This window comes from Epinephelus moara, chromosome 9 (assembly GCF_006386435.1).
Source record: "Epinephelus moara isolate mb chromosome 9, YSFRI_EMoa_1.0, whole genome shotgun sequence".
NCBI classification, from domain to species: Eukaryota; Metazoa; Chordata; class Actinopteri; order Perciformes; family Serranidae; genus Epinephelus; species Epinephelus moara.
Window position 1 is genome coordinate 16,851,940 of NC_065514.1, and position 127,851 is coordinate 16,979,790.

The window sequence follows — 127,851 nt, forward strand, 5'->3', positions numbered from 1 at the left end:
CATCATTGTTGCCAAGGGGGAAGGCCAGGGTTTGCTTGTGCGCGTTGAAATGAGCCAATCAGAGGTGTGCCAGAAGGGAAAACGACGTACTATCTTAGCCACTGGAATGGCAAACATACAGACCAGGTTTGGTCAGCCAGAGGAGCAATACAGACAACCAGGGGACCGACGAACACGTCCTGATCCTCCATATTATGGCGGATCTATCGCTGACATGGAAACTGGGTTAATCAACCGTGGGGCCACTACCATCAGGGGCCATGTCCCAGTGAGACCTAATGGGGGCCGTCTATCAGCGGACAGCGGGGCCAGGGTCCCAAATGAATTCTCTGAATATCCAGACCAGGCAGAGCTGCCTCGTAGCCGCAGCACCGATGATGACTTGTTGCCGTCCCGACGAGGCCTGACAGACCTAGAGATTGGTATGTATGCCCTGCTGGGAGTGTTCTGCCTGGCCATTCTGGTCTTTCTTATTAACTGCATCTCTTATGCATATAAGTACCGTAGCAAGCAACTGTCCCTGGAAGCCCCGGAGGCAATGCCCCATGCCCATGACTGGGTTTGGCTGGGCCAAGATGAGGGGCTATGTCTGCAGCAACAGCAGCAGGACGAGCTGAGTGGTACCCTAGAGGAGGGTAGTCAGCTACTGAATGGAGGCATCCAGCGTGGTAATACTGGCGTGGGCAGCTGTAGCTCGAGTGGGAGAGATCACAGGAATGAGTCGCTTAACTCTCCCACCACCAAGAGAAAGAGGGTGAAGTTCACCACCTTTTCCAACGTCAAGTCTAGTAATGGATGTCCTGTGCTCAGCCCATTAGCACTAGTGCAGACCAGTGAGATAAAATGGGTATGTCCGGACATCGAGCTTGGGGACTCAAAGGATCTTAGGAACTACATGGAAAAGCTTAATGAGAATGCAATTAAGAACATTGCATAGGGGGTGCTGGGTGTTTTCAAATGAACTAAAGAGAAACTCACCTGAATGCCTTCAGAATACGGAGGGAACGAGGGTTGGAAGGAGGAAAGGAAAAAGGGATGAAGGAAAAAGACTGGGGTGGCTGTTGAACTGCTTCTCACCATAACAACAGGATGCGCTTAGGCTCTGTTGTTTCCATGACAGTACTCGGAAAGAGTAAAGAAAAGGACCACAACGAGACTTGTCACGACACCACAGCATAGATACGAAGGGGAAAATGTGAACTTGATATTGTTGCTTAACTTAAATGTATGTTGTTTGTCTTTAATTGAGGTTCAGTTTCCTTTTCTATGCGCCATGTACTTTGTTTTACATTTTCTTTATTAATTCATCATGTTTTAATGTTGTATTTGTTGTACTTTTTTGAGCTTTTTTTAAGAGTTGCCGTATGCTCTGTACCACACGTCAGCAATTATAGATTCTAGGAGAGAAGAGTTAAAAGCAATTTTGTATTGTATATAAATGCAGAGTTTGATTTGGAGGTATTATATGTATAGTAACATTTTGTAAAGTGCTGTTTGGTTTCAGTTTGGTTTTGTTCGTAGTTCAGTTTTTGTTTTGTCTCCAGAAACCGGATCCATGCATGATGTTATTAAAGAGGAGGCATGTGTGTCTGATCTGGTACCTGAAATGAAAGTGTGTAGATAATTAATACCAATACCTCTGGAGACATGTCAGCTTAATATAATTGCATTCATTCATCCTGGAGCTCAGTTTTGGGTTGGTTTCGGTATGTTGATATTGGTTTAAAGAAGTTTTGTTAGCCCGTACATTTTCCCTTCTTACGTTAGTGTTATTATTTATGCAACCCCCTTTGATTCAGTTGCATACTTCACATAAAGTAGACTTTTTAAACTACTTTAAATCCTGATATTACAAATCAAAAAAGGCATTTGTGACATTTAACAGAAAAACCATCAAGAGAGTCAATAGACAATCACATAAATAATGTATGGATCAATCCCTTCATTTATAATGTTCCATAAAAATCAGTCCAGTTTACAGTTTGTATGGCCCTAGATGAAGATCAGTAAACAATCAGTCGTTAATTTTACTGTGTATGACATTTTGGATCCCAGAAAAAAAACACCATTACAGTGAATGAACAAACTGTGAAGTGAACGCCCAAAGTCCAACCTCTCTGCTCCTTTTGTCATATGTCAGCATTAGTCAAGTCCATTCCTTTTCTATCTCTGTTTTAAAATTGGCTGCTGGACTAATTAAAAGTGAAGGTGACTCTTCTCCATCATGCTGCTGTGTGATTCATTGGTCTGGCTGTTGTATTCTTCTCTTGGTCCGTCTGCTTTTGCTCATCTGACTGGTTTATGAGAGTACACAGACAGTGGCTTCATCAAATATCAAAATGAAGTGCCTGTAGCTGCTGCCAGCTGAAGCAGGAGAGATAAGTTACCCTGCACCCATCATCCCACTGCTCTAAACCCCCAATATATTCAGGTATTCCTTTATTTTCTGCACCTCATGTATGAGTTGTAGATGCTTATCTGTGAAAGACAAAATGGTCACGTAAATGGTATCTTGTCCATTTGTTTTTTTTTTAAACAGCAAGGTTTAAAAATAATGATGGTTGCTGGTAATGACTTACAGAGCTGTTGTGCCCATATTGTGATTTGAAAGAGATGAAAAGCAAAAAAATAAAAGGCAAAAGTAAAAGTCATATACATTTGAGACAAAAGTTCACCCAAGTGCACACTTGGACTAATTAGCAAAAGCTTATTCTAGGCTTATAGGCTATTAAAAGCACAAAATATCTTTAAGTTGTCATCTTAGATCCCATCAGTGCAGATAAAACGGCAGTGAGTGGGAGAAAACAACCGCCTAAGTATAGGAAGGCAAATTGACAACTATTAAAAAGTAATACTGCATCCAGTGGAGGCTGGAAGTAAAGTTAAGCATAATAAACATTCCTATCATCTGCATTAAGCACCCTGTAATAATACCTGTGAGTATCATTTGTGTATCATCATCAGCTGTTAAAAAGGTTCTAGGCCAAGTGCACCAGAGACCTACATGCTTCTAACCCTCTCAGACAATTAGTCTTTTTTTCCGCAGGATCACAGACATGCTCCCCTTTCTAAAAAGGGCAACCTAATTAGAGATTACTTAGTTCAGTCTTATTACATGTTAATGTGGCATTTCCTATGCAATTTGTCTCACCCACTTACAGTACCTATGAATTTACTCAGATATAATTTGCTCCCTAATTAAAGCAAAGCCTAAGACCTGTGCATCGGAGATGTGCAAAGGTTAGACTTTGTTGTAAACATTTAATGTAAAAGAAGGCGCAAAGTGATGATGATGCTTTTTTACAAACCTGCCTCAGGAGAGTGGTATGTGTAGTCAATAAATTTCATTATAAAATAAAAGCCTGTGCAGTATCCAAATTAACACTGTGCATCTCACCATGGTCATGGTGAGAATATGATGGTCAAATAAAAACATATTTTAATGTTTTAAGTATGATTAAAAATGGAGAAGGTGCTCACTACTTCCTGCTTTGCTACAGTGCCGAGACTCTTTCTCTTGCTGTCTGCTTTGTTCTTATTTAGCTGTCTTGTATTTTTAACAACAGGGCTTGTATGGTGGTTCCCTGAATCATTGAGGGATATAGACTTTTTTTTATAGTTGGAGCGTTATTAAGGAGAATAATTTAGGAACAGCATTTTACTGGACTACTACCAGCAGGGCCTTTGACAGCACCATGCCTCTGTGCTCATCTGTACTGATGAAGAACACAGACTGCCGTGAAACAACAGAAGACTGGCATACTGAAACAGGAGAAGACTTGTGAACTCCATGAAACTCTCCCACTGGTGAGGAAGCTAAGCAGAACTCAACTCAACACAATTCAAATGGACAGTTAGCTCTAAATGAAACCATAACGTTCCCCAGACTCACTGAGACTGAAACAGTGAAGTCATGTGTGGTGACTGGGATTTCAACCTGCTCAAAGAAGAGCAAGACTGCAGTCCCAAGAAGGGCTACATTTATGGCTAAAGCTCAGCCAACTTTGATCCTGGGCATCTGGCAGGCAGCCAGAGGAGGACATAAACACAGACCAGTCACCTCGAAAAGCTAGCTATAGCCAGACAACATGTTTGAACCATTGATAAATCTCAAATGAGACAGAAATGGAGATGGATGCTGATGAGAATGGACAACAGAGAATTAGAAGAGTTTGTGCTGATGGAAAAAGGCAAGGAAGACGTGAAGAATAGAGCGAAGGAGAAAAAACTCATCAGAAAACTTCGACCTGTAACTGGTTGAGAGAGATGCCACTATGAGAGACACAGGTGGGAAGATTATAAATACATATTGCCTCCCAGGTGTTGTGGTCAGACATAAATAAAAATTCCCTCAAGTAATATTTCACCACCACAAAATCAATCAAATTCAGATGCTGATATTGCACATATTTTCATCAATTCCCACAAATCAAGAACTTAAAATGTGGTAAATTCCCACATATATTTGAAGTGATGTCTAGAGTAACAGACCACTGTTCTGCCAATGTTTGAACCAGTGATGAATGAGGAAGGACTGGCCTGGCTGGATAGCTGTATCAGATTGGCCAACTTCTGCCCAGGACAACACATTTAGCGTGATCTCTTTTTCTCTCTCTACAAGGCTACAAGCTCTCTCTGTTGTTGCAGCATCTCTCGCTAGCATATAGAGATAGGTTTCATTGATGTGAACTTGAAGCCATGTGAACATGGGCCGAGGGCTACAACGTAAACCTACATCGTCTGAAGTGAACCCAACCAGAAAAAAGCACTGGAACCCAAAAGGGCTAGTGCAAACAGCAGTGTCAGACATGTATCAATAACGTTAATAAGGTTAATCAGTAGTCCAAAGATAAGTTTCAAGCTAACATTAACTGGTTTAGAAAATATTCGTAGCTAGAACCTAACAACATCGAAATGAGCTGCTTGATTTAAAAAAGTACGGTGCTGCGTCTTTTACCAGTCGATGTAAAAGGCAACCCCAGATGGCGTTTCTCATACAGCAGTGAAAGAGAAAGAACAAAGCGTAGAGACAAGAGAGAAATGGCAGACATCACAAGAAAGACTAAGGACACTGATGTCAGTCAGAGTGATGAACACTGAAGAGGAGGAGAAAGAGACAACGACCTGGGAATGAGAACAGGTTGATAGCTCAGAGAATCCTGAGGAGAGCGATGACATGCATCCGAGGTAAGAATAGGACGAGGTAGCTCAATCAGAAGAGCAATCAGAAGTGCTAAAGCAGGATTTCGTTGAACTGTTAAAAGGCTTTGATAAACTGGAGGCCCAGCTGTTTATTAGTGGACCACTGCCAACGATTAACAGAGGGATATCAGGTTTGGCAGACTTTTATCACTGAATACATGATTCAACAAAACATGTGGTCTGAAAGGGATCAACTGCATTGATAACTTTGATCTGTTCTGGGGTTGTAGGCATCTTTTCAGGACAGATGGCCTCCCCCCAAACAGATATGGAGTTTAAGTACTGATGGACCATTTTTGGTTCACCCATCGGCCAGGCTTAATCTGATGCACCCATCGTATTAAGACGAAACACCACAGCCTCTAAGTCAACATGCTGATAACCAGTCCCCTTTTGGGACTCACTGACAAAATGGAGAAGCTGGTTAATGCTGGCATTAAACTCACCCCCTAAGCTCTGCCATGTGGTTTGCCTCCACCCCAACTGAGCGCGTTCTGTGTCACCAGCTACGGTGATAATGAAGATGGCAGAATGAGAAAACAGCTCCCTCCTGCCTGTGCTGGATAGACTGATAAGGCCAGTGAGGTCACCAAGTGTTTGTCTCATCTCCCCTCTCTCTAACAAGCTGAGACCCGAGATAAAGGAACTGGATGTGATGCTGCTGGATGCCACGAAGTTGCAGCGCAGCATCTCTAAACTCCACCAGTCAAATCAAGACCAAGAAAACCTTTCTAGCACCAGCGCAGACAAGAGAGACGATGCCGCGGACATAAAGGGTCCCTACCCCACCTCTACTCTTCCTCATCTTTCCTCTATTGGGCATGGACCCACCACATCCTATGGCAGGCCTCATCACTACAAAGGAGTAGGCTATCGTCGTATCCCTATCCCTTTTTCGATAACTAGTAGAGTGAACAAAATGCACCCAACTCGTGCTGAAAATTCATCAAATTTGACATCCATTCCTCATCAGTCACAATCTGTCCTCAGCCCTGTCAGAAATAACCTGAAACTGGGTCTCCCTAATGTTAGGTGGAATCATTTTTAATTAAGGATCTAATTACTACTTTTAATCTTGATTTTAGTTTTTAACAGACACCTGGTTAGATAACAGTGGAAGCGCAGCTGTTTTTATTAAATCAGGCCCTCCTAATTTTAACTTTATAGATGAGGTCAGAGGTGAAAGAAGAGGAGGAGGAATCGCAGCCTTATTTAATGATGCTTTCTTGTGCACTTAGATGACTACACACAAAGATGGGCCCACCCACAGTCAAGGGCACACATCTGATCATCACTGAGGGAGTTAAATGTTTCAAATGTTGTTGCAGCTGACCTTTATCAACTCTGCATTTTATCTGATTTGAGCATTATGTAAAACACTTTCATTGTGCATAAAATGTGCTGTACAAATAACCTTGCCTTTAAACTTGCAATACCTATAATATATTTTACACATTCACTATATAATGGTCTGAGGCATTCTGGTGGTGTTCATTATTCATTTCAAGCGAAATTTCTGCAGCAACTGAGAGACTTTAAGCTGAGAGTGTGATCAGATCAATTCTGTCAGCTTCTGTCAGCTAGTATTATTGAGCCGCCAGCCTTACTGTCATTTCCCTAACTATGCCTTCTTGTTACCCCCGCAGACTGTTGCGTCGACTGCTCTGTCTCCAGATAAAGTCCCGCAGCTTGTCCTCCTCCAGCAGGGTCAATGTTTGCCCCCCCTTGCCTTACTTCAACCCCTCTTTACTCTTCCAAGCCATCACTAACTGTCTGTCCCATTTTCTGTAAACTTTTGTCAACCCTCCTTCTTGAAATCCGGCTGCAGCCCATCATCTGTGGTCGCTCACTTACTCATCATTGCAAGGAATTAAACCTTGATTCTTTCAATGTCTCAAACTACAGCGTGCTTCTTTTATTCTTTTCCAAAAATCCTCACCACTTACCAACACCTCAGTGGACATTCTTATCACACCGGACCACAAACAGCCCACTCTGCTCTACTGGGATTTCTCTGCCACTGAGGCACTCCAAACTGCTACAGCTGCCTTTCACTCCTCAGTTTTAACCCTCTTAGACTTGAGCCTGTGTCCTCGACACCGAACTGCCAGGTTCTCGTCTTGCTGACACGGGGATCTCTGGATCTGCACTCGCACTCACTAACTAACTGACAGCTGCTGTCAGGTATAATGGAACGGTCCCCTGTAACCATTACAAACCATCTCCACTGACATTCCCAATGCCAATACATATCTGGTTATCCTATTTCACAAATTTCCTATTCCGTTGCCATGCCAACAATCCTCAACACGACCTTTCGCTCCTTCACTTCTTTCTCTTTCTTCCCTTTGACGTGAAGGTTGGAGCGAGCATCACCAATTACACTGCAGATGTCACCTATCAACCCAACATCTGACAGTTGCCCTTCATCTGAGGTTTACACTGCACTCATTACCCTATCCTGCACTGTAGGTCTGCACTCCACAAAAATTATACAACTCTCAAAGAAGGGTCTGGGGAACTCACAGCAGGGTGTCCACAGAAAAACTAGGCAAGGGTGATTGCATAATTAGATTTTACTGTAACCACATTTTCTTCAGACTGTAAGCGGTTGAAAATTGTTTTGGTACAAAGTCTTACTGTGTCCAATTAAAGGTATGTGGACTCATGCTGGTGCTCATGCTCTTCAAAGAAAGAAAGAAAGAAAGAAAGAAAGAAAGGACCCTGAGGTTACATTAGGGTTGCAACTAACAATTATTTTTATTAACAAACAGCTTAGGCTGAATGTGTTTTGCAGGTATTTGGTCATAAATCAAAGTGTTGGAGGACTTGTGTTGGACTTTGACCTTCTGGTGGCCCTGGGTGAAGTGACAGTGGGGCCACCAAAATGGTTTTAATTCATCATGAGGTGGGGCTTAAATGTGTGTAACAAATTTCATGGCAATCCGTCTTATTCTTGTTGAGATATTTCAGTCTGCTCATAGCATAGGCTATAAAAAATAACTACCAGAGCTGCCATGATGTCACCCACTGGTTTGGGAGCTGTCAATTTGAAACCTCAACTTCGGCATTTTGGCCAACATCATCTTGGTTTTAAGAAGTGACCATATTTGGATGAGAGGGCAGAGCTGTGGAGGAGCAGGGCGTGGATCTGACTCATAGACAGTGGTGACGCATCCTGCCCTTAAATATGTGCAACTTTACGCCTTAATAAAATGTAAACAGATGTGTTAAATAAAAAATTCACCCCCTGTACAGTTGTCATGAACAGGAAAATAGTACCAGGCTGTAAACATTTATTCTGCTATAAAGTTGGGCATTTTAACATGGTGGTCTATGGGGATTGATTCATTTCTACAGCCAGCCTCAAGTGGCCATTCAAGGAACTGCAGTTTTTGGCACTTCTGCACTGTCTACATTTTCAGCCCTGAAGGTTGCCACTTGGTCCAAAGCAGTGGACCGACCGGCCAAATAACCAATAAACTGACATTCCCACCCCTAGACCCATGAATAGTTCTACAATGGCTAAAAATGCCCACATTTCATTTTAACAAAGCCCTAAACAAAGTCCAAGCTTAAATTTGACACTTTTGAGTTTCTCCAGAGTTTATTTATCAATTACTTTGCCAAATATTTAGTAAATACTTTTCGAAAATCCACAGGAACCACTCTTTACATCTGCATATATTAGATCCTCTGCACAGCACTCACTTAAAAAGAATATATGTCACTTTTAAAGCTGGTTCATCGGTTTATCCCATTATTTCCTTATTCCAAACCAGTGAAGAACACCAGGAGCAAATGCCTGGAGTAGAGTATTCATTAAAACTAAATTATGACTGGTGTGTTAACTGCATGCCAAATTTATCAGAGCACACAGGGCAAAACTGCCTCCTTACTTACTACATGACCGGTTGCTTCCAAGCAATGTAGCATTTAAAGGCTATTTTTTATAAACGGAGTCTGGCGCCGTGCTCACTTAACATAAAATGCACTGAGGCTACATTAAATCACTTACAGCAAACTACACAGAGGACAAAGAGGACAGCAGAGCAGCATCACTGATCTGTTTGAACTGAATATTCTCTGGTCTTGCTCAGCTAAAAGCACAAAAACACCATATCAGTTAATGAGTAGTTCCCTACTGAACCTGTTTGTAACTGGTATTGAGAACATTATCTTCACATCACTTAAGCAGTTTAGATAGCAGACACACATGAACTAACCACAGTAAATTAGCACGTTCATGGACTTGCGGTGGTGTGCTGCTGCAGAATAAATACAAAGTAAAATCTGGAATATTTCACATTACTTTTGCCATTTAAAAAATACGTAACATTTTTGACCTGGAAGGAGTTTACAATTATGGTGGAAACAGAGAAAAGAGGGAAATCTCATAACTGTGACACAGTCACAAATGACGACGATTCAATCATCAACATTGCTACATATCTATCAGGTATGCTATGCAGGAATGTCGGTTACTGTTGTGAACACGCTCCCCGGTGAAACTTAAGGAAAATGCCAACCCGAGTTGCTCTCACATCAGGTGTTTCATCTCGCTATATTTGAATTTTTTCGGCACTGTGTCTCTTGGATGACTGCTGCTGTCTGGCACCTGGTCCCCTTTTTATTAAGCCCTGGCCTCACCTTTGAGCTGTGAGTTCACACATAAACATGCTGCACACAGACAGTAAACAAGAAATATGAAAAAATGCAGGTAAAGGGCAGAGTCTCTGCAGAAAAATACACCACAACAGACTTCTAGTGGGTCATAGTGATGACCAGGAGGGATTCCTTTTTTAAACCCTACAAAGTATATCTTTAAATATAGGCTGAAAAATATATTATATTATAAACCAAAACATGTTGTAATGGTTGTTTGCGTTTCTAGCAGCCACATGAAAAACCAATATAGTGTGTTTGTGAAATGATGGGCCATAGTGTGCCACCAGAAGAGCTTTAATGTCCATTGACATTGATTCTACAAGTCTCTGAAACTCTACTGGAGGGACAAACACCATTCTTTCAAAATACATTACCTCCTTCTGAGCTTTGATGATGATGTTGGAGAGCACTGTCTAACACATTGGTCCAAAATCTTCCATAGGTGTTCCTAAGATATGGTGATGAGTCATTTCTATACATGCAACAGAGTGTGACTGGATGTTAATTGCTTAATTTAACCACGCAGTGCACCTGTGCAGGAGCATCTTTCCTCCACTAATTTATTCAGGCTCTCCTTTAATTTGTCACGCGTCCATACGTATGTGCTTTTATTCTTTATCCCACAGCTTTATGTCAAATAAAAATCCCCTTTCTTTAAATTCACAGACAGGTTTCTTTCTGCTGTCTGCATCCATGTGCATGACACATCACAATGAAGTATTGTTGCTCTGTTCATTAATTTAAGCCAAATGTATTTTGGCGACAATGCGTGTCCAGTACAAAAGGTACAAAAGGTAAAAGGGTTTGCAGGACCTCTGAGTTACTATTGTTCATGTGTGTCATGTGTACTGGTCAGTGCGTGTTCCCATTGGCATACTGCATGCTTGTTTGTCATCGGGTGGGTGTAGATAAACTGAGAAGAATTATCCTATGTGTGTACGTGTTTGCGCATGTGTGTGTGTGTGCACGTCAGTGTGATTTATGGGTTAGACTGGTGCAATTAAAACAGGTTTGAATGTGGTATTGTGTTCTTTATTCTGCTGACATTGAAACACTGCTCTTGGTGAGGATGAAGAAGACAGCAAATGAAAACCTTTTTTTATTTTTTTTTAAAGATGCCTTTGACCCGGCTCTCCGGGCTCTGTCTCCAAATGTAAACAATTCGGCGAGATGGATCGGGCCTTAGAGAATTTCACGACGAGACTTGATGCAGCCCTGAAAAACAACGAATAGTTCATTAAGGGAAACGAATCATGGCATTTTTAGCTGTGCGCAGTTGATCATTGGAAATCCCTGTGGTGATGGCCTTATTGAGCTCCAAGTAGAGATGGGGCTGCAGCTGTTAATACACCCCCTTCCACTAAGCATAAAGCACCACTTCTACTCTCCTCTAGAATTTATTTTTTCGCTTATTTTATCTCTGATGGTATTTTTGTTTTTTAGGTCTGTGTTTTCAAACCTCCTTGGGGGAATGTGTATTCTGGGTCCCTGAAGTGATAATGATGGCTTGCTCGCTGGTTTCTTTGTTCTGCAGCACAATGCCACACTGACAGACCGGGCTAAGAGAATGGCTGTTGGAGAAAGCCTTGTAGAGAGGGAAAGTTCACGGCTCAGAAATCTGAAAAACAGCTGCTGCTTGCTTAAGGGCACATTTGAGCGGATACCATTGTTGCTAATGTGTTAATAAGTTACTGTTAACACATTTAATATCTCATGCCTAAACAGCTGCTGTATTAAAGGAACAGTTCACTCAAAGAAAATCAGAACAGCACCAAAGCTGTCAATCTAGAGTAACCCAAAGCAAGTTAGCTGGTGAAGCTTTGTTTTAGCTTCCTTTGTGTTGAAAGAAATTAGAAATAACCATAAAATTACTCCAAAATACTTGTAGCATCCGTCCAGTCATCCATATTATATGTCGATGTTTATATTTAGTTTCTTCATACTTTCATTAGGGGTGTAACACTCCATTGATCTGGATCTATATATCTATCCATATCATTATCTTTAAAAGACGCCTTTACTTTAGAATTCCCATGGCAAGTCTGTGTCAGAGCCTGCTTGCGCCAGGTACATCATGGCAGTGACAGCCCTAGCACATTTGGTGCCCTAGGCAAGCCTCCTTCCAGCTGAATAGAGCTTGAAGCCCTCACAATGTCACTCAATGAAACCTCTGTGAGCTGTTCATTGTGGCCACTGGCTGCTTGGACGTAACGATAACTCGCTCTCCTCCTGCTGATTTTGGCACCGATTTTTTTCTTTCTTTCTCTCCACATACATTCCTCTTAGTTGTGTAGTGGTGACTGAGTGGGCACCAGTGGGCTTTTGTCGTTTTGACATGATAACAATACAGCGTGTTTCGGGGTTCACATGACATCAGATAACTCGGCCATCTCCCCCAGAGAGCAGGTAAAGTGTAACGAGCTGGGGAGGGGGGCCATGGAGCGGCAGGAACTTAGAAGGTAAAGGCCTCTCTATAGGTCCGTTTCCACTGAAGAAGTTCCTGGTACTATTTGGGGGGCAGGAACTTTACAGGAACGTCCATCTCGCTCGGCCCTCTCAACCGCCGTGTCTCCACTGAGAGAGCGGAGTAGGAGAAAGGTTCCTGTAAAGTTACCGGGCTCTGGATGTGACGTAATCGTTGCGTGACCATTTTGACCGGGGCGACGCAGCAAAGAAACAAACAAAGAAGAACAACAACCAAGAAGAAGCAGGAGTATGAAGCAGAAGTAAGAAGAAGAAAGCAGACATAAGAAAGCCAATTATCAACATGGAAGGAGCTGAGGTGGTTGCTGGGTTTCTGGCATGTCTCTTCGTTTACATGGCGGTGGAAGCTATGAACGACAGTCTGCGGAGTTTTAAAAATGCCGGCTATTTTGTCACTTTCTGTTGATGTCACATCCCGCCTTGAGTATATCCAATCAGGACCAAGTAAACCCCAAGGCCCACCGTGGAGTTTTTCGGGGCCGTTCTGAGTACCTACTCCGAGGCAGGGACTTGTTTAGCCCCTGTAAAAGTTCCGGAACTCTGTCCTTCAGGGGTGGTTCCTGCGGTGGAGACACGCACCAACGGCCCCGGCCCCGTAAAATTACCCCGAAGTTCCTGCGGAGGAAACAGGCCTTATTATTTAGTGGGCTTTGCTTCATAGTTACATTGCTGTAGCCTTACGTAATATTTCAAAATAATTGGAGTAATACTATTAGTAAAAAAACTTAAGATAAACATTTTGATGGTGTCCTTAGCATTCGCCTATACTGCCTATGCCACCTACCAGCATTGGATAATGGCAAGCAGCCAAGAAATATTTCAATTTTGGAGAAAAGACCGGTCAGTAGACAAAGCATATGCAAAGAGTGCAGTTAGGAAACAGGAAACACAACAACCTGCCCAGGCATCTCACTCTAACATGTAGCTTTAGCTAGGGCAATACAAGCTGCTCTGTTTCAACAATGTTAGGCTGAAAAATTCATGCATGCGGAAATTCAACCATGGCGTTCTGTCAGGAGATGCAATGACTTAAACCAACAATTAAGCTAAAAAAAAAAAAAAGGTATAAAAAATACATGTAGTCTCTTAAGCTATAAAAAAAAAAAAAGGTATAAAAAATACATGTAGTCTCTTAAGCTATGAGTTGAGGAAAAGTCTGCTAGCCGCTAGGCTAATTTATGCAATGTAAATATGCTTGAGCTAATAACAGTGACTAGCAATGAACAATTGTTATGTCTATGAACCTTGACAGTTAATATTAAGCTGAATTTTATACTTAAGTTAAATGTTCCCGTTCCTGAGCCATAGTTTATGTGTTAGTGGAGTCAATTGAAAGTTAGCCTCACTGCACTAAACAGGCTGTTACAATTATTCACAGTTATTTTATGTGTTGTTTTTTCTTTTTTATGGCCGAAAGCAAAAATTGGGTGGCCAAAGGCAAAGATTGGGTGGTATCATCGGGTATGTGACTGATACCATATATCATCTCATATTGATTGCAGGCCCCTGAATTGAATCTAAATTGTATCGTTGAAGACTTAGTGATATCAGCAAATGTCATATTGTTGTCCTGAGAATCGATAAAATATTGTTTTGTGATGAAACTAGTGATACGTGTCTCTAACACCTAAGAATTTGGAATTTTTAGAATATAGAATTTGCTTCTGATGCTGACATTCATGTACACAGCACATCACTTTGGCTAAGCACCCCTCACATGCAGAGAGACAGTAATCACAGCGGAAAACAGCACAAAGCCTTAACTTGGATGCCCCTCGTTAGTCACTGAGGAGCATGAACCCTCTATGTGTGGTGAGGGCCTGAAAAAGGATAATATTTTCCACCATCTATAAACAATAATGACTGATTCCATAACAGACTGATGATTCAGGTGTTTACCTACAAAAATGTTCAAAAATATCAGACCTCCTTTGAAAAGTTTAAGGTTAGGTGGGAATGAAATCATCTTGTGTCGTGAACACTTTGCCAACTTCACTGTCAAGACCTCCCCAATAATTCTTCATATTCACACACTTCTCACTCACCTCTACCACACTCCTTTGTCTGTGACAACCCCTGTTGTGGATATGTGTGCCAGAGTCCAAGTGACACTGTAGAGATTTAAACTTTCTTGGCCTGCTCTCAAACCCCAGATGGTCTGCCTTTGCACAAGTGACACAATCACCTGCTAATGCAGCATGGTGAAATGAGGCATTCTGCCACTAGCAGCCATAGAGAAAGAGTCAATAGACTGCCGAGAAGCTGAAGTACTTGCACTTGATGAGCATGGAGAGCTTTGTGCTGATCTTGAGTTTCATCACTGATACTCTTGGCATGATTCTGAAGTCCTGGCATTTGGCACAGTTAATCCTACAGCCACCATTTTCTGCAAATGACTAGAGAGCTAACTAGACAAATACTTGTATGCTGAAGTGAAGCAAAATATATTTTGCAGTAACACAGGAGTTTTTATCCCTTTTACACCTTACATTAAAATACATATCGTATCCAGACTGCATCTGGATACAATTTAACCTGATTATATCTACACCTGGTACCAAAAAGTGTCCATATTGAGACCCCATTAGGATCTGATTACTCTGTCCAGGACCAGTGTAGCCGTTCAACACCTTACTTAGCCATTGCTTCATAAATGGCTCGACTGGGATATGAATTGTTTCCCTTGTATACTTTCATCGGACCATACTGAAAGCAGACACTTGGTCCCATTTTGACTCTGTCCTCATGTGTCTTGAATATCCATACACTGTCTTGCTGCCTTTTTGCTTGTAGCGTCGCTCACTAACAAGTTAATGGCTCTTACCTCTCTGGTTTGGAACTGTCGCACAAGATTATGTATTCCTAGCCACATAGTTGTTGTATTCATCCATTTTCATTTGCTTATCCGGGGTCGAGTCACAGGGGCAGCAGGCCAAGCAAAGCACCCCAGACATCCCTCTCCCCAGCAACGCTTTCCAGCTCCTCCTGGGAAACCCCAAGGCGTTCCCAGGCCAGATGAGATGTATAATCCCTCCAGCGTGTCCTAAGTCTACCCCGGGGTCTCCCAACAGTGGGATGTGCCTGGAACACCTCTAACGGGAGGCGCCCAAGAGGCATCCTAATCAGATGCCCAAACCACCTCAACGGACTCCTATCAACGCTAAGGAGCAGCAGCTCTGCTCCGAGTTCCCTCCGGATGTCCGAGCTCCTTACCCTATCTCCAAGGCTGAGCCCAGCCACCTCACATGGGAAACTCATTTCAGCCACTTGAATTCATGATCCCATTCTTTCGGTCACTACCCAGAGCTCAAAACCATAGGTGAGGGTTGGGACGCAGATGGACCAGTAAATTGAAAGCTTTGCCATGACAGTTCAGCACAGCGCCTGCATCACTGCCTATTTTCAGTGTGGTCACAATGCGTCCCTGACCACCCCTGGAAATGGTTTCTCAATGAGATCACAATCCGTCCTTTGGGTGCATTTACACTCTCATGTTTTCAAGCACTATCCTATTACAGTCTGATTACCCAAAACACATTTTAGAGCAAGCTGTAAAGGGGGTCTTAGAAATGCTATCTAAAACTAAACACAAATAACTGACATTTAATTAAAGACACCTACTAGATTATTGGTTACGTGCATTTTTGGAGAGCACCCTCTGCCCCACTCACATTTTTGGTGTGTTTGCTGCCAAAAAAATGACAGGAGAAGACTGTTAGGTTTTTGTGTGTCTAGGGTCCATCTGTCTGTTCTGTCAGAGTGTAGCTGTGGAGAGACTTGTGCTACTAACACCAGCTACTGCAACCATCAGAGCTAAGCCATGATCTATCCAGTACCAAGGACCAAGGTTTCATTTCAGCACTGGGGGTACACATATAAATATAAAAAGGGGGTTTGAGGTTTTCCCACCCCAAAGTTTCAAGCATGAAACACTTATTTTTTGCATTCTGGTGAATCTTTATGCATCAAGTTATAGTGTGAAAGTCTTATTTTGTCAAAATAACAGTCCTCTGCTACTATGATGTTTTTCTAGGGGCGGGTAAATGCACTTACAAATATTGAGGGGGACCTGTCTCCTACATCTCCCCCCCCTGAAAGCTACACCTGTACCTTGTTCTGAATGACAAGAGCTGGTAACTTCACTGTAATGGTTCCACACTTCAAAAACATTTTCTGTAAATTACTGTCTCTATCGTGCACTGGTGTGAAGAATTGAATTGCCTTTTTTTGTTCAATTTAATCTAATCTGTTTTAAGAAAAACGTTGCAAGTTAAAAAAAAAACAAACACTCTGACAGACAAGATAAAGGAGATATTTCGCAAATTGGCCTCCCTTTAGTGCTATAAAAAAATGAAGTCACCGGAGAGGCTGCGTCACTGTGCCAATCCTGAATTTTAACAGGCAGCAGACAAATTGTTTAGATTAGATTTTATAAGTGGGTTTGGTACTTTATGGCTTCAAAGCTCTCTGTCTGTGTTTCCTAAATCTCTGCTGTCTGTCATGTTTTCCTCTCTCTGCTGTACCTTTGCCAGATATTTTGGCAGAAAGTGAAAATTCTTAAGAACAGCCAGTGGTTTATGGTAATCTATCATACACTGTGAAATCATTTTTTTATAATTCCCAAATGGTCTCACAGATAACAGTGTTTCAGCAACTGTATTTGCAGTGTCATTGCACTTGGCACCCAGTGCCAAATGTTATTAGTACGGCTGTTCCTCTGCCTCTCGTGATTATTTGTCATCCTGAATTGTGCGAAGAAGGGCTACAGTACTTTTCACTACCTGTCAAACATCTGCATAATTAAAAAATGCTGAGAAACTTTTTACTGGGTGTGTTGGGTGGTGTTTTTTACAGCATGTAATGAATGCGTTAAGCATTGCCTGAGGGTAACAAAAGACTACCCCTCGGACACAGACTGCATTTCAGTATTTTCCATTTAAACATGGACATAAATACATCTAAATCTGCTACTTATTCCTCTACAATATATAAACATTATGCAGTGCAATTTTACTTAACTTTCCTTGGATAAATTAAGTCTAGACAATTAAATAAAATTAACTGCAGGTGCCCAGAATATAATAAGACAAAGCTGCTTACACCAAATCTGTGCTTTCTTTTTGTTCCTGCTATTGTTCATGTGCTAAGTAGGCGGACTTGTACATATGTGTGTTTGTTTTAGTGTAGAAACAGAAATATATTGGCCGGCGCATTCCCAGAAAAAGATCTACACAATAAACAATGCCAGCAGGAGGAAGCGCACATACACAAACACACAGGTTTCTGCAGCTTGGTATCAGCACTCTTGGGGACAGCTTATGTTTAAGCTTTGTTTCTAACAAGAGGCTTCAGTTGCAGCATATTTTTTCTCAGACGACAGTAAATGTAAATATGCTGTGTTCAGTCATAAGCATTTTATTTCAATATTTTTGTCAGGAAACTCAAATTTTCCACAAAGTGGCAGTGTCCAATGGGAACACCTGTTTACTCACAGCTTCCAGCGCAAATATCACCCCACACAGTGTGAGAATATATCTGAAGCACCCTGAACAGGGATGCATCATAAACAACATACTGTATGCTGTGGTAAAACTGTATTACAAAACCACTATCACAGAAAATACCTTCTGTCAGTGCTTAAATTTTGTTCTTTCATGTAATACTAGGAACAAGTAAGACAAAACACACCAAAAATTCTCCTTTGACAAGGCTCAACACCAATTCACATTGAAAAAACAACACACACACACACACACACACACACACACGTAAAATAGGACTAAAACTGTACTGATTCTCCTAGCTGGACATACATTTTTATTTCCTATGCCCACGTGTTTACACTTTGGTAATTTGGAAAGAGCAGCAACACTTACTGTGATATTCAGCCTCCATTGTGACCACTACAGTTCCTGAGATTGCTTTGTAGGTACCTCAACCTCGTTAAGGTGAAAAATAGTTTTGTGGAAAAAATGAAGCTCAAGAAAAGAGTAAGGACTGTATGGAAAAAAACACATCATGGTCCCTACTATAGTGCGCTGACAATGCCGAAGATGCTGAGGGTAGACCTGTACAGTAAAATGCAATTCGATGCAATACCTTTGCAACAATGCTACATTTTCAAGCTTTTGAAGTTTATCCCCCCCCAAGACAATCAACGAGGTGATGACTCCGGTCACTGTTGAAGCTGCGGTTTGTGTGGTGCTGTACTGTGCATTGTGTTGGGGTTGCAGCTTGCAATTATTTTCATTTCAAGACACAAAGGTCATGGGTCGTGGTTGCGCTGCTGCCATGGTCCTGCCTGCACCTCTCTCTGTCTCTGCCTCTTTTTATCTTGTCATATGGATAGCTGTACATTTATTATGTTGGTCTGTTTTTTACAAGCAACATCTTTTGCACGTGTCCGTCCTCAACCCTCCTCATTTGCTCTACCTGAGGTTTATACCATTTTTTTTCCCATTAAAGAGTTTTTTTGGGGGGAGTTTTCCTAATTCGCTGTGAGGGTCCAAGGACAGAGGGATGTTGTATGCTGTAAAGTCCTCTGAGGCAAATTGCAATTTGGGATATTGGGCTTTATAAATAAGACGGATGCGCACGATTAGCCGTCTAAACGATTAAATGTCCGCCCCTTCGCTAGTCGGCACCAGAAATATTAGTCGGTTAAACCTATTAGTGTTTTATTCATGTACAAGGCTGCTTAACTGTCATGCAGCCTCCTGCCACTAGTGGGGGCTACAGAGTTGTCAGACAGCAGTCCCACTCCCTGCAGTCATGCTCAAGTAGACTGGAGTTTTGAAACAGCACGGTGGGGAATTGGAGAGATGTCCTCAAAACCAGCGCGGTTTGGCAGTACTTTGTTCTAGAAAGTGAAAACAACATAGCATGTAGGCTGTGTCAGGAAAAAACTGGCATACGTATAATCACTCTATTGGAGCAATGTGCAACCACGTTCAACTCAAGCATTTGGATGTTAACCTGCACGGAACGACGGCTGCTGCTGGTAACGGTGCTAGCCACACTCGGACCATTTTGACATCGTTCACCGGGAGACGCTGTAAGACACAGCTCATCGCAACAATGACCTCGCAAGATATGCTTCCACTTAACTTTGTTGAAGGTAAAGGCTTCAGGAGGTTGATGGAATATGTTGAGCTTGAATACACCGTGCCCAGACGCAAAATGATAACCTCCAGGCTGAAGCACATTAACCGTAAAATGATAGAGGAGTTCAAATTCAACATGAGGAAGGCAGAATATATGGCTATTACAACAGATTTAGACAAATGTTGCTAAATTTTGACTGTTTCTAAATGTTTTCCATTTAGTCTAGTTGACAAGTCTTAATTAAAATATTCAGTTAGTTGACAGGGAAACTAGTCGCCAGGAACATCCCTACTAAATAAAATTGAATTGAAGAGAACAAACACTGCAAACAAATAATTGTTTGCCTTTTAACTTGATAAGTGTCATTTATAATTACCATTAACTGTTGTTGACGAACTTAATGACGATTGACTTGGGATGATTCATCAACTAATTGTTAAGCGCATATATTGTGTAGTTTGGCAATATAATATGTGCTGCAAGACAATGTAACTTTTTCATCATGCTAGTGGCATGGCGAAAATGGATGTCAATGTCAGTCAGTAGGTCCACCACTTTGGTCCAGACTCAAATATGTCAACAATTATTGGACACACTGTCATAAAATCTGAATGACGACATGAGAAAAACTAATCCAAACTCCTGATCAAAGGTGGCGGATCGCTGCTCTAAATTGTTTCAGACTGATTTAACCTCTGCCTAAAGGCCTGCTCTTATGCTATCATTCTGTAGTGACAACCACGACCTCTTGCTTTTTAATCCCACTCCCTTCCTGGCAACACATATCGTTAGTGTGTCTCTTAAAGTGAAGCCATGGAAGAAAGGGGCTCTATATTTAATGTGCTGTAAAAAGGGATCAGATGATCGGTGTCAGAGGATGGGAGGCCCCCGCACTGTCAAGCCTATTCTCATCTCAGCCCAGCGATTTATCAAATTACAGCCTGTTTCTAAGAGCTGGCAGGGGAGATTACCAGTACATGGAGAAGGAGAGGTGGTTTTTCAGCGGAGCCCTTTGCCTTAGCCTTTAATCAATGAAGCATCCTCTCCGCACACCTATCCAACCCCTGTCTCATTCTGAGGCATCCATTTCTTAAAGAGCTCAATAGAAATCTTGAGGGTGTATGTATGTGACACACCTGCGCATGTGTGTGCGAATTTGTGCCGGAGCGTGTCTGCATGTGCAAGTGGAAGTGTTTTCTTGTGATTGTGTTTTGGTGAGGTGAGATGTAACATGAGAGAGGCTCTGGCAGCTCCATTATCTGGGTGGTGTCAGCCTGTCTGCCCGTGCACGCTTCCTTTCTTTGGGCCCACTCTCCCATTCAAACATTTATTTGCTGCCCTGACATACCCTGTCAAGCCCCTTCTGCCTCTCTGTCAGTGAGCTGGGCTTACTGTACTGCTAACTCTGCAGCTTCAAGGCAGCCTGCACTGTTATGTGACCCCTTTTCAAATTGTGCTGTGCAACATTTCGAATAGGTGAGTTTCTTTTTTCCAAAATGTAATACTTACTTACACACATTATGACAAGTTCTAATGTCAAATGAAATTTGCACACATGACCTGTTTATTTCTGTATTTCAATACATATGAGTAGTTGTGGTTTGAATGCATTAGGTGCTAGCTTCCTGCCTGAGGGCTACCTGACTTCCACAGTGACTCAGCATTTGATTAAGTCAGTAATTGAGGGCAAAGTGTAAATAGATTACTGATTCAATTAACCCCATTACAGTGGGCAGTTCAGATCAGAGCCAGACGCTTACCCTTTCCAGTGAAAGCCACACAAACCTGCAGACAGCCACGGATTACAGACGGATGACCAAAATGGAGCTTCGGCAGCGGACGGGAGAAACACTTTGTGGAGCACATGGCAGCTCAATTAAAAGTGTTAAATGTGGAAATAATACGGGGTGCCATTTTACCAACCGCCTGGGAGGCAGCAGCAGCAGAGAAATGTCATTTTACTTATGCAGCAAATGAGAGCACGATTAAGTGACTCTGGAGGCTGAAACAACCTGCTGTGTGGCTTGCAAAATGAACCAGGAGCCCCAGAGTGGCCAGTTGTGGCTTTTAGATAAAGTCCTTTTTCAGCTTGGCAACACTTTGCACCTTTCACTTGAAACTGGTATTACTGATGGCCAGTACAGGTCTGGAAATAAATACCAGGAAAGGTTTTACAGGCAATAACTGAAATTTAGGGCTGTGCTGTTAATTGTTAAAAGATCGCAACCTCGTTGTACCCAATCTTATTTCTGAAGGACAACCACTCTGCTATATTTGCTTCGTAAGTACAAAGAATTTTGCTCTACTCGAGGGCAGCACCTCAGTAAACTAAATAGCCCAGGCTATGCTCGATATTGTTACATTACCAGTGAGTGAGATGGAGCTGGAGTTCACGACTTCACCTGACCATCACCATCATTTTAGCGAACAGATCATTCTGGTTGCATATGCTGAAGGTAACGGCATGTAAGGCACGCATGTTAATGTGTGTTGCTATTGATATTCCGATACCATTTTTTCTTCCTGATACAGATTTCAATACCTGACCTTGTGTACCAATCCAATACCACTGTGTTAGAAATAAAAATAAATAACAGCTGTATGATACTAGCCCTCTTTGGATGTGAAATGATTGTTATCATTGTTGTACGGCATGCCTCAAGTCAAAAACTAAACTGGTGAGACAGTCAGTGTAAAATATTGCCAAATAGCTGACATTTTGCCAACAGCTAATGTTACACTATTCATTGGAAATCAAGTCTTTGTTGTTGCTCTAGAACAGTATTTGCCAACTAGCTGTGTAGGTTACTGTTTTAGACCAGTTACAGAGATTCCAAGATGATGTATGATAATGACATCATCTCTTGACTGTTCCTCTGGTGCCACCAACATGTTGGGCCTTTCCAAAACCGGACCCTACTCACTCTCACTCCGTCTCAGGGTGTCACACCGTTTGTAGTTACCTTCACAGCTTAAGAAAGCACTCTACATCAAGGAGTAGGGTGTAAACACAGCAGCAAGCTTTGGGACACGCTTCCCTCTCTGCAGCGGAAAAAGGAGCTGTATATATTTGGTATTTGGAGAAAAGTAAAGTTACTCTGATTTAATGTTCTTTGAATGTATTTCTATCACTTTTATTTGATTAATTCTGTTGTTTTTTGGAATTTTAATGGCGTATATTATCCCTTTGCCATACTTGAAAATCAACACAGGTAACAGGAGTAGAAGAAAACAGCCTGTTAGCCAGTTAGCAGCCTGTTAGCTAAGCTAGCACACTGTCATACGGTCTCTCCAAAATCCACTGCAAAAGGTAAATTTTTTATAAAATTCCGGACCGAAATGGAGGGAAGGAGTTTTGGCACATCAGATATCACGGAGATTCCCATAGGAATGAAAGGGCTTCCAATTACTTCTTCTCCGTACACATATGTAGATGGAAACAAGGCATGAGAGTAGTCACGCGTAAGTTTATTTGTAAGGAGTTTCTTCCACAACGAACACAGTTCTCAATGCACGTGATCATTAAGTCGGCATCAGTGCAGGCTCGCTGTTGGAGGGTTTTATAACCCACTTGCACTCCTCACCAATTGGTTTTGGACAGCTCTTAATTTGGTGGACGCTCAGCGTGAATGTGGAAACGGAGTGGAAGTGGATAGGGAGAGTGTGTAGGGGGGTGGTTTGGGAAAGGCCTGTTGAATGAAATGTTCTAACTAATACCGGTCGCATGCATTGAGATTTAGTTTAGACATTTACTTTTCCTGAATTCTGACTGGTCAAATCTTGAACTGAATCAGTTCAAGATTTTAATCTGTCCAATACATTAGCTCATCTCATTCAACCAGACAACACAGTGTAACAGAATGCTATTTTCATATTGTGAAAGCTGGGATTTTAAGAAAGAGAAGTTGTTGTTTTTTTAATGCAACACAATGTAGCTAATCATAGGGTTGGAAACACCTGGCTCAGTGGGCTACACGTGCACACACACTGCCCTACAGCTCATGTTGTATTCATATTCATGTGTGAATGAGAGTAGATGAAGTAAACAACTTGTAAAATACCACGGCAGACAGCCCGCTACTCAGTGCGTGGTGTGTGCGTAGCGAGTGTGTGGTTGAGCGTGAGAGTGATGGTGACTTTGCTCACAGCAGACAGCTGTTGGCAATCGGCTCAGAAATTAGCAGGAGAAATTAGCAGTAAAGTTGTCAAGAGGCAGCAAATGTACAGTGTAGATTTCAGGTTTTTTTTCAGTGAATAAATGCTACAGCTCCTCAAGACATAAGTTCCTGTGTGTCTCTTTCCAACTGCTGGGTGAAGTGAAGTGAGTTAGGCTCTGAGTTATCTTGATATTTTTAGAGTGGAACAGTCATAGTCAGTGTGCACTCCGGTTTGTGCGATTTGTTACAATACTGTAACTGACTGAAGACCAGCTAGATCATTTTTACTTTTCATACATTAATGTTCACACCAGGCCTGTTAATCTGCTGGTCTTTTTGAGTCATAATGGTTTTGTTACATGCTTACAAGGGTGGAAGCTACATATTCTACTATGATTGAAGGTTTTTACAAGAGGTCGACCAATTCAGTGATTTGGCCGATTAATCAGGGACTTTATATAAACCATCGTTAATGGCATAATCGGGCTCCGATAGTGGCCAATGGCTATAACCTCCACTGGTCACATGGGTATGGCCATAAGCCTTTTGGGGCCCAAGCATCCATGGAGAAGTCCAAGCATTGGCGTGCACCAGTGTACAGTCAGGGCCAAATGAACTTGTTAAAGGTTAAAGCACACGGCTGCAAGGAGCTACACTTACCTCTTAAAGACATAACGTCAATGGTGAGTGAAAAATCAAATCCAATTTATTTAGTAGCTGTGTGGGTCTACATGTTGACAGTCAATTGATTGTATTTTACCGTGTGCTTGTATGGTTTCTGTGCATGTGTTATGACTTAAGTTAGCCTGTTAGAACTCCTCTTGTAGCCTACATTGTTAGGTTGTGTTCTTTATGAGTGTATTACAGCAGTGGTGTCTTACAGCCATGAGGGTGTCAGTGTTGATTTGTGCACTTGGCCTATGATTTGTGTTCAGGTGAGCCTTTTTTACTAAATAATTTCTGTATCACTGATTATTACTTCTCATGCATTTCATGGCGTGTATCGTTAGTGATAAGTACCTTGTTTGTGTTGGGCCAGGAGAGGTGTTACTTCAGTGTATGGATAGCAGTCACTAAAATTTAAGGACCATGGACAGAGCTCCTTGTTGTGTGTGTATATAGCCTTGTTTATGTGGCCTCCTGGGGTCCATTCAGAAAGCAGGTTCAACAAACTCTTGTGTCTGACCCTGAACGCTGAGTTGATAAACCCTGAGATGGAAAACGCTGTTTTGTGCAACTGGCCGATTAATCTTCAGCCATATAAGCCATTAAAAATCCACTACTGGTCGACCCCTAGTTTTAACAGTTTAGTAGATAAATAAAGATATGTTATTCACATCGGTTCAAGCATCAATTAACCTACGTCAGGACACGTAGGCCTGACCAACAATAAAGAGCTGTTTAAACTGACTGCATACTGTATATTAACTTCAAGAAATTGCATACTGAATCGCAACTGCAATATTGGTATAAAAAAAATCATAATTAGATTATTTTCCATATCGTTCAGCCCTACGCTGATTTATGACTAGGCTTGTGCCGGTTTGAAAATTTTCCAACCGGTTTGATTTAAAGCCAAATATCTAACCGAACCGATATATCGAATTATATACCTAATTTTACAACTGGGGGTCGCATTTGAGCTATTTTTCCCAATAAAAGCCTATTATAGGTGTAATGTGCTTCCAATCCAGTAGGTGGTGATAATGCTGTATTAACCGCCAATACACACAAGGTTACACAAGAAGAAGAAGAAGCAGAAGGACACTTCTCTCGCAGCAGCAGCAGACAGCTGAGCAGAGATGCGGAGTCCGCAGTCCGCGGAGCCTCTGAGACAAACTAAACAAAACACTTGTAGGCTCCTCCACTTCATTTAAAAACATACATAAACCTTATTAAGTTGTCATAATGCATGTTACAATGCAAGATAAGTTGAATATAGTCCCTTGACACACCGCTGACCCACTCTTAAACCGGACCGAACGGGTTAAACCGGAAACATCTGTAAAACGTAGGACAATAATTCCCACTACACTCAACTGCAAACGTACTTTGTGTTTAGTGCTAATTAGCAAATGCTAACCAATTAACATTCTAACCAAAATGGCGACCATGGTGAACAATACCCACAAAGGCTCAAAGCACAGCTGCATCCAAGTCAAGCAAGACAAAGCTGCTCCTGTGACTGTGGACTCTTAGTCTTTGTGAATGTTCAGCTCCAGTAACTCAGTTACTTATTTCTATCATATCTGTGCACGGCAACCTATATGAAAGTCAGATACACTACATACCTACACACCACACTAACCTTTGTAAGTGCACCACACTTGCTACTTTTGCACTGAACTGTAACAGTGAACATCAATCATGTGCTACACACTCGTCCAGTGATGCTGTAATTCCTCAGGATACTGTAATAATAGGAAATAAAAGAATAAACCTATTGTCAATTATTGAAAGAAAATCTCCCATCTCCAACAATTCAAGTGATGTTCTTGTTTCTTCATCCTGCATACCCTAACAGCTATGTGTTCTTAAATCAAAGGATTTCTAACGGCGAGCGCTGGATTCAGAGAATAATCTCTTCACCTCTTTCTATTTCTCTCCCACTGCCCTCCCACTTTTTTTCATTCATTTCCTGCTACCTCCCTCCGTCTCCCTCCTGGCTCCAAAAGAAATCTGCTTTAAACCATCTGTCTCCCGGTGCAACACATGCCTCCTCTAGTCACAAGAGAGAAGCAAAAGAGCATGTGGGGACACAATAGACCCATAACAAGAGCAAATTGTCTCCCTTCTTCCTCTCCTTCTCCTCCTCCCTTCATCCATCCAGATGCCGGAGCTCCACAAGTCGGGTACTGTCAGTACAAGTGGGATAAAGAACCAGCTGGCGGCAACCGAGAAGACATAATTGAAGTGGTACACAAGGAAATTAAATAGTATGGCACCGCTAAGAAACATAAGCGCTGGTAATGTAAACTAAAATTGAAATGCCAAATGTGGTGCTTGAAAGTTACATTGGGTCCAGACTAGCAGATTTCACTTTTACACCGCAATCGCTCAGCTTCTTCTGCTGTGCTTGTGTGTACAGTATGGGAGTGTGAGTGTGTGTGTGTGTGTGTGTGTGTGTGTGTGTGTGTGTGTGTGTGTGGACCCTCATTTTTTATTTCTGCAGTATCTGCTCCCCCACCATGGCTCCTCCGTTAGGCTGGTGGAATTCAGAGCCCTAGACGAGCTGGTCCGAGATCTCAGCAGGGCGTTTGGAGGCTGTGATGGAGGCTGAGGCCTGCGTGAAACAGCCATGGGGCCTGCATGCATGAATACATACTCTACAGAGAGACAGGGGTGTGCATGCGTGTTTATTTTGACTTTGTGATTGTTCTTGGGCAGGGGGTCCCACTGTTTTCCATATAAAACTTGTAATACTCTCCAAACGCCCTGCTGAGTGTCTGGGAACATCTCAGCAGAGGTCACTTTTTACAGCTCTTCTTTATACAACTGAAAGGAGAATATACAAAAGAAAAATATGTATGAATGAGTGATATATACTCATGTTTATTGCAGTATGTACACAATAATTTTTTAGCCTCATTATCATAGATCTTAACAACAGGACTGTGCCAATTGTCCTGGATTGACACACACTGGGTAATTTTGGTGTTTACTGGAGTTACACAAAGGTTGTTAGACATCTTGTGTCAAAGTGCGTGGACAACAGCAATCTTCTGCTTTGTCCTAGAATTATGACTCAAAGGGTGTCAGTCTGCTACAGAATGGCAATCATCCTGCAGTGTTGCAAAGTACAAACATGACTTTAAAAGGTACGAGTCAGTGCTGAATCACTCTCTGAATCATCCATTCAGAAACGTAAAGCCATTGTGCAAACTGTGATGATAGCAAAGCTCTCAAACCAAAGCTGTAAAGAAATATGTTGAATTCAGTATTAAATAAATTATGTCAATAATGCAGAGGACTTAAAGCAATGGGCCATGAAGGTAACAAAACCTTTCCATATAGTCACATTTAAAGGCAGCAGTAGCTCAGTCTGTGGCGAACTGCCTTGGGAACAGGTGGGTCACGGTTTAACTTCCAACACGAACCAAGTACGTAGAGCTGCACATTTGCCTTCCGGGCACTGCCAAGGTGCCCTTCTACTAAATCCCAAACTGCTCCGGGTGCCATCCTGTGAGGCATCGCTCTGACATCTCTCCATATATCTCCATACATAATGCACATGCAGTGGTCCTGTTTCTGCATGTGTGTACTATAGGGCTTTTTTTTTTCGCATTATGTCCACAAGAGGGCAAACTAATACTTGTATATGTATTAATACAACGAAACATTTTTATTTCAACATAAACGTGTTTGAAAACATTTACATACCTACACATTAAAACACATAAAACAATTATCTATAACATTACATTATAAATGACTGCGGACCTCTCACTCGCCCCCCCCTCTCTGACCCGTCAGGCCACACCGCCCGCGGAAGCGCTGCGAATAGCCTCAAAGCGAAGCCAGTTTCCTTTCGGCGCCCATGTTAACCGACTACGTCATCCACACCGGCTGTGCCGCGCCGCGCGGCTCCGTGGCCGGCTCGCGTCCTGCAGAGATCGTTTCGGCGTCTGGTCTATTTTCTGCGCGAGCCGCGAGCGAATGTGTCAAGCCGGGTGACGAAGACAACAGCTGGGAGCAGAACCGCTTGTCAACCAGCGTGGAGAAATGCACGTCTGATGTGTGAAGTGCTCCGGCTCGCATGTATAATTTCTTCATTTCTCAATCTCAATTACAGCTTGGATGCTGCTATGAACGCTACTTAGCTGGGAACTGGTATTAACAGTAACTCCAACATGACATGACAGTGGCATAAGTTACATAGGCGCTTACATCTAACGAAACACTCAAAGTTACTGGTTACACCTGGGCTTTTTTTTCCAGTATCATAAGTCAAACTCGCTTTAAATAAATAAAGGCCTACTGCCAAGACCACCCACCATGGTAGTGAGCTCACCAACAAGATGCTGCCCAACTCCTGACACCAGCAGTAAGGTCGATCTGTGTAGTTTACATACTGTACGTGTAGTGTTTCCCCGACAATTGTACAACAGGAACTCCCCACCAAATAAATAAAGAAATATAACGCTAAGTATCAATTCCAGTGTTTTCCCTAAATTCATTCTGCAATGGTGCAAGACCCCTCCACACACACACATAGCAGAGATTGGGAGAGACAGATGAAGTGAGGATAATGCTGTCTGTAACAGTGATAAACCCACTCCTGACGGATTTGTCGTTTTTGTGTTTTCACCTTGAGCTAAACCAGAGAATTTTTGGTCAAACAGATCAGTGATGATGCTGTTTTACCCCCACTGTTCTCCCTGAAGTTCGGTGGAGGTGATGTAATGTAGACCCAGTGTGTTGTATGTGGACTGAGCAGTTCACTGGACTCTGTTTAAAAAATAGCTTTTAAATGCTACATTGCTTTTCAGCAATTGGTCATATGGTAGAAGGCAATTTGGCCTTGTATTTTCTTTTAAAATAAATTCTGTGTGGCGGATCGAATTCATGCCGAAGTGAATTTCGAAAAGTAATTTATAAATACTTGTAAAAACTGTAACGGAAGTCTTTAATTTGAGAACAGAAGTTGGTGTGGTGGTACCTATTTTTCAAAGGAACAAAAAAAATAACACTTTCTCTCACCACAAAGTTTGATATTGGAATTTATACAGGTTGCCGTGGCACTAAATGTGGACGTTAGTTGACAAAAGCCTGTCTTTATCTACAGAAGACCTTAAAACATAACTAAATTAAAGTACATCTCACATTATTTGTGTAGGTAGGGACTTCAAACAGTGGCATCATCAAGTCCTGCAGGGGACAGATCAGCTCTGTGAATCACATCCCAATCAATTTTACTGAGGCAACATAGATTTATTTATGAACTACTTAAGAAAAGAAATTTCAAGTTTATTTTATTTCCTCTCCAAAGTTTCACATACTTATTGCTTCAAGTTCAGACCTATTTGTCCAATTTCTCCATGTGCAGTTAAAAGAGAAGCTGCTCAATGTACTGCACAGTCTGTTTCAGCGGTTGAGAAAACATCCTGTTGCTGATGTTGCACTGGCGGCTACCTAGCAACAAAAACACTGCCAAAGTGTCCCTTTCGGCTTTCAAAACAAGGGAAAGCTGATGTTGAAAACAGAATGTTTCATTGTGGTCGGACAGATAAATACACAGTTGTGCCAACTGGTAGGACGCCCATGTGCTTACTGTACAGTCACAATGTGTATGTGAGAAAGAATTATATTACAACTGAAGAAGACTTTCAGGAAAGCTGAAATTGTATCCTCTGAAAGGACAAATAACTGGTTAAATAATTTCCTGAGAGGTTGTTTATTTTTCCAAACAACCCAGCAAAACAAACAAAGTGGACTTGGACAGAAAAAACATGACAGTGTTTTCACTACTGCAAGCAATATATAATAAAATAAATAATAATGAACATAATTCAGCTCCTGCTGTGTTGCAGAAGTGGCTTTTCACAAGTGAAAAGTCATCAGAGCACGGTGATTTACTGACATCTGGTTAAGCTTGAGATGGTGTTGTGTACCTCAGGATGAGGTTTTGTTTTCATTAAAACACTGCCAACCAATCTTATTCACATTTTTAGGGATACGGGTTTTAAAGGCCTGGCACACCCACACAGGAGTGCTCAGTCATTCCGCTTGTAAATTGGCAGAGAACTACAAGAAGTCACCAAAACTTATCGGAGTATTTGGGAAAATGTCACAGGTGCAACAGGAGCGAGAGATGTCAATCGAGCAGAGTGTGTACATGCCCACACACTCCTGAGGAGAGATATAATGAGGCAAATTGAAAACACCTGTGTGGGTGTTCCACTGGTGTGTAGGGAATTTAATCTGAGCAAAATACTGTCAGATATGAGAAGGAAGAGAGAGCAAGTTTGTGAAATTACTGCAAGTAAACATGGTGTTTACAATATGTCAGACGTGGGTTAAAATTACAGTGAACTCACTTCCGTATTTATATTTAGGAGTACGTATAATGCACTTTGTAAAGCAGAGGGGTCATACTCATTTTATTTCATGGGCCACATCTGGTCCAATTTGATCTCAAGTGGGCGGGACCAGTAAAACCACACCATAATAACCTATAAATATCAACTACTCCAAACAATTTCTCCCTGTCTTTAGTGTAGAGAAGTACAAGTACATTCTGAAAACAGATAATGAACAGCCTGAGATGTCAAAAGAAAAATAAGTTTCTAATACTCACTGTCATTTCATGTGCCTCATATATTTCCTCTTGTGTGGTAATACTGGCATCACCACAGCAAACTAAAGTATAAGCTACTGAGGAACAGTGCTGGGCTTGATACTCTTAAAATGTAATATAATACTCATTACTCGTTATTCTTTTAGAAAGTAATATTACTTTACTCATTAATCCCTTCCAACAGTGGTTTCTTACACTACTAGATATATTACTTTTCCATTACAACCCACAAAATTGATAGTGACATAACTCCCCAATATTCAGATGTGTGCCTCTGTGTGAATGTCAGAGTAAATGCCGGTAAGTGTAGCTAAGGCTAGATAGCGTGGGGTCTTCAGTTGCCTGTGACTGGTATTTTCCTACGGCTCTGCCTGAAAGACGGATAGTCACTTGTGGAGCAACATTTCATCCACAACATATCCAGCAACAAGCTTCATTACTTCTTTTTAGCCTGCAGCTGCCCACGAGTAAAATCCAGCATTTGATTTCTAGCCAGTAGCCATGTTTCCATCAGCCTGTTTAGATGTGCATCTAGAAGTATCGCATCGGAAAATTATGATGGAAACGGCAAAATTCGAAATAAAATCCCCTGATTCGCACAAAATAAAATACGCTCGCTTTAGCCAGGTTTTGGTTGATTTGAAAAAATGTTGATTCGCAAAATGGGGGATGGAAACAGTTATGTTCGAATTAAGTCTGACATAGCGCACCCCTCTCCATGGTGATATCCACACTCTGGGTCAGGAAGGCGGTAATGCATTTACAAGCTGGTTGCCAACCGCCAGAAAACGTAGAAGAAGAATGCGAGACTTGTTTTGTTTCTGGTTATGCGGAAAACTCACGTGAGTTCGTAGTTTTCACCAAAGTCCGTACATTTAATGGAAACACACAGGATTCGTATTTCTTTTAATGCGTATTTCCCAATGATTTTAATCACTTTTGGATGGAAACATAGCTCGTGTAGCACTACAGCCGACGTCCGCGGCTGCAGCGGACTCGACTTTGGTGGGGTGTATTTCCTGGAGCATCACATTGTTTTGTTGTCGGTCATAGTAGCCGAGGTGTTTCAGAATGGAGATTTGGGGACGTGTATTTTGCCGTGGAAAAAGCTTTAGTATAACTAACTGCAGCCATGTTGCAGCCATGGTGATATTGTAATCTTTTCCCCCAACAAAATCAAAGCAACGGGAATATTTCCAGCCACTAAGGTAAGGGTTTCCATCTTCAAAACTAGCCCGCTGCTGATTATAATTTTTTTAAAATTTATTCATTTATTAAGAAAAGGGGCAGTGTGCATTAATCAACATTTCAACAAACGTTAATGCACCCAAATTAGCTGAAAGGCTAGTTTTCATCGCCAGTCCCTTTGCCAGCTGTAAAAAGGCATCCACTCTGAGTCCACTAATGTGATTGTTGTATGTCAAGTTAGTAGTAAGGTGATAACAAAAGCAACGCTGTCTTGAGTTGTTTGGTTTGGGCTTGACTGTACTTTTAGTACTTAAATGTATAAGTAATTAGTTACCCTACTCATCACTGGAAAAAGTAATATTATTAATGTAACACGTTACTGTCCAACACTGTTAAGGAAGCAGGTTGAGTTATTCCCTGCCTTACAAACCATTTACAAATCAAATGTTTCAGCAGTGCCTTAGCAACAGATTTCCACTTACACTGTTTTAAGATAGAAGTCTGATACAGATTCTTTTGTACTGAAGCTGCTCCTTGACAGTATTTTCTTCAGTATCTTCAAAATATGACCACAATAAGTATTCATTGTTATTTCAGAGAGCTATCTTCTGGTCAGGGTGAAGAGCCTCTGAGGCAGCATTTTACATGAAGTAGCTACTCACTGTTTAACTTGGTCCTGAAACCTGACACGTCTTAGGCCCCGTTCAGATGTAGCGTCTAAAAGCGCGTGGAAAACGCCAGCTGTGCCGTTTCCATCCTTTTATCCAAGGCGCTTCGGAGGTTGCACTACTGTCGCGCCTGCCGTTACTAAGCAACCAAAACCGCCTGTCACTCACAGGGGGAGTAAAAAGTGACACAGAAATAGCGTATCATCATGCTCACCAGTTATCCCAAGCTCCGAGCTGATAATTCTGCAGGCATTGTTCCTTCTGTTGGAGTCAAAGTAGTACGATGAAGACCGGTCATATAACTCTGGGTATCCCTGGACAAGAATGATCAGTCGCTCCTCCATTGCTTGTTGCCTTTCACACCACCAAATGTTGTGAAGTCCGGTGGACGGAAAGGAAGAAGCAGGTCCGTGGAGCTGATTGGTCAATTCTTATCACATGACATGCAGTGCGCTTGCTGCATTCGAAAAAGTTGAGATTTTTCCATCTCTGTGTGCCGCGGACGCGCACGAAAAAACAGGCGCGTCGCACCGAATGCGCGCCGCTACGGCGTCGCTTTGGATTGTGAGCGCTACATCTGAACGGCCCCTTAGAGTCCACAAGTGCATCAATACACGGTGTGCAAAATCATCCGGTTGGCTAGATGTGACCCTTTGGTGAGCCAGTTCTGGCCCAAGTCATCAAGTATCACACAAGTATTGTTCTGACTTTTCTCACGGAAATCCAGACCAGAGGCTGGAATTGACAACAAGATGCAAATAAAACCAAGAGGACCTATAGGTTGCTATGGCAATACACACACATAGCACACATAAAGAAAACTGTGTGTTCAACCCAACAAGAAAGCAAATGTAAAGTTTGTTTGAACTGAACGCTGACAGAGAATCCTGATGAAGACACAAATTGACTTAACAACCCCAGAGGTGACAAAGCAAGCTCTGTATTTCAGTCCCTGTGTACTGTTTGTGTATGCAATACAAAAAGAGTGTTTAGAAATTCTGAATTTCGCCTTATTCCGAATGTAGCATTTTCCGATGAAGACGTGGAATATGCCGTTATTATTTGGAGTTTAGGACCATGTTTTGGTTCCAGTGGGTAAGATTAGATGAAGGTCTAGCAGTGACTAAATTTAAATTGTACTACTGGTCATTTGCTCCTGACCTCAAGTCACATACTTTGATCCTCCCGTGGCTCTTTCATGACACACACTGGATGAAAGAACGGTGCATCCTTGGTCTGCGTCAGATGTTCCATTTGCAAATGTCTCTCACAGGTAACGTCAATTACGATTTGGGCTGATTATAATTCAACTGCTCCACGTCTGCCGCTCTGTAGGTTCTGTCGACTCTCCTGCAGATGGCATCTCCATTCCCTGATTTTATATAACAAGGGTCTGTTGATCGGGGTGAGACCTGTCACCTCCTCTCAGTGGGAAAAAAGGGATATAAATTTCCGGGGTGACATCTACGATACAGATGGGTTATGTTCCCTTAAAGACATCAAGAACAGCTTCAACCTGCCAGACACATCCTTTGTGTGAGTTTCATGAGTTGATTGTTACAAAAAGAGGATCTAAAAATATGGTGTCCACCTTATGCCGGTATTTTACTGAAGCCTCTTCAAGAATAGAGAGAATATGGAGAAGGGCTGTCCCACAGTTGGAGCAAAAGTTTGACTTTGACTAGTGATATGGTTGCTCAGAATCCTCTCCATCAACAGACTAACTATAATCATACACAGATCTTACCTGACCCTCTTAAGCTTTGTCTCATGAATGTAATCAGTGATGCCTGATGCACTGTATGCGCTTTAAATACTCCTGGCACATTTCTTTACATGACGTACTGCCCGCCTGTTGCATTATTCTAACAGGGTGTTGCTTCCAAACTGACAGATCTTATTTCTGAGATATCACCTGCGACCCTGCCAGTTTTGATTTTGAATGAGATCTCTTCGCCCCGGATCCATAAATATGAGAGGCGTATAATGCTTTCAGGACTAACAGCCGCTAAGAAAATTATTGCAGTGGATTGGATTCTAAGTTATCTTGACATTATTTACATGGACGAGAGGTCTTTTCGTAAATGGGGCTAAAGAGGTGAATTTAAAAATATGGCTCACTGCAGCTGAAGCATTGATGGGTCTCTTGTGATTCATTTAACTGCCATGATGTTTTACTGTCTGCTGTGTGCTTGATCTAAATTCACCGTGCTCATCCTTGATTATCTAATATTCTACGCTCGCAGTTTCACAGTTCCTGGGATGGGTGTTTTGTTTTTTTTGTTTTTTTTCTTCCTTTTCATTTTTTTATTTCTTTTTGGGGTGAGCAGACAGGGTAAACTCTGCTATAGGGTGGTATGTTATATATTTCTCTGACTGGTATGCCATGGTGTGTCCAATTACTGTATACGGTCTTAGTTTATTGCCTTGAATAAAAATAAAGACATTTGATTTTTTTTAAAAAGGAGCATATTTTTTGCGACACACGGCCTCTTGCCTGTTACTTTGTGTGTTGTCGCAAACAATTTGCAAGCCTGGGGTACAGATGTATGCCCAAAAGAAAAGCCCATATTTCTAGTCGGAAGAAGAAACACCGCATTTTAAACTAGGGATCCACTATGTATATCAGGCCGATAAATTATGGGAGCGTATCTATGTTTCCTGGGTTCTATGTTTCCCAGGTTCTAAGTTCCCCGCTCAACCAAGCCCTTTTTGGTTGAGCGGGGAACATAGAACTAAGGCCTACTTTACAATACATGGTTCAAGTGACCTTGTGACCTGTGTGATTTTTTCCTCTCAAGTGGCACAGATTGGATCTGTAACATAAACGTGTAAACAGGAAAAAAACGCATGATATCGGATATTGTCAGATCAGATTCAGGCCTCCTTCATATGTGGAAATATATCGGATATGAATCAGATATCTGCCAATAGGTCTGTAATCTAAACAGACAGATCGGATATTTCCTGGCAATCCACGTCGTACATCATGAATAATGCGAATAAATCGCACGTTAATCAAAAACTATGAACCAAAAAAAGCACAATCTATCCCGAGTGAGACAAACTGCTTGATCCCCGTCTCCAGTGTACCAGCAGAGAACCTGCAGAATCGAATCAGCGAAAAAACACACCAGGCTACACAGCCTCTCTATCTGAGCAGCTGAAGTTGCGGCTCGCACCCTCGGCACACAGACACACAGACGGTGCTTCTGCTTGCCAGCCAAACGTGTGCACAACTGTGAGAAATAAATATGTGAGGTGGTTTTCTATCTTTTTTTTTTATTTTTCTTCCTTTTTTTCTGTCAGTGACATACACTCCTAACACAGGACGGGTTGTTTTTATTGACTGACTTAACCTATAGTGATGCGTGGATCGGCTCTGATAGCACCCGAATCAGCATGTACCTATCAATCATCCAGTTGCACCCGTCTGCAGCTGCACGGACATTTCCACCGCTCTGTGTAGGCTGTAGGTGCTCACAGACTCGGGCGTACTATAAGCGGAGCGGACTCCATGAGGAATGTCCGCAGTCATTCGGGCTTTCATAGTTGAGCGCGCTTCCGCGTTGTAGTTTCCTGTAAAAATGTCCGTGAAAAATCCCCACGATGTAAAAAATACATGCCGAGCAGTCACTGGTGCGCGGAGCGGAGTCCACGCGGTCGTAAAATCTGAGCTTTGCGTGCACAGGGTTTGCAGACCTCCGCGGAGTCTGCTCTGTGTACGTTCCGCCCAAGTATGTTTGGGCCTTAAGTTACCTTTTAAATTATGTGGAGCAGCGCCAGCTTTCCAGGTGATTTATTCTTTAACGATTAACTTCAAATATTTAAAATTGCTTTCAGTAATGTGAACATTTCCATGCGCGCAGGAATGTCACTGTAGCAAATACCATGGGACATCTACACAGTGGTCAAGAGTGCTGGACGGGAAGTGTTGCACAAAAAAATGGAAGCTGGCTGCGTTCTGTTTTGCCTCCATGTTTCCGGATATAGGCAACAAATCGGAATTGGGCATCAAGACATGGTAGTGTAAAGGCAGCCTAATTGTTGACTAACTGTGATAGACTGTTACCTTCTCCAGTCTGGCACTCCAAACCGTAGTTGGGAGACACTGGTTTTCTATAGATTATCTTTACAACTTGGCTCGTTGCTGGTAACTAGCTCTAGGAGTCCAGACCAACTCTGCTTGAAGAATGAGGATGCAGAATTGACGTCCATGCAGAAGCACATTCATTTCTCCTCTACAGCAGGAAAACATAACATACCATAATGCAGGGAATTCTCACAGAGACTATGCTGTAACTGGAGCCTATCTAAACACTGTAAACAGACTGCAACCACCCGTAGCATGAACAGTACTATTTTCACGGTGTGTTCCCGTCCGTGCACTCTATACGCTGCTTTACTTCCCACAACATCTACTACATCACACCCACACAGCCACCCTCTTAAAGCGAAGGGCTGGCCGGTAACAACTGTGAATATGACAAGAAATGGTGTAAGACCGGGTCTGGCAACAGGTCAGTAGCCTACATGCTCCGTTCTATTAAAACGGCGCGTTGGTTAAATGGCCCATTCGGTTGGTATGCGGATAACTGGGGTTTTACTGGTGTAGTGCAATAGCACCACCCAGCGGTGAAACCCGTGTACACGTTTACACGAAAGAAATTACCCACACTAAACGTTTAGAGATTTTTGTACACGAACTCACCCCTAACACATACCTGGTGTTAGGGTTTGTAAGCCACCTATAAACACAGAGAACAACAACTAGAAAGCAAAACATGTCACTGTGTGGACGTCTTTCACAGTTCCAGATGCATACAGCACGATGGCGCTGAGGATCTGATCCGTGACCACCAGACTCCCCACAAGCTAAGCAAACTTCCTGCAGCTGTTTAACACGTGTGACACATCGCTGAAGGACCGTCTCCTGAGCATTAGCACGAGCTAATTAGCAGCAGTGGCTTATATTCATCACCCTTCAAATGGCCCAGACAAACTCAACCCAATATCACTTGACCCTGTTGTTAAACCCATTAATAACTGCTAGCCGTGTGATGCTACAGTTAGTGATTCATTTGTATCGTTACCTGGCAGCCCAGTATGGAGCATGTTGACCCTCTGCTTACATACCGACAATCTCGCTTTCTTTTGTGAGACACTGCCACATGTTTGTTTGAGGTGAGTGTTAATGTGTGCGGCGAATTGATACCGTATCGCTATTCTACTCGGTAGTTGTAGGCTGATCTTGGGACAGTGAGACGGCACCTGGATGTGTTTATAAAAATGTAGGTGACAATACAGACATTTCATACACCAGATGGAAAGTGGATCTGCCGATGCGCATTCACAAGTTCAAAACGAGTCAGCTGTCACTGTTTGTATCTGTTGATAGAGATTTCTTCCCTGTTTTAAACATCATGAAAGACTGGAATATCAATAGGTTTTTGGATATGTAGATAGACAGAACTTTAAGTTGAGTGATCTTGTCACCCAGCTGATGATTACGCATTGTACAGTTTAATAACAGCTGGTAGGAATGATTTCCTGCTGCGTTCAGACTTGCACCGTGCCAGCAGCCTGTTGCTGAAGGTGCTGCAGTTAATCACCTCCAGAGCATGGAGTGGGTGTGCTGGATTGGCCATATTATTATTATTATTATTATTATTATATGTGCAAATATCGCAACCCTGACCTTTTCAGAGGATGGTTGAGTCTGCCGACTCTGGAAAAGTATTTTGACAAACAGAAGCAAAATGCCACATGTGGCTCCAGCTGTTCTATGTTTCTATATATTGACATGATAAAACATTTTAGGGCATCGACTTCTGGCAAACAAAGCATGGCTGTATGTAAACAGGAATATCAGTGGAATATTTATGTTCAACAGCCATGTCAACAGCTCGGTAGGAATATTGTCTTTTTCGGAATAAAGAACAAAAAACAATAATATTTGTGCATATAAATGTAGCCGACGACATTTTATTGTCGATGTAGATACTGACTGAATGTGTTAATGTTAATTGACACTCCAGTCACATTCACCCAATTCAGGGTTCACCATCTTGCCCAAGGATACTTCAACATGCTGAGTGGAGGAGTCGGGGATCAAACTGCCGATTTTCCGATTATTGGACAACCTGCTCTACCTCCTGAGCCACAACCACCCCATGGCTGTTCACGTACTAAACAAACTCCAGGGGGGATACCATCTGTACAGAGTTCTGATATTGAGTAAAACATGTTATTATCTACAGTATAATCATGAGAGAGTGAACGGTGAAAATATGCTATGGAAGGATGCAGCATAGGTACAGCAAGGCCAAAGGTATGTCCAGGTAATGTCACATAGATGAGTCCACATTAGTTCGGATCAATAGTATTATGCAAACAAACTTACTTCAGTCTTGGTACACAGTGTGTGTGCCTTATCTTGCTGCGCTCCCTGTTGCCAGTTTGATGATTATTCACCTCAGGAAGTGAGTCAGCGCTTCTGAGTCATCTGACACTTCAACCATTAATCAATTAAAACAAATGTATTTTCAGAGGGTTTGCTCCATTTGAAGAGCATCTCTCCTCAGACACATCAGACCTCTCACCCACTCTGATGTCACAGATTGAGAATACTGGACATGTGTACAGACATTTCACAGTCCAGAGGCACACATTTACCTTCTAGGTATCTGGCCCGCATTTCGACCCACAGCGAACAACTTGGACAAACCTGGCTGCGTGGTGTGAAATCAAGGCCATTGCTGGTGTGACATGAAGCCCACCTCACCCTTTGAAATCTGCATCAAATATACATTCAGCTTGGCTCAATTATCGCACAGCTATGGCAAATTAGAAGGGATCTTTGCAGCGGAGAAATGCTGCAAAGCCCATGAAGAAGAGGGCAATTAAAAAACTGGCATTTTCTGTGTTCTCAACTGTTTGATCTCGATATGTGAACCTCCTATTTTCAGTGAGGGAAAAAGCCAGCGTTGCCCACTGAAACAGGCAGAGCAGTTACATGACTAAAGTCAGCATGATTTTTGACATTCATCACAAAGACAAGCTGCTCCCACTTGTCATGTTTCATTATGAATCCCAGAGGATTAAAGAACATACTGACACATCATGTAAGCCTGTTAACGTCCAGACTGTTTCAAAGGAAAAGACTTATGGATACAATTTCTTTGTGTAATTATGTGCCAAACAAGGTCTACAGCTACAGACCTTACTCCTGTACTAGACAAAAGTCCTAACTATGCATTGCTGGCAAATATAATGGATGCAGGTTCTGTGGAAAACACATTTTTAGCTTGGATTAATTTGTCAATTATATACTAAAACTCTGTAATGATTAAATCCTGTTTAAGCCATTAATCATCACACTCTATTTTAAAGGGAAACTTTGGTATTTTTTAACCTGAAGCCTTTTTTCCCATGTTGTTGCATCTAAGTGACTTGTTTGATCCGCTCTGTTTGGTATTGTCTTCACGTAACAACTCAACTCGCAAAACTTCAGAAGGAGACTTTGCTTGAGTGAGACTTGGTTAGACACAATAACAAGCAGACTGGATCAAGGAAAAATGTTAAGAAAATCATTTTATGTCTCTGTCAGACACTTATCGAAAGGATCAATTTCATAAGTTGTCGTTTTGACATAAAAATGTGGCCACCTTGGGTCCAGGTTACAGAAGTTTGCCTTTAAGTCAGGAAGTTCAAAAACATTGCTGTTTTGCTACCAGGTCAATTACTGTCGCTGAACAAACTGAGCTCTTCATAATTTGACATGAACAGATGGGGAAAGTCAAAAATATTCATGAATGACATCACATATAAAAACATCTGCCAAGAACATTCATGCGCCTCTGATCAACAAACGGAACTGCAGTGCTTAGACTACCTGATAACTTTTTAACTTTTACAAGAGAAGAAATTTCAAAGTGACGGCTGGCGTCGCAGAGAAGCAAAAAGTACATTTCATACTTGTTTCATTTGTTTTATTAATTGGAATAAATGTATGATAAGCACTTTTTTTTAAAAGGCACAATCTGTGATTCAAATACGAATAAAAAAAAAATACAATCAAAACACAGGACTGCTATTCTAGTGTCACTCATGACTGACTAGGGGTGGGGGAAAAAATCGATACAGCATAGGATCGCAATATATTTGTGTGGCTTTTTTTCATTAAGTAAATTATTTATATGACAAATACAAATTTAACTTTAGGTATCCTACTTGTAAAATATATTCAATTGCTTTTTCAGTCCACTGGATACATTTTGCTGCTGCTAAAAAATGGCTGAAGTGAGATGAACAGACTGAAAATCTTAGATAAAACTGATGTTGACAAAGTTTTCCTTTGGGGACATATTTTACAGTTGAAAAAGGTAATTTATCGCAATACATTTTATCACAATATTCAGCATATCACAACATATTTAAAATCGCGATAATGTCATATTGTGACTTAAGTATTGTGATCATATCATGGATCCTTTGGTGATTCCCACCCCTATTGTGTTTTGACTGCAGGGACCAGTATCTAAATTAAGTTCAGGGGACATTATTCTACCCCCCAAAAGTCCCTGAATGGGGGTTAGTACTATATAAAAAGGGATGTTTGCAAGGACGATCATCAAACACACACTGCTGGAAAAAAGCTCCCTACATTAGTAGAGAGAGATGGTATCGAGATGAATTAATGCAGAGAGGCACCATCCTGAAGAGAAAGGAAATGCTAAATATAGATTTCTCCCTTTTGGTTTTAGATTTTTTCCTCAGAGGGGACCACAGCACATGTGGAGCAGATGTGTGTGCTGTAGCTGACAAAAAATATGCAATAAATTTAGTTGGACTTTAACAAACAACAAATTCTTGCTTTCGTTTTGACACCTGAGCCACCTGGCAGCTCACAGTGACTGCATCCTGTTCAATACTGTAAACTTGTGATGCCCTTGACTTGTGAGGTGTCTTGGATGAACACTATTCCACTACAACCTCACGGATCCTGTTTACACTTGGTTTTAAAATGCACTTCGGTGACCTGAGCACAATGGGACAGCTGAGACATAACACTGTTCATACCTGTGTCTATCGCTCATCTCCAGCTGATCACTTGTTACTGCCTACGTCACAGCTGCTAAAGCTAGAAAAGCTTTTTCATGCTTTTGCATTCTTGCACTTTGACTACTGTGATGCACTCTTTACATGCCTCATATATATCACATATCACCCCAATTCTCGCCTCCCTCCTTTGGTTGCCAGTTAGCTTCAGAACTGACTACCTAGGCTCGAAAGCAAGGTATATGCTTCCGCATACCTACGACGCAGAGGGCTTTGCAGAGGTGTTGTGTCCCTCTGTGACTGACGCAGAGACGCAACGTCCACCTCCAAAAAATTGTAACCACACAGACCCAACGCAGACCGCAAGAGCTGATTGGTCCTTCAAACTACATCATTTCCGGCATTTCGTAAGGTTTCAGTTCCTGCTGCAGTACCACAACTGCACAACACCGCCATTTTCAAAAGTTGAGCCATTTAACAGGCGTTAAGACCATCGCCGCAGTCACCTCTCTCTTTGTCGTCGTCGTAACATTTGTAATAAGAGCATTTGTTGTTCAATGTCGATCACTGCGAGCTCAAGCAACAGTCTTTCTCTCTCGGTCGCCATCTTCACTGTGACTAGAGCAAAGCCGGAAGATAAACAAACAATGAACGAGCAACGACCGTAGACGTCACAGAGTCTAGGTAGGTATGAACACCTTGCCCCCAAGCGCTTTGGCGGGGAATTGCATAGCGACATAGACCAACAGGACGCAGAACTATGATAGGCACACAGTAACTGCGGAGCAACTGCGTGCATGTTGTGTCGAGTGTATGCAGAAGCATAAAAAAACTTTAAGTCATACCCTGAGATCCTCAATCCTACCTTCACTAGTCATCCCTAGATCAAGGTAGGTAACCAAAGGTGACCAGGCTTTTGCCATCAAGGCCCCGAAGCTCTGGAATTCTCTGCCTGAGGAGATTAGGCAGGCTAGCACACTACCCGTTTTTAAATCATTGCTAAAAAAAAACAACAACACATTATTATAGGAAAGCTTTCCCTTTTAATGCCTGATTTGTACTTGATTTGTAACGTTTGTGTTTTATTTCCTTTTGTTTTATTTGGCCTCTGTTGACACTATTTTTCTCAGCTCTTAACATTTTTCAAAAATGTTGTATTGTTATTGTTGTCTTATTTTCATGGACTTTGTGACCTTGTTTAGATAAGTGCTATACAAAAAAAAAAAATATCATTATATCACATTATTTTTAAAGGGCCAACAGCTCCCACACACAATTACCATGTCCACACTCTCGCCAGTTATGTTATTGGTTGTGTCAGTACAGCTAGAGATAATGCTGTAAACAGAGTTCAACACGTCTCCTTCCATAAGGCAAAACAATGGAAGGTTACACAAGGCTTCATCCAACTCGTCCTAAAATGGGCAAATTATAGGGAGCTGTTACCAAAACAACCACCACATCCTGCACTGATTACACAGTCCTTATCGGGGACGCATCAGGACACACTGGCGTTATAAACGCTATATGCTCAAATGCATGGATCTTGGCGTCTTGGTGGTCAACACTTGGTCATGTTTACTTGACATTTAAGTTTCAATAAAAGACTACTACTGCTCTGTCTGCCGTATGATTGAGCGTATGGGTAGCAGACACATAACTAATGCTGTCTCTGTCTCAAACTGTTCTATTTTTATTCTGCACCGATCCAGCTCTCAAGCTCTCACATTACTGACTTCCACATCCTTACCAGACCATCTCCCTAGACTTGTGTGTCAGAGTGTGTGTGTGTGTGTGTGTGTGTGTGTGTGAGAGCAGAGAACAAGCGGTCAGTTGTTCAAACTTTGGCAGAAGAGCAACTAGACACAAGGGACAGAGAGAAGGGAGAGGAAATTAATGTGACGACTTCTTCCTCTGTAGCCCAATAAATCTGAAACAATGGCGAATAAAGGAAATTATTCAGGAGCAATTTAACCACTACTCAAGCCTGAGGCGTGCAATACAAACAACTTAGCCAACCAGTGAGCATTAAAGATGGAGACTCATGAATAAATGATCCTCAGATCTCCAATTTGACATCACAAAAATACACAGTGGGCCCACCATCAAAGGCCCCCCATCTCTGCCAGTGAGTTGTCACTGCAAAGGTAATAACTCTCTATTTCTCTCCCCAGTTCCCCCCAGCCCCCTCTCTCTTTCCGTCTCTCTCGTTTCATTTTTCATGCAACACAATGTAATTACATCTCTCTGCCACTGAATCCAGGGTGGCAACGTTTGATACTGTCACACCAGGCCCACAGACGTCCTGTGGGTGTCAAGACATCAGACGGCTGTGGAAGTCAACCACCTGCTGGGTGCACCCCCGCACGTCGCTGCTTCATGAGCAAAACCAATCCTGCACGATTTTCAGACATGTAGTAATACTGACAATCAAAGTCCCATGTCTCGAAATGACACCGTCTTCCTTCGTGATCTAAAAGCTGTCGCGGACAGCGCACCCATCAGTTCTGGTGACAAGTGCACTGATGCAGATAGTGCCAGATGGGAGCCTGAGGTGAATATGTGGGCTTCTAAATAAATTCTTCTTCAAAGGATTTTTTCTTTGTTTTACCAGCACCATTGGGTTTCACAATTTTGTTGTGAAAGAGAGCATTAAAAATCATGAATTCATCATGTTTGTACATCATACTGCCAAGTGTTTGAGGGGTGACCACTGAACTTTGTCTGTTTCTTAGCTATAATTCAATGCAGTGTTCGCACCAGTTGCCAAGTCTAAAGGCTGCCCAAGTTACATGTGGCTTTATTGACCTACACTCACCGGCCACTTTATTAGGCATACCTGTTCAACTGCTTGTTAACACAAATAGCTACTCAGCCACTTTCATGGCAGCAACCCGATGCATTTAGGCATGTAGACATGGTCAAGACGAGCTGCTGAAGTTCAAACTGAGCATCAGAATGGGGAAGAAAGTAAGTAAGAAAGTATTTCAGAAACTGCTGATCTACTGGGATTTTCACGCACAACCATCTCTAGAGTTTACAGAGGATGGTCTGAAAAAAGAGAAAATAGCCAGTGGGCAGCAGTTCTCTGTGTGAAAATGCCTTGTTGATGCCAGAGGTCAGAGGAGAATGGCCAGACTGGTTCAAGATGATAGAAAGGCAACAGTAACTCAAATAACCACTGGTTACAACCAAGGTCTGCAGAAGACCATCTCTGAACCAACAACACGTCCAACCTTGAAGCAGATGGGCTACAGCAGCAGAAGACCACACCAGGTGCCACTCCTGTCAGCTAACAACAGGAAACTGAGGCTACAGTTCACACAGGCTCACCAAAACTGGACAATAGAAGATTGGAAAAACGTTGCCTGGTCTGATGAGTCTGGATTTCTGCTGCCACATTCAGATGGTAGGGTCAGAATTTGGTGTAAACAACATGAAAGCATGGATCCATCCTGCCTTGTATCAACGGTTCAGGCTGCTGGTGGTGGTGTAATGGTGTGGGGGATATTTTCTTGGCACACTTTGGGCCCCTTAGTACCAACTGAGCATGGTTTAAACACCACAGCCTACCTGAGTATTGTTGCTGACCGTGTCCATCCCTTTATGACCACAGTGTACCCATCTTCTGATGGCTACTTCCAGCAGGATAACGCACCATGTCACAAAGCTCAAATCATCTCAAACTGGTTTCTTGAACATGACAATGAGTTCACTGTACTCCAATGGCCTCCACAGTCACCAGATCTCAATCCAACAGAGCACCTTTGGGATGAGGTGGAACGGGAGATTCACATCATGGATGTGCAGCCGACAAATCTGCAGCAACTGTGTGATGCTATCATGTCAATATGGACTGAAATCTGTGAGGCATGTTTCCAGCACCTTGTTGAATCTATGCCACGGTGAATGAAGGCACTTCTGAAGAAAAGAGGTCCAACCTGGTACTAGCAAGGTGTACCTAATAAAGTGGCTGTTGTGTACACTGTGCCCTTGTTTTTCTATCCTACTCTAAACCAATTCATCTCTATCATCACGTCTCTTGTTACCTTGTTACCATCTTTTTCTTGCTTTCAGGCACAGAGAAATATAATAAGGACATCATAATACACATTCACCTTTTTATTTACACAGCTATAAACCACTATCTCCACTGTCTGAGCAGCTGATACAATGTTAGTGTCTTTATGAGCGGGTGCAAAAGTGGAAATTACCACCTCTGCAACCAATATGTTTAAAATATCTCAGTGCGCTAATGTAATGTTTGTCAGAGACAGACACGCATTCTGTAATCTGAGGGTATTCAAAAACCATACTCCAACACCAAAATGTACAACATTTCATTTTCAAGGCATTTTACTTGCGTTTACGATATTAAACAAGCAGGGAGTTTTAGTATTAGGGGGACACATTTCACCAACTCAAAATGTTACCAAAAATGATGCTCACTGGATGAAACAGCAAATGGAAGTTGGTGATATTTCTTTTCATTAGACCCCAACAGTTACTATATTTTTACACAAATGATGCTAAAATCTTACATACAACTTTACCCTTTGAAACCTGGAGCATTGTAATTTATCTTGTGCTGCTTTCAGACGCCTTTCGCAAGTATTTAAACCTTTCAACCTTGAGCAAATTGGTGAGATTTCTTTCAAAAACATGGGCAAAAAGGCAATGAGCAACTTGGTAGGAAATGTCCCACACATTGCAAAAAAATTATAGATTTTGGAAATCATTTTAAAATAGAGAAAGAAAAAGAAAAACGCTAGGAAAAAATTGTATTTATATTTATTATTATTCAATATTTAAAATTATGGTACCAAATTATTATAATTTGTAAGCACTTTTTCCAGGTCTTTTCCTAGTTTGTTTTTTACCCTTTTTTTTTTTGTTTGTTTGTTTTTTTTTACTAATTTTCTTGTTTTTAATTTCCTACTTTTACTAATTTCTTGCAATTTTTTGGGGGGTCATTTCTTCTTTCATCGCTCATTGCCATCTTCCCATGTTTTTGAAAAACACAAAATCAAGTTTCAAAGGGTTAAAAAAATAAGACATTTCTGATAATGATCCTTTAAATTATAAAATGTACAGCGATTAAAACATTACAGTTGAAAAAAAAAAATCAACCTGTGTCTGCCCTCTGGTGGACAAACTCTGTAATGGCGACACTTTCTAAATTATATACAATATGTTTAAATACAGGCATTAGGTTAGAAATGTTAGGCTATTGAAAGATCACACACAGTAATTAAATTAAGGTATGGGATTGTTGTGGTCAAGGCCCTGCTGGCTAATTTTCCGCATCCAGCAAAGGACAGTCTTCCCTTATACCCCGATCTCATCAACACAGATCAGTCATCACTGTGATAGAGTTTTGACCAGTATGAACCATCCACTTTGAAGACAGGACCCACACGTGTAACACTGGTCACTACATCAAAAAGGGTCACTAAGCCATGAGTAATTAACTGGCTGTGTGACCACAGACCTGACAGCAACACGAGGCACTGCCTGACTCGCAGCTCTCGTCCACGTTCTGTGTAAATGGTTTGACACGGGGCTACTCCGGGTCACTGACTTCAGTGTAAAATAGAGCCACATAGATGAGCCCTCTGCTGGGAAATGAGAGTTTAACACACACCCTGATTTTAATCGGTGCATTAGTCTCTCCGATCACTTAATGTCTACATTACCCACAAGGCATCACACTGAGGAAAGATTATTTTGCGAGTGAACAAGCTGTCACGTCTGAGTCTGAGAGACAGATTTCCTTCATCATTCACTGTGCAGGTTAAGTACGTGTGCGTAGATACTGTATTTGTTTTATTCAGACTCCTCTTTTATGTTTATGTGTTTGCACGTGTCATTTGATGAGAAATTCAAAAGCTGCGTGTCAGTCAAAACACGATTAGCCGTGTAACTGCTATCAAAATGGTGCGAAATAAGTTGTCAACGTCACTTCAAAGCCTTTCATTCTCCCTGCAGGAAGTGATTTGCATGAACTCAACTGATGGAGCTGCACACCACAGGTGTGGTCTGACACTCGCTGCGTTTGCCCCACGGAGCTGTACCGCCAACCTCAAAGCAGCAGAAAAATTAATCAAGACAACTGCTGCGGTAAACACACTACTGCTGAATTAGTATTATCTAAATAGAATCGCCTTCTCTTCTTGGCCTGGATAAGACAAGTTTCGCACCGTGGCACAATTAACATAGTGGCCTGCAGCTGAATGTGGGGGAAAGTAAGAGACAGAGATAAAGCATGAGAGAAAAGAAAGACAGAGCAGCAATAAACCTACAAATCAACTTGATGCATTCATGCCTCCTGGTTAGTAGCACACAACAAGTTCAGATGCATAATGCTTAAATATGAATAAAATATATCCCCGGCTTTCTTTCAGCAAAATAGCTCTTTTCAGTCAGCCAGCGTGCATGGAACAAATGTACAATCTGGAAATACAGTATAATAAACACGAGTATAAGAATGATTTGGCACCTTGGCTCTGACCTCATCACTACCCACAAGCGTACAACAAGCTCAGGACCGTAGTAAACACACACACACCACATTAGTTACAGTGCCCAACACAAGCTTTCATCTACTACAACATTTGAGACCAACCCCTGTGTGCAAAGTCACCTGCTAAGCACCTCAGACCACAAGGGGAGCACTTATCTAGTGACCTGACATGGATAAATCTAAAGCCAGCAATGCACCTGCACAGTGCACTGCAGCAGCAGCAGCAGCAGCAGCAGCAGCAGCAGCAGCAGGCTATGCAGCACATAATTATGACCAGCATATCACAAAAATGCAGACAACAATCTCTTTACGTATAATAAGCAGCAGGTATATGATTAGGTTGCAAAGAGTGTAGCTCAGCGTGAGAACAGCTGGACATCAGCAGTTTATATCTAAATATTATGATGCAAATTGTCACATAAACATATAGTTTATTTATTTAAAATGTCTCTATATACTTAGCTATATATCAGTGTATAGCGGGTGAAGAAAATGTGAATGTGATTATCTAATAGAGCCGCAACTAATGACTATTTTCACTGTCAATAAATCTGTCGAATATTTTCTCTATTAAGTGATTACCCTAAAACTTCAGTTAATAGCCCAGGCTATTGTTTGCTTAAATCACTGAAATCAACAGGCCTATATTTGGGACACGCCTTTAATTCCTTTCACACACAACTGATGCTCACCAAAAATCTGGAAATATAATCAAACTGTTTATTTAAACCAGTATGAATATTACTTGTTTAAAAATTAGGCTTCAGATAATATATCAATTATGAATCATTCATTTCATCTAGCTCCGACAGACAGCACATCAGAGCGAGAGTGTGTTACAGCACCCGGGGATTACGTCCACCGGCATACCGACACAACAAAACTTTATCTTGTAAAACAATACTCACAACTTGGATTCATTTTTATAAAAAAAAAAAAAAAACTTTCCATCCTTTTGATCTGAGGACCCTTAAGGACTAAAGGAATATGAATAATTTACTGGGTAATCAAAGGTTATCAACACATAATTTGAGGTAGCCAATAACCCCATCTTATACATCTAAAGACCTTTGATTTAACCAGACCAGGCGTCTAATTGAGATAGGCGTTTATGTGCTTGAAGCACAATTAACACTTTAACACTTTACAATCCATGTACTTTATAAATTACTATACTCTTTAACTGTGAATGTTGTATGTTGCAGTGTATGTGCTGATTTTTGTGTTGATGATTGCGTTTTCATAGCTACTGTCATGCCCTTTTAAAATGCCCCTTGGGGATAAATAAAGTGATTTGAATTGAATTGAATTGAAAATGTGTAGCCACACCGGGCTAGTAAAAGGGACTGGGTGTTTAGGCTTTTAATTGAAGTTTTAGGGAAGGTGTTTGGTCAGAAAATGGTGAAAAATGTCAATCAGTGTTTCCCAAAACCAAATATGACATCCTCAGATGTCTTGTTTTGTCCTTGACCCAAAAATATTCAGTTTATTATCATAAAGGCGTAAAGAAACCAGAAAATATTCACATCTTAGAAGCTGGAATCACATAATTTTGACTAGTTTTTCCTTTTAAATAATCACTTAAACCACAATCGATTATAAAAATTAGCTGGCAATTAATTTAATAAGTGACACTCAATCAGTCATTGCAGCTATCATCTAACATGTTGAAATTCACATGAACTCTTAACATGACTGGGAAACATGTAGGTGAAGTTATGTAAAAGGACTCCAGTTATGTTTACATCCCTGTAGCAAGTATACAAACACCTCACAGTAACAAACACAACCATGGGGGAGAATAAGCCATAACATTAATACAACAGACATAAACAACAACACACAGATTGAAAGCACAACACACCTGCCAAAACATACACTGCACATAGGAACATGACTGATAGCAGCATAAGAGCAGAAATTAGCAGTCAGCAAACAGGAGACATCACAACATGAGCACATATGGTGGAAAGCAGTAGCAGCCAACAGCACAAACACAAACTATTAAACAGAGCCAAGACATCGTTTTCAGAAGTTAGACAAAGCCAGCAGGGACAAACACCTACTTTTTTGAAGTTAGCTGTCATCCCTGGCATCTTCTCATATCAGTCCAGGACCGGAAACTCCACCTGAAGCTTGAAGAGTCCACAGCTGATTAAAACCAACAGCTCAGAAAAAGCAGCCACAGGTGCAAAGTTAGCTTGTTCATTAAATGCTACACGAAAGGCAGCAGAGTTTACAACAACTGTGTAAAAACAGCGATAAAAGAAAAGTGCGCTAAGGAGGTGTAAAACAACAGCAAGCAGGTGTATGGTAGTTCAAACTGGCCGCCATTTTGAACAAGGTGCGTTTGATACGTTGCAGTTACTTGAGGAGTACTCTACCTGAGCGAGCACATGCACTGTGTGCTCTGCCCTGTTCTATGGAAACCCAGAGAGTCCAAAATGAAATACATGTTTTAGAAATTAACAAATTAATAATATTGTAAACCAGTATTCAGATATTTTACTTGAGTAAAAGTACTTTTACTACAGTGTAAAAATACTCTGTTGGTAAAAGTCCAAATCATACTTAAGTAAAAGTGTAATAATAAGATAATTTAAGATAAGATAAGATAACATAACATAACATAACATAACATAACATAACATAAAATAATTCTTTATTAGTCCAACAGAAATCTTGCAAACAGGAAGCATCAGTAGAAAAAATAAAATACAAAGCCATACATAAATATGTAAAATTAGCAATATAGCAATATAATAATAACATCATAATATACTTTAAGTACCAAAAGTAAAGTTGGCCCATTTCAGAATCACACGTTATATCATTCATTCGTTAATTTTCCGTAACCGCTTATCCTCTTGAGGGTCGCCGGGGGGCTGGAGCCTATCCCAGCTGACATTGGGTGAGAGGCAGGGTACACCCTGGACAGGTCACCAGACTATCACAGGGCTGACGCATAGAGACTAGTCTCGCTCACCAGACCTTTCTCAAGAAAAGAAAGGTCTGGCTGGACTGACTCTCACTTTGAGATTGGAGAAAAAAAAAAAAGCCCCAGCTGCTTGTATTTCTTTCAACCAATCACAATCGTTCTGGGCGGTGCCACAGCAACGGTGCGCTTGCAAAAATATTGCCGGGGGGAAACAGGTTTTGGTGTAACACGCCCACAAAAATATCGCCTACAGGACGCAAACCATGGCAGAAAAATGGCTACATCCCCGCAAGATCAAACACCGCAAAATCTAGTAAAGGATGTGATGAAAACAGTTGAAAACTGCTACACAACCGGAGGTGGTAGGGCGGGACTTCAGTGGGTGGCTCGTTCTGCCCAATGAGAGGCTGATCTATGCAGCAAACTTCCGCCCACTCAGACTACATAGAGACAGACAACCATTCACACTCACATTCACACCTACGGACAATTTAGAGTCACCAATTAACCTGCATATCTTTGGACTGTGGGAGGAGTACCTGGAGAAAACACACACTGACACGGGGAGAACATGCAACCCTCCACCCTGGGTTCGAACCAGGAACCCTCTTGCTGTGAGGCAACAGTGCTAACCATTATTGAGAGTTATTGATATTGATACATTCATGTGTTCATCACTTTAATGTTGCAGCTGGTAGGGCCTAAACTAATTTAAGTTGCTTTGAACACTGCCGGGTGGCTCACCCTATAAGAATATCTTATAACCGATATGCAAATTTAAGGAAAGGTAAGGGAAGACAAAACTTTAATGTCTCCAAGGGGCAATTTGAGATACAGACAGTATTCAATAGTAAAACAAAACAGACAATACACAGACGCAAAGTCCAGTATCACACACTGTCAGGGATAACTCATGGACAATTAATGGTCACCCCTGGTTTAGATAAGTGATAGCAAAGGATGATCTGTAACGCTATAGATCGCACAGATCGTCGAAGTATCTGAAACTCAACATGGAGGGGATGTTGAGAGTCTGAGCTTCAGAGGTGACCCTCTCTTCATACAGATGCTGTAGGTTATTAAAAGTAACACCACTGATCTTGGAGCAGAACTTGTTCTTGTTTTTAAGGCTCAGATGACCAAACCAACAATGTTAAAAGAAAGAACGGACTCAATAAAAGCAGAATAGAACAATTTAGATTATTTTGATACAGGATGTAGATAAACTAACTAAGTTACTAAGACTAAAGCTTTACAATAAATCTAGAGGGGTAAAAAGTATATTTACCTATGTATTGGAGTAGAAGTGGAAAGTTGCATAAAATTGAAATACTCATGTAAAGTACAAGATTTATACTTGAGTACTTGAGTAAATGTACTTAGATACATTACACCACTGATGCAGACAGATATTTAAGATGATATTAAGGGGGAAAGTAATAAAAGTGAGCTTACTTTTGTAAAATAATAATAATAAAAAAAAATCATTTCATCCTGCCTATTTTGACAAAAGGGTTCATCGCAGGCCATTCCTCCTTTTTTTAACACAACTAACCTTATTCACAATGCCACTAGTCATTACAAAGAGTGTCAGTCAAAACAAACAGGGCAAAAGCACTTTGGCCGTTGCTTCCATCAGGATGGGCAAACAGCCAACATGCTGTGGCTCCATTTGCTGTAAGCATTTAGTTGTTTATAAGAAATCAATACTTGGTATAATTTTTTTATGAGGAGTCTGATATTTGAGGTCCGTAGTGGTTATGCAAAAAGGGAAAAAAAATCCCTGAATAAACTGTGCTAGCTGCAAAAGAGCTTGGATGTAAATTTAAATGTGACATTCACAGACACATTTATTTATTTATCTGAATGATTGTGTTTATTCCTAAAGGGTATTTGGACTTGACGGATCTATGCCAAGGAGCTCAAACTGTCCCAACTCCCTTAATAAAGACATCTTATAATGGTTTTTCCCTTAATTTGTCACATCAATTCAATGTCTCTTGTGTTTAAATTGTTACTTATCCTGAAAAAACATCTGTTCCGACTTATTTTAAAAGATGACAGTTCCCGCAAATGAAGATCCCTTAAAGATTGAAACAGGAATGAAGCCCAAATTGTGTAGTTTCAGCCAGTGTCTGACACTGAGATATTCCGGAGACAGAGGAAAACACAGTGTCAGCGAAAAACTTGAGGGGGAAACAAATATCAAGAGGATACAGTGAGAGTGGCAGGTGTGAGGGAAGGGAAAGGAGTACGGAAAAACAGCAAGACAGGCAGTCTTTGTTTAAGGGCTGTAGGCAAGATGAATGCAGCATGTGTATAAAGTGTGAAGCAAGTAGGGAATCAAGTGGAGGAGAAGGAGGCAGAGAGACAGAGAGGCAAAGAATGAATGGGTGGGAAATAATGGTGTGGATATAGAGGAGTGTCTGCCCACATTTCCAAAACAAATGGGCAGACTCTAGATGAAACATTGATGCACACTGTTGCTTCCAAATGTCCGTCAGCTAAAAAGAAGAAATATTACATCTGTGCGAGCCTGGAGAAACTCTGCTGTACAGTACCAACCTTGTGCCCTGTCATGTTTTCCTTTTTTGCTGCGTCTGAAAGACCAGCTCTGTCTTTTTTACCTTCATCCTTAACCCACACCTACACAGGCATGCACAGTCAGACAGAGGCACACTCTCTTTGTGCGAGCATGAGCATGTGTATATTTCTCCCTCACACACACACCCTGCTCTTCAGATCTGAAATGAGGTGGAAAAGTAACTGCGAAGCCAGACGGGCGCCTGCAGCTATCTCAGGGATGAATACAACTATTCCATTACAAACACCTTTAATGTCGCCATGGTGCGTCTGACTTGCTATGCAGTCCCATCATTTCATTTTTCTTGAAGGTGCCAACATTATTATTTCTGGTGACAACTTTGCAGCGTGCAACTCGTGAAAGAAAGGAGGCCAAACAGCAATAAACCAATATGTTTTTAATGAGAAGGCATAAAAAGTCCTTCATGGCTTTTTCCAAAAAGAGGTTTAGTTGTGTGCAACACAATAAAGAAAATAAATTCCGATTAGAGAGGCGAGGTGCTGGAGGTGAAAGGAACTCTGCTGTGATGTGTGAAAGTCTTGTGACATCTGTGGAGGCAGGATTACTATAAATGCGACACTCCTCGTTCCCGTAGACTATTTTAATCCGCCCGCCACAGCTGTGTAATCTACTGTGAAGTTTGTGGCAGATTTTATCTTTGTTTTTTCAAATGGTATTCTTTTAAGAGCTCTGATTTCCTTTAACTGTGTTTTTATAAAATCAGGCTCACACATCATGAATTTAATTTGCAGCCAGCAGGGGCAGATAATGAGACAATAGGCCCCTGGGCACAGCCATGCAGAGGGCCCCACCACCTCCACACACAGACTTAACAGTTGCTTTGCCTCTTTTTGTTGTTGTTTTGCATCATTTAGTAGCTGTTATGCATCCCGCTGTACATTTTGTCTTTTTGTGTTAATTTTTTGTCTCTGGCTTTTTGTGTCTGTGATTGTTTTGCCCCCTTTTGTGGTTATTTTGTGTCCCTTTGTCATTGCTTTGCATCTGTAGTAATTTTGAGTCTCTTTCTGGTCATTTTGCTCCTTTTTGTAATTGTCATGAGTCCTTTTTATGTCTCCTTGTGGCTGTTTTGCATCTCATTGAAGTTAATTTGTGTCCCTTTGTAGTCATTCTATATTTCTGTGGTCATTTTGTGTCTCTTTGGGTTGTTTTGCCCCTTTTTGTAAACCCGTGTGAGTCTCTTTGCAGCTGTTTTGCATGTCATTAAAGTTGATTTATGTCTCTTTGTGGTTAGTTTGAATCTCTTTGTCATCTGATTTGCATCTGTAGTGTTTTTAAGTCTCTTTCTGGCCATTTTGTTTCTATTTCTGGTTGTTTTGCCCCTTTTCATAATTGTTATGAGTGTCTTTGTGTCTTCTTACAGCTCTTTTGCAGCTCTTTTAAGTTGATTTGTGTCTCTCTGTAGTCNCTGGCCATTTTGTTTCTATTTCTGGTTGTTTTGCCCCTTTTCATAATTGTTATGAGTGTCTTTGTGTCTTCTTACAGCTCTTTTGCATCTCTTTTAAGCTGATTTGTGTCTCTTTGTAGTTCTTTGTGGTCATTTTGTGTCTCTTTAGGCAGTTTTGCCCCTTTTCATACTTGTCGTGAGTCTCTTTGTGTCTCTTTGTAGTTGTTTTATGTTTTTTTGTGGTAATGTTGTGTCTCTTTGTGGTTGTTTTGCCCATTTTCATAGTCGTTGTGAGTCTCTTTGTGTCTCTTTGCAGCTGTTTTGCATCTCTCTGTTGTTGTTTTGTGATCTTTTACAGTCTCTTCCTGGTTGGCACGTGTTAATTTGAGGGAAAATTTACAGATGAAGACCAGGGGAGCCCTTGTTATTTTATCACTTGGCCCGTGCACGGCAGGCCTAGTCATTAATCCATCAGTGGCTGTGTGTGTGTTTTGCACACAGATAGTTGAAATGAAGTGAGTGAAGAAAAGTGACAAGATTTAAAACATTTCACAAACTTCTTTATTCTTTACATCAACAAAAAACAATCAATCTGTAAAGTACAGAATAAGAGGTTTTATAAATGATGGCATCACACAGTAAATGCAGTGTTGGGCAGTAGCGTCACTACAAGTGGTGACATTACAAATTTAACTGTATTTCTCATTAGCATGGTGGTAACGTCACTACTGTCTGAGTAAAATAGCTTTTCAGTAGTTAATTGAGTTAATGAATTGACCGAGTAGTGTGGTAGGGTCCATAAAAGTCACAAGCTCTTCTTCCAGGAAAAGCTCTGAAGTGCAGCGGACTTTTTTTCTGTGGAGGTCTGGATAAAAGTAAGGATAATAAAACCGAGGATAAGTAATGTGACTGATCACACCGAGTCATGTAGACAAGGGAAGCACTTCCACATGACATCACAAACTAATCCTTCAGTTTCTTGCGCTTACTGCTTTCGCTATTGGCTTTTCTTGGCAAGATCCGCCTTACTCTGCCTCTGATTGGCTACATTGCACTTCTTGATGATGCATGTCTCACGTGTCTTGCCCAGAGGTTGTATATGTTAAGAATATTTGCTGTGGACATTAGAAGAATAGACAGCAAAAGGGCAAAGAAAAGAGCTAGAGAAACAGAGAACAGTATTAAGTAAGAAGCAAGGAGAAAGACCGTGACAAACTGGTATCACTTGTTATTTGCAGGACATGTTCATGTTCTAATGTCCCCAAAAAAGACATGTTTTGATTTAGGTCTGTTATTTTTATTGTTTATATTACTGTCCTTTATTTATTGTGGTTTTAGTCACTGAAAAATATATTTTAGCATTCTGTTTTTGAATTACTGACATAGCCAGACAGCTTACTGAAAGAGGCAGAGACAGAGAAATGCATTAAGTAGGAAGAGGAGAATGTCACCTGTCAAATGCCACAAAGTCTTCAAAATAAAGAGGAAAGTTGTAATTTAAATCTGTTATTTTGAAAGAAACAGTTCACGCAGACACACATATATATACTTACTATGTGTATTCCAAAACTGTGTACATAACCAGATTCTTCCTGTCTTCTGCCCTATGACTAATACATAGTAAGTCAGATAATTAAAGCATAAAAAGATGTTGCATCCCACAGAAAACAGTCTCTCCTTCTCTCACTCAACCTGCTCCAAACTACACCCATGCACTGGAACACACGTCTGTACAAAATAAGCAGAAGGACATCGTGTGGTTTTATTAAGCGTTATTAATGTAGACCAAGTCCAAACAACTGTTGGCCTTGCAGAATGTTTTGGCGTTCGTTTGTTTTGACTCAAACCCATCTCACTCTGTCTTTTGAAAAGAAGAAACCATTCATGCTCTCTCAGAGCTCCTTTTGTATCCCCCGCTTTTGTCTTTCTTTTGCACTTTGCTAATTTGTGCCACAATGCTTCATGTTGAATGTGAGTGCATACGTAGGCTACGTACCATTTCAACCAGTGTCACTTTTAGAGTATGCCCCTGCATTTGTATGTCTTAGATCTTTCTGTCACTGTATTTGGACAAAGTAATCAGAAACCTAGGGTAGCTATTTGGCTTTTCATATATGTCTATATTTATGGACTGTTATGATTCAGTCAGTGATTCATTAATTACTTATGCTGTTATTCTTACAGTTATATGGGCCTTTTCTTTTGCTAGTAATAATTAAAATGAATCAATATGAACATTTTACCATTCTGTACTGCTGGATTTGTATATTGACTTGGTACTGTACATATAAGTGATCATTTTAGTAGGGGTTTGACAGATAATCAGCCTGGCCGATTACTGGGGCCGATATTATGAATTTTTAGCGTTATCGGTGATTTTTTCCACCGATATGCCGATATACAGTTTTGTTTTCCTTAGCTGCACTGTTTTGTCCCTGGCGTGCTTCTCACTGCCTACACGTAACACTCTAGGCTCTTAAAAGCAAACTCAAGGCCTACCTTTTTAGCCTGGCTTTTAATTGAGCTCTCCTTTATTTTATTATTATTCATTTTTTTATTATATGTTTATTGTGTAGTGCTTTCTCAGTGTTTATTTTTTTAATTCTGTGTCAAGTATGATTTTTACAGCAGACATATATCGGTTGTAAATATCGGCTATCTCTGTATCATAATAATCAGTATCGGCATCAGCTCTGAAAAAACCATATCAGTCGATCCCTACATTTTAGTGGTATATATTAGCGGTGGGTCCACCACTTTGGTCCAGACTGGAGTATCTTGACAACCATCAGATGGATTGCCATGAAATTTCATAGACCCCCTAAGGCTCATATTGGCATGGTAACACCTCACAAGGATCTGGCTTGATGTCTGCAGGGAATTATAAGTGCCAAATTATTGTTTCTGTGTCGTCAAGTCAGTGAATACTGTCTAAATGCTGCATGTGCTGTCAAGTTGGTGGAGATGTTTCTCCATGTGCTCGTGTTGAGTCTATTTACAGCACGTTTAGCTCACAGGGCCATGGTATGGTATGTGTCGCATATCATCTCCTCTGTTGTGACCACGCTCTTTACCTGTTGCCTTCACACGGCTTCATCTAGTTCGTCTTCTGCCAATTAAGGCTGTTCCGTCTTCTGCTGCGACAAAGCTGTTTTCCCCAAATCTGTCTCATTAACACAAAGAACTTCTCTGCTTTTTGTCCTTTTCTTTGTAAAAACTTGGTGACATTATCTTATGATGCACGCCGAGCGGTGACACTGTGCTGACAAGCAATGACAGCGACGAGTGCAGCGGGGAAGCACGAGGTACTTTGTCTTAATGAGCTGCCATACAGTCTGAGTTCCCCTCCACCTGTGATATGAGAGTTACCGCTCTCATCACATTCATCTTAGGGCTGACTTCTCTCTGTGCCTGTCTTCTTTCGTCTATCTCTGTCTGTCATCTTTTTTTTTTGATGTTCTCTTTTAAAAATCATGTTACAGTACTTTTTATATTCACTCAGTTAAACAGTCGCTGCGTATCGCGTCTCACAAGTGAGTTCTTCCATTTGCAGCCACACCTTCCCACAAGCACCTGCCTCCATCTGCAATTGTTTGTGTCCAACCTGTGTGAAAGCAGCCTTGTGAAAGAAGCGACCTTGTCTCTTTTGGCCTACATTATCAGGAGTGTGCCATGGAGAGGGTCCACTAATGCACACTAATCCTCCAACACAATGACCCCAATCCCTTAAATCTGTCAATAGGGAAGCTGATGCTCCAGATTAGAGATCCTGCTGCAATGATACTGAGGGACTCTACTGCTGTCTTGTTGTTTGCAAGACAAACACACACAGAGATTTGCATACTTCATTATATGCAAAGTAGCCCTGACTGCTACGTCCATTATTGTCAAAATGATATAACTGGAATTATCTTACAATATGCTGTTTCCTAACAATCTCCCATTGCAGCCAAAGCTTGCATGATGAGTGTGATTAACTGAAGAGCCTTCCCAGACAGCGATAAAGCCAAGTACTTCACACAGACAGCCAAAACCATTTGAATTGTGTTCAGGTTACATGTGGGAGAATAAGGGATGAACTTGAGTGTCTGAGGAATCAAAAAAAAGGCAGCATTTCAGCAGAAAAGCACATTTAGGCACATTTTGTTGCTCCATTGTTGTCAAACAAACTGTGCAGCTTTTATATCTTAATCATTATTGTGTCTGAACTTTTGAGTTCTGAATTCAGCATCTTCCATGATACGGCAGGTCTGCAATCAAAGATGCCGGGCCACGATGCACCACGGAGACAGCTTTGAATCACTGCTTATCTCCGAGGCGAGTTTGTTTACTTTTTCTACCGCTGCCGGACAGATAAATTGACTGGGAAGCAGAGAGAGTTTATACTCATACAAAAAAAAAAAAAAAAACGTTGAGCCTGTAGGTAGAGAATTTGGGAGAAAGTTATTAAAATTACTTTTATCAACACTCTAAATCCGCCTGCTGCTGTTGTGCAGCAGGGAGAGATGACGTTTGCTGTCATATCCACAGCTGCCAATTCCTGAGGTGCAGGGCATCAGATTATCTGGGCTTCTTTAAAATGGGGACGCTGTTTATGCATCACAGCTCCCAGAATGTAATTTTGAGAAGTGTGGCTGTGGTCACCTTAGAGATGCGGGAAGGGAGGGCGGAGGGAAAAAGAGACAAATGAGCCGTGAGTTATCTTATGAAAGCCTCCCATCATTGATAAAATACCTGTAATTCTTTAGGGACACTGTCACAATACACAAAATGAGGATCACTTTTCTCTCCCCATTTACTCTCGGCGCAACAGTTATTCTGTGCAGCGCCACAGAATCCTAATATTGGCAGGCACATCAAATACACTGCTGTCAGTCTGACATTTCGACGAATGAATGATGACATCAACCTCAAATCACATTCAGAAGTGATTAAACGTAATCAAATCCCACTGATTCATCGCTGAGCTTGAGCCTATAATCCAAACCATTCACTGTGCTTTCCCATGAATGATACTTTACTGTTTGAAAGGCTTTAGAGACAACGATTGAATTAAATTCAATTTCGACTATAACAAATGAATCCATTTGCTCTTTATTGATAGGATCTCTTGGGAAATACACATCACATTTTGGTTTCAAAATAAGAGATTGCTACATAGAAAAAGGCATCATTGTTTTGCATTCACACATGAAAAATCTTACAGCTGAATATGTATTGCTTCGTGTCAAGAGACCGAGATTAGACATTTTTTAACAAATTGTAGAAGCAGGGCCCCCAGGAGGAACCTGGAGCCCAAGGTAAGGTTTGTTAAAAAATTCAGAAACAATGTCCACTTCAAACACGGCGCAGACTATATTTGCATAGCATGCATTTGATTTGAATAAATATCCGCTTCAGACTGCAGTGACAGATTGCTCAAAATAGCTTGATAAATGTTGCATATTCTCTGACAAATTGCACAGACTCTTCAGGTACTCTCTGGAGGAATCCGAGAACAAAAAAAAAAAAAAAAGAAAGTACAAAAAGGCTGGAAAAGAATAGAATTACTTACAAGAAATAATCCCTCCTGTACTGCATTTAACCTGACAACTAGCAATATCTGAAGTGGTTTCTACAGGGGCGACGGGATTGTACAAAAGCAAGAGGAGATGAGAATTCATTTGTTTTGAGTTAGAAATGTAGAAATAAGTTAATAGTATAGATATATGTATATTTACAACATCAAGTCTGCAGAGCACAAGAATCTCGCATTTCAGGGATAAAATCATGCTTTGAATCTTAAAAAATCAACTCAGTATCTCTTATGTGTCTCGTCATGGGTACACCATTACATAATGTATTTACAGGCTTTCACTGAGCACATACTTCAATATAAAATGTCCTCTATCTAATCTCAATAAATACATCCTCTAAAGTGATTTATCTTTTATTAAAAAACAAAAGCCAGCTTTTTTCTTTCAGACATTCACCACTATAGCTTCCTGTGTACTGTATATACACTTCTTTATTCCCACCAAACAAACTCACTGAGGCTCTCCCAGAGGTTTGACAACAGGCCACGGCATGTCAGGTAAAGGTGACTGGGGCCCAGCGGGGGCCTGCGTCTGCTGGTTGGCCCAGTTTAAGTCCACGCCGTTCTTCTTCAGTGCAGCCAAGTGCTTGATGTCCAGCGTGGTGAAGGTGGTGAACTGGACCTGGTTCCGCTTGCTGGTGGGGGAATGAAGCGGCTCGCTGCGGTGTGGCCGGGCCAGCAAGGTGGCCGAACGGTTCGCCATGGGGTCGATCGCCTTTGCCTGGAACTGCTGCTGGGAGCTGGTCCTGCTGCGGCCCAGGGTGGCAGTTCTTTCGGGGACGGCGGGGGCGCTCACGGTGGGCAGGGTGCTCTCCATGCTGCGGTGGCTGATGGAGTCCATGGAGTGACGGGACTCCAGAGGGTGGTGGGCCTCGCGTTTTAGCGTGGACACTTGAGCCGGGTCACCCGGAGCTGGAGCGCTGTGATTGTTGCTCCCCAGCCACACCCAGTCGTGCTTGTGATCCTTCGGGTCCCCGGTGGGTGCCGGGGCGGCCTGTATGGGGGTTTTATGATTCCGGAAACAGAGATTATACGAAGCACAGTTGAGCAAAAAAGCAAAGATGGCTACGCAGGAGACACCCACCAAGGCGTACATGCCGATTTCCATGTCTGACATGGCTTTGAATGTCCTGATGAGGTCACTCTCGATTACTTTTGGAGTTTTCGATTTCGGAGGCTCCTTCTTGGGCACCTCTGGTCTAGGAATGTCTTTGTTCAGGGGTGAATTTGGATTGTCGAGCATGTTTCCGTAGCTTCGTTTCTGGCCTTCTCCCTTAACAACTAAACCAACTGTTGTGTCTGTAGGTCTGGCAGTGCTCATGGTTGTAGTGGTAGTTGTGGGAATGGTAGTATATGTACTACTTCTTGTAGGCCTGGTTGTAGTTCCAATCCATATGACTTGCGTCTGCATGGATTTTGTTGAATATGTAGTCGAGGTGGTAGTTTCTGCTGCGGTAGACTCTCGCTGGTCAAGTGCTGTGCTTCTGAACAACCATTTATCCATATCTGTGACAGACTGCTGTGATGTCACCGTCGTTTTAAGCTCGCCTACCAATTCTGATGCACCACCACCCACATCTTTACTTCCGTCAGTGCCAACCTCACCAAATCCACCACCTCCTTCTGTTACGACTCTGCTGCTACTCTGAAAGTTCATCCTGAGGAGCCCTGTGCCCACTGCCAACTTGCTCTTCCTCTTGGATTTCTGGCATTCCTCACAAATCCTCAGCTCCACCCTCACGACTGCCCCCTGGTCTCCACCTTCACTTTGTGCCACTAAAAATGTGGACTGTGGGGTGCGGCGTACAGTGGCCACCCCATCATCTGGGGTGGAGACCGTCAGAGAGTAGATGCTGCGGTCAAACAGGTCCAGTGGGGCGACTGCACCATCACTGAACTGAACCCAGCAGCTGACCAATGCTTCCTGAAAGACAGAAAGATAGACAGAAAGAAAGAGAAAAGGAAAGAAAGAAAGAGACAGTAATAACTGAGCAATACCGAGTTCATGTGTAAAAAGGAGGTCAGAACACAGCAAATCAATATTCTCCCCCCTGCCTTCAGTGAGAGCTATATTCCCATGATTGTTAATAGCACTAAATTGCCTATGCTAATCTCTTTATGATTACACTCAGTAGGGTGCTATTGTTCCATAGATTATAGTCCTATGAAGTCAGACTATGAAACATAATTTAGCCAAAGTGGATAAAGAGAGTATAATAGAAGTCCTTTAAACACAAAGAAGTACAGCCACAAGGGTCATGTAAAGAGCCAATCCAATCACATTAATACACAATGACCTATTTCCTGTTGCTAATGTGAGCCACTGGGTCGCCACAGACCTAACCTATATTTTGGGTTTGGATACATTATGAATGGCCCTGAGCAGAACATTAACAGCTTGCCATCACAGGCACAATTGGCTGGTCATCTGCACTGGCACAGTTCCAACAGTTTGTTATTGACAGGGCCAGACCAGCCCAAGCGACAGTGTACTGTAGGTAAAGTAAGCTGTCGCTCAGCTATAGACTGCCTAATTGCCGCCCCATGCCTGTGTCCGGGAGCTGGTTTAAAATGGGCAAGCTGCCACGGCTAAATGTGTGAGTGAGCTTTTAAAATGATCATCTGTGCACCCTGTCTGCCTCTTCTGCTCTCTCACACAGCATGGTAACGGCAGATGATGGCCATGGCTGTGAACACAATGAGTTTACATTCTGGGAAGCAAAGGGAAAACACAAATACTATTACACCCTTAAGGTGATTGTTGTGCAAATCTGCTGCGCTGTGGCAATTAGAATAATTCATATCCTCCCTGTAGAATCCTGTTGTATCTTCACGGGAAAATATACATTTAGGATATGTTAATGGCGCACTATGTTATCATGGCAAGTTTAAAGTGTAATTTTCAGCCCCCCTCACAGAGGGTTTACAAAAAAAGTTGTTTTGAATGATATTGTTTGTGTTGCATGTACTGCCTCTGCTCCCTGTGCAGGAGCAACATCACTGGAGAAATCTTAAATGAATGTGGAATAGTGTGGTTATCACCTCGTACAAAAATGTTTTTTTCTCTTTCTGCTTTTGGTCCTTGAAATGTGGGCTTGAAGTTAGTTCAAAACCATCCTGCAGTGCTTTCATATTAAATGTTTCACAAAAAAATATCAGAAAAAGCTGATTAATGCCAAATTTCTCCTCACAGATCCTCAGATATCCAGAAAAAATGTATGTGGTACCAAACTTATAAACACTAGGAACCGTTAAAGTAAATATGGTCGTCCAGCCCAGTTGGCAGGGGAAAATGTTGGCTTGTACATTACTGCAAACCATGCATTTATTACATTTGTTTTTAAAGTGATGCAATATATGAGCTGACTTTGTCACTGGGAGGTGGAGTGGACAGTGGATGGTGTAAAACCTAGGCAAGTCACCTGCCAAGCTGCAGACCACTGCCAACAAAAAAAATTGGGTGTTTTAGCAAACTGTGACTGATTTTAGTGACACAAAGAGCAGTTGTTTTTTACTGAAACATGACTGCATTTCCTGCCAGGATAGTGCCACCAAAACTGGGTATTTTAAGCCAAAGCATGATCTTTTCCTGACCATAACCAAGTTGTTTTTGTGCCTAATTCTAACCAGAAGACAAAAGTGTCCACCACATAATAACACACAGTTTGCTGAAACGTACAATGCCAACACATTTTTTCTGGCAACTGGAATGGGTCATCACCATAATATGGTGCCAAGGTTCTCTTACGTCGGGTTCACACTACACAACATTTTTGTCCAATCCCACAGTCACTATGTCAGATAAGGCAGTTGTGGAGTCATAAAATTGTGCTGTGACTTGGGCAACAGACATGACAGACTACACAAGGTCCACAACCAATCATCACTGGTCATCTTTCATGACGTGTTGATGTCGTCGGGTTATTCTTGCCGTGCTGGCCGAAATGTTGTTGTAGTATCACAAAAAGCGCCACCAGATGGCAGGAGCTACATTTCATTTACCGCATGCAAACTATGCTAGTCACTGAATCCTCCACAGCAACTTCCTGTTAATGTTTCACAATAAAAGCCTATTTAGAAAATGAAGGGATTCTCTCAACCGAAGTTATAAGGAGCTTTTTATTTAAATTGATAGAGGAAGTGTTGAGTTTGAAATGATGGCGTGATGTGTTAACTGTAATAAGGCAAACGGGAGTGGATTAAAAGTAAAAATAGAAAAATACAGAGGGATTAATAAATAACGTCCCATTTCTAATGTCGTCTGTTTCAAATGAAGCTGGTAGCCTCTGCAGTTGTGGTAAGTAAAAGCCCCGGCACATTTTTTTCATTTTCACTGGATTGATAAAGTGCCTCTCCTGTTTCACGCCAGAAGTTTTCCCTTTTTACTCTGTGTGGTAACACAGTTGTCCACGGCAGCAGATATGCTCTGTGTTTCTATTGGTCAAAGTGACGGCTGTGACGTGACGACAGAAAGAAAATCAAACATGCTAGACTTTCTGTCATGACGTCGTTAAGTGTCCCAGATGTGGCGTAGATCGTACTCTACTATGACACACTACACAAGATGATTCGATGAATTACTGCATACGACAGTCATTGTCGATCACGACCTGAGCCGAGACCATACGACGCTGCCTTGGGCTATAATTTGGGTGATAACATGTGGTGTCAACCTGCCGTTACTCCAAACACGAGAAGAAGGACATTTTTCTAAAGATAATCTGACTTGAAACCAGGACTCCTTTGTGGAGCCTACAAGAATAAGTGACATATTTTGCAGTAGTGTATTACTCCAAAAGATATCAATGCCTGCATCTTCAAAATGTGACCAAATGTGAAGTGACCAAATTTCCCTCCAGACACAAGATTGATTTTTCTTTTTTTTTTCCAGAGTTGCCACATTTCTCTAAAAACTACTTCTGAAGTCAAGATGTCACTTCTCTTCCCTGTCCTATCCAGATTCAATTCCTTGTCATCCACAAACCATAGAGAACCTTTTATTCCTTGCATGATCACTTTGTATTACATGTATAAATGTCATGAATAAAAGGTTTCATTGAACATAGAGCTTTGTCCCTACAGATGTCTCGCCAAACACTTGATGTGCTTGTAGCCCAATTACGGCTGCCTTTATAGTCTGGACCATTATTGTGAGGCAGTTTGTGCAGCTCCTGAGTCCAAGACAAATTTCCCTATAGGGACAATAAAGAATCGCATCACATCGCATCACATCGTTTCGTGTCGTGTCGTGTCGTATCGTGTCGTGTCGTGTCGTGTCGTGTCGTATCGTATCGTATCGTATCGTATCGTATCGTATCATATCATATCGTATCGTATCTAACGGTAGTAAGATTCCAGCACATTGTCTCCCTGCTGCTCACATTATTCCTTTAAATTCCTCACAACACACTCTCTGGCACATGTATATATGACACCGCAGATTTAGGATCTAATCAAATCAAATCAAAATTAAAACTGATCAAATTAATTCATCAGCAGTACACCTGCAATGTAGGCAATTCTCTGATCATCAGCCAGACTATGATTAATTGCAAAGTCATAAATCTAAACACTAATATCAGCATTTACCTCCTATGTACAAGGTTTAAAGTGCAAGCAGGAAAATCAGAGAGCAGCAACAAATCATTTCCTCTAATGTGCTAACAGTGCAAGAAGTTTGTTCATCTTAAAACGCGGGTCAATGAGGACGCTGATGTTATTTATGCTGTTGCTTTATTTTACATGCATCCGTGAGTGTTTTCACACCAGTAATAAAAGGGAGGGAAAATTGTCAGTGGAAGTCTGTGATGGATGCCGGGGGCTTGCTTGTTAAATGCCCACACTTTTAAAGAACAAGAAAGAAGGGGATGTTTTAGGACTGTGCACTCATAGGCAGAAGCATAGCTGCAATAGTAGCAGCTCACTACAAGAGGGAAACAGCTTACTTGTTTAAAAGCCAATAAATAATTACGCAGTTAGAATAAACACAGACAAAAATGCAGGCTTTGATATTTAGTCAGAGCCTATAGCGATCTGAATTCAGCATTTGTGTTTCTGCTCTTATGTAAGGCCTCTGATGAAACCTTGTCTATGGGGGGAGACACTGACAGGTGTTCTCATGGCTTTGAGTTTCAAAGGATGGGACTTACAAAGCCAGAGAGCTAGTGATTTAAAGAACGCGGGCATTGCTCAGTGATGTTTCCATGTAAGGAAAATTAGGCTTGTTGAATATTTATAATACATCTTATGGCTTTGATGTTATATTTCCTTGACTATTTTCGAATCTATTAGATACGTGCAAAACTGTGTGGCTCTGTATGTTATGACACATCTATAAATCTTACTGTTGCAAAATCTGAATGAAAGATCCCTGATTTACTCTTAATCATGAACGGTCCTACAATAAGCAAACATAGTTTTAAAATCTCACATTGATTTTTCAATTTATTACTGTACACGATTCACTGCTTTTGTTGATTTCTCGTCCCATCTGATGTTCACACTCTGTTGAATGGCCCTTCACGAGTTATGTGGCGAGGCTAAAAATGAGTAACTGTAAAACCAACGGGCATAAAAAAGAGACGAGCCCCATCACAAACAGCTGAGCCGTGCCCCACAGTTTTATGCTTTGTGTGCTACAATTTTCCAGTTACTTACCTGTTTGAGCTGCGTGATCATCTCCCGTGTGGTTGCCGTGGCGACGATGGCCCTGTTGCTCCCAGGGCTGGGCTGCAGGGACAGAGAGAGCCCAGAAACCAACTGCACCCCCAGCTCAGTCACACTCACTTTATCATCCACCACCCTGATGCTCTGCTCGGCCAGGACCGAAGATGTCAGAGGGGACAGCACCTGCAACACGTAAAAGCTCAGCCAGACTGCAGATGGAGATGCATGATTATAGCATGAGTTGCACCTGCTGAAACCACACAAACACACACACGCTCATCACGGCTCACCTGTACAGTAGTGGTGCCTACAGCCCGTCCCTGCAGTACCATGCCATCCTGCACCCTGGCGACATCAGGATCTGCCACTTTTAAAGAGGAGCGTACAAGTTTGGTCACATCCACCTGTCAATCGAAAGAGAAAATCGTTAATCATGATAAATTCATACCCAAAGCTACTGATAGAATGTATGATAATTATCATTCCACTGATTCAGTGTCTTGAACATAACTCTATTGTCTGACAAATATAGTTAAAGGGACAGTTCATTCCAAAATTGCAAATACATATTTTTCCTCTTAGTTGTTGTGCTATTTTTCAGTCTAGACTATTTTGGTGTGAGTTGCTGAGAGTTAGAGATGTCTGCCTTCTCGAGTATAATGGAAGTAAATAGCACTCGGCTTGTGGTGCTCAAATAAATACATTTGAAAACTTCAACAGATTCATGTAGGAACTATTTTCTCTCTACAGAGCTACACCTGCCAACCTTATCACAAAGCAGAAGGAAGAGTGCAACTACTCATGGATGAGAGGCTCATGCTCGTGACAGCGTGAAATGTAAATATTAATGGCGTCCTCCTTAGTTGAGCTGTAACATTAGTGAGCTCAGGTGAGCTAGCAATATTGAACTATTAATTTGAATATTTTTGTTCATGAGTAGATGCACACTTCCTTCTGCGCGGTGATACAGTTGGCAGGTGTAGTTCCAAAGAAAGAAAATAGTTCCTACATGAAACTGCTCACAACAAGGTCTGTGGATTATCTTGAGTAACCGGGTCATGATTTCTGGAGAGAGACATTGCTGTTGAGGTTTTTTAATGTAATTTTTCGGCACTTTGAGCACCACAAGCTGAGTGCCATCTCGTTCCATCATATCAGACATCTCCGATATCTCCAACAGTCGGCAACTCACACCAACACAATCTACACTGATAAACAGCACAACAAGTAAGAGGAAAAATATGGGGGTTTTTTTGCATTTGGGGTGAACTGTCCCTTTAAAACTGGATAACCCAAATCCTGCTAGTAAGTGCTAGCATGTTAGCTCGTACTTACCTGCCAATCAGGACCCAGGAAGTACTCAACAGGCTCTGCCCCTGTCAGCGGGTCAGGCAGCACCTCAGCGTCAGTCTGCGCTATGAATGGTGTCAGCACCCTGAGTGTAGAGTGCTGGTACTGCAGCATGCAACCCCTGCCCTTCCTCATCTCCTCCTCTTCCTCACTGTCCCATGTCGACCTGACACACAAAAGTAATCAGACAAATAAGGCACATACGTAATTTAAAGTTCAAAGCAATAATTAAGGAAAACTTTAGAGGATGAGATCAATATTATGTCACGCTAAATGCTACAGTCAGGAGGTGGTTAGCTTAGCTTAGCATAAAGACTGGGAGCAGGGGGAAACAGCTGGTCTGACTCCAAAGGTACCTCTAATGCTCACTAATTAACACAATATAAATCCTTCGTGTAACCATACAAAAACCAAAGTGTGTAAGTGCATTTGCTGAATTATTTCCTGCCAAGGTGCAGTGACTCTGGAAATAATCCAGACAGATCCAGACTGGCTATCACTAGCATCCACTGTTCATGCAAAACTGAGATTAGCTACAAGTCTGATAACTGTAGCTTCATATTTGACAGTTGTACCAATCTTCTGCAAAAAAGCAAATGAGCATATTTCCCAAAATGTTGAACTATTCCTTTAAGTGACACTAAATTTCTATGTGATGTACATTTTAAGAATCTGCTGCAAAACAACAGCATACTTTAACAAGGCTTTAAAGTTAAGCGAGTTAAATGCAGGAGACTCATTCACAAAAACATGATGTGTGTGATCCCTCCTTATTTAAATAGGAAACAACAACACAACAAAATCATGCAGCTAATCAGTGATCCGAACTCCTAAATGGTGCTTCTATCTTCCAGCAGAGAGACTGTCAACTCAAAAACAATACTCGAGACAAGCAGTGCGTTTGTTGATGCCGTAAAGGCACAAAACATTTGCCGAGCGACCTTTCCTTCCACATGAATTTGAGTTAAATTAAACAGGATGCCACAGCTGATTGGTTTGTTTGCGTGTGATGGAGGTTAAGCTGAGAACCATCCTCAAACCCTTCAGCGATGATCAGTCTGTATAATTATCGTAAGCACAGCTGGACCACCACGCACTGCACCACAGGTGTGCTGGAGGGCTGGAGGATTTGCTTTCACACTGCAGGCAGGAAGCTACTGTCAGGAGCAGCAGTCCAAATAAACATCATTATTATACAGCCTAAGGTCAGAGCTTAACGTGTGATGGAGATGCTGCTTGAATTAAATAAGTGTGACTCAACACCGGCAAACTAACTCATTCACCTGATCATTTTGTTCGACTCACTGTATAGAATAAACTGTACTTAGTTCAAGTTTAAGCTTTGTCTTTGATTTGATTCCAGTACCTGTCTTTGAAATATCAGCATTCAAAGCGTTAATTTGTGTAATGGCGTTTTTGTATTTGCTGATTGCTAAAGACACTTGAACACTTTGATCATTGAAGTTTCAATGCTGGGTCTTTTTGCCATGGTTACTCAACTTTTCCACTAGTCCTTTGATGACCCTCGAGCCTTCACGCTTTCTATGGGGTTGCTAGGCAGCTCATTAACATCAACTTATACCGTGTTATTTTTCTATTAATTCATATCTGTTAGTGTGATTTGATTGCACATGTTTCTTTTAATCTAATTTGAATGCAACAGAGATAAAAATAACTTAACGGCAAATGATAATCTGCTACAACCTGATGGCACGCTCAATATTTCAGAATTTAAATTCAGTGTATGAAGCTTAAAGTCTAACGCCAGTCTGTTCCATCGCTCCCAATTAGACAGAAATTCCAGCTGCTTCTCTGCTACATATAAGCACACGTCCCAAACTGTAGCATGCAGCAACACGAGCATGGCACAGAAACTTCCTCACTCCCATGAGCAGAGACTGGCCATTACAGTAGGCCATCGAAGTTTCACATTTCTGACCTTGTATCCGTTTGTGGGTATTGAATGTTTGGGGAAATGAAAGCCTCAAACAGGCTAACAGTTGGCCATCATCATTAATATTGAGTGAAAAAATAATGACTTTACTGTAAGTATTGAGTGAAATTCCACTAACCTTTGTCTCTAGGGCAACTGTGTTGGCTCTACAGCATCCTACCCACTAATGCACCCAACACAGATGTGATGTTTTTATTACTGACTTTATTATAGTATACAGACGGATATTAGAAACACACCTCTCAGACTCAGGAATTACCATACAGCTGAATCCACATCCCTCTGACACTGTGTCAACAAAAACTGATTGTAGTAAACTTCAAAAAGACAGATTTCTGTCATGGCTGACTCAGTGTACATCACAGCAGCTGATGCATTCTCCTGTTACATTTCTCTACAGGGTGAGGCTGTTTGCATATGAAAGCATCAATTAAAAACATTTACACTGCTCACAAATAATTAAGGGAACACATGATCATCACAGTATAACAGCAAATCAGATAAACTTCAGGGATATCAATCTGTCCATTTAGGAAGCACAAGTGATCGTGAATCAGTTTCAGCTGCTTTGGTGCAAATGAAAGTGACAACAGGTGCAATGGAGAGGCAAAAGCAAGACAACCCCCAAAAAGGGAATGGTTTCACATGTGGTGTCCACAGACAGTTGCTCTCTCCTTATCCTTCCTGACTGATTCTTCTCTAGTTTTGTGTTCTGCTAGTGTCCTTGTCACTACTGGTAGTATGAGGCGGTACCTGCAGCCCAATCAGGTTGCACAGGTAGTCCCGCTCCTCCAGGATGGCACATGCATATGTGTGGTCAAAGGAAAGTTTCCGGTCTCAAGAGCATGGAGGAGATACCAGGAGAACAGCTACAGCTGCACAAGGAGAGCTACAGGGCCGTAGAAGGGCCAGCAGGCTACTGGTGTGCATGCATGTTTCTGACTACACTGTCAGAAACAGACTCCATGAGGGTGGCTTGAGGGCCCGACGTCCTTTAGAGGGACCTGTGCTCACAGCCCAGCACCGTGCAGCTCGATTGGCATTCGTCAGAGAATTGGCAGGTCCACCATTGGTGCCCTGTTCTCCTTACAGATGAGAGCAGGTGAAACACAGAAACAGACGTGGAAGAGTCTGGAGACGCTGTGGTGAATGTTATGCTGCCTGTAACATCATCCAGCATGGCCGGTTTGGTGGTGGGTCAGTGATGGCCAGGGGAGGCATATCCTTGGAGGGTCACACAGACCTCCATGTCATAGCCAATGATACCCTGACTGCTGTTAGGTACCAGGATGAGATCCTCAGACTGACTGTCAGACCTTACCCTGGTGCAGCGGGCCTTGGGTTCCTCCTGGTGCAGAACAATGCCCAGCCTCATGTGGTCAAGAGTGCGTAGGCAGTTCCTGGATGATGAAGGTGTTGATGCCTTGAATAATTCATTCAGCAAGATCTGATGTGTGACTTAAACATTCCCTTAGTTTTTTTGAGCAGTGTCATTTGGCAGGAAGCATTCAGCTCTTTTAACCAGAAGTGTGGACTCAAGTCACATGCCTTGCACTTTAACCTATCATGGCTTGGAACGACTTAATTTCTTTGCCGCGGATATCTGTATGTTGCTGTGTGTATATCTGTGTGTTCTTTGGTACTGGCTGTAAAAACAAATATCCCTCTCAGACAATAAATCTAAAATACAACTAAACTTCAATCCAATAGAGGAAAAAAGTGCTTTAGTTGGCACAGACCAGCACATCAACAACAGATGACACCTCAGATTACCACAAGTGGTCTAGAAAAAACAGGCGACAACACGCAAAACATTTGGCTCAAAAATCACAGATGGAGATGAAAGAATTTCCACATTTTTGGCTTCACAAAGGAGAGTGAACGCACAAGGCTAGTGTTAATGTCCTTTGCCGAGATATAGCTTCGCCTTATGTTAGCCAAGAACTTGGAAACATGAAATCAATGAGCTTTTGTTGCACTTTTTCATGTTGTCTATTAAAATTAGTCAGCCAAATCTGATCTTTCATTGACAGGTGGGAAGAAGTAGAGCTGTCCTCTAGGACAAGACACAAAGTTCAGGACTTGGTCTTGACCTAGAACTTGTTGGTCTTGATTTGGGACTTGATTCAGGATTTCATAGCCAAGACATAAGACTTACAGTACAAAACAATGTCTTTGTACCACTTTTGCTTTTCCCTATTGTGGTTAAATATATATCTAAAAACAAGTTCCCCAGTTCTCACTATACCTGCCACTACAGTATATCAAACTCAGTTGTATAGCAGTCAGATTTCTTTAATGTGCACACATACTGGGCCAATAAAGCTGATTCTGATTACTGATTTTCTTCACATGGCAACCTCTGGATCAAGATAACGAGACCTCTAGCAATTAAAGATGTATATCAATGCAACTGGCCGTACCTCCTGCTGCCTGTTGTCACAGGGACCCTCCAGCCTTTGATCTGGCTGAGCTCGGGGTCAGCCACATCGATTAGCAAAGGCAGGCGGGGCATCCACACGCTCATCTCCAGCTGGGCACTCAGGAAACCGTAAGTAAAGTTGAGCATCACCCTGCTTTTTCCTCTCGTCTCCTTCCCGTTTACGTACATGTAGTCACATCGCTCTGACACCTGCAGGAGGAAGAGAAAAAGAAAGGTGAATGAGAGGCTTATAGGTGCTGTCCTAGGTTTGTATCTAGCTCGAAGTTCTTCTCCTTCTCTCCGGTTTGTCACTCTATATGTATGTATCTTAATATCAGGCAAGAAAGTGATTTTAAAAAGTTCAGAATCACTGGACTTGAGATGGGACCGAACTGTCGTCTACTGATTTAAATTCAGCTTCCTCCAGACATACACTCGCAGAGGTTTTTCCATGTAAAGCCCCATGGAAAACGAATAAAGAAAGTTTTACTAAAATCTGACAAAGAGAGGAGAGGTGGAACAGAGGCACCAATACAAATAAGCTAAAACCACACAGACACACACATTTTATTCATTTCGTACAACTTCCAAAGCCTGGCCAGGGAATCGCAGAATGTTTCTGTTTATGTCATGTAAATTCAAAACCGCGGTCTCTATGAAACTGTTGGGGAATATAAATGAGCTCTGCCTGACGACTGTTCCTGTAGTCGCTGTACGGTAGGCGGGAGCGGTGCGGTCCCCACCAGTGAGAGCAATGAGGTGAGACACAGCAGTTGGTGTGTTTTATTTAAGATTGGAGGCCTATCTTCTCTGCCGCCTCACTTATCTTAACAAACCAGTGGCTCCACAGCAGTAATTGGAGGGCACTAGACTGGAGAGTAGAGTGTGGCACTGGAGAGAGGGAGGTGAAAAGGGAGGAGGTGGAGAAAGAGAGGAAAAAGCAAAGGGAGGAATGACTTCTAAGGCAAGTCAACTTGAACTCCTGTGGAAATGTTAAGGGAGACCAGTCTGTGAGGACCTTTTTATATCACGCTGACTGGTCCGCATCAAGATCTCTGATGTCTTCTGCAGCTCTCCAGTGCAGCTTAATGTCATGTAGGGTCAACGGACACTGACAAAAATAAACTTTATAAGCACATTTTTCTGTCTGCTCTGTGATGAGACAAATCAACACAATAAAAAATTTCAAAATTCACTCTTTATTCTGCGATTAAATGATTTCTTTAGGCATTACTTCAGCCATTCCTTCTTTACCCTTCGGCGGTCAGCCTCATGTCTACACGCACTGTTGTGAGTCTACTGTAGATAGAGAATGTTGCATCTTAAAATACCAGTACCTGTGGTTTTGCATGCCTCAGCCCATTAGTATACTTTACATCACACCCCGCCATTTTGCAAATAATCCTGCTGTGTTTCAGAAAGCTGAATATTTTCCGTTCATTAGTGTTCATTATACAAATCCATAAGCAGCCTTGTGAAACTTTAATTGTGAATCCATTATGGTAAACATCATACTGTTAGAACATTATGAGGAAGTAAAACCAGGCCGCCAGGAAGTGTGTCGGGCTTTAAAGCAAGTTTTTGTTGTTGCCAAACAGTGGGACTGCAACTTTCGAGTCCACCACATGAAGAGACGTCTGTTAATCACTGGCTAACCTTTTTTTCAATGTCATTACCGCTGCAAAATGACTCGTTTTACTATCAGAATTTGATCAATACAGTCTGATAACATGTGGAGGGGTCTAAAAGAGCTGCATGACTACATACTTTATCCCCATTCAAGTTAGCAGAGCACTAACTGGGGGGGCAGTAGTAGTTCAGTCCATAGGGACTGGAGGGTCACCTGCTCAAGTTCTCATCAGGACCAAATACGGAGCATGGACTGGCAACTGGAGAGGTGCCACTTTGCTTCCTGCCTTGAGCAAGGCACCAAACTCCCAACTGCCCAGGGTGCCTGTCCATGGGCAGCCCCCTTACTCTGACATCTCTTCATTTAATACATGTATAGGACCTCCTTGTGCATGTATGTGTATTTCAGGTCTGTGTGTATATGACAACAGAGTGAGAGTGAGAGTCAATTTCCCTCGGGGATGAATTAAGTATATCTTCTTCTTCTTTCATGACCGATAGTAGCTGGCTGGTGGATTTGGTGGAAGTCTCTAGTGTGCCTGCTCTTCTAATTTTATATGCGGCAGGTTATTTTTTGGCTCTGTGCGCCACTGAGCAACTTTTATAGGAATGAATGGCATCCTGCCTCTAAAGCTTTTTTCAGTTCTCTTCATACATCAATGGAAAATGCAGGGAAGACTTTTAAAATCAATCTGCATTTAATGTTTTTAAGACAATGCATTTATCTTATCCTTTATTTTAAGTAACTTTCAAGGAGCAGAAATCCAGACTCATCCGACCAGGCAACGTTTTTCCAATCTTCTATTGTCCAGTTTTGGTGAGCCTGTGTGAACTGTAGCCTCAGTTTCCTGTTGTTAGCTGACAGGAGTGGCACCTGGTGTGGTCTTCTGCTGCTGTAGCCCATCTGCTTCAAGGTTGGACGTGTTGTTGGTTCAGAGATGGTCTTCTGCAGACCTTGGTTGTAACCAGTGGTTATTTGAGTTACTGTTGCCTTTCTATCATCTTGAACCAGTCTGGCCATTCTCCTCTGACCTCTGGCATCAACAAGGCATTTTCACCCAGAGAACTGCTGCTCACTGGATATTTTCTCTTGTTGGGACCATCCTCTGTAAACCCTAGAGATGGTTGTGCGTGAAAATCCCAGTAGATCAGCAGTTTCTGACAGACCAGCCTGTCTGGCACCAACAACCATGCCACGTTCAAAGTCACTTAAATCACTTTTCTTCCCCATTCTGATGCTCAGTTTGAATTTCAGCAGGTCGTCTTGACCATGTGTTATAGGTGGTATCTTCCCATTTATGTACATATATAGCTTTATAAGACGTATTCTAAATGGCCAATACAAGTGTAAAGTATACTGTAAATGTTTTGCTGTTAAAGCTGCATGGGTTAACTTAGTATTTGTAATGTGAAAATGACAAGCCTTTGCCGTCCCCTTCCTCTATAGAGCAGCTTCACTTAATCAATCATTTAAAGTCAACTTGCTCTTCTGCCTTGAAGTGGCAAAGAAAATTCAATATGTTTGTTTTAAGAGGTCAAAGTGCAACTACAGAGTAATTCTTTCACACAACCATGTTAGCTGAATGTAAGAGTTTGTGTACTGTGTGTGAATCAGTCTCTAATAGAGATCCACCCTCGTGGCTGCCTAAAAGATAAGATTTATGGTTTCAAGGTTTACTTTCCTCTGATCGGTGGCATTGCTCTAAGAGGGGTCAGTGACTGCAGCAAGCGTACGAGACCATTCAGAGACACAATAATAACTGGATTAAGTTCGTCTACTGAAACAGAAAATCATTACAAACACAGTCTCCCTCCTTTTGGCTCTTTCTCACTCTCTTAAGCTTACACACTTAAGCACACTGCCTCGTCAGTGGCTGCTGTGTCGTCTAATGGGAAATAATATGATTCCTTTTTCTCCTCTCTGGTATTCTCTTCTCCGTCTCCCTCTCTCTGCTCCTACTGTCCCGGTAACATGGATCCATTACTTAAAGGTCAAATCACTGTGCTTATGGACTGAGTGCTGGGATCATGAGCTCAGTGTTTAATGCCATATGGAAGAGGCTGCTTTTATCCACGACGCTTTGACACACAGACACACAGACTGGACCTGTTGAGTATGATGGCACAGTGATGTTGGATGTGGATTTATAAACAGGAATAAACACACTTTTTTGTATGCTAATCAGGCCTTAATGATATATTCAATTCATACTGGAATTTAATATGGGAGAAACAAAGGCTGGGGGTTTTTTTGGATATAAAAAAGCTTTGTTTTCATTTGTTTAGAACAAATTCATCTGATTATGCATACTGTGGAGTGTGCATACACATAATTTAAGATTAACTTGTCTGGCATTAATGCACTAAAGAGAAACTCTGGAGAAGTATTGTACAAAAAAATATGCAAGATACATTGGAGAGTTACAAAGTTTGCATAAAAGGAAAGGAGTTTGTTTTTCACTTTATGTGATTAATTTACCTCATGCTCAAAGAAAAAAATATGCTTATACTTATGGTGTACACATAATTTGGGTTTTTTTATTTGGAATTTGGAAACAAAGTCTTTAACATTTCTGTGTGAAAGTGTGCTTGCTCTATAGCAAAAACAAGGTATGTCCTGAGTCACAAATGATACATCTACCATAATAATCCCCAGGTATTTTTCCATACAGACATAAAGCAAACATATTTACAAGCAACACAGAAATGATAACAGTATTTATTTCAATTCATGCTGATTAACCCCCCTTTTATGAACTCAAGCTATGGTAGGGATAGTGAAGCATCTCTTCATTACTCTGTGCTGTTACAGAAATCCGCCCCTCAGTGATGATGTTTCGATTGCAACAATTACAGCAAATTCAGCCAATCCCCCCAAAATTCTGCGTGATCTTGCGGTTCGTCCAATCTCTGCAACTCTACTGTAAATTTGACTTCTTAAAATGGGTGAAATCGTATGTCATTGTTGAGCTGTGTGCAGTGATTTGATTTGCTCAGCCCTTCCTTGGTCCTCTCTCTCTTGAACTCTGTCACTCTGTTTATCATGAGACTGCTGCTGCGGGAGTGTGAGCCAGAGTGTGGATACCCGACCCGAGCCCAAACCTGATGGGTCGGGAAGTTCGGATAACGAATCAGAAATTTTGCTCAGGTTTGGGTTTGGCCCACTTGACATGCTAATCTTTGTGTTGCGTTCAGACATTGTCACGTAAATAACAAATTCCAGCACTTACATAAACTATAGCACAACCCTCTGCTGCAATTGAGTGTGTGTGCTGTGTTGTGCGTGTGGCGTGTTCGACTGTGCATAACAGCAGCCTTTTGATGGTCATTTACACACTGTCAATGTGTGATCACGGTAAACAAACAAGCTGTAACCATGATAACAATAACTATGTCAGGTATCAAAGTGCATCAGGCTCGGGTCAGGTTTGGACTTAAAATCAAAAAGTCTGTCAGGGTCGGGCCAGGCTCTGTTATAACTGTCTTGTGTGACCTCTGTGTCACACACACATTAACAGGGCTAGCACCACATGGCTAATGTTACCTAATGCTTATTAATGAGTTTAAAGACAGAGTTGAGCTGTTTCGGTGTGAGATTGTTGGGACTATTTAAATGGCTCTGTGTTGGGTGTTAGCCACTGCTGCTGTGTTAGCTCATGCTAACGGAGCAGAGAGAGCAGGAGGAGAGCTGCTCACAGAGCCTGTCCATCAGCACTGCTTTGAATAGCAGCAATAGCTGATTGTGGGTGATAAGCTGTCAGCCCCTCACAGCCATTTTGTAATTTTTGCCCCCACCAATTTCACTGCAAAAAAACCACCCATAAACACCATGACATGCGTCACAATTTTTCAGAAAAGCTGCTGTGAAATCATTTCGGGCTGCGGCAATCCCAAAAACAGACAGTGAAAGCCTGGAGGGACTGAGAAATAAAGCACTAGGCACTCAATTCCCTTAAAACTGTACAGGGAAAAAAATTTGGAAGTTGATTTACAGAAAAAGAATGGGTCAACATCATGCCATGTGATATTTGCACTAGATGAATGAAATTTAAGATTTTTTAGATAGTATAGATGTTGGGGAATGACCCTTTTAACTGGTGAACTCGGGATATTGACCACTACAGGGCTCTAGTCAGTCAGAGAACACACAGTCATCAGGTAGGTTTAAGCTCTTCACTGGCAAAATGAGAGGCTTTACAGGGTGCAGCACAGAAGTGTGTGAACACTCAGTTTATCATCAGTGACCTCTGCACCAGAGATGATTGCACTGCCGAAATGAACAGAGTAAAAAGACACTGAAGTAACTCGCTACGAAACTAGATTTCAAAGTTAAGAGTCTCTAAATGAAAAGTATGACTTCAAAATAATGAGTGGGTGTAGGTAGATGGGTAGGTAACCGAGGAGGAAGTGGGTATACTCTCCGATAAATTACAATGCCTTTTTGGTAGGTATACCTTGAATGGACAGAAAAAGAGGTGGGTATACCCCGACTATCTGCTCCACTACACCACTCCTGATGAGGGTACAATAACTCATATGCCATGGGATTGCCCCAAAGGTTTTGGACCTCATCCACAGAATTGTTTGTACGAGTGTCCCCTTTGCTTTCCTTTATTTCTGTTGGGGGACCCATCCATCCTGAAAAACACAATTGTCTCTATCTATGCTGAGTGAGTCCAGACTATTTTCATGTTTGGTAGACTGGTCGTCCAACAATTCAAGTCAGCTCGCGCACCATCAATCACAGACTGGCATAATCTGCTTGCTAGGGTGGCGGCATATGAACAGATATCCTTCTCTCTGCTAGGCAGGATAGAACGGTATTATTGGAAATGAGAAAGATGTCCTCACTACATTAACGACCCTTAAAGACAAATGAAAACAATGAGTTCCCTGTCATGTACATACTCATTGAAATACATATATTCAATGAAATGTTTATCACAAAAAACTCTTGTGGCTTACCTTGAGTATCTCCTCCTCTGTAGACCGACAGCTGGTGTAGTTGGTCACATCGGTGACAGAGCCATCAGCCTCCACAGCCAAAGTTTTCACAGGTACCGTCACTCTTTCACCCGTCAGCACAGCAGTGTTCAAGATATCAGTGTTCTGTGCAGAGAGAAGGACGAAATTAACTCCAGTAACAAACTTGTGGATGTGTTTTTAGTTTTCTGAGTGCGGTTTAAAGGTTGAAGGCTGAGATATTTTAGCTAAATTGCTGGATGTCAAATGAAAGGTCGGGAAATATATCAAGCTTTTCTAAAGATGAATGGCTGCTCTGACTAGACCACGTTAACTTTCAGAAATAACAAGAAATTGAGTTAATCGAATACCCTGCCACTTCTCCGTCTTCTTCGTCTTCCTCGCACCACAGCAGCCAAAGATACAGTAGGTTAGTTCCAAGCAATCAAACAGTCTGGGATGTAATCTTTAACACTCGGTTCCTTGATGCTAAATAAAGTGTATTATACCTTAGAGAGGAGCTGCTACCTGGTTTTATTGAGGTCCAGAAAGCGAGCTAAGCTATACTGTAGCTTAACTTGATTTTATCATTCAGCATATTCAATATAACTTCAGACTGCATACAGAGAACTATAACAAAAGTATCCACCATTATCAGTTTTACTCCGGGTTACTACAAACACAGCAGAATGTCTCTAAAACCCAAACTTTCGTCTACCCTAATGCTATGGGTGAAAGTATATCAAATGAACGCAGGCTTTTGACACCATACATGAGAGACTCATTTGAGTATCCTGTTGGACTAATACATTTTACAATACTATCTCACAGGTGAAATGTAACTAAGTACATTTACTCAAATACTGTTCTTGCAAATTTAAGGTAGTTGCACTTGTGTGAGTCGTTCCTTTTCATGCCACTTTCTACCTCTACTCCACTACTACTACCGTAAAAAGGATTTCAAAAGGAAATGTTGTATTTTTTTTTACTCCACTACAGTTTTTCCAGTTACTTTAGTTAAAATTTTCTTAACAAATTAGGACTTTTGCACACAAAACATGCAAGAAGCTTATAAGGTATGATGTTTGGTTATAAATTAAGCTACCAAACAGTACAAGCATTACATATAATTAGTACATTCAGTACAGCTGAAACAATTAGTTGATGAACGATTAGCCAGCAACCTTAACTATCAAAAGCCACTTTTGACCAAAAATAATTTTAAAAAATCTGCCTTGAGCCACAAAACATATTTGAGCTTTATGGTAACACTGCGTATTAAGTCTAAGTTACCTATTGACATTAAAAATAGGTCTAAAGGAGCATTGTTTTACCACAGGATGGCTCCTCTGCAGTGGGCTATTTATGATTATTTGGTAGATCAATATTGCAGTGAAAGCAAACAAATCTGTCCACGTACTGTGTTGGTGAAGATTCTCAGTCCTCCAGGTCATGGTAATTCTAAGTGCTATATCGTAGGCAACTGGACATGCTTGAGTTTCTTGAAGACGTTTGACAGCAGATGACTTAACACCCATTCACACTTGGACTCATCCAAATTTTAAGACACACGATGGCCAGGTGGACCAACGACACACATGTGACATTAACGACTCTGTAAGGGTTCACACCCACACAGAGTTGAAAGCCTGTGACTCCACACCAGTCCGTTAGAATTTAAATAGCGTGTTGGATGAGAGGTGAAACGTCTTCAAGAACCTTAAGCAAGTCCAGTTGCCTATGATATAGCACTTATGTCCACAGGCTATTGAATTCTGTGTTTTCCTCTGAGACTTTTACTTTTATGGATTTGGAATTCAAAATACTGATAATAAAAAAATAAAAAATGTTAAAAATAAAAAACATTTCTTGGTCAAGCTAACCTGTAAGGGTATTTTTTATATTTTTGTACCAGAAATTCTGTCTTCACTTTTATACTACTGCCATGATTTGTTCAACTTTGGAAACCCAATAAAAATAGTTGGAGAAAAAAACAACTTTATTCAATTTCATGTGATATTTTTCTGTCAAAGCCACAGCGAGCCACCTGAGAGGGGCTAAAAACCCAAATGGTACCAGAGCCACAGGTTGCCTACCCCTGGATTAGCCTAAGTCATTTTTCGTGCAAAAACACTTCATCTTTTCATAGTTTCAGCTTCACAGGTGATGCTTTTCTTTTTGATTATTTCTAATAATTTAGAATTTTGTACTTTTGGTTGGAAACAAGTGTCATTAAGGTGTAACTTTGGGCTGTGGGTAATTGTGATGGGCATTCATCACTGTTCTCATAAATTTCATTGATTAATTGTAAAAATAATGAGCAGATTAATCCTTAATGAAAATACTCGTCAGCTGCAGCCCTTTACGTAACACTTGTGACACTTTCAGTACATTTTCCTGACTATACTTACATACTTTAAGTACCATTGTCAGTGCAGGACTTTCATTTTTAACAGCAGAGTAGAGGAGTATTTTTACTGTCAACAGGATCTTTTGCCACCATTGGCAGTCATCACTCTCTGTATGGGGGCAGGGACGACAGGGTGTTAGCAATACTAGCGGAGATTAAAACACTCACAGGCTCACAAACTTGATTCGTTTAGATCACACTGATGCAACGCTCCCAACTGGACAGATGTGCTGAAAAAAATCTCTGTGATGAGAACATGTCTGTCTCTCACAGACTCACACACCTGGATGAAAATAAATCCTCTGCTGTATTGTGTCACTGGATCACAACTCAGACACCCATTTTCCCACTTTGTGCCCACCTCCAGCAGCAGCTTAGCTCTTAAACATCCAGTCTGATTATTTTTACACTTTGACTCCTCCTTCAACATGGATTTACAACTACTTCCCAGTTTACAAGATCTCTGATAAGGTCCTTTTAATCTATTATAGGTAGTGGCAGAGTGTGTGTGTAAGGAGCTCTGGGTGATCAGAGTTTTTTTTCCCCTCCTCCTGATGCTTGTAGATCAGGAAACACTCGGCAGATGTTCCCGGGCAGATTCACATTCTGAACTCTGTCGGCCTGACAGCTGCTGACCGCAATTCAAAAAGGACATGCTCTAGTTCAGACTGCGACACTGACCCAAACATAAGCCAGTGGATCAGGAGTCAGACAGAATCAGAAAACAATATTAACGCTCTGCGGTGCTGCCAGTGTCACACTGAGAGATCTCGACGTCCGATGTTTCTGCAGAGATCCCCAGTAATCTGGCTCGCAGTGATCAAGTTCATCTCGTAGTTCTGCTCTGTTTAAATCTGCTTCTGTGCTTCAAACAGAGTTATATTTATCCTCTATGGTAAGCCTTGGTATGGTGCGTTCAATCATTCCTTCAGTTATTGTTCATTCAGTGACTATAAGTGCTAAATCCTTTATGGCGAGACATGGCAGGCAAAAACATCTATTTTTCATGCATGGGTCAATTTTGAGATTTTGGGCTAGTTTACTCCTTGAATAGGCTATTTATACTTTCAAACTGCTATAAGGAAAATATTCAAATTATACATTTAGACGTTTATTTTATTACATTTTGTCTACTTGCGGCAGTAAGTTTCTCCTGAATTTACCAAACAGTTAGCATTGTGCAGTGTAGGCCAATATGTTCATTAGTTGGGTACAGTTGTAGGCATTATATGCCTGTCATGTTATCAAATGATCAATTTTCATTAGCTTGAAATACTATATTATTATTACTAAGGACCTGAACATTTATTCTGTTTGTGAGCAATGTTTCCAATAGAAATGTATTAAATTCCCCTCTGTCAATCTTTGAATGCCGTTTTCTCAAAATGAGTTTTTTGTCATACTCCAAGTCGAACATCACAGCCTCTGTAGCACCTACACTATATACACCAAACTTTCCAGTTATACACCTCGCTATATTCTGAAGATATTTACAGAGGGATTTCTTAATAAATCATTCCTAGCCTGATTTATGTGACATTTTATTCCCAAAAATATGGCAAAAATCGATTTTTTTAAGGCTATGGTCAGTATATTTTGATTTTCTAGGTAATAAAAGCAGAAATCCTTAAATCATTCTGCAATTTCTTTCTCATCTTATATGTAAACAAAATGAAAACATTTTTTTGCACCTGGCTTTATCAGATGTTCAGATTTATCTTCCTAACATATATGCAAATTAGCACATATTTAATGAGATAATGCCTAATTTGCATAATTAAACATTAAAATTTTAAAAACTTGTAATACATTTTTTTTTCATACTATTGTAAGTAATCAACTGAGGATGTTTCATGATGACATCTATTATTTTAAAATTTTACCCTATTCACCTGTAGTGTCTCACCTTATAGAGTTATATGTGAGGGGGATAAGACTTCATTAACACGGGAAGAACATGCAAACACCTCTTTGCCAACATGCCTTTCCTTCACTTTCCTTCAATAATAACTAATAAATGTACATTTTCTGTTCACATGTGGTTGTAGCAGTAATTTGTTCTGCTATAAACATAAAGCTACGACAACTTTACTCGAAAGGAAAAACACCACAGCCCACTTAATAAGTCTATTTCCTCCACTGGTGCATGAGAGAAAAAAAATGTTTCTTCCCTCATGTGAATCCTGTAAGTGACTGAGATGAAACATATTTGCTCCCCAATGTATGTCTGATTCATGTTGACTATTGTAGCATGAAATAACCCACTGAATCTCCTGTCAAAGACAGACATGCACCGATTGTACCTCGTAATATCTACCGGTTGTCTCGAGATGTAAAGGTTTTCGAGTACACACAGCCGCGGGGAATCAGTCTGAGCATCAAAAGTAATATTAATGCTTCACAGATGATAAAATGTCTGGCGCACACAGACAGGCAGAGGTGACTTGAAACTTGCTGTGCAGAAGTATAATAATTTGACACGGAGGAACAACTACATCAACAGCGACAATCAACAGTAAGACCAGAAAACGCTAATTAATGATAGAAATGGTGGACATTTTAATAAGGAGGCCAATCGTGTCTCACATCCAGATGGCACAACAAAGACTGCAACATCTGCATGATCAAGAGATGTGGCTCTTGCTTCTACAACCAGGAGTTGTCCTTTACTTGCAGGTGAATAGACCAAAAAACTGCTTACTAATAAGTAAACTCCAAATGATATCATCTTTTTTATACGTAAAGGAAATCATCAGGAGGTTTAGTGCCTGAAACTGTCTTTTATTGAGGCAATAAATACCAATTTAATCAAGAGTGAGTACGGAAGTGGGAGACCCTTTCATGCCCCGCCATAATGTTCCACCTGTGGCAATGCCAAGTGACCTACAATTAACAGCTCCTCGTCATCCTATGCCGTAATAAGGCCTCCTCCCCCCACAAACATCAGGATCAATAAGACTACAATGTATGTATATGTAGAAAGCCCACACAATTTAACACCGATATTGTCCTCACCATGACCAGAGGTGCCAGCCCCACATAATCCCTCTGAGTCGTGTAGATCCGCATCATTCCCACATCCTTGACGTTCCCCGGCAACTCCAGACGCCAGGAGATCGTCTGACTCTCAGCCTGCTCCGAAACATCTTTTGGCACAAAGTCCAGTTGTAAAACTTCCAGAAGACCCCTATTTAGAGAAAAACAAAATTAAAATACAACAGGGTTAGACAAGTTGAAGCAGGCTTAGGTAACCTTTGCTGAACAGCTGCCAGTAAGGCCACGAGTTGTTATCATGGGATGATGCCAAACACTAAAACATACTGCAACAGTAGCAAAAGTAAAAAAAGAGTCATTAAGTCAGTGAACTGGCTCCGTAATGCCAGTTACACCACAAAATCCATCAAAAGTTTGTTAATATTGTTAAGCATTAGCAACACCTGACGAGTGAGGCTGAGGGTATATTTAGTGGGCAAAGGTGGCTTTAAAGGTGCAGTGATTCTAATGCGGTAAACTTTTCAAATTTAGCTAATATCTCCTCACAGTCTGTTGCTCATACACAGCCTTGGCTCTGTAAATGGGAAACAAAGTGGCTTGGATCTTGCCACACAACACTACTCCTGCCAATGAGCAACAGGGGGTATTTTGCTCATGCACAGGACAGGGGAATGGCCGTCGAAAGTCAGAAACTTGGCACAAGCTAACACATAAGTGAACTCATAAGTGGTTTGTCAACAGTCTCTCTCCAGTGTCGCTGACTTCACCTTTAAAGGGGACCTATTATGCTTATTTTCAGGCTAATACATGTAATTTGGATTTCTTCTGAAACATGTTTACATGCTTTAATGCTCAAAAAACACTTTATTTTCCTCATACTGTCTGTGCTGGAACAACTGTATGCAATCTCTGTCTGAATCCTTCCATTTTAGCTCCAGTGTCTTTAAGCCCCCCTCATGAAAAAGCCCATGCTTCCAGGTCTTCCACAACTCAACATCTCTGCACCATCATTGCAGCTAAGAAAAGGACTATAACTGAGTAAAGCAGCACTTTCTACCATGAAAGAATAACTAACGAAAACTTTTAAACTAACATCGGCTCAACAGCACGTGTTCCAGCAGGAATATGATCCAAAATCAGGAAGAAATCAACAACATCAGCAACCAAGATTACATAATTCCCTGACGTTAGCATGTAGCTACTAGGGATTATAATCACCAGAGGATCCACGATACAATTTTATCATAACACTTAAGTCACGATACAAAACTATTGTGATTTTCATTATGTTGCGATATGCTGAGTATTGCGATAAAATATATTGCGATTTATTATCTTTGGTCAGCTATGTCAATTTTTTGACAGTTATGTCCCCAATGGACAACTTTGTCATAATCTGTTTCACCTAATAAGATAGTTTTTAGTCTGTTCATCTAGCTTCAGACATTTTTACTGCAGCAAAATGTATCTACTGGACTTAAAAAAGATCAATTCAATCAATTACCCCCCCACCCTTAGCTACATGTAATAGTGTGGGCTATGCAATGTGAAGACTTGCAGTAGCGAGCTTGCAGCAGATGATCATATAAAGCAATCCATCGTGAGATGACGCCATCTTGTGTCAAAAGTAGAAAACACATTGGAAACAGAGTATTCAGAACAGTCTAATGCCTGAGGTTTCACTTGGGTTTTGGATTACTTTAACATGCATTAATCTTGAAACTTTGGCAATGATTAATATGAACATCCAACACAGTTAAATTATATATAGAAAATAAGGAAAAGCATCACAGGTCCCCTTTAATGTCTGTAAATCCAGAGTTACATAGTCTTGCTTTAAAGCAGTGGTTCCAAACTGGTGGGTCGTGGGCCCATTCTGAATGGACCACAAATGACTCACACTTTATTTTTAAGTACAGTAAATTTTCAGCACAGAGCTTTTATTTTGAAGTGCCATTTTCTTCTGTAGAGTGAGTGACTAACCGACAGCTACTTGAGAAGGACAGCAAACTAGCTCGATGACATGGCTGAACGCAAGTATGACGCTGAATGTATTAAACTATGGGACCTTCGAACTAATGACTGAGGAGAAAGCTGCACCCCATGGCTGGAACAGTTGGGAACCATTGCTTTTAAGGCTGCATTCAAATCTTTCTGGACACATACATTTTAAAGCTACATTGTGTCTTGGGTTGGACATTAACTGAAACAATTCAATTTTATTTATAAAGCCCAAAATCACAAATGACAATTAGCCTCAGAGGGCTTTACAGCATACGACATCCCTCTGTCCTTTGGACCTTCACAGTGGATAAGGAAAAACTCCCCAAAAAATCCCTTGAACAGGAGGAGCAACTGAGGAGGGATCCCTCTCCCAGGACGGACAGACGTGCAATAGATGTCATATGTACAGAACAGATCAATATAATAAATGCACACTGATCCATACGACCAAAAATAGTACAAGAAAAAAACATGGCTCAAACATGGCTCACTGAATATATTATAGGAGCATGAATAACAACTGAACTAAAATGAATTTTAATCAAGGGTTTATAATAATAAAGGAAGCATGAACTAGCCCTTACCCTCTGCCGACACAGAGGTCAGGTTTTATTACAATCACCACTAAAAGAATGTCAACTCTGGTGTCTATTTGGAGAGTAATACTGGTGAGTGTTTGCACCATATCCAAAGCTAAATTAGTCTATTGTTGAGGATTGTTTTGTTCAGTCTACTGTTAAATTAGTAGAAGCGATGCGGGTTAAATAACGAAGACAAGCAGGTGTCATTTCAATTTGACAGACACTGAATGCTGTCCTGCTGAATATTTGTTATCAACCCACTGAAAGCTGTCAGTTTTATTTAGTTTTTATAAAACACTAGTGTCAGGAGCGAAAGATACTTCAATGCAGAAGGAGCTGAGATGAGCTGTGTGTGTGTACTCTCTCGTGTTCCGTGGGAGAGAAATGTAAATATTTGTAAAAGAGACACTGCCTAAGAAACAAAAAAAAAAAAAAACTCTGAAATTTGTGAAAAACAAACTGTGGAGTTTGAAGCAAAAGTGAGCGCAATACACATGAGGTCTCATTTCCGTCAGCAGATGGAAGAATAAGGTGAGAGTGTGGAGGGGAGATTAAGAGAGCTGGCAGAGACTTGAGCCAAGTATTCTGGTCAAAGGATTGTCAAAGAAATGGCATGTGATGTTATTTGATGCTGGGGAGTGTGTAGGCATACCTGCCAGTAGGAGCAGATCAAAGGGAAAATAGAGCAGAATGTGAATGGGACCGTGGCACTTTGAAGTGGAGCAAAACTTTGCATAAGGCAAAACAATGAACCTCGACAGTACATTGCTAAAACTTGCATTTTAAAAAGGCACAAATACTGAAAAGCAGCAACAAGGACGAGCACAGACGCTTAAATGAATGTAAAGAAATGTTCATAAGGAACTCAAGGCCAGTTCTTATTTTTTGCTTGTCTGCGTCAATAAGCTTTGGACTGCGTGGTTAAAGATTAATAGTACTGACCGCAGATATTATAAAATCAAAAATCATATTAAGCGCTACACTACGACTGATGCTCCAGGCAGTAGACTCGCGATTCAAGCTGAGTTCAATTACGGCCTTTTCTCTTTCAGCTTATGAGAACTATTTCAGTGAAAATCTGTTTCTAATGTACTTCTCCCTTCTCCGAGAGTGAGACGGGGGAGAGAGGGTCAGTGATACCACGTTGTAGCTCCACAAAGAGAAACTTCTGCTGAGTCACTTCACTGACAGCCTCACAAAAAAGTCTGACAAGTGAAAAAGGAGACCAGGGAGCACCACAAAGATGAAAACAAGCCTTGGGAACACTGGCCTACACAGTATGAGAAGTTACCAAAACAACCTGGCAGGTATATGAACATCACTTTTAAAAAGAAGAAGTCAACAGTTTGGGAAATATGCTTATCGTCGGAATAATGTGACTGGGAAAATTCACATGAATGCCCCCTCAAGTCAACAACAACTCGGAAAGTCTGTGAAAATTTTGGTACACTTTAGTTACTGAGTTGAGGTCAAACAAAGCACCCCAGACGTCCCTCTCCACAGCAACGCTTTCCAGCTCCTCCTGGTGGACCCCAAGGCGTTCCCAGGCCAGATGAGATATGTATCCCTCCAGTATGTTCTGGGTCTGCCCCGGGGCCTCCTACCAGTGGGACGTGCCCAGAATACCTCCAACAGGAGGCACCCAAGACGAATCCTGATCAGATGCCCGAACCACCTCAACTGACCCCTTTCGATCCCAAGAAGCAGCGGCTCTACTCCAAGCTCCCTCCAGATGTCTGAGCTCCCCACCCTATCTCTAAGGCTGAGCCCAGCCACCCCACGGAGGAAACTCATTTTGGCTGTTTGTATCCGCAATGTCATTCTTTCGATCACTACCCAGAGCTCATGACCATAGGTGAAGGTTGGTATGTAGATGGACCAGTAAATCCAAATTAGTTGGAAAAGTTATTTATTAGCATTAACCCTGATAATAAGTTAGGTAAAGCAACATTGCAGAAACAAGTCTGGGGCAAAATCAATAATATAAAGCTTCAAACTGTTATCATAATGTTTTTTAAAAGCTCTGAGCAATAACCCTGTGATGGCAGTGTCGGCGGCCAGAATCGTGCCAGCTGATTTGGCCTGATTCTGGAGCGTCATTCATACCAAGTCTCAGCCGAGTCAGGCAACTGCATGTGGCCGGCTAATTTCATCCGGCATGCCAAGTTTGGGCCGATGCTGGGCCAGGTTATTTCTGATAACAGCCTAGTCATGGCAATGCCGGTAGCCAGAAATGGCCAAGCTGATTGGCCTGATTCTGGAGCCTCATTCAAGCTGAGTCTCAGCCGAGTCGGGCAACCGGACCCGGCCCAGATAATTTCATCCGGCATGCCGACTTCAGGATAGTTCTGGGCCAGGTCATTTTGGCTACCTGGCACAGTCTGAAAAACACTTTAAAAACTCAGAAAATTAGAACTTCTGAGGAGCATGGGAACGCAGCCTAAGTATGAAACCATCGCCAACAGCTCGCTAATGAAGCTTAGCATAAAGACTGGAAACAATGGGAAACAGCTAGCCTGGCACTGTAAAACAATGAATAAACGATGAATAGTCAGATTTTTGTTTTTATGTCTGGCCAGAGCCAGGCTAGGTGTCACCCCTGCTCCCAGTTTTTATGCTAAGCTAAGCTAACTGGCTGCTGACTGTTGCTTCAAACTTACCGTACAAACTTAAGAGTGGTAGCAATCGTTTTCTCTACCAAGTATTTCCCAAAATGACAAACTATTTCTTTAACAACCAAGTTAAGGAGCCCCCCTATAGCGGGTAACTGATCCAGTTTGAACTCCATATGCCACATATCCAACTAGACAAAACTAGAAAAAAAGAAATTCTGTTAATATGTTGTGTGGAATTAAAGATAGCTGATGTATCTGTGTCTTTGTACCTTTACAACATGAAGTGATGCGTGTCTGGGGCGCATATGCATGAAAGCATGCACAAAGAACTTGTTCCACATTAAGTCCAACTAAAATGTCTACATCAATCAATCAATCAATCAATCAATCAATTTTATTTATAAAGCCCAATATCACAAATCACAATTTGCCTCACAGGGCTTTACAGCATACGACATCCCTCTGTCCTTTGGACCCTCACAGCAGATAAGGAAAAACTCCCCCAAAAAACCCCTTTAACGGGGAAAAAAACCACATCATTTCTTGGATGTGGTCCTTGTCTTCCTGTACTTTCTTGAATTAAATGGACTCAGAAAAACGTGGAAAATACTGCGAGAGAGAGTGTGAGAGCGAGACAGAGAAAGACAGAAGGGGTTAATGTCCCTATTTCCTGGAAATCCATCTATTAGGGGGACTTTAAACCCCTGGACGTATCATCACTTCAAAGCACAGTGGTGGGAGTGTTTGTGTGTGTATGTGTGTGTGTGTGTGTGTGTGTGTGTGTGTGTGTGTGTGTCCTGGTGGGAGCTCAGCACAAGGGACATGACTTGAAATATCTCTCCTTCCTAATCTCCCCTTCTGAACGTGCAAGCGCTTAAGCCTGGATAACGTAGCCGTGATTATGGATGATTACGGATAAGTGGGTCGGACGGACGGCGGGTGGTGTGTGACTGTGTGGGCGGGAGGTTGCTGGGCAGAGGTGGCTGTTGGTGTGTGCCAACGCCAGCATCAGGCAAAACTGTTTTAATCAACTGGTGTGTACCTGGTAAGTCAGGCAGTGAAAATGCTATGGAATTAATATTCATTAAGCAGAAGCACTTCAACAGCACTTTGATTTATTTACTGCTGCTGTTTAAATTTCTCATTTTCAATTTATTTTAGTCACATTAAAGGGGTGGTCCTATGGGGGTCACAACTTAAATGGACTAGGAATTTATTTTTTGAGGTAAATACAGTTGCTAATAGACCAAATATTTGAATTAACATCAGATAAGGTAAGAAAAACAGACATCCAATGAAAACTGAGGACACAGATACTGTAGTACATGAAATAATATATGAAATTCCATAGTTACATGAATGTAGAGAGGAAAAAAAGAAGGTACTAGATATAAATTGGCAGATCATTTAAGCCATTTCCCCTTCATTTTTCTTTTTTGCTCTCTCTTTTTTCTAGCAGGTAGCAGCAGAGTTTATTGAGAGTGCAAAAAGATAAAGATATACTTATTTAGTTAAAAACCAAAGATGATCAAGTGTTGACCCCTCACTAAGAACAGTGTTTGAACAGTGTTTGGCTTCCCCCACGGTGCCACAGCCAGCGCTCAGACCTCCACTGCTGGACTGTCGGGGAGCTCTGGGGAAGGCAAACACCTTTCATCTGCACACACTGCGATGACACACAGCTGGTTGAATATCAGCAAAGTTTCCGGCTTCCTTTCACTGGTTCCTGTACAGCAGGGTCAGCCTTTTTTTTTTAATATATATACTTTATTAATCCCCCTGAGGGGAAATTCAATTCAAGTTTTTCACTTCGTTGTCATTAACACACAGGTCCGAAATACACACACAGGACCTATACATGCACAAAGTGGAGAGATGTCAGAGTGAAGGGGCTGCCCTTGGTCAGGTGCCCCAAGCAGTTGGGGAGTTCAGTGCCTTGCTCAAGGGCACCCTGGCAGTGCCCAGGAGGTGAACTGGCACCTCTCCAGCCACCAGTCCACTCTCCACATTTGGTCCGGATGGGGACTTGAACCAGCGACCCTCCAGTTCCCAACCCAAGTCCCTATGGACTGAGCTATTGTCACTGTTATAATCATTAAAAAGCAAAAGCAGCATGTGTGTACATTCAGTAGGCTATATCTTCAGTAGCTAGCTAGCTAACCCTACACTTTTCAGGGTTTGATTTTGGTTTTGGAACAGGGAGGAAACGTATATCTTTTTCCAACCTCTCCAGGTAACGAGTATCATTAATACACGACGTGCCCCAGGCACAACATTTAGCTCCAAATCCACAAAACCAGCCTGAAAATGAAGGAAATCTGAAACGACTGGTCGACTGGTCTGAGCTGACTTAATGCTACGCTATGATTGGTCAGTCTGCATCTGGGGGCAGGACTTAGCGAAGGGTCAGTTGTTGGGCCTATACTGTGAAATAGTTACCACTAACAATTAGATCGTACCCCTCCATTGATACCATTTAAACCCATTTCTTAAACAAGATTTGCCTGCCACTTCTGTTTTTCTTTGTTTGTATTTCTTTTGTTGTTTTTGCAAGGCTGTTTGTGTTACAATTTTAATAGATATTCTATTCCTTTTAAAAATGTACCAATACTTTCTTATTTATGTCTGTGTTTTTATTTTTGATCATTGCTGTGTTTTATTCATTCTCTTTTTTAAAGCACTTTGGTCAGCGTTTGTTGCTTTTAAATGTGCTCTACGAATAAACTTGACATATTATTCTGTAAAGTAACCATTGTAATAAATAACTATCAATACCATTGCACCATTAATACCTTTAATCTCTTCAGTGCATCCTAATGAAACTTACTGAGTGCTAATTTAGGGAGCCAACATATGATTGAGGATATGTCTGTGACATATCTGTTCATGCATATGAATGCAGGTGCGAGTTATCCACCGAAATCGCTAACTTTAGCTAACAGCACTAGCATTGATGACAGAACGTAAATCCTATGACACTTGTGAGGTGCCCCTAGTTGCCAGGTAACTTGTAGCTTTCTCCAAGTTGCCTCTAACCTGACAGATGTGTCTTTGAGGGGGCACAGTTTGATGCGGTAGTCTAGTAGTGTATTAAATGTACAAGATTGAAAGTTAAAGTATTGAAATGAACCCCAGATAATTAAAATATAATGAAAGCAATTCATATCACATTCAGGGGCCGCACACAATGTTTCTAAGGACTGCCACTGGCCCGCGGGACGCACTATGAGAAACAATGGTTTATTTGATGTCATGGATTTGTTCCTCCCATTGCTGTTTTAAATGTTCTAGTTCCTGCAGGATCTTTTTAATATTCTGAGTGTTAGACATCAAGTGTCTGCAGATGAACGGTCAATCCTCAAGGAAGAACTCCTGCACAAAAGAGAATCTGCAAAAAGCAGAATGGGTATGAAAAACTAATTTCTTCTTGCGCTGATTTTTGGAGATACACATGGGTGCTCTCTTACCTCTACTGACTAAAGCAAGTCTACGTGAAAAATAATACAGTAAGAGTCTTTCACACAGATTAAAATGTGAAGTTGACCGTTTACAAATACCATACTGTGTAGACAACACCAAGTGCAAGGCCATAAATTATTACTTTTCCAGTAAAATGAAATGTTGATATTAGTTTTTCATGATAACTGATTGCTTTCCTTAGGGTAGCATTGAGAGTGCCAAAAGATAAAGATAGTTTTCTGTGAGTAGAGAGAGAACACGACTGACCTCTTTGCCGTGATAGCAACCTTCCTCTGGCAGACGACGGAGACAGTGTTGGGAGTCACTCCACTGCCAGGCTCCACTACGATGTCCCACAGCGCTGAGTCACTGGGCCGCGCCGCACTGAATGATAGGCCTGTTTTCACTGTTGCCCTGCAGTAAATACAGAAATAAATAAATACACATAATCCAATTAGTGCAAAGCATGACTTTTACTCATGACTTGATTAAGTAACTCAGGTTTGATGTGAGGTGTGTAAAGTGATAGACATGGTCAAGACGACCTGCTGAGGTTCAAACCGAGCATCAGAATGGGGAAGAAAGGTGATTTAAGTGAGTATTTCAGAAACTGCTGATCTACTGGGATTTTCACACACAACCATCTCTAGGGTTTACAGAGGATGGTCTGAAAAAGAGAAAATGAGCAGCAGTTGTCTGGGTGAAAATGCCTTGTTGATGCCAGAGGTCAGAGGAGAATGGCCAGACTGGTTCAAGATGATAGAAAGGCAACAGGATCTCAAATAACACTGGTTACAACCAAGGTCTGCAGAAGACCATGGATCCATCCTGCCTTGTATCAACGGTTCAGGCTGCTGGTGGTGGTGTAATGGTGTGGGGGATATTTTCTTGGCACACTTTGGGCCCCTTAGTACCAAATGAGCATGGTTTAAACACCACAGCCTACCTGAGTATTGTTGCTGACCGTGTCCATCCCTTTATGACCACAGTGTACCCGTCTTCTGATGGCTACTTCCAGCAGGATAACGCACCATGTCACAAAGCTCAAATCATCTCAAACTGGTTTCTTGAACATGACAATGAGTTCACTGTACTCCAATGGCCTCCACAGTCACCAGATCTCAACCCAATAGAGCACCTTTGGGATGTGGTATATGCTACCACAATTATTAAATGTAAGTCTATGGGAGGATACCAAGGTTTGCGTTTTGTTGCTTGTGTACCTTCCCTTTCGATAAGCATGTGTTTTTTTCGGTGTATACATGTGTGTGCTTTGTATGTGTTTGTTTGTGTGAGCCTAACGAGGTGAGTCACAGACAGGCTGATGTATTGCAGGCTGCCAGCAGACTGAGAATTAGCGGGGGTATTTATTCCCATTAGCCCTGGGGACAACTGGGAATCAGTTAATCAGGTGTCTGATTCAGACACACACATCACTCTGCTAGGGGAGATACAACGCTTATTATAAATAATGTGAATGGACCAGACAGTGCTGGAGGTCCAACAATCACTAAGCCTTTGTTTTTCAAAGCATATGTCTCTCTGCTAAATCGTCGAGTCAAATATTATTGGACGGGATCACAGAGCAGTTATTTAAGTCCCGGGCTGAAAAGTGATAATGGGGACACAAAACGCTTCTGATGCACGTTTAAAATGCAATGATTCACTAATCAGCACTCACACAGACACCTAGCTACGGGGTGGGAGCCTTGTGCGTTTCCAAAACAGGCCAATTTCCTCATGGCGGGGATTCAACGAGGTGCTGGAAATGTTCCAGAGGGAATTCAGCTCATGCTTACTGAAGAGCGTCACTCAGCTCCCGTGGTTTTGTCTGCAGGATATATTAACGCTGAGAATAATCTCAAAGCCTCAACCTCAGCCTCAGTAAGGTGTTGTACTAGGTTTGCAAACTTGTGTTATGTGTGACATCCATGTGACAACAGGTCGAATTTGGTCATGAGAGGATGCTTATTGTCAGAACAAAATGAAAGCTTAAGTAAATACATTTAAAATGCCATTAAACTTTCGTCACTTGTCCCATCTGTTGAACCAAGGAAAGACAGATCCACACTTTCATTATGTCTACTATGAATTCTGTTTCTGCCATCAGCATGTTCAGACACAAACTCCAGATTTATTAGATGTGTCAGTTTCTAGCAGCAGCCCTCCACTCCATCCACTTCACAGTCTGAAAGTGATAGATTCAATTAATAAACCACTTCCCCCCAAACAAAGACTTGAAAAGAAGATAATATACTTGGAAATTATTGCAGAAATTCTTCTTTTTTCTTTACACATTTGCTGCCCGGTAATGGTTGGGTGAGGCAACCTGCTATTTTAAAGCAATCAATCTGTCTATTCCTCTTTTAACAACCTGTAGTTTGTCATTTCAGCAACGGAACAGTATTCAAATAGCTGAAGAACATTTAAACTGACAGACGGGAAGATACAAAATCTATTCACGCTACAGTAAGGGTCAGTATGACTGCCCTCATGCTCAGCACACACGCTTAGAAATACTCATTTGTAATCAAACAGCAAACAGACTGATCAATAACTATTGAGACTGGGTCAAGGTCAGAGTTGTTTGACAGGCAAAACATAGAAAGCAAGCACACACACACACACACACACACACACATGATTGGTCTTTGAAGCAAGTTGACAATTCAATGAATGCTTGATGAAGACATGCTTGTGCAGAAAATCATTTTCTGGAATAAACCTTGTAGCCAAAGGCAAAATCTTTGTGTTACATTTTAGGCCATTAAAGACGTGAATGAATATTTGAAATGTAAAAACTATAAACATTTAATTTGATTATGTAGATCAAGCAGGCAGACTAAGAAAACTAAAAAAGTGAAAACTCATTTTGGAAAATTGTTTTTTTTTTCTTTTTCAATCATAATTCAATCAAAAATGAGTTTTAACGAATGATAAATTTTGTTTTTGTTTTTTTAAGTTTTACATTTGTTTCTTGTAAATCCCATTTTAAAGCTCCAGTGTGTTGATTTCAAGCCACATTTCCACCAAACACTTTCAGTATGGTACCTTTGGAACCAAAAGTAACCCTTCAGACATGGTCCCTAGACCCTAGCATTTCCACTACAAACAGTACCATTAAATGTGGGCGGGGTTATTGTCACTCACGGCTCCATCCAGCACTCACTGTATTTCCTCATTACCAGTGACACAGATGAAAGTCTGTTCCCTTATTTATCATCCGCAGAACGAGGCTGCACACAGACATTTTCAGGACAAAATAGAACAGGCTGCAGTGAGAGTCTCTCTCCATGGGATATTTAAAAATAGCGGGTTTGAGCATTTAGTCCTTCCAACGCAAGCTCGGGGGTTTAGTGTTGCCGTAGCCCACCACTAATAAAACTCTCCACTGTAAGAACAGCGCCACCTTTTAGTACAGGATCTGTGTGCTAGGTACCCCAACAGAGGGGTGACCAAAAAGGGGACAGTACAGAACAGTTCCATTGGTACCATCCACAACTTTTCACAGTGGAAACAGAAAAAAAGCACACCAAACTCAACTGTACCGTACTGCTCGATGGAAATGGGGCTTTAGTGGCATCTTGCAGTGAGGTTACAGAGCTGAAACTTCTTCAATATGCATGTCGAAGAACTACAGCGGCTGACACGAAAAGGCTAAGGGCCCTATTTAAAGAGAGTTTGGTTTGTCCATTCTAGGTCACTGTATAAACAACGTGGTGGACTCTCCTCAAAGAGGACCTCCTGTGTATGTAGATATAAATGGCTCATTCTGTGGTAAGGAAAACATAACACTTCTTAATTTCAGGTGATTACACACTAGATAAAACAATATTATGAATATTATATACCATTTCTGCCAAAAGACACTCCTAAATCCCACACACTGGACCTTTAACCAAACTACCTACACCCACTGACTCATTTTCCTGCTGCTTGTCGAGCTCAGCGTCACAGTGACAACAGCACCTGATGACCATCCTTCCCAGGGGTACGAACCACTTCAACTGGCTCCTGTTGAGCGTGGAGGAGCAGTAACTCAATGCCAGAATCTTCCCGGATCACTGAGTTTCTTGCCCACAAGCACACACAAGCCTCCCCGCGGAGCAACCTCATTTCGACCACTTCTGTCCTCGCTCTTTGTCTTTGTCAGTCAGTACCCAGAGTTCATGACCACAGGTGGGGGTTGGGTGACGGCGGAATGGATATCGACCAGTAAAGTGAACAACTCTCCACTGCTGTTTTACCAGACTCTGTCAATCTCTTTGTTTAAAAGTGTGAAAGTTGGAGCAACTCTTTTCTTTGCCTCTTAATTTCATCAGCCATTCATGCAGGAGAAAAGGAGTTTTTTCTTTTTTGGAACTGTGTTGTCTGCGGATATTTGGGGGTGGCTGTGGCTCAGGAGGTAGAGCAGGTCGTCCACTGATTGAAAGATCTGCGATCAATGCCTGGCTCTTTCAGTCCGCATGTCGAAGTGTCCTTGGGCAAGACACTGAACCCCAAATTGCTCCTGAAACCTTTGTCATCAGTGTGAGAATGTGGCATGTAGAGTAAACCACTTTGAGTGTGGTTGCAGGAATAGAAAGAAACGATATGAACTTACTAAGTCTATGGCATCTTGTGTTTCATTGATATTCCAACACTGTACATTTTCACTTTCTGAAGAGCTCACAAAAAGTTTGATATTAATCTGATGAAATGTTCATCATTCCATGTGATGCCAATTTTAAAAATAGATGATTTTTAATAAAAAATGTGGTGCTTACGAGCTGCCTGTGTGTTTAACAGGTGGGTGTGATGGCCTTGCAAACCGCCAACAGATCGACATGGTTAATCCTGGCAGTCAGCCCACATCATCTCTACCCTAAAGGGTTAACCTCTTGATTCATTTTCAATCAGGGCCACAGATTATCTGGCCTAACCCTGCTGGAGTGGACTCAATCTTGAGCCAAAGAGCGAAGTAGAGCAGGGATTTCTCCCAGGAGGAATCAATCACTTTGCCAAGCTCCTCAGAGCTAGCCTTCACTTGGACTAAACCTCTGGACTCAGTCGCCTCTTCTTGTTCAATCTCATTCTGAATGTGGCAGTAGGTCAGGAATACACGGAGTGAAATCACTGACCTGACTGGAAGAACTTCATCGGTTCGGTCAGTGAGTCAGAATTTGGGGAATTTTAGGTGGAGAGTCTATAAATCCTTCCAAATAGTCAAAACAACAGAAAATGTTAAAGGGTCAGCGTCTCTACTAAATCTTGTATCATGTAATTTCAACAATGCTAGCAAAGCTACATTCAGGTCAGTGGGTCCGTGTGTGCAGGCATGTTTGTGCCTGTGGATGGTAAGTATGATGTTTGAGAAAGGATTTACTGACACACAGCCACAGGTTTAACTATGTGCCCTATGGATTAATACACATATCTTAACATTCCTCTCCATTTTCCTGCATCCTGCCGCAGATTACTGCGGGGTTGGTATGTTGTTTGCAGCATGATATCACTAAATCATGGGATTAGAGAAAAATTTGTCTTGCGTTTCAAACAAAACCATTAAGCTGAATAAAGACTGGAAACCTCGCTGCGATGGATTTACACTTCACTGATCTGAAACATACTGATAAAAAACGATTTTACTCCACTCAGTGATGTGCATCAAAAGGCAGAAAGCAGAAACTTTGAAACAGATTGAACTGTGGGTGTCAGTGCAACACGGCTGCTTTTATATTAACTTCACTTTCACCCACAGGAGTGAGGGAGATGTTAGTTATTTGTTTTCCTGCTCCATTAAATAGATGCATTATTTATGAAGTCAAATACCCAGAGAACCTTGTTGAAATGTTAGTGGGATGTTGAGATATGGAAACCAGTGAATCATTTGCCAATTATTTCCCTGTTTATGGAAGAGTGCTCTCCATAACTCCCCCACTAACTGAGAAGTTGAAGTAGACAGGATATAACATGTCAGTAATTTATGAAGCCAGTGAAACTGGCAGACAACACAAGTCATGTTGGCGCTCAAGCATTTTACTGAACGGCCTTGATGGCGAGCCCCATCAGTATTCAAGTGCCTTAAGTAACCATTTAAATGCATGGAGCTTATCCTTCATGAAGATGCTCAAATACACCGTTCATCATGGTGATTCAACTTGGTTTCAGTCTCTTTTTCTGCTTCATACGTTTCAGTGACAATTAAATTTTATGTGACTCCTCCTAAACTCTTGGCCTCTGCAGACTCAGCAACATAGTTGAATAATTATAATGTTTTCTGAGAGTGGCATTTTCAGCTACACTTCCTTATGCTTAATGTAGTTATGCATGGCGAAAATGTGATGTTGGTAGGCACGCTTCTCGTTTGTGTGCGAGACTGTTTATGCAGAAGCGTTTTGAATGGTAAGGTGGGAGGAAGTGCATGTGTTTGGGAAGAACTGAGGATACGACTGTATAAATGACACTTAGATTATACTGCAGGAGCTCTGTGAAAGTTTGTAAATTTATGTCTTGATAAAGTTTTGCTGTTGTTAAATGTGGTCCCCATTCATTCATCCATCCATCCATTTTCAACCACTTATCCGAAGCCGGGTTGTCGGGGCAGCAGGCTGAGCTAAGTATTCCAGACATCCTTCTCCCCAGACACGTTTTCTAGCTCCTCCACCCCCAGGCTAGATGAGATATGGAATCCTTCCAGCGTGTTCTGGGTCTGCCCCGGGGCCTCCTACCAGTTGGACGTGCCAGGAACACCTCTAAAGGGAGGCGCCCAGTAGGCATCCTGATCGGATGCATGAACCACCTCAACTGACCCCTTAAGACACGAAGGAGCAGTGGCTCTACTCCGAGCCCTCTGAGCTCCTTACCCTTTTACCCCTATGACTCTAACTCAACAAGAATTTTCTCAGTTTTTGGATTCTTTGTTCACCAGAGGCATGCGATAAAATAGTTTCACTCCTGTATTTTAAGAGCAAAAGGAAAGCAAAAGAAAAAGTGGAGATTTCTCACCTGAGTGTGAAACTTTCCAGAGTCGATGTGCTCGCCAGGAAGACATAGAAAGTTGCCACGTCTGTGGCCTTCAGGGGCTTAGAAGAGGTCTGAATGACCACTGCGCCTCCCAGTCTCAGTCGAAAAAAGGTTGGGTTCCCTGGTGGAGTTCTGAGCAAATTGACACTTCCTATCCGCCTCATCGGTGTCCCTGATCCTCCAGAGTCTCTTCCTCTTCCCACGCCAACACGTTGCAGGCTATCCTGTGGGGTACACTGGCCTGTCTGATCCCTGCGACTCTGGAAGTAGACCTCCACAAGGTTCCCCTGAAGACCTTTAATTCCTTCGGTCCTTCCTGCTTCCCTGCTAGAGCTGCCAGATCGGCTGCCTGAGCTGAACCAGGCGGGTTCTGGCTTCAGCTGTGCCACACAAAATCCACCTGGAGACACAAGGCACGCCCCACGAACTTCCCTTGTCTCCCAGAAGGCATAAGCCGTCACACAGTGAGCTCCTTCCTTCGCCTTGGTTCCAGCACCTCTCTTGCCATTATCTTCTCCAGACCCTGTCCTTTCTTGCCCAACAGTGATGCCACTTTCAGTGGGCATGTGGAAGAGAATCTTGACAACAGGAGATGAGGAACGAACCTGGCGGGCCAAAATGACTGGCAGGATCGTGCGCCCACTGAGGAGCAGGTCTGGAGGAATCGGGGCGTCCACTGTAAGGGGGCCGTATGAAGTGTTGACAGCTGGCTGGAGGAGCTCAGTGCCTTTACCAGTGATGAGAAAAGTCTGAGTCTGAGTCTTCAGGCTGGAGTTCCCCGATGGCTCGGGGCTGTCTTGCCTCAGAAACATGTGGTTCACATTGAGAACCTGAAAGTTGACAGTGGGATAAACTGGAGATGGGGTGGAGGATGTCCCAGTGTCCATGGCAACCTTCTGACTTTCAGCAACTGGGAAGAGAGAATTTACAAATAGAGATTAGTGCAATAACTACTTAACCTTTCAGTGTTACGTTTCAAATCTGCTTTTAAGATTCACACAGTTGCCACTTAAAAAATCAGTCAGTTATTTTAATTGAGAACCTTTGATGACGATGGCAGGATGACGAATGTTGACAAAGGACTCACAGCTGGAGAAACAAATCAAAGGGTCAAGGACGGGGGTGAGTTCTGCAGGGATTAAGAATAAGTGGTGATGGCAGGTAGGTCACTGTGAGGAGCAAAGGGCAGTGGGACTCAGGGTAAAGAAAATTAGTTGTTGATGCAGGAAACATGGCACATTTCACAGTGTAGTTCCTGCACAGGAAAAGAGGAGAGCAAAGGAAAACACACAAAGTGTTTGTGGCGGAGAGATGTAAGAATTAAGACAAACAGGAGAGAGGAGGGTCAGGCATGTAAATAGGATGGAACAGTTAGGTTTGGCCTTTAATAGTAAGAGTGCTTCCTTTAAGTGTGCAAGGAGACAGATTGATCTGCTCTTTTGAACGTCAACTCTATGAAAAAACACCTAAAATTAATTGCTGCAACATTTAGATCATTAATTTTTAGGACCATCATTACTGCTGGGATTTTTTTTAACCGTTTAATAATGCTGAGCACATTTTCGCTTACACTGCCTTTCAAGCAACTTAAAACCCCGGCTAATTCTGTCTCTAAAAGTTAAAGAGACTAATCAGATGACCATTAGCAAAACACTTTGAACTAACAAAATGCACCTCCAAGGTGATTCACTTCTACGTAGTGCAGAAACAACAGTCGAATGACAGTGCTCAGTGTTGTTGAACTTATGGATGGATTACTGAACGGGCCAACCAGGCACAGGCTCAGGGGCTCCATGTGTCAGGGGCCCCCATGGCCTTCATTTGCAAAATGTCAGTCAAATTACTATAACACATATCAACCAAGAAAGGACTTAAAATGTCGACAAAGAGATGCAAAGCAACTGCCAAGAAACACAAAACCACAAAAAGATGCATTGTGACTAGGGTTTGATACCATAGGGTATTGAACTGATACCGGTACTAGTTCCAGTACCTCTAATTCGGCACTGGCACCCAATGGTACCTTCACTTTTTCTGTACCAACAAATATTTGATTTTTGAACAAGCTGCAGGGGTAAAGTAATCAACTAAAAATGCATTTCTGCTGCTTTGCTCTTTTCTAGTCACATATAGTACTAATCTTCTGTCTTCTTCCAGATGCTGAAACTATCGTGGCAGCACTGACCGCCACATTAGCTTCAGTTTCATTTTTGGCTTGCTGGGAAGCCAACAAAGGCTTAATAGATTCGGAGAGCTTCAGCCTCCTGTCTGAGGTTTCTTCTGTTGCGGTGGCTCTGCTGAGTTCTGTTGCTGGCTTCAGAGTTCTGTGGCTGGCTTTCAGGCTTTGGGGTGCTTCATGGCACTTTTGGCTCTTGTTTTAGGGTGCTTTCACACCTGCCCTGTTAGGTTCGGTCGGTTCAATCAAAGTCAAGTTCGTTTGTCACCTAAGTGCAGTTTGTTTGGGCAGGTGTGAACACAGCAATCGCACTCAGGTGCGCAACAAAAAAAAAAAACGGGCTGAGACCTTCTTGAAGAGGTGGTCCCGGTCTGGTTACAAACAAACTCTGGTGCGGTTCGTTTGTGGTGAGAACGTGTTCTGACTTCGATCCGAACCAACTGCAGTCACATGACACATTGTTTGGGTTACACATGAGCATGTTACAGTCCTGGAGGATTATTAATGTGCACCTCCTCCTGTACTGCCTTAATATGCACATTCAGCACATCCAATGCATCAAAACATTGTTTTCTAGTTGGAGCCGCGCCTCGTTTTCAAACTGTATGGTTTGGCTAAAATGAACAATGACAGCAATATAGTCCACGATGAGCAGCGCTAAAATCAACCTGCGTAGTTGTCCCTCCATTGTGACATTAGAAAGTGTCACATTTATCTTGCAAGTGTACTCTTCTTCAATGTTTTGTTTACTTCCTGGATTTTTCCCACAAGGAAATTCTGACTAATCAAGAGCCGCTTTCTTGCGCAAAGCATTTCATCTGTTCCGCTTGTAAATGCTGCCGTGAGAACACAAACGAACTCTAGGCAATTATGCAACTTTGTAACAAAATTAGTCCCTGATTCGGACCAAAGCAAGACAACTCTAGGTCTGAAAGCACCCTAAGCCTAGCGTTCTCACCCAGATGTGCCAACATTTTGCAGCAATGGATTTAATGTGAATCAGCACTCTGTAGTACCAACATAATTTGGACGGTTCCCCTAAAAGTAGGGTACCCAACCTTTACAATGACTATAAAGAGATTCAATACAACAACAAAAAAAGAGGCAAAACCACAAAATCTATGTGTCTTGCTCGTATGTAGGAGAGATGTTGAGGCCCTTAGTGTATTTGTGCCCAGGAGCCTATTGTCTCATTATCTGCCCATGGTTAGACTGATGGGAAAAGACCATACAGCGTCATCTCTATTGTATACAATATAACCAGATGGTAACAATTATACTAAATCCACAGGTCGCATATTAAGTGTTCAGCCAAATGACACACTACTGCTAAATGGCTCTATTTCAGGGAATTGAACACATTATATTCTTCATTATAGTTTTCATTTCTAGCACTAAAACATAGGAATACTATGTTTATAACTCTTATGTGGTACTCTATGCAGCCAAGGTCTCATTTAAACTTAACAGAAATAACATTTTTCCACTCTCCACGTACTACTTCTATGCACTGCAATAAAGAGAATGGCAAATGCAGAGTCTGTGTGGTAAAAAGCCTCCCTCTAACTTCCGCAGGATGACTGTTTGTCCCAACAGGATGCTGTGTGCGACAGCTCCGAACCTCCTCCTGCCAAAGACACTTGGTGTTGTGCCAGCGCCCGTGTTAAAGTTATCCAGAATTAATGTGCAAATTTCTCTATATCATAAAAATAATTTATCTGAAGGTAAACGTACGATAATGCAAAACACCTTTTCCTCCCCTAAAGGTTTCAGAAGTGATACATAATTCTTTTCTGGTTTTCTAACCATATTTCATGAACATATCCATATATAAATCAATTTTCTTTCTGAAGGCAAAGGAAAATCTATAAAAGACACAGATGTCAGAGTTGATATGAAAAATGTAGCACTCAAAAAAGTACAGAGGAAACTGTCTCATGGATTCCAGGGATCAGACTGATGCCTGAAGGAGTTTTACATTAAAAGGTCAGAGTAGATATTGGCTGGTACACATCGCATGTGCATATCCTCAAGTGAAACAGAATGCAAAGGTGATCCGACTGTGCATCAATGCTATCTGCTGCTGCGAATCAGTCTATACCTGGGGCTGTCAGAACGGAAACCCAACCGTCTAACTTGTTTAAATAAACTGACATTTAGTGGGACCCTTTATTATCTCTGCTAAGGGGGAGGGAGTTTATCTATGAACAGGCCTTTTAAAATAGGCCCCAGGCCAAGAATCAACTAATTAGATTTTGGTGATGATCCAGTTCTGAGGTTTCCACTTTTAGATGATTATTGGCTTTCAGCCATAAACACGAATGAATAGTTAAAACATCACAATCAAAGGACTTGATTCCTAACCCTGGTAAGTTTTAATCAAATTTTAGTTTTATAAATGCTGACTTTGGCCTTAAGTTGGGAAATTATTCTTCAGTAGATGTCTGTGCTTTGGAGCTGCTTTTATCATCAGTACTAGGCCTGCAACTACTATTTTCATTGTCAATTAATCTGCAAATTATCTTCTAGATTAATTGTTGGTTTTATAAAATGTTAGAAAATAGTGAAAAATGTCCCTCCCAGCCTCTCAAAGCCAAAATCTTGTCTTAAAATCTCTTGTTTTGTCCAAATCACAAAGATTTTCTTTAAAAATGATATTGGCAAAATATTTTTCAGTTGTTATCAAACGTCCTGGGGCGACCTGTGGATCCTGATCCACTGACCTCACTCTTTGGTATCAAAAGGTTCTGATCTTGTGTTACCAGCTCCCAACATAATATGATGTTATTTGTAACCCTACGAGCATGTACATTGATATTATTGAATTGGAGGCAAACACAGGCTCCTGCTGTAAAGGATGTGAAACACCACCTACATTTGGAAAAGATTAAATTCTCCTTAAGAGGGTGTCAAAACAAATTCTATCAGATCTGGCAACCGTTTCTAGACCACATTAAGAGGGATACACTAAGTTCTTCCCTTAACTAGCCTAGTTTAAATGACACAAAACATGTTCAATCTGACATCTTTCCAAATTTTTCCCAGCTTTATTTAATTTTTTTTTAGAACTGTTTATCTATTCAATGTCTTTTTTTAATTGTTTGAAATAGAACGCTAAACAGAACGATATGTTTTTGTTTTTTTCAAAGATATTTTTTGGGGCATTTTGCCTTTAATAGATAGGACAGTTAAGCATGAAAGGGGGAGAGAGAGAGGGGATGACATGGGGCACCTGCTTTATCCACTAAGCCACCAACGCCCCAGAACGATATGTTTTACTCGTAAATCTTTTATTTTGCAAACTTATGTCTTTTTCTTTACATGTATGACAAACCACCTTTAAAGGAAATGACCTCTTTAGAATGACAATACAGACAGTACTTACTGACCCTCATGCCGACAAGAAGTCCAGTGTAGTTTTTTAATCCACAAAACTCGTTCGGGGTATCGGAGGATAACAGCTAGCCGGATTTTTCCATACACTTGAAGTGCATGGAACCTATGTCCAAAATCATATTGAAAATGTAATAAAACTCCGCTAATGCATTTCAAAAACGTCAGAATGGCTCGTCCGTCCATCGTAATGCAATGCAACTCACGATACTCGAGAACAAGAACGTCTCTGAATGTTCTCGAGTCTCGCGCATGTAAACACAGCACGCCTGCAGGCTAACTGACCACGGTGAGAAATTATGCTATAAAAGTGGAGTAAATTACGTATGGAAAAATCCGGCTAGCTGTTATCCTCCGATACCCCGAACAAGTTTTGTGGATTAAAAAACTACACTGGACTTCTTGTCGGCATGAGGGTCAGTAAGTAGTGTCTGTATTTTCATTCTAAAGTGGCCATTTCCTTTAAAGGTATTTTTGATTTTTGACTTTTATTTTCTACATTTTTGTACCAGAAATTCTGTTTTTACTTTTATACGCCTGCCACTGTTTGTTTAACTTTGAAAACCCCAATAAAGAGAGTTGGGGGAAAAACTTATACCAGGCAGGAAGTGGCAAGAAATCTCTATATTTGAGAGGCTGGAAACATAATTTTACTTTAGAAATTAATTGATTATCAAAATAGTTGCCTATTATTGTTATGTTGATCGACCAAACAATTTTAAGACAAATCAATGTAGCTCTAGTCAGTATTCTACTCCAACAAGCACGTCTGAATACCTTCAATTTTTCTGTACAAATAGTACTTTTGTTGCTTGTCAGAAAAAAGCCCCTTTAATAGATCCAACGGCTGTCTCAAGGTTGTAAATCCATCCTTTTATAATGTATCCTCATACTGACTGGCCCCTATCACATCACAGGGGTATGCTGCAGGTCAGAGCAATTCATGGAATGAAGAAAACACAAAAGAGGCTCAAGCAAAGCTGACAAAAAAGCAAGAAAGGACATAGTCCATGCTGAGATGATGATTGTAAGTAATGCTCACACTCACATTCTGGTAAACATTAAAATAAAAGTGTTTGAATGAAGCCTTCCCAAAATTCCTTTGATCTGATGTATAAAATTAGTCCTGATACACACTGCTGTGCTTCACTGAACATATTATTTATTGATCAGATATCAATTTGGTGAGTCCTGGCTGGATCCCCTGAAGTATCCTGACTTGTGACATCAGAAGAACTATTTCAGCTACTGTTGTAAATGTTAGTTCGACCTCAGACGGGCTCGCTGACACAACATCTGTGACTGGACTGTAAGATAAGGCCGCCATGCATATTCATCGGCTCCCATGCAGGCGAGATATCAAAGGCTGAACTCTATCACTTAGACACGCATTAAGAGCACAGCTGCACAGCTGAGTCCTGCACCAGCAGAAATACAGCGGTCCCCACATTATGTATGATGAAAAATGCACACACAGATACCACGGGCAGATATAAACCCAGGCAATCTCAGGAAGTAGACTCTCGCATGATATCAGTATCACAGAGAGACAGACAAGCTTACTGTGACTCCATAGCTCCCAATGCAGGTTATCTTTAAACAACCAGAGGAACAGCTGTGCAACCACAGCTTCAGGCCTCTTTAATCCCACAGATGAGGTTTGCCGATGCACACCGGAGAGCGTGCTGTCACTTTCATTCAGACAGAGGGACAATGAAATGGACACAGGGCATGGGTAGTGACTTTAAAATCTTCAGAAATAGGAAAACACAGCTCACATCCTTACAAAGCCAGTCACGAAATGGTCCTAAAATCCCCCAAAATTTACGAAACTGGTTCTTTATATTTAAGGCTCACTACTCAAATATATCCTCCTACTATCTTCCTAATAACTGCATAATCATGTAGGGGTCTTCCAAAAAAGACCAAAAAGTGCTAACCACAGGAAACAGCATACTGTCTTATTTTGTTCATGTGTGAGATTGCACCAAAACTCCAATAAAAGCACATCTTGAAATTCAAATTTCTGTGTGTTCAGATCATCAAAGCATCCACAAGAGCATATGTACTCATTTCATCTTCATTAATGTTTCCTTGTAAACACAGCTGAAGCCTTTAGGCTACTTCCAGCCCAGTTATTTTCATATATGTGAAGACATTTCCTGGGTCTCCTCCAACACTCTTGATCAATAGATGAATAAATTCAGCAGCAGCTCATCAAAAGCAGACATAAATCTCACCTTCAACAGCTGTAAGAACAGTCAGTGCGATGACTGGGAGCAATGCACGGAGGGAAAAGTTGAGCATCATTTCAGCAAAGTTGCAGGTTGTGCTGCGCCCTCCGGAAGCTTTGGTGACTGTCTGCAGCCGGTTGAAAGAAAGCGCAGGAAGCAAATCACTACATTGTCTTAAAGTAAAAGTCGCTTTACTTTCTTATCCAGACGTAACTTCGCCTTGTTGCAACTGGGATAGTTTTGCAAATGTGCTCTCCTCCTTTTGGGTCCTCTGGATGATGAGAGGGATGTTTTCCTCCGGGAGCACACGGCTCGAGCTGGCACGGCAGGACAGCAACAGGCACGGCTATTCCCATGATAGAAATCTGTAAACATGTGCCGTCTGTCAGATTAACGAGACCCACGTGGGTAATCGCCGGTAGGGGAAGAGCTGCGAGCAAATTAAATGCACATGAGGTCAAGAGGATCAGTGGTTTCTCCACGAGTCATTTTTAATGTTGATTTAACAAATTAAGGATATGATTCTGGGCCAAAGGGCGAGTTCATTTGCAGGAACACATGATGATGATGATGATGATGATGATGATTTATTTTTATTTTTATTTAATTTCTTTTTTATTTTTCCAGTTATGATTATAATTATTACTATTATGATTTTTTTTAAATTTTATTTCTATTAGTATTTTTTTTTAATTTAACCAGTCATGATTATGATTATCATTATTATTATTATTATTATTATTATTGTTATTACTAATAAACTGTTTTAGAGGGAACACTCTTTATTTTTATTATTTTTCCAGTAATTATTACTATTATCATTATTATTATTATTATTTATTTTATTTCTACACATTTTTTTTCAGTTATGATGATCATAATTATTATTATTATTATTATTACTACTACTACTACTACTACTAATAAACTGTTTTAGAAGGAAAAAAAGTTCTCACTATTTCTTCTTATTATTTTGTATTATTTTTCCAGTAATTATGATTATTTTTTATTCTATTTTATTTTAATTCTATTAATTTTCTTTTATTTTTTCCAGTTATGATGATGATGATGATGATGATGATGATAATAATAAACTGTGTAAGGAGGAAAATAAGTTCTCACTGATTTTTTTTTTTTTTTTTTTACCAGAAAGTTCTTCCAAGAAATCCGCAGATGTTCATACTACACTCAGAAGGCCTTTGTATTAATCGCGACTTTACTTAAGCCAGTTTTTGAGAGGGGGGAGGAATAAAAGTTTAGCGCAGGTTTTGCCAGCTGTCAGCTGCATACTCTCAGTCCACAGCATCACATGGGATCATGCTGCGTAGGATGGAGCAGATGGATGCAGGCACTATAGCTAAAGCCTTGTGGTGTCACAGCACACTATACATTTGGCAACATGGTACAAAGGATCAGCAAACACTCATGCAAACTCCACTGTAGTCTTGTGTGGGTCCTGCTAAACTACATAAAGTTGTTTACTGACAGCTTGAGTCGACCTTAATACGTGTTCAAATAAGGTAGAAATATAGATTTTCTGTGCTACATCAGGCCTTCAGGCCACATTTAATTTCTTATCACTCCGGCTAATTATGTTTTTTTTCACTCTCTGTCTCTTTATGTATCATTTCATCTGCCTTGACCTAAAATTCCATACACTCATTATAACGAGGTACACTGTGCACCAGTGTGAGTTCAAAGCCTGAACTGAAATAGCATGGCGTCTTGTTGCAGTGTGCCCTACAACCAGGGAGACGATTATATGAGCAGCTTTGTGTCAAAGAGCGATGTGGTTAAAACACTGTGGCGTCCATCCATTGCGGTTCTGCACAGAGACGATGGACCAAGTGCTGACATCGGATTTATGGTAAAGAACACCTAGTGTTTTAATGAGCTTGGTCAGACTAGTCTTCACTTCTCCGCTCCCCAGCATCCCCCTAAATACCTGATCACTGAAACAAATGTGCTTTACTGGCAGAATGTGTCTGCCAACTAAACCCACTGTGCCCACTGCCTCAATGCCTGTTTTATTGCAAGGTGGCACCAGTGCCAAGGTGACAGCATTATGCATGCAGGCATCACTGGCAAATAAACATTTTCTCTCCTGACAGCAGAGGCTGATTAGAATAAATATGTGCCCTGGAGAGGCATTTAGGGATCTCTAAATGCCAATAAAACTTTGAAGAACTAATGGAGTCTCTCTTATCTCAAGAGAGGAACTTGATTTCACTGTACACACTGCTGTAACAGCGCAGGGCTGTAGTACATGCGTTGCATTTTGAAGCTGCTGAGCTTTAATTTGAGCAGTCTGTCTGTGGTTTTGGCTGGATGTGATTATTAAAGCTGACAGTGGCAGAGGCCACAGACTATTGAGTCTGGGAACGTCTCCAGATCTCAGTTGTTGTTCCAGACATGCAACCTGCTGCTGGTGCTATTAGAGATGACAGAGAGGTGGTCCGATGCACCGTGTTGACTCCAATACTCGATATAAAGCAGCTGCCAGGTGGCTCAGAGGTTTCCGGAGGTCATTTGATGTGGAGCAACATGGGTCACGACCTAAATCCCTGTAGAATTGTTAATTTCTTCAAACAGGAAGCGGTGCTTTATTGAGCTGCTGAAAGGGATAAATAGCAGAAGAAATTACTGGTCAGGGCCAAAGCTTAGTCAGGAATTCAGGAAATAGACCACTGACTCATCTTAGCCACTAGCAGAGTGACTCAAGGGATGACCATGACGTTCAGACAGTTGGTTGATCCTCCACTTTGTTCCAGACTCAAATATCTCAACAACTATTGACTGGACTGCCATGAAATCTGGTGCAGATGTTCATGTACCCCTAAGCAGGAATTTTAATCACTTTGGTGATTCATATACTCTTTTTTCTAGTGCCATCATAGGTCAAAATTATAATAAACCAAATACCTACAAAGCTAAAAACATTCCCATCATCTGCAACTCTATGTTTAGTGCTCATTTGGGAACTGCCCATTGGTTCGACATCCCATTGTTCCGACCATATTAAACTCATTGTTCTGAAGTCCGTTCTGAAATCATCATGATGCCCTGTGGTTAAGGTCTGGTTAGGTTTAGGCACAAAAACCACTTGGTTAGGGTCAGGAAAAGATCATGGTGTGGGTTAAAATGAAAAAGAAAGTGACAAACATAAGCCGTGAGCCTGCTCCGCCTCAAGCCGGTCGCGGCGCACCATACGCCCGCCGCGAGCCGTTCAGCACCGCGGACAGTCCGACTAATGGGATGTCGAACCAATGGGCTGTCGAACCAATGACATGGACCCGTCCCATTTGCCAATTTTAGCACGCTAACTAAGATGGAGAACATTCTCAACACGTATAGATTCCATTGTGAGAATGTTTGCATGCTAATGTTAGCATTTAGCTCAAAGCACAACTGTGACTTTGTACAGCCTTTCAGAACTGCTAGCACGATCGTAATGTCATAGTCTTGTCAGATCTGATGCTCAACTAGGCCCATGGGCGCATTATGAGATGATGAGGCATGCAAAAAGCCCCAACACCTCCCCTACATAGAAGCAAGACACACGCACTTTGTGCTAGTTTTGCCTCTTTTTGTTGTTGTTTGCGTGTCTTTGTTGTTGTTAGCAGGTGGCGAGAGGGTTCCTGGTTCAAACCTGGGGTGAAGGAGTCCTTCTGTGCGGAGTTTGCATGTTCTCCCTGTGTCAGCGTGGGTTTTCTCTGGGTACTCCAGCTTCCTCCCACAGTCCAAAGACATGCAGGTTAATTGGTGACTCTAAATTGTCCGTAGGAGTGAATGTGAGTGTGAATGGTTGTCTGTCTCTATGTGTCAGCCCTGTGATAGTCTGGTGACCTGTCCAGGGTGTACCCTGCCTCTTGCCCAATGTCAGCTGGGATAGGCTCCAGCCCCCCACCCCCCGACGACCCATGACAGGATAAGCGGTTGTGAAAAATGAATGTGATGAATATAGTTGTTAGCACCTTTTTTGTGGTTTTGTGTCTCTATATGGTAATTTTGTGTGTAGTTGGAGTTATTCTGTGTTTCTATGTAATCATTTTGTCTCTTTGAGGTCATTTTGTGTCTCTTACTGTAGGTGTCTATTTGTGTCTAATTTGGCCATTTTGTTTCTCTTTCTTTGTAATTGTTTTCTGTCTTTTTGTACTCATTTTGTGTCTCTTTGTAGTTGCTTTGCATGTCTATGTAGTCATTTTGTGTCTCTTCAAAGTCATTTTGTATTTTTTGAGGTACATTTTTGTATCATTTGGTCGATTTAAGTCCTTTTCTAGTCATTTTGGGTCCTTTTGTAGTTCCTTTGCATCTATTTGAAGTCATTTTGTATCTCTCTTAGGTGTATTTGTGTCATTTTGGTTGTTGTATGCCTCTTCGTAGTCATCCTGTGTCTCTTTGTGGTTCCTTTTTATGTCTTTTTGGTCATTTTATGTCTCTCCGAAGCTGTTTTGTATTTCTTTAGTTACTTTGCATGTCTTTGTTGTTGTATCTCTTTAAAAGTAAATTTGAGGCTCTTTGAGGTATATATGTGTTGATGTTTTTTTGTGGTCATTTTGAGTCTCTTCCTGGACAATATATGTTAATGTAGCTGACATTTTGCAGGTGACAGTAAGGAGGGCCACCAACACTTTGGGCTCCTGGGCCTCTGCCCTGTAGGTCTATTCAGTAATCCATCCATTACTAGGCCAGTATACCACAAACTGATGATGTGCCATTGGTTTGAAATACCAGACTTTGGCTGATGTACTGTGTATATACAGGAAGCTGCATGAAGATATACTTTATTAATCCCTCAGGGGAAATTCATTTTTTTTCACTCTGTTGTCATATACAGGCCCGAAATACACACACAAGCACAAACAGGACCTATAATTAAATGGAGAGATGTAGAGGGGTTCAGTGCCTTGTTCAAAGGCACCTCAGCTGTGCCCAGGGGGCAAACTGGCACCTCTCCAGCTCCCAGTCTACACTCAATATTTGTCTGGATGGGGATTTGAATATGTGACCCTCCAGTTCCCTACCCAAGTCCCTATGGACTGAGGTACTGCCGTCCCCAAATTGTGTGATTAGAGGCATCATGTTTGCCAGCTACTCTCTTTGTCCCCTGAAAGTAAATCACATGATTAATTTGCATGTGTTCATTCAAGTCCAGTGTTTGCTTCATCACTCATATAGAATTCATACTGTACGATGCTACTGACAGAATTTTAATCAAACACAAAATAATGCATCTGACTGCTGTTACAAGTTTACATCAAAACATCGGGGCTGAAAACAGAACACTCTATTTTCCGGCTCCCCACCTGTTGCAGATTGATTTGGAAGTGTGTATCTGTCTCTATTAAAACAACTAAACGTGATGACACAGGTGATTCAAGCTTAAAGTTAGAATTTAAAAAACATTCTACATAAAATTAAAAATGAAAAAAAAACCTAACATGTTTGAATAAGAAATATAATCACATCTTGATGCTTCTAAACAACAAATTCACAATAAAAATAACTAATAAGGAAATGCAACTGACACAAGAAACACACCTGATTTCTACTGAACTGTGTATGAACAAACCAAGACAGGTTACATCAAAGCGTTCATCTGACATCCAGGTGATCTATGACCTGACTACTCGGTGCACACCGGGGTCACCATATGATTAGTAGATGTATTGACCTTTACTGACAGTAATCCAGCTCACTGATGGATATTAAACTATAGCAATGTTCCATCTTCATAATCCTATTGTCCTAACTTCCATCAATCTATCAAACAAGGATTAAATCAACTCATATTGGTGTCGATGCTCTATCCAATTGGCAGGGAGGGCATGAACAGAACAATAACAGAATAAGTGGTTCAAGAATACCCAAGACAGTTGGAGCCATGAGCATAAGCCCTCTGAACGTAAATCATTGCAAACTGCTTCTGTATTCTCTACTCTGATCTCCAGGGAGTGCTGAAGTCCGGTCTCTGAACATAAAGCTGCCGTTACACCTGTGTAATAACACTTAGCGCTACAGCCTGCCAGAGGGCAGCCAGCCAGCCAGGCAGCCAGGCAGCCAGTCTTTTCCACACTCATAGTGCTAAAGCTCTGAGAGCTCTCCAGCAGAGTTGTGCCCTGTGAGGGTCTCCCACTTGGAGCAGTCTCAGCCAAAGATGAATCACTGAGGCGAGGCCCGTGCAATGACTTTCCTCCCCTCGCTGACGTCAGCTGGCATTCTTCCGCTGATGACGAATGATGGCTCTTCTTGGAGCACGGCCGCCATAAACATCGGTTTTCCACCCCGGCAGGATGCCTCGAATGAGTTACCGACCAGGTGGTACATCCTCCAACCGACAGCTTGCCCTCAGAGCGCCATGATGGACAGGTAAGAGGCTTGCCTCAAACCACCCGTTAGGAAACACATTAATGTTGGGGCGGATGGATGGACACACACACACACACAGGTGAACTAGTCAGTGTGATCTAGGTTTTTGGTTGAAAATGCTGAACAGAGATAACAAAAACGGTAGCATATCATATCACAGCATCAGGTCATGTTTTATTGGTGATATTTCCATAAATGTTTGACTAGTGTAGAGTGTGTCATTACAGTCATTTTAAGCAGGCAAAAAGGCTGTTTTATAAAGGCAAGGCCGGATTATCGACCAGGCAAAACATTCAGGTGCCTCAGGGACACAGACCATGGATGTATCAGGACAGCTGGATATAGTGTTGGAGGCGAGGCCCAGTTAAATTCTATGAAACTTGCTTAGTGTTGCATAAGGGCCAAAAAAGTTCAACTTCACAGATTTAAAATTACCTGGATCTGTCGCATCGTTGGGCCCACAGAGCAGGTACACGAGAGACTATCGCTGGCCGAGCTGACTTCTTCCGGTAAGAACTCGGCTAAGTCAAAGGTGGATAAAATGTTATCAGACCAAAATAGATCAAATCCCAATTGAGAAATGCCTCATTTTGCAGGGGTTGGGATGCATAAAAAATGTATCCACTGATTTGATGTCTCTCACAATATTCGTCTATGGGAAAAAGTCTTTTCGGCCCAATGGCATTACGTTACAAACCTGAAAGTTGTACTTACACTGTTTGGCCACTATGCCAGACTGGCTTTAAGTCTGGCGCACTTCCTGGAAACCTGCCCCAGACCCTCAGGATGTAAAGGGCTGCAGATGCCCACATCATTTTAATATCTCATGTGTCCATAAACCACATGTACTTATATGTGAATTGTGAAGTTCAACAACCTGGATCATTTACATTGTTTGGCCAATAGAGCAGGCACACGAGAGACTTTCGCTGGCAAAATATGCTGCTTGGACAGTGTCCCACACCCTTTAGCATCTGTATGACATGCAGTAGGCTTTCATGCAACTACAATGTAAACCCATCTGCGTCATTATTCAACATTCAGAGCAACTTATGTAGTATGAAGGCAGCAAACGTCTGCTTTGTGGGTGGGATGGGAAGCGAATCGGTCCAACAAGCACAGGACTTTGACCCAGGAGAGTGGGTCCATGTACCATGTGAAACTAAAACAACATTGTTGAGATATTGAGTTATTCATTTGATCTTTTCCTAACTCAAACCAAGTAGTTTTGTTGCTTAAACCTGACCGCAGATCCCGTGGCAGTCACGAGTCAACTCAACTGACTTTCCGCCAATCTCTTGTGCGTCGAGATACACCGTAAATGGCTACCCACGGCATCATTATATTAACGATAGGGGGTACTGCCCAAGCATAAAAATACGACGAGTAGGGATGAGATCACATTATGCCGCTTTGTGGTATAATGAAGCTGCCATGCTTTCTGTGCATACTGTGGTTAAAGGTAAGCGAGGACAATGCACACAAAGTGGGAGAACAGAGCGGTAAAGGGTAATTTTTGCCTGAGGGCCCTCAAGCTGGTTGACTCAGCCCTGTAATGTATCCATAAAAGGATATATAGCACACATAATGAAAGCATATACAGTCAGTATATGTAGAGGAATTTATAGTGCCATGCACATAGCCTCAAAACCTCTTTATTACACACCTACTGTATGAGCTTAGTGAAGTTTTAAAAACTGTTCCCAGAGACTTCAAAAGAAATCTCCAACTCGTCTCTCGGTATATCAAAGTCAAATTAAAATATTTTACCTGGGAGATCTCCGCTGTGATTTTAGGGCATGGGGGGTCAAATGGACGTGAAGTGTTTAACTGGCACTCTGAGGTTCTGTGAAATATTCAGAAAGGCCAGCGGAAGATGGATGTCTCCTTGTGCCCCACTCTGGTGGCGTGGCAGGCAGGACCAAAGCCAGTGATAGAGAGGTTACAACTGGCAAGAATTTTAAACATCCACCGGCCCCTGGGGGACTCCGCAGACTTACAGCTCAATATAGATCCGTTGGATAGTGAGGGAAAATAAGGGCAAGGAAGGGAGGGAGAGGAGAGGAAGGATAGGGAGAAAGGAGAGTATAGGGCAAATATATTAGAAGCAACAAAACAAATATTCATTGATTTACAAATTCAATCTCTTTGCTGTCTTGCCTCCCTGAGAGCACAATGGGAGTCTCAGCATAACCCTGCTGAAACGCCACAGTATGCTCTCAGTCTGGGAGGTTTGAATCAACATTGAAATTAGGCAAATGGTGAGAACAAATATGCATGCAGAGAAAAAAGGACGAGGAGGAGGAGGAGGAGGAGGAGGAGGAGGAGGAGGTTGAAGGACTTTTTCTCAAGTTCAGCCATACATGATGTGAGATTTGAGTCTGTGTGCTTGTGGTAACTGCGGTGACATCAGCAAATGTTGAATCAGACAATCAAATACATCGATGAAATCTGGGTTTGTCATTTTCTGTATTGCGTCCTTCATAGTGAAACTGCAGTCTGCACAATTACATGGTGTCGCCAGCCAACTGCAAAGCACTGCTGCCCTCCAGAGGATCATGGTGGAACAGCCTGAAACCAGTGACAGGTCTTACCAGTTCTGGGGGAGAACTGGGGGAAGAGGTGGTACCACTAGTTTACAGAAAAATTCATACATACATACTTTACCTCTCTTGTGGGGCAGTGCATGCTTACACTAACAAGGCAATTATATCGAGCTTCATTAAGGAGAAACCCAGTGTGCTTTAAGGTGCATACAGCAACAGATTTTGACTAACTTTTGTTATGTTTTTCAATAGATGTAAAGCTGTCCGTGATTTTCGAAGTTAAGAACAGAGTTCACAACTCAGAGGTTCCTGACTTGGTCACTTTACTCCTTTGGGCAATTGTGCACCATCAATTTAAGTGCATCAAAAGTGTTTTTGAAGCTGCTGAGAGGCTCAGATTGTCATTAGAAGTGTCTAGGAACAGGACAGTAAAGACCTTACAGAGAAATAAAATATCTAGCTCAGAGCAGGCACCCCATGTACAAAAGCTGTGTCCTTGGATTTCAAGGCCCCAAAAAATATCTAAGAAAGATAGAGTTTGTTGTGTTGGAGTACAAAAAGCCTGGCATAGTGTTATCTAAAAGATTCTAAATGTCATGGCTAAATATTCATGATTTCGACAATGTGAAAAAGTCTGTGAGGTTTCAGAACAAGACTTCTCCTTGAACGAGACTTGGTAACACACACTAACAAACAGGCTGAATCAGCAAAGGATTCTTTCCTTAATTTTGTCAGATACTTATTACAACAATCTGAGCTTGTCCGTGTCAAGCACAAATTCACAAAGCAGACACACAGACTCGGATAGAAGTTCAAGGTCTTCACTGAGGCTCAGGTTGGTACAGGGGTGATCAGTTACACGGGCAAAGGTAACCAATTCGACAGGCAAAAAGGGTGGTCACAAGGTAAAAACGGGTCAAGAAATACTAGGGAAATGCTAGAACTCTCACTCAAAGGTAAAGGCGATCAGGCAACAAAGGGGGGGGATGACAGGGACTTAAATAAACTAGGACAAAGGAGACAATGAGACAGGTGAAACACATTAAGGCGAGGGAAACTTGACAGGACGTGGGATCTGAAATGAGACGAGACAATGGTTACCAAAATAAAACAAGAAACACAGGGAAGACAAATAAACATGAACTCATGTAACTTGACGGGTCATGACAGTCAGTGGCAAAAACATGTATAAATAGAATCCAGGATGGAAATTACCAAAGATTCCTTTAAAGAGGTTACAGGTAAAGTTCTCATTTGCTGATTGGTAAGCTGTTTATTTGTCTGATGTGTCATTTCTTATTTCAGACTTCTAAAATGACACAAATTAATCACACAAGTATCTTTGTTGGATCTCAGACTTTGAGAACTTACTGTTAAACGTGATTCGTGACTCAACTTTTCGGGCTCCTTCCAATCTGAGAGAGTTTGAAGTCATGGATGAGAGTCGACATCTGTTCTACTTCAGCTCTCATTTAACAGCACTTCACTTATTTCTCGTTGTTGTTGCATTGAAACCGAGTCTGTCCAACGTCGCGTTAATTAGAAATCTAATTTTTACTGACAGTCAGACTTGTTGTTTATGAACTGCCACGCAGGCTTGTGCCTTCAGCTTTTTGTCACTCATGTAATTATGGGCAGGATGTGATTTGATGTGATGTTCCAGGTTGAATGGCAGCCCTATCACTTGATCGCTGCTGTAAAGAATATTACATTTAGATTAAAAAGATGTAATACGGAGGTAGTGTAATAACTTTGCATAAATTAATGTGTCAAATTATATCATTTGTCATATCTTGATCAACATTTTCACAAAGATAACTCACTGTCATGCTGATATTGTCATTCATTAATGAGCATGAATGAAGCTAATTTAGGGATTTCTATCCAAACAACCACTTGTTGCAGACGATGACAACCTGGGGTCGTGATTAAATCAGACAGGACCTATGACATGGCAGCCAATACCAACCACCGACTGAAGCTACTGAAAGTATGACCCATTTTCGGGCTGTGCGAGGAGACAGAGTGTGCCGTAATTGCTGGCAAATCCACAGAGAATCGTCTGGAATACATTTGACTGCACCCATTAGGACACAGTCTCTATCGACAAGCTTTTTACCTCAAGAGCCACTAATAGTCTGTCAAGTCACTCGGTTCATTAACCTGAGGAGAGGATACAGGAAGCATATTGCTCTGCAGATGGCTGCCAGTGGCTTTCTTTGGTGCTGCCATAAAAATAAGCCATTGAACTCTGTGATAGTGTCTGATATTGATCCTGATATACAAACCCAGGTTATATCACTCAAATGGGCCCATCAGAGATAGTGGAACTTCAGCTTCATACATTGTGCTAATATCAGATGCTACATGTCTGCAGTCCTGCATATTTTAAAATGTTTTTTTCTTCATTCATTTGTGTGACAGTGTGATGATTAAAGATAACTCACCCAAATCCAGGATAACCATCAGTCAGGTCCATCAGTCCAGGATATGAAATTATGATTGGAAATTTTGTCAATTTTCTCCCTTGTACAACTAGATTTTTAATATCCTTTAGATGAATTAATTACATAGCTTTAAAGATATGCTATGCAGGATTTTCCTAAAAAACAATGTGTAGACTGATTCAGAAGTAATCCCTCTCAATCATCATTTATGACCCACTAGAAGTGTGTAGCGGTGTTTTTTCAGCAGAGACTCTGCCCTCTGTATTTTCTTATTGTCTTCTCTTTTCTGTGCTCGGGACATTTATGGGCGTGTACTCCCATAGAGTTCAGGTGAGGTCAGGGCCTTGTAAAAAGGTAGTGCCAGACCATAAGCAGCAGGTATCCAAGACACACACACAAAGCACTGAAAAAATCAAAATACACTGAACGAAACAACAAATTTGTAAATCAATTTGTTTTGTTACTTCTACAAACAGTTACAGACAATTCTGCATAGAATACCTTTAAACATTATCATGATAATATAACATTATGTTGAACTATGTTACTTTTTAGCTGGTACCTTTCATTCTGGGGGTGTAAGAAAATATTGATACACTTGAGTATCGCAGTATTATGTTTTTTTGATACCCTATTGATTCTCAAAAACATTCAATCGATTTCTTTAATGAATGGTTTACATGCAAGGATTTGTGGCAGTGGTTTATTTTGTGTTGTTTACACCCCCAACCACCAGATGGCAGTGTTGTAATCTATTTTCTGCTATTTGACTCCTCTGCTCCACGTAACATATTGCTAGCGTAGCAAGCATTTGCACTTTTCCTAAAATTAGATTTTAAAAAAATCACAATGCTTACAGTATCACACAATAATACAATGTACTGATTCGAAACCCCTGTATCGTGATGCGTTTTGTATTGCCAGATTCCCACTGATACAAAGCTCTACTTCATTCATTCAGTCAATGCAACGTATCCTCATACAGTGGTTTGTATAATGAGCGCCCGATGAAAAGCATCATCATTCTACATACTAAACGTAAAATTAAATACATTAGATTTGGGCAAGTGAAGTCATGTAGGTTTAGGAGAAGAAACCTGATTTGGCATCATCATGTTCTGTAGTTGATGTAAAGTTATGTACTTATGACCATAAAGTTATGTAGGTTAGGTTTGGGCAAGGAAAGTTGCATAGATTAGGTTCAGGGAAGTAAAGTTACGTAGATTAGGTTTAGGAAAGTAAGATTACATAGGTTAAGTTTAGGAAAGTAAAGGTATGTGGTTCACTTTAGGAAAGTAAAGTTAGGTAGGTTAGGTTTTGGCAAGTAAAGTAACGTAGATTAGGTTTAGGATTAAAGTTATTTAGATTTGGTTTAGGAAAGTAAGGTATGTAGGTTCATTTTTTTCTCGTAAAATTTCATAGATTAAGGTTTAGGAAAGTAAATTACGTAGATTCAGTTTTGGAAAGTAACGTTACGTAGATTAGGTTCTGGCAAGTAAAGTAACGTAGATTAGGTTTAGGATTAAAGTTATTTAGATTTGGTTTAGGAAAGTAAGGTATGTAGGTTCATTTTTTTCTCGTAAAATTTCATAGATTAAGGTTTAGGAAAGTAAATTACGTAGATTCAGTTTTGGAAAGTAACGTTACGTAGATTAGGTTCTGGCAAGTAAAGTAACGTAGATTAGGTTTAGGATTAAAGTTACTTAGATTTGGTTTAGGAAAGTAAGGTATGTAGGTTCATTTTTTTCTCATAAAGTTTCATAGATTAGGGTTTAGGAAAGTAAATTACGTAGATTCAGTTTTGGAAAGTAACGTTACGTAGGTTAGGTTTTGGCAAGTAAAGTTACGTAGATTAGTTCTGGGAAAGTAAGGTTACGTAGATTAGGGTTAGGAAAGTAAGATTACATAGGTTAGGTTTAGGAAAGTAAGATTAAATAGGCTAGGTTTCGGAAAGTAAAGGTATGTGGTTCACTTTAGGAAAGTAAAGTTAGGTAGGTTCGGTTTTGGATAGTAAAGCTTCGTAGGTTAGGTTTAGGAAAGTAAGATTACATAGGTTAGGTTTAGTAAAGTAAAGTTAGGTAAATTAGGTTTAGGAAAGTATGGTTACGTAGGTTAGGTTTTGGCAAGTAAAGTAACGTAGATTAGGTTTAGGATTAAAGTTACTTAGATTTGGTTTAGGAAAGTAAGGTATGTAGGTTCATTTTTTTCTCGTTAAATTTCACAGATTAGGGTTTAGGAAAGTAAGTTATGTAGATTCAGTCTGGGTTATGTAGATTCGATTTAGAAAAATAAGGTTATATAGGTTAGGTTCTGGCAAATACAGTTCTGTAAGTTACGTTTAGAAAAAGAAACACGGCTGGGCATCATCATGTTATATACTTAACTTAACGTTACGTAGTTTTGTTTTAGGAAAGTAAAGTTACATAGGTTCAGTTTAGGCAAGTAAAGTTTCATGGGTTACATTTTGGAAAAGAAACATCCTGACAATGCACCTTAAAATAACTCAAAGCTCACTTGGTTTCCTGGGTGCCCTGTCTTTGCAACTTTCACCCTTAATTCTACTTTTTTATTGGTCAGAGGATCGCAATCTTTCTGATTACGTGGGTTACAAACAAATGATTGCTTCATGATATACAAATTCTGGTGCATTATTTTCCATAGGTATATGTTTGAATAGTGCATGAGAACAGCCTGCTCAACAGCACATCAATGACAGCTGAAGTCAGATGAAGGATTGACAGGATATTAACTTCCCTCACTATCATTTGTTCTGCATATGTCATCTGATCAGAGTCACACAAGGTTGAATATCTCCTGCTGTGTTAAATACAACCCCCCCTCAGTGAAAACACACAACATACACAAATGAATGTAAACAGCGATTTTCTAAAAAATATCAAATTTAATTTGGTTATAAAAGTTGTATTTTTTTCACATGCACACCCACACATAAGTAATCACCATAAATACTGTCCAATGATTTTTTCTCTTTTTCTTTTTTTGTCTTTTTTTTTAACCTTTGATTCACAAAGCAAGCACATACGGTGGACTGATACATCTGATCTCAAAGGACACTATGGAGAATGCTCGCAGTCTGTTAACAGGGAGAGGGAATCTCAGTGCACTAACAAAAAGGCTGTCGTAAAATCAAGTAGAAACATTTATAAATCATCTACAAATGGATCAGAGTACAAAAGAGCTACAGTGTTTTTGAGACAATACACCCATTCACAAGTGAATGATTTGGTATTGGGACACCATGTTGTGACAGTGAATTCAACTTTGTGACTTTGTGTGTGAGAAACTTTACAGAAACAGCTTTGGAACAAAAATCATGTAAACCTATTGCTAGCCAAACTTTTCTTACATTCCATTTTGGCAAACCCTCTTTTATCACTGCATTTAATCAATGATATCAATAAACAATGAGGACAGTGAACCCTCAAGTGCAGCTTGACATGAGGAACGACCGCAGATAAGTAGGATAGAAGGGTTATTTAAAACTAAACAGAGAGAGTAGAAGTTTTTAATTTATTAAAGCTCTGAGACATACTGTCCCTCCAGTTAGTAAGTGAGTTCTTGAGCACTTTTAGTGACCTCCACAGCACACAAAATGTTTATTCCTCGTCGTAATCCCAGTTAGTAGTAGCTTTCAAAATATGAAACTCCAATGTATTAATCTATAATCTTGTAGAAGTAAAACACACAATGACTATCTCTTGGAAAAACTGAGGCTGGACAGAGTTGAGTTGTGTTTGGGCCATCAGATAATGTGATCGGTGACACTGAAGGTTAGCGGTGCAGTTTGAATGTCTTTGAAGCACGTTAATCTTTGTCAGTGGTTTCTTTTCACATTTTAGTGCCTCCATTTAGAATTTGATTTCCATTGTAAACTTTTCAAAGACTGTATTTGAAATTGTCTGGCCACAGAAGAATAAGTGGAAGTTGAAAATGTATGCTGAATGTCAGATAAAGTTTATGACTGAAAGGAGCAGTGTGTAAGATTTAGGGGGATTTAGTGGCATCTAGTGGTGAGGATTGCAAATTACAACCAGCTGAAACTTCTCCCGGTTAGGATTCCTTCAGTGTTCATTGTTCAGGAGGTTTTTACTGAGAGCTGAATTATCCACAGAGGTCTCTTCCTCTCCAAAATAATTGAAACAGGTGATTAAAACCAGTAACAACACTGAATAAAACAGTTTCATGTTACAAATCAGTGTTTCCCCTATGCTGTTTGGCATGTAGCAGATAGGCAGCTCACTCAGCATCTTAAGATCTTAAGATACAAATATTTAAGAGGTTTTCATAGTGAGCCAAATTATCCGCAGAGGTCTCTTCCTCACTGAAACAAACAGACCTGGGGTCTCATTCATAAACACTGTGTTGAACAAAATGAGGCCTGAAAGAGGTGTACACTACCTCCTATGCGAAAAGTTGTTATCTGTCAATACAGACTTAACGGGAGAAACTTTAACCCATGCCTGTGAACATTTTGGAGATGGGAAATTGGTGATGTAGATGGCGAGGTGGAAGCCTGATTGTAGGAGTTGTCGAATATTTTTGCCGCCCACCATTTTTTGATTTTGTTTTTTTACATACATTTTTAGTATGGATCCTACGTATTGTTTTATAAATGAGACCCCTGGTGATTTACACAGGTAAGGACAACGAATAAAGCAGTTTCACATTACAAATATTTTTTTCTATGAACTTTTTCTATGATAACTTAAGATCCAGACTTTCAGGAGATTTTAACCAAGAGCCGAATTATCCGCTGAGACCTGGTGATTTAAACCACTACAAATTCTGAATAAAGCAGTTTCACTTTAAAACAATCAGGAGTTTTTCCAGTGTTCTCACTGTTGAGGGGCTGCTAACTTCAATTGCTGATGCAAAATGGGAAAACACGAAAGGCCCTATCTAGTGCCAGTGTTTGGTTTGTGCGTTCTGAGCTACTGTAGAAACATGGTGGTGCAACATGGCTATCTCCGGAGATGAGGACCCACTCCCTATGTAGATAGAAATGGCTCATTCTAACGTAATGAAAACACAATGATTCTTATTTTCAGGTGATTATACACTAAAGAAATGTCATATTCAATTTCTGCAAATATATCCCCCTAAATCCTACACACTGGACCTTTAATTCAGACTCATTTGTATTTTCTCACTGATTCACTCACTGATCCGTCTTGTGCACAAGAGTGTTTTTTTTACTCTGACAATGACTGAGAAAATGAATTCACACACAGTCAGTGTGGCAGCCTGCAGGATATTAAGTAGTTTCCACTGATCTGATTACATTTTCTGGTGCAAATCTTTTAGTGGCATTATGCAAATAGGTTTGTTTGTTTTAGAAGACTTGATTAAATATACAAAACAATCAGTGAGTCAACAAACTAAATGGAGCAACAACAGAATATTGGAATTACCGATAATTGTTTCTAGACTCTTTGAGTTCATGTGCTTATTTCATAAATTGTTATATTATCCAAGATCACAGGGATAAAGTTAAAATCTGTTTTGTATCAGATCCCCTTTGAGATGTGTAGAAGCTGTGTAACATGTTGACTTGGTATGTATAGTCCTTGTGTACCGCAAGTACGAGTTATGTAGAGCATAAATGTGACTGTGATTTCTCTCCACAGACCTCAGGTAGATGAAACAGAACCAGTGAACAATGCACAGCTTGAATATTCTGATTTGTAATTTCTACGAGGCTTCGACGTGGCCCTCTATATCAGCGTGAGACGACAGAACTGAACAGTGCACAGGCGATGGAGGTAGCAGCACATCACTAAATCACACGACCAATAACAACATGGCCTCTCCTTCAGAAAAACAAAACAAAGCATAAGTGAACAAGAAACATGAAAGGTGCAATCATGAATGCGTCACATACTGCCCATACACACACAGGCACACAAAACATGTCTTTCACCAATCAAAACACCCACCTTTGTGCAATAGGAAGACAGACACAAAACTTTGTCTTGAACTAGGCGTTTCATGACAGTTTGACAGCAAGGACAACAAACATTTCGGCTCTTATTTCATTTTCAGAAAATGACAAAGCACAAGCGACCCGTCATAGAACAGAAAAAAAACAAACTGGTGTAAATCAAGCTTGTAATCAAACGAGGAATGTCACACTTGTATTGTTTTCATAAAGGCCACTGAGACAGCTAAGCTCGCTCGGTGTCTCTGACATTAATGCCCTGTTGCCAATCTGCTGTTGTTTTTTAAAATCCTTTCATCACAGAAAAACTCCACTCTGCTGAGATCACAGGTACAAGTGGAAACGTTTCTTTTCTTCCCGCGTATGCTACCGCCTCTCTATGATATTGCACTGAATAAAGCCTTTGTGTTAGCAGCCAGCATTACTTCACAGAATGCCTCGATAACAGTGTAGTCTATTTGAGATCTTCTTAGAGGAGTATGGTCTCTGTTTCCTTGTGGTGACATCAGTACTCCACAATTTTTTATTTATTTTTTGGCTGAGAAAAAAGCTAGTTAGAAACTTAGGTGTAACCAGATGCTTTGTTTCCACAGCTACCCTGCTTGAAACAAATGAATCGTTTCTTCGTTAATGAAAAAGAAGAGAAAACACATGTCATGAAAATCCTAGTTTGTTTTTTTTTTGTTTTTTTTTAGTCATCCGTTGATTTAAAATACATCACAGTAATATGTTTTTGTGTCTGCAGGTGACCTCTCTCTGTCTCTCTCGGTTTTGGCACTGCACTGTACATAATTTAGCTGATTTGTATCCATCACCGCACATGAATAACTGTATGACTGGTTATAGTAAAATAGGCTCACGCAGTCCAGGAGGCAAAGCTCACATCCTCTCTGTCATGTGTTGTTGGATCAGAGTTGATTGTATGGATGCAATATACAGAGCCCGGCATGTGCACGTATTGTACATGTATGCTTTTTCTTTTACTTCACGGGGGAGAGTCTCTTCAGCAGCTTCTTCCCCTTGGAAAGTAGTCCCTTCTTCTTCTTGTTGGCCAGATCTTGGTCCCGGGGGTCCCGAGGCTCCACTGGGAGGTGGGGGCCCCTCGTAGGGCTGAGGGGTCTCATGGTGCCCGGGAGGAGGGGCCGAACGATCGGGGATGGCGCTCGAATGGGTGCGGCGTCATTGTCGACCGTGTCTGTGGTTTCTGTGGTAACCTGAGGAGAGAAGCGATGGGGATGTGTGGAGGCATGGGGCAGCGTATTACAAACGAAGCAACACTTTCACACGGCAGACTGTAGGACTCTGTCTGTATGTATGTCTGTCTGTGTGTTCTTGATCAAACTCTACTTTTGAAGGAATACTTCACCCCCCACCCCCCTGTGTTACACTGAATTCATGAAGGAAAGGTTTTCCTTACAAACCCCCGATGAATGAAGATTCAAAAACCAGAGAAAGTTTGGTAACACTTTACTTGAAGGTATCGACATAAGGGTGACATGTAACACTTTACTTGAAGGTATCGACATAAGGGTGACATAACACTGTCATAACTATGACATGACATGTCATAAACATTATGTACATGTCATAAACGTTTATGACTGCTGTCAATAAGTGTCATTCAGTTTTTGTAATGACAAGTTGACATTGTTTGGGTTGCCTTGATTATGACAACTTGATATTAATCAAAGTGACATTACCAGAAGTTGTCTTTGTCATGACAAGTTGACATTAGATTTGTTTGGGATGTCCCTATAATGACAACTTGACATTAATCAAAGTGACATTACCAGAAGTTGTCTTTGTCATGACAAGTTGACATT

General features: G+C 41.3%; 3 protein-coding genes across 3 annotated transcripts in view; 1 reads left to right on the forward strand and 2 right to left on the reverse strand.

Moving 5' to 3' along the window:
- si:dkey-112m2.1 (transmembrane protein 132C) overlaps nt 1-2,179 on the forward strand; it is a 230,693-nt gene extending 228,514 nt beyond the window's left edge. Inside the window, exon 10 of the mRNA XM_050053566.1 lies at nt 1-2,179. This exon is cut by the window's left edge and continues 146 nt beyond it. Coding sequence (XP_049909523.1) covers nt 1-937 — 937 coding nt within the window. The 3' untranslated portion in view covers nt 938-2,179.
- A 58,175-nt stretch (nt 2,180-60,354) lies between these two features.
- Nucleotides 60,355-109,049, reverse strand: si:dkey-1d7.3 (transmembrane protein 132D). The gene is made up of 10 exons (XM_050053565.1): nt 108,714-109,049; nt 100,887-101,814; nt 94,167-94,313; nt 85,262-85,433; nt 79,840-79,983; nt 73,247-73,455; nt 68,855-69,035; nt 67,810-67,923; nt 67,511-67,702; nt 60,355-62,777 (listed from the first exon to the last, which is right to left on the reverse strand). The coding sequence occupies exons 1-10, from the start codon at nt 108,781-108,783 to the stop codon at nt 61,305-61,307; spliced, it is 3,630 nt and encodes a 1,209-aa protein (XP_049909522.1). The 5' UTR covers nt 108,784-109,049; the 3' UTR covers nt 60,355-61,304.
- A 13,941-nt stretch (nt 109,050-122,990) lies between these two features.
- Nucleotides 122,991-127,851, reverse strand: part of rimbp2a (RIMS binding protein 2a) — a 67,138-nt gene continuing 62,277 nt past the window's right edge. The window contains exon 22 of the mRNA XM_050053563.1: nt 122,991-127,242. Coding sequence (XP_049909520.1) covers nt 127,009-127,242 — 234 coding nt within the window. The 3' untranslated portion in view covers nt 122,991-127,008. The remainder of the gene's footprint in view (nt 127,243-127,851) is intronic.

What these genes read in the sequence shown, in the direction of transcription:
- si:dkey-1d7.3 (XM_050053565.1), bottom strand. Translation starts at nt 108,783, where the DNA reads ATGATGCTCAACTTTTCCCTCCGTGCATTGCTCCCAGTCATCGCACTG. An exon ending in GGCTGGCACCTCTGGTCATG is followed by an intron (nt 79,984 to 85,261) that starts GTGAGGACAATA and finishes CTCTCTGCACAG; the next exon opens with AACACTGATATCTTGAACAC. An exon ending in TCCTGGGTCCTGATTGGCAG is followed by an intron (nt 67,924 to 68,854) that starts GTAAGTACGAGC and finishes TTCGATTGACAG; the next exon opens with GTGGATGTGACCAAACTTGT.